General features: G+C 40.3%; 1 protein-coding gene across 3 annotated transcripts; it reads left to right on the forward strand.

Moving 5' to 3' along the window:
• The first annotated feature begins 15,158 nt into the window (after positions 1 to 15,158).
• serpinh2 (serine (or cysteine) peptidase inhibitor, clade H, member 2) lies at positions 15,159 to 99,336 on the forward strand. Of its 3 annotated transcripts, XM_039747181.1 has the most exons (6): positions 15,159 to 15,458; positions 53,850 to 54,435; positions 58,591 to 58,683; positions 61,003 to 61,235; positions 63,850 to 63,992; positions 98,886 to 98,964. In XM_039747181.1, the coding sequence occupies exons 2-5, from the start codon at positions 53,868 to 53,870 to the stop codon at positions 63,952 to 63,954; spliced, it is 999 nt and encodes a 332-aa protein (XP_039603115.1). In that variant the 5' UTR covers positions 15,159 to 15,458; positions 53,850 to 53,867; the 3' UTR covers positions 63,955 to 63,992; positions 98,886 to 98,964. The 3 variants fall into 3 exon arrangements, with proteins under 3 accessions (XP_039603115.1, XP_039603113.1, XP_039603114.1); XM_039747179.1 differs by lacking the exon at positions 63,850 to 63,992 and having other exon boundaries at positions 15,167 to 15,458; positions 98,886 to 99,336; XM_039747180.1 differs by lacking the exons at positions 15,159 to 15,458; positions 63,850 to 63,992 and adding an exon at positions 46,488 to 46,568 and having other exon boundaries at positions 98,886 to 99,336.
• Positions 99,337 to 144,179: the final 44,843 nt, after the last annotated feature.

Raw genomic sequence — 144,179 nt, forward strand, 5'->3', positions numbered from 1 at the left:
ATGCTTTGCGCATATGGAGCTCAAGTGAATTCTCTACCTTCCACTCATTTTCTGATATGTTGAGTGAGAGATCTTTTTCCCATTGTCCTCTTATATCTTTGAAAGGGAGGGACTGTAAAATAATTTTATATATTGCAGAAATGCTGTCTGAGTCCTCAAAACTGAGCAATATTTTTTCCACTATAGAGTAGGGTGCGAGATGAGGAAAATTGGGCAGGTTCTGTTTAACAAAGTTTCTAATTTGAAGATAGTGAAGATAGTGAAAGAAATGTGTTGCTGGAAAGTTAAATTTAGAATATAATTGATCATAGGATGCAAAGATGTTGTCTATATAAAGATCTCTAAGCAATTTAATCCCAAATGTTTTCCAGATATTAAAAGCTGCATATGTTTGCGAGGGTTGAAAAAGGTGGTTCTCATGCAGAGGTGCCATAGATTAAAGAGTCTCCATCTTAAAATGCTTTCTTTATTGGTTCCATATTCTGAGTGAGTGAAGCACAATTAGGTTATTAGTATATTGGCGATAACTTACATTTATTGGGGCACAAAGCGGGGAATATAAAGAACTACTGCAGGATTTTATTTCTACTGCGGACAAAGCCTGTGTATGTCCATCTGTTTGTGTCCAGGTTTTTATAGCTTGTATGTTTGCTGCCCAGTAATAAAACTGAAAGTTAGGTAGCGATGGCGATTTCAAATAGCAGTGGTGACAAGGGGCATCCTTGTCTGGTACCACGTTCTAGTTTAAAGTAATCTGAATTAATGTTGTTAATACAAACTGAAGCTTCTAGATTGGTATACAGTAGTTTGATGCATGCACAAATGTTCGGGCCAAACCCAAATTTCTCTAATGTAGTGAAAAGGTAGTTCCATTCAATCTTGTCAAATGCTTTTTTGGCATCCAACGATAATAATATCTCTGGGATATTAAAAAATTCTTGCCACATTCTGAACAGGGTTTGCACTGTTCCCGCAAAGGAAATCTGATTTTTTTCCTAGATTTAGAAAATATAAGACATTACTCACTCATTGATTTATGGTGGGTGAGTAAAGGATTCTTCCAAATAATCCAAATAAGTCAACACACAGGAAACATAATGTAGGAAATCACAGTGAGTTTAACATAATTTTATCACATCTAATGTAATCTGGACAATGCAATTAAAGGATTAGGAATAATTGGGAAGCTGACAGTACAGTATCTCATAAATAAGCAAACTTTTTTTTTTTTTAATTTTTGGCATGATGACATATTTGTTAGTGCTGATGCCACCTCATGGCTCTGGAGACCTGGGTTCAGTTATACTTGGGGCTACTCCAGGCACTGTAATCACTCCCTTATCTAAAGATGTGTATATTATATTCATGGGCAAGTGTAAGTTGGCCAGCACAAGGATGGGTTTTTGTGCGAATGATTGCAGTAAGGTAGGAATCAGCCCTGAATTGGCACTTCTCCATGACAAAAACACCCATATTTGTCTATAACAGGATGCCTCTGAGATGCCAGTTAAGGTAATACATACATTTTGAGAAATCCCTCATAATATGATTGACTTCTTGGATGGTTAAATAGTTCTTATTTATAAAATCGATACCAGTACTTACTGAGATGTGCTGACAGTACTCTATCGTTAGGCTCAGAAGTTAAATATGGTATACCAAAGGGTTCAGTACTGGGATGGGACCTTTACTATTTTCACATTACATGCCTTTGGGAACTATCATTAGAAAACATAACATTTTTCACATATATATATAGAGAGAAAACCCAACTATACCCTTCTTTTAGACCAAGTGATGTTTCTCCAATGCCGTCCTTAATTAGTTGTGTCAGTGAATTAAAATAATGGATTGATAAGTACTATTTTTCTCTAAATAAAGAAAAACCAGAAATGTTAATTATTGGAGGAAATGATGCTGATTGCAACAGCATTCTGTCATTATTTAACTCAGTTCGAATCACCATTAGTTTTACTAAATTGGATCACAATATAGCTAGCTTTGGCACTAGCATGTAAGTTAAAACACACATCTCTCTATTATAATAAAAAATCCTGGGACGAGATGAGACTTTTTAGCCTGGAACAAGATAAGATTTTTTAGCCTGGGACAAGACGTGACTTTTTCAGAGAAATACTTTCATATCCCACGAGACAAGACTTTGTGCTAAGAGATTTAACCACGCCCAGGGCCGGAAATAAAAGCCAAAGAGTAGATGACAAAGTAGAACATAGTAAAGAATGCAAAAACGTTGGTGCGATACACATGCAGAGCAGGTTAGAGATAATGAAAGTACTAAAATTTGAAAGTCTCAATAAAATGATAGTAAAGATCGCATTAGCACAAACAAGCAGAAAGTATCACTCAGTGACATAATGGAACAACGAAAAGAGATTGAATATATTGTTCGGATTTAAACTTTAAGTCAGAGACTTGTAAATCATCTAATTCGTGTTGCTATCAGGGAAAAGTAGTGTTTCTTCCCAATGAAGAGGCGTATCCGCAAGAATTAAAAGATTTGTTGTTTGGTGAAAGTGAAATCTACATACACGTGCGGCAGAGACGTGAAGTGGATGGAGCATAGCGTAAGCCAGGTTGAGTTGGCGAGTGAAGCGAGGAGGAGGCAAAGCCACCTAGTTACAAAACTATTAAAATCGGGTTTTTTTCCAAAATGTTAGAAAACTAAGAGAAATTAATCCATGCATTTATTTCTAGTTGGATTGACTACTGAATTGCGGTTTTCACTAACAGCTTCCAGTTAACTCAAAATGCAGCTGCAAGAATCATGCTTTCAAAATCCTTTCCTTGATGGAAAGATTCTGTCATCAGATAGAAAGGCCAGTGCAGATTACACAACAAAATGCCCAGGAGAGGGCAAGCAACTAGTTGCCATGGTCTCCAGTTCTCTAACTGTGTTTGAATTTGTCTTGACTTTCTCTTACAAATTTACTCTCCTATGTTGTGAATTGGCCATAGTTCATCAGTCAATTAATGGACAGATATTGTTGGTTTCCATCTCAGTCAATCAGTTTTTACCTTGTTTTTTTGTGTTATAACTAATCTGTTTCTTAATGGATTAATTCTGTATTTAGTAGTTAGTATTTACCTTATTAAAAATAAATAAATAAAAGAAGTGTCTGTGTGTCCATCCAGTTGCTTTGTCTCCATAATTCCATATGATGGCTGTGAAGCACCAGGGTGCGTACAGCCACCCTAACCCAACGCAGACATGCAGAGACATGAGTTCCAGCACACAACACACTTTATTCAAGACTGGGAAAGTGTTTTCTCCTCAAAGCACAACGCAGTACTTAGTCAATTCATAGTCTTTACATCTTTCCTTCCTTTTCCAATTCACTGTCCTTCTGCCTCCACTCAAATGGAGTGAGGTGGCTCCTTTTATTCTACTCCTGGAACTGTTCCAGCAGGCTCATTAGTATTACCTGGAATCACTCCCAGGTGTTGTGGACTATTGCAGGACTTTGCAGCTCCCCCTGGCAGCCCCCACAGAACCTAACAGGACTCTACCAAACTCCAATTTCGGCATGCCCTGTGGGAATCTGTGGTGCCACAGCGGCTCAAGAGGGCTGCCCTCTATTCTCCCAGGGAAGGTAGTGCCTGTTAGAAGCTCTCTCCCCAGGTCTTTCCATTCCGCTGGCATTCCGGCTTGGTAATGGCCGAGGCAGCCTGTCACATGGCATATCACAGACATTTTTAGTAACAAAATGCATTGTATTTCCCTTTCCAAAAGATGACACATCACAAACATTAACACTGCTTTTACGAATCTTAAACCAAATGGTATATAATAGAGACATAAGCATTGCATGATAGACTGCAGATGCTAACACTGAAGTCTCTGTTAATTACTTACGCAAATATCACAGCTAGCTCATGTTAATAAAGTTAAGTGTCTGTAAATTTGTGTCTCTGTCTGGTTAGAGTATCAGATAGCACATCACAAAAAATTGTAGCAATGCATTTTATTCCTAGAAATATTTGTGATGTGCTATATTTTGGAATTATAAATGCAATGCATTTTATTACTACATGCATTACAAAGTACATTCCAATAGATGGTAAACTGGAAACATTAACACAAAGGTCTACATTGATTACTTTAATTTATACCTAAATTTGTACTTGTATTATGAGAGTGTGTTCACAGCACTATATGCCTGCACTTATTTAAGAGAACTACACAAAAATAAGTTATATCCTATTCTATATACATAGTGGGAAAGCTGCTATATAATGTAAATAAAATGTATTATTAATGTTATTAGTATTACAATGGACTCACCACTATCTCCACCTAGACAGTACAGTCGTCCCTCGCCACTTCACGCTTCGACTTTTGCAGCTTCACTCTATTGCGGTTTTAAAGTTTAAAGTTTTAAAAATAAGTATTTTCCAAAAAATCGGATGTGGTGAAACCAAGCCAATCAGAGCGTGCTGTTCACTAATTGACTATCCTATCCTCTTCCTATCCTGGCCAATGATTGGCTCAGCCTCATGCAAGTTCGTTTCTCTCATACAGTACACGCTTCTACATCGCTACGCATCGGAAGCATCTTTGCTGTTGTGTTTGCGATTTCTGAGAACTTTAATCTAAGCCTCACGATGGCTCCTAAACGTGTTTCTTCTTCTAAGCCTTCTGACGATGAAACTAAGCGCTGGAGGAAGATGCTTACCATCCAGGAGAAGGCGAAACTCTTGGATATGATCAAAGATGGCAAGAAAATCGTGGAGGTTGCCCGCCATTACGACTTGAATGAGTCTACCGTTCGCTCCATCCTTAAAGATGAAAAGAACATCTATGCAACGGCTACTGTCTCTTTCAACAAGGAAGCAAAGCGCGTCGTGACAAGTCGTAATAAGTTCATACTTATTCAGCCATTTGGATCAGCGACAGCTGCAAGGAAAACATTCCGTTGGATTTGCTGGTCCTCCGGGAAAAGACGAGGCAGCTCTATCAGCGTTTTATGGCGGATGGCCTGAACCAGGACACTCTTCTGCAACGTTCATGGATTTTACGGCGAGCAAGGGTTGGTTCGAGAAGTTCCAGAAGAGATATAATCTGAAGAGTGTCGTTCTCCTCGAAAAAACTGCCTCTGCTGACCAGCCTGCAGCAGAGGACTATGTGAACAACACGTTCCAGAAGATCCTTGAGGAGGGCGAGTATCATCCAGAACAGGTGTTCAGTATGGACGAAACAGGACTGTTCTGGAAAAGAATGCCTTCCTGGACATTCATTTTCAAGGATAAGGCCAAGGTCCATGGCTTCAAGGCGTACAAGGATCGTGTGACTATCGTTATGGGTGGAAATGCTGAGGGATTTTTGCTCCAGCCTGCCCTTATCTACAAGGCCAAGAACCCTAAGGCCCTGAAGAATAAAAACAAGAAACTGCTGCCAGTGCATTGGATGCATAACGACAAGGGCTGGATCACGAAGCAGCTGTCATTGAACTGGTTCCACGAGTGCTTCATCCCCCAAGTCAAACTGTATCTCGTGGAGAAGGGACTCAAGTTTAATGTCCTTATCCTCATGAACAATGCTGGAGGTTGTGTGCAAGACCTATCCTAATACGGTTTGCGGATCGAGTTCCTTCCTCCCAACATTACTTCGCTGATCCAGCCCATGGGTCAAGGCGTTATTGGCACGTTCAAGGCCCTCTCCATGCGAAACACCCTGCAGCACTTCGTCTAAGGCATGGACCTTGAGGAGAACTTCTTGCTGAAGGAGTACTGGCGGCAGTATACCAACGTGACCTGTATGAAGAACATCCAGGCCGAATTGAAGGACATAAAGACGGAGACTGCGAAGGCCAGCTGGAAGAGGTTGTGGCCTGAAATTGTCCACGACTACAGAGGATTCACTCCAGAGGATATAAGCAACTCGGCACTGGACAAGGCAGTTAGGCTAGCCCGGATGCTGGGAGGAGAAGGTTTTGCGGATATGACCCGCGATGATGTGGATGAGCTGCTGGAGACACATTCAGATCCCTTAACTGACGAGGATCTGGTGGAGATGACTAAGTCTGCGAGTGAGGAGGAGGAAGAGCAGCCAGAGGTTCCTGGGGGTCAGGAGGAGGAAGTAGGCCTTACACTTGAGCGTCTCTCGCAAGTCGTGAGAACTATTAAGGTATTACATGACATGATTGGCAAATGGGACCCACAAATGATGTGTACATTGCAGTTCCAGAATGCACTTGATGGAGCGATAGAACCCTACAAAAGCCTCCTCATGCATATGAAAAGACAGCGGCAGCAACTGCCTATCACAAAGTTTTTCAGCCGTGCACCCAGACACCCACTGCCTACTCCTGGTACTCCTTCAGCAGAAGAAGATGACGACGCACCTGCTGAAGATACTGCACAACCTGAAGACTCTCCTACTGAGGTTGTGCCTTCAGAGGAGCAGTAACCTTGCTCTTCTTTGCTGTGCAGTGCATCTTTTCATCTTCGTCATCGAACAAGTTGCACTATTTTCATAGGTTAGTGGTTGTGTATAAGAACTGTGTGTGTGTGTGTGTAATTAAATGTACAATAATAATCTATACTAATAAAAGGCAAAGCCCTCACTGACTCACTCACACTCACTCACTCACTCACTCACTCACTCACTTATCACTAATTCTCCAACTTCCTGTGTAGGTAGAAGGCTGAAATTTGGCAGGCTCATTCCTTACAGCTTACTTACAAAAGTTGGGCAGGTTTCATTTCGAAATTCTACGCGTACTGGTCATAACTGGAACCTGTTTTTTCCCATATACTGTAATGGACTTTAGCTCGATGGCCGTGGGGGGCGGAGCTGCGTGTCACATCATCACGCCTCCCACGTAATCACGTGAACTGACTGCGAACGCAGTACGTAGAAAAGAAGGAAGAGCTCCCAAAGAGCGCTGAAGAAAAACGTATACAAGCTTATTCATAAGTGCAGCTACTGCAGAAACAAAGCACGGTGTAAACCGTAAGTTTAAATTAAGTTTATGGACACGCTCCCGCTGCCGTTTGTCATGCCTTTGTCGAATACTTTGTTAAAGATACAAGTTTAATGAGAAGACACGAGGTATAAACGAGACTTTGGATCACTTTGTAACGGAGTTAAAATTGCTGTAGCGAGAAACTTTTAAGTGCCGGGTCTTAGCTAACATTAAATAAAGCCATGGGCATCGCAACATCACACAAGAGAGCAGCTCACGTGAACTAACTGAACACAGTACAGTGATCACTTCCATGCATCAAACCTGTTCAAAAAACGCATTACACAATTGACAAGGTGGGAAAAGAATATGCTCCGAGCTGAGCTCCACAGCTAACGTGGTCTTGTGGAAGCAACTTTGTCACGCTGCCACGAAATACTCACAGAAAAATCCACAAGTTAATACACACGCTGTCTCTAGAGTTTCTCCACACTCAATGTATTCCTCGCATCCCTGTTATACCCTCTGATCTTCGTCATATTACAACCAGAGTGCTGAACTGACAACGTGCAATATAAAGAGAACTATAACAATCGTAATAAACGAACAATAAACAGCGGAGAACTCGTGGATTAAATAAAAAGGCAGCCTCCTTGGCAAAGCAAGGAAAAAGGATGGCCTTATATGTCATTCGTTTATAAAACAGCAGAGAAGCTGTGTAAAGGCTGCTTCACAAAAAAACAGTGGAGCACCTTATATGAGCAGGCAGTCAGCTAAAGAAGGGAATCAATAAATATCTATAATTGTAATAAAGCGAACAAAAAATAGCGCACAAGCGCGGATTAAATAAAGGAAATGGGTACCTGAACAGTAAAGTAAGTCTCGAATAGCTACACAACAACTATAACAATCGTAATAAACGAACAATAAAACAGTACAGAACTGCAAAGCAGGAGAAACGACGTCCTTATATGGCGTTCGTTTATAAAGCAGCGGAGAAGCTGCTACACAAAAAAACAGCAGAGCTCCACACTCTGAATGTATTCCTCGCATCACCGTTATACCCTCTGATCTCCCATTTCAATTCAAATGGCTCAAATTTCCAGTAAGGCTCTGCTTCGCGATGACAATTAATAAGTCTCAGGGACAGACCCTACAAAAGGTTGCCATTGATTTAAGGCAACATTGCTTTTCTCCTGGACAACTATACGTTGCATTCTCAAAAGTAATCTCAGTGCACAGATTGGTGATATTTTGAAGGACATAAAGACGGAGACTGCGAAGGCCAGCTGGAAGAGGTTGTGGCCTGAAATTGTCCACGACTACAGAGGATTCACTCCAGAGGATATAAGCAACTCGGCACTGGACAAGGCAGTTAGGCTAGCCCGGATGCTGGGAGGAGAAGGTTTTGCGGATATGACCCGCGATGATGTGGATGAGCTGCTGGAGACACATTCAGATCCCTTAACTGACGAGGATCTGGTGGAGATGACTAAGTCTGCGAGTGAGGAGGAGGAAGAGCAGCCAGAGGTTCCTGGGGGTCAGGAGGAGGAAGTAGGCCTTACACTTGAGCGTCTCTCGCAAGTCGTGAGAACTATTAAGGTATTACATGACATGATTGGCAAATGGGACCCACAAATGATGTGTACATTGCAGTTCCAGAATGCACTTGATGGAGCGATAGAACCCTACAAAAGCCTCCTCATGCATATGAAAAGACAGCGGCAGCAACTGCCTATCACAAAGTTTTTCAGCCGTGCACCCAGACACCCACTGCCTACTCCTGGTACTCCTTCAGCAGAAGAAGATGACGACGCACCTGCTGAAGATACTGCACAACCTGAAGACTCTCCTACTGAGGTTGTGCCTTCAGAGGAGCAGTAACCTTGCTCTTCTTTGCTGTGCAGTGCATCTTTTCATCTTCGTCATCGAACAAGTTGCACTATTTTCATAGGTTAGTGGTTGTGTATAAGAACTGTGTGTGTGTGTGTGTAATTAAATGTACAATAATAATCTATACTAATAAAAGGCAAAGCCCTCACTGACTCACTCACTCACTGACTCACTCACTCACTCACTCACTCACTCACTTATCACTAATTCTCCAACTTCCTGTGTAGGTAGAAGGCTGAAATTTGGCAGGCTCATTCCTTACAGCTTACTTACAAAAGTTGGGCAGGTTTCATTTCGAAATTCTACGCGTACTGGTCATAACTGGAACCTGTTTTTTCCCATATACTGTAATGGACTTTAGCTCGATGGCGTGGGGGCTGCGTGTCACATCATCACGCCTCCACGTAATCACGTGAACTGACTGCGACGCAGTCGTAGAAAAGAAGGAAGAGCTCCCAAAGGCTGAAGAAAAAGTATACAAGCTTATTCATAAGTGCAGCTACTGCAGAAACAAAGCACGGTGTAAACCGTAAGTTTAAATTAAGTTTATGGACACGCTCCCGCTGCCGTTTGTCATGCCTTTGTCGAATACTTTGTTAAAGATACAAGTTTAATGAGAAGACACGAGGTATAAACGAGACTTTGGATCACTTTGTAACGGAGTTAAAATTGCTGTAGCGAGAAACTTTTAAGTGCCGGGTCTTAGCTAACATTAAATAAAGCCATGGGCATCGCAACATCACACAAGAGAGCAGCTCACGTGAACTAACTGAACACAGTACGAGTGATCACTTCCATGCATCAAACCTGTTCAAAAAACGCATTACACAATTGACAAGGTGGGAAAAGAATATGCTCCGAGCTGAGCTCCACAGCTAACGTGGTCTTGTGGAAGCAACTTTGTCACGCTGCCACGAAATACTCACAGAAAAATCCACAAGTTAATACACACGCTGTCTCTAGAGTTTCTCCACACTCAATGTATTCCTCGCATCCCTGTTATACCCTCTGATCTTCGTCATATTACAACCAGAGTGCTGAACTGACAACGTGCAATATAAAGAGAACTATAACAATCGTAATAAACGAACAATAAACAGCGGAGAACTCGTGGATTAAATAAAAAGGCAGCCTCCTTGGCAAAGCAAGGAAAAAGGATGGCCTTATATGTCATTCGTTTATAAAACAGCAGAGAAGCTGTGTAAAGGCTGCTTCACAAAAAAACAGTGGAGCACCTTATATGAGCAGGCAGTCAGCTAAAGAAGGGAATCAATAAATATCTATAATTGTAATAAACGAACAAAAAATAGCGTACAAGCCGCGGATTAAATAAAGGAAATGGGTACCTGAACAGTAAAGTAAGTCTCGAATAGCTACACAACAACTATAACAATCGTAATAAACGAACAATAAAACAGTACAGAACTGCAAAGCAAGGAGAAACGACGTCCTTATATGGCGTTCGTTTATAAAGCAGCGGAGAAGCTGCTACACAAAAAAACAGCAGAGCTCCACACTCTGAATGTATTCCTCGCATCACCGTTATACCCTCTGATCTCCCATTTCAATTCAAATGGCTCAAATTTCCAGTAAGGCTCTGCTTCGCGATGACAATTAATAAGTCTCAGGGACAGACCCTACAAAAGGTTGCCATTGATTTAAGGCAACATTGCTTTTCTCCTGGACAACTATACGTTGCATTCTCAAAAGTAATCTCAGTGCACAGATTGGTGATATTACAACCGGAGTGCTGAACTGACAATGTGGTATACAAAGAGATCCTTAACAGATAGTCATTGGTATATTTTCGCCGCTGCGAAGCGCTGGGATTTTGTTATATACAGTATATATATGTAGATATACAGTATATATGTATGTATGTACTGTATGTATGTATGTGTATATATATGTGGATATGTATATATGTATATGTGTGTGTATGTATGTATGTATATGTATGTGTATATATATGTTGATATGTGTATATATGTAGATCTGTATATGTATATATATATAGATATGTGTATATGTAGATACAGTATGTATATATGTATATGTATATATGTTTATATGTGTGTGTGTCTGTGTGTGTGTGTATATATATATATATATATATGACAGAAACACTCATAACAACGACAAAACAATTACATTGACAATCATGTTACGTTATGTTTAAAATGTTTCCTTTTCTTTTTCATAACTTCTTTAACACACTACTTCTCTGCTGCGAAGCGCGGGTATTTTGCTAGTAATATGATATTTGTAACATCTGTCTTATTTTCTCTTGTTTTGTCTAATATATTGGGTAATACGAGTGTAATGGTGACTAAAGGGTGTTATTTCATGTCTAGAGGGCTCTAATAATGTTAAAAAACGTATTTAGAAGGTTGTAAACAGGTTTTCTATGCTCTAACTGTGAAAATATTCGATTTATAAATAAAGAATCCTACTTTGCAGAAATGCATTTATCGCGGAAGAGTCTGGAACTGATTAACCGCGGTAAATGAGGGCCAACTGTATACAGAAATTGATCAAGAATGCTAAGGGAATGTTAAATTATATAGCATAATGTGCTGAGCTCAAGTCAAAGAAGGCTATGTTTAATTTATATATAGCCCCTCCTGAACTACTGTGTACAGTTTTTGTCTTCATAATACACAAACAACATAGCAGTGATAGAAAATGTCCAGAGATGAGCAACTAGGATGATTCTGGGAGTGAGAGGTATGAGATATGAGCAGAAACAGAAGGAGTTGAACTTTTCACTTTAAGCAAACAGATATTAAGAAGAGACATAACTGAAGTGTTTAAATTTATGAAGGGAACTAGTGCACTGGATATCAGCTGTTACTTTAAAATACATTCTCCACTCGTTAACAATTATTCAGTGGGTTTGATGAAGTAAGGGTGCTCACTTTCCCCTTTTTTTGTTCACTACTAGTACTGTATATGTTACAACTAATGAAGAGTTTTCCCTCTTTAATTTATGGTTCATTGTTCGATGTAACATTGGTAAATAGAGATCATCTCATTGTTGTGTAATCAATATTTGATTATGCAATATGTAATGTTACAGTGTTATTTTCCTCTGTAAGTTGGCTTGCTTACCCTTTAATAAAATTCAGTTACAAATTCTACAACAAGAACACAGGGACATGGCTGGAAACTTGTTGAGAGCAGATTTCAAACAAATGTTAAGATTTTTTTCTTTATACAAAGAGCACATGGAATAAATTACTAATCTGAGTGGTGGAGAGCAGCACTTTAGAGACCTTGAAAGCCTGACGATGTTATTTTGGATAATGAAAGTGAATAGGAATGGATGAGCTCTGTGTGGGCTGGATGGTCTGTTCTCATCACAATTGCTGTATTGTTCTAATATGAGGAAAACATGGAAACTAAAGAAACATGATGATCAAGCTGGGAATCCAACCCAGGTCTCTGAGACCCAAAGAACTACTGTGCCACCCTGGCAGTAAATATATTACAATAAATTAAAACAACTGAATCCATGACAAGCCTATGGTTTCAAATCCATGTGCAAAAATATGAGTTATTTTTCTGTGCAGTACTCATGCGCTTACCCTCAGCTTTAATTCTTTTTCGGTGAGTGTCCATCAACTTTGTATACTTGTTGCCCTTTACAGATGAAATTTTGCTCTATTTCCTTCCTGGACAATAACTGTATGGATTACAGGTTTTTGCTGCAGTGAAGGTCAGGGTATTGACCTGGGGCCTCATGTATAAACGGTGCGTACGCACAGAAATGTTGCGTAAGAACTTTTCCACGTTCAAATCGCGATGTATAAAACCTACACTTGGCGTAAAGCCACGCACTTTTCCACGGTACCTCATGCCTTGTCGTACGCAAGTTCTCCGCTCGGTTTTGCAAACTGGCGGCACCCAGCGTCAAAGCAATGGTACCGTTCTTGTGTGATTACTCATTATTTTCATGACGCGGCTTTATAAATACACAGAAACTAACCGCATATTGTTTATTAGTGTAATGCATCTGATTGTAATTAACTCGTAACAATATAATGGTCCAGGGAACAGCCATAGTATTCCAAATACCATAACTGCTTTAGCGTTGTTACTCTCTTCTTCTTCTTCTTCTTCTTCTTCTTCTTCTTCTTTCAGCTCCTCCCGTTAGGAGTTGCCACAGCGGATCATCTTTTTCCATATTGCTCTCACTGCACGACTCGGAGTATTTATATCACTGTATCTGAGTGTGAATCACAGCAGCAGCTGATCGGAAAGAGAATTATCGGTATACAGCTTTAAGGATACGCTGTCTCAGCCACTGCAAAATGTTTTAAAGCCTTTCCTGTACAGACCTCGCGGTTCAGAAACAGTTTAATCCCAAGAACTTTAAATGCACTCAATCAATTGCTCCTTGTAGAACGGTTTGTACTTATAAGTACAATCACCCCACTGTAAACTTGCACTACAGTTATAATATCTCACAACCTGAGCCACTTTATAAAGCGCGTATTTACATATGATGACGATATCATTTTTAAGGTGAAATGCAGCAAAATATGTTTGTTAAATTATACACATAAAACTTTAACTTCATTTAAATAATCTATATTCTTCACTGGGAGTGTCGTGAAGGATAGAATAATTAAACATGTACTACGAAGATATTTCAATGTTCTTTAAACGTTTTGAAGAATCGGGCTAAGCTTACAGATGGCTTAACTTCTATTACAGAGCTGATTGTGTGGCGATCGGTTACTTGGGGAAAGAAAAGCAAGGACTCTTGGGGCGGCCACGCCAATATATATTGAATATAAAACAGAAAGAGAAAATAACAACACAGCTAAAAACGCAGCGACAAATTTCGACAAAAGGTAAATGCTTGTCATGAGCACGAGGCTCATGAAACACATGTTTAATAACGTGCTTTAGCTCCTATCATCATGAAAATTACATCACGTATACATCTCAGTATTTTAGTTATTCAGAGAGCTGTAATATCACAAATGTCATGGACTCTGTGTCCAGTTGGAGGAAGAGAGCCAGTTTAAGAAGCACGTAGTGATTCACACACATAGATCACATACGAGTAGAAGATCAAATACAAAACAAAGCATTTAACGTGCTACTTTAATTACGATGTAATTTTGAGAAACTGGTTAATTAAACGATTTTAAGATGTTAATAATGTTCTACTAAATGACAAAATAAACTACGTGATAAAAGTGGAAAATTCGAGATTAAAGTTGACTTTTCGTGCTTTTTCCCCACCGTGTGCTTTTTTCTCTGTACCCTAATAAGCTTTCATATGACACTCAGACGGTGGGCTACAACTCTTCTTTTCACGGCAACTTTGATATGTGACTTCTTTTTTATTTCCGGCACTGTGCGATTTTGTGAATGTGAGCTTTCAAGTTTCTCCAACACGCTATGTCACTCGATCAACTTTATTTTGTTGATTATACCACGGTTTATTTGAACAAATAGTATGTTTTTCCTTTGCCTCCACTTGGTATTCGCTGAAATTCTTGTATTTTCCCCGTGCTTTTCCCATTGTCTTTTCAGAGAAGCTCGCGCTTAAGGGCGATTTATATTGATTTGCATATTCAAATAGGCATAATTCTGGGAGGATTTGGGGCGTTGCAAAATGCGCGTGCACGAGCGTTAGTTTTCACGCTGATCGGGATTTATGTAGCGGAAGAACGTGGAAGTTGGAGTACGCACAGATTCCTGCATCTGGATTTTTCTGTGCGTAAGCACATTTCGGCTTTTGTGCTTACGCCATGTTATAGTGCGAGTTCTACGCACGGCGTTATATATGAGGCCCCAGGTCACTCAAGGACTTTACACTTGAGCCATTTCAATGTAGCCTCCAACTTTAATTTTTCCGCAGAGTGAAATAGCTTTTCTTGAAGTATTTGACTACTGTATAACTGTGCACCATCGTATTTTTTTCAGACTGTGCTGCTATGGACTGGCATACTTTTTCAGGGTTGGTTGTAGAATTTAACAAAGTGGCTATGGATGGAAGATGGATTTGTGGATTTTTCACGTGAAGAGATTGAGGCCATCACTGCTAGCTCTGACAGAGCCTGGCTCAACTTGTGATTGAACTGTGCCTAACGCATTACTGTTTAACCAATCAATGCTTCTGTTTTAGTCCCAGTCATTTTATGACAGACTGTCAGTTGTAAATGTGACACTTAAAGCCCAGGGTGAAGACTGTTACAGTACTGATTACATTAAAAGCAATATAAAATACCCTCTATCATCCCACAAAGCAAACGGTGCCGTGCATTCTCTGTGAACTTTAAGTAAAATCTCCATCAAACGAAACATCGAGAGAGCAGGTCCATGGACTGGCTGGGACGCCACTTCATCATCGAATGGTTGATATGGTAACTGCTGCAGAGTTCTGCTCATTAGGGCCAGTCCAGCCGCTACTAGCACGCACAGTACAGGTATTTGGAATTAAAGAAGGAAGGCCACGCGAGCACGGCCCCCTACTCCATCCCGTCCACCCCTTTATGCATTATATGTTCCGGAATTCTAGCCCGAATCCCCACCCTCTTCTGGCCTCTTCCTCCGAGCCTCGGAAACTCACCGACTCAGCTGCGGTTGCATCTTCCTGCGCCACGTCGCTCTCCTGAGAAGGTAAGTTGTTTTCGGTTTTCTTTTACCGAGGGGACAGAGCAAGACGAAGATACGTAAACGTGACAGTGTGGCCGTAGAAGAATGGAAAGTTAGGGAGACGTTAAGACGGTGCGAAGCGACGTTCATTAAATGCAAGGCGACTTTACCGCTAGGTTCCCTCTTTAATGTGTTCTGGGTTCTCCACGCCAACCTGTTCAATGCTTTTCGGTCCCGTCCCGTTCCGTTCAGTGCGAGGTGTGGCGGAATCTTGAACTTTATGTAAGACGCGGTGGACATCAACGCCAGTGTCGCGTATTGCCTTTAAACGTATTTCTTTTAAATACAATCCGGACTTTGCGAGGACTCTTACTGGTCTCAATCCTGCATCAATGTCTAATTTATGTTTTTACAATTAACAAACCATGAGATCGAGGATGCTTCTGCACTAAACTGATGACTGATTGCGGAGGGAGTTTTAACGCAGATCGCCAGTTTTTATATTAGCAGCACCGTACGGTCAGGTAGGCACCTTTATTTTAGCCAACTTTTTAGAGTGTAAAATGCCAAGTTCTTTTTATTTTTATTCAGTGGGGATCATCTGAGAGGACTAGCACGAGATCATCCATATCGTTTAGACATGAATGTTTGGTTAGCTGACGATCCCGAACTGGCCTAGTATGTGAATGGGCCCTGTCATGTACCGGTCCTCTGTCCAGGGATTGTTTCCAGCCTCGGGCAGATGTTGCCAGGATTGCCTCAGTTACCTGCGACCCCGAATTAGTAGGCAGTGTGGTGTAGTGGTTAATTTGGGCATATTTGCCGGAGTTGTGGGTTCAAACCCATTGTGACAATGAGCAATTCACTTCACCTGCTAAAATCGTGTCACAGCTTGTGTCTCAAGCAGTTCAATATTCTGTTTTTTAATAACTGTTTGTCTTAACTATATATACTTATTGTGTATGTGTTTGTTATTTATCTTTTGTATAGTATTTATTGTTATTCGTATCTACATTCTTTGCATGTAACTACCTCTTTGACATGTAAATAATTTGGGTTACATCCTTGCTCTCCGAATAAATATGTGTAAATGGAATGGAGTGAAAGTGACATTGATAATGTGACTGAATAGCTTTAGTGAGAAATGGCATCCCCTCCAAGGATGGTTCTCATACTGCTTTTATTGGTCCCCGCAGCTCTCATCTGGGTTTATTTTTTTATTACTATAGTAATAGTAATGTAGGATGCACCAGAAACTAACTTTAGAAACCTGGCAGAATAAAGTAGTGTAGAGTACAATTGACTGGAAACTCTGTTTTGTGATTGTCCCCTGTTCAGACTCTGTTTAGAAAAAGAAATTATGGCATTGTTTTGGGATCACATTAATTTGTAACCCCCTGCAGCTCAGTCTGGGGCAGTGGCTAACTGAATATTACTAGTTAAGGAATGAGCTATCAAGTTAAAGTACAGTACACTTTTGTCTAGTTCAACTGTGAAAATTGGAACCAACCATCAAAGTGTTTTTTCATTGTGATGCCATAAAGGAACCAAAAGAACTATCCAAGTGAAGGTTACAGAAAGACCCTTTATTTATTTAGATTTGTAACAGGGTTTATCAATACCTGAGAACAGATAACTGATTTCTAAAATACCAGTGGGTTCATGATTTTAAAGGACTCTTTGTACATACAGCAACACCAGCTAAGTTAAGCTTTTCTTGATCTGTTGTGTCCTGCTAGGTAGCCTACTATACATTACAATTTCTGTTTTGTTCCCAGAATGAAATGATTCTGTGTCAAGCAAAAAATCAATGAGAAACCACACAACCCAGTAATGTGCCATTCCAGTAATCTTATTTTTAAGAGTGTACTATAACATGTAATGGAAATGGGATATTCAATTTTAACTATGTTTGGGGAAAATGTAGTTCAGTTTACAAAAAACAGGTCAATCATTTTTTAGATTTTGGCAGGCTGTTGTTCTTAACTAGCAAAGTCTGCAGAACCATCATTAATAGTTTGATTTCCAGTATCGATGCCTGGGTATGTCATGTGAGGTCTTTTTCTTTCTGTGCTCTCTACATGGTAAGGGGAGCAGGGAACTTGGTTTGATTTAAATAAAATTAAGTATTGTATTTATTACTAGTTTGTAATTTATTAATTGTAATAAAATTAAGATTTTTTTTTCCTTTATATCGTTTTATTGAATTTATAAAATCAATTTACACTCCATAGAAGGAAGTCAAACTTTACAAAACTAAGTTTGAAACAAATCAAACCCCACCCTTGAGAATAAGAGCTAGGCCAACAGAATAAAACTTTAATAGTAGGAAAAATAAATAAATAAAAAAATAGAATAAAAAAGGAAGAGAATCTGCTTCCTCAATTTAAGATTAAGGTAAATTTAATATAATATTCTTGTAGTCATCCTTCAATTCGGGGTTGTCGGGGCTGCATCCTATCCTGGCAGCGTGGGGCTTAAGGTAGGAAACAGAGCTGGACAGGATGCCAGTCCATCATGGAGTTCACTCATGAACACACCTGCTGTCCCGCAAGGGTTGCATTAAAAAAATGCATGCTACACATTCTTGTAACAATAAAAGTGTAAATGTTGATGAATTCCCCAGCCATCTGATTTAAGTATGACAATTCAATCTGAATCTGCACATGTTTATTATTAAGAATGAATATTGGAATGGCCACCTGTAACATTAATTTAGAATAATAGTGTACAATACAGTTTCCATAAGCAACATATTTGAAAGCTCTCTGTGGCTTACACTACGAAGGCTGATGTTTTATGATTATTAACTTCATGTAGAAAGGTGAGGGGTTTCAAAATGGAGGAGGCTGGTCAAGTTTCTGTGAATTTTATACTTTAAAAATATATACATTATGTCATCCAAAAATATTTCACATATGGCAAAAAACTTAAATGATTTATGTACAAATTAAGTGCATATTTATTACTTTTGTAACCTTTATACCTGGTAGTTCCCATTCTCTTTCTGAATGGCCAGCTTTATATATGGGGTTACCTGCAGTTTTTTACAGCCATGTTTATTTGTAAAGTTTTGTTCTACACAACTGCATAGCACTCTTTTACCAAAAAGTCAACTTGGAAGATAACATTTTAGTGAATAATTTTAAAAAGAATTGTATCATGTTGATGTGTGGTCTTTTTCCAATGTACACAAAATATACTGTATTATCAAATATGAGCTGAAATACTGCATTAATATTGCATTCTCAGATTTTGTTTTCAGACCTAATTTAGAATCCATCAGTCAATTTCTTTGTTAAAGATATCACTGTTTTGACCTTCAGGATTATTCTGAGGTGCAGTACATCCTTTTCAGTGTCATATACCTTTTAGTTGGCTGTAGCCACTGATCTGTATGTACAGCTGCATTGACATTCATCATGCTTGGACCATTAAGAAGTTTACAACAACAACAATATTTGTTTATATAGCACATTTTCATACAAAAAGTAGCTCAACGTGCTTTACATACTAAGAGAAAAGAAAAATAAGACAAAATAAGAAATTAAAATAAGACAACATTAGTTAACATTAAAAGAAGTAAGGTCTGATGGCCGGGTGGACATAAAAACAGAAAAAACCTGTAAATCCAGACTGGACAAAAAAATAAAATCTGCAGGGGTTCCTTCTTTGCAGACCAGTCCCCTCTGGGCATTCTACCTAACATAAATGAAACAGCCCTATTTGTGGGGTTACCTGGGTTTTCACGCCATGTGACTTGATGTTGATGGTCATACAGACTTCATGGCTTTTAATCTATCCATCATTGTTGGAAATTTTAAACGAATTGCTTTGATGTAGATGGTGGTGGTGCAATGCCACCACAAAATATACTGTATTATCAAAAGGAAATACGCATTAAGAGAGTAGGGGTCAGTACAGATTTTAGAGCCACCATGAATAGTTATTATAATGAGTTGGAGATATAGAGTATCAGGATTTTGATTACAGTGAAATTCTGAGCAGTACATCCATGTTAAAATAATGTGTTTTCAGTAGAGACTGATCCGATATTCTGCATTGACATTCATCGGCTCCGGACCATTAAGAAGACCTAAATTACTGGATCGTTTATATAGGGAAGCAATAAAAAATGTAATTTGATCCTTTAAAAATTACGGAAAATAATTACCGCATGCATAACGTGATTTGGGACATGCAGTTAACGTGATAAGAGTTTCTGTTGGCGTGTGAGACTTGAAAAACATGTCAGCAGTTTGGAGTTACTTCCGACTCAAAGAAGAAAAAGCCAAGACTCCCGAATGTAATTTATAACATAAACAAGTGCCCTTGGGGTGGTAGCCTTTGATGGTGGTATTTGTGTTGAGGTATATAAAATGTATCTGGACATTTTTTTGAAAGCATTAATTTTTGTTTCTGTTTAAGCCACCACCAAAACTCAATGACTGTATACAGATTTTAGAGCCGGCAGATATCCAAATTCACAATGAGTCGAGATATCGAGTATCGGACATAAAAAAGTGGTATCGTGCCATGTCTAGTTTTCAGCAGTTTTTTAAAGTGTTCCACCTTATCAGCCTGGCGAATTCCTATTGGCAGGCTATTCCAGATTTTAGGTGAATAACAGCAGAAGGCCTCCTCACCACTTTTTATTTTTGTTCTTGGAATTCTAAGGAGATACTCATTTGAGGATCTGAGGTTACGATTTGGAATATAAGGTGTCAGACATTCCAATATATAAGATGGGGTGAGATTATTTAAGGCTTAGAGCTGAAAAGCATCTTCACACTCTTTCGGGTAATAGTAAGGAGCATTTCACAACTTCCAATATACCTGTTTGGAGCCATGTATGCACTGTGCATATCGATTAATGGTGGCAAGTTTTGGAGTGACAGACAGCTCTTAGCATGTTACATATATAAATTCTCAAATAGCACAATTTATAATTCGTTAAAAAGGTATAGGAGCCTTTTCTGGTGCTGTAAGTGTGCCAACTCAATGAGAAACCTAACCAAATTGCAAACATTCTTCCTTAATTCATGTATCTGTGTCCAGTCTGGAGGAACTCGTATTTGATCACAACTGAGAGAAAGCTGCATTGGGTTCTAAACCACAAAAAAAGCAAATAATATTTTATTTGCACTAAGGATGGAGTAAATATTTATGGAAAAGAACTGAAAGAAGATGAACTCTATTTTTCACCCGTAGCGAGGCCTATTAGTAATTGTGTTATAACACTTATTCTTCAGATAAGAGGTGAGCATTCAGCTGTTTGGTTAGCTAAATAAGAGCTAATATGTGAGGACAACAACATTTTAGGAGTTAGGAGTATTTACTGCCATTCTAGCTTAATGTACATCAACCTGAGAAATAACAAAGTCAGACTATTTACAACCCCAATTCCAAAAAAGTTGGGATGTAAATAAAAACGGAATGCAATGATTTAAAAATCTCATAAACCCATATTTTATTTGCAATAAATAATAGAAACATATCAAATGTTAAAAGTGAGACATTTTACTATTTCTCTCTATTATAAAAAGAAATCCTGGAAAGCAAAAGCAAGGCAACGATACGTGATCTTCTTGCAAGTTCTCGAAAGATATTTAAAAGACCTGTGAGACAAAAGAGACTTGCCACGGAGCGTCTCGTGGGGACCGTAAACATGAGACTTGGTGCCAAGAGACTGTCCCAGGGCCTTCTCACGGGGACACGGAACATGAGATTCTTGCAAGACACGCCCTACTTACAAAAGATATCATATAAGAGCACATGCATCAAAAAACAGTCAGTCGTGTAAAAGCACGTAGTGCACACAGATGCTATGGTCTCAACACATATAAAGCGTATGAGGACAATACAGAGAATAGAGACTCAAAGGCGTCAGAGAGAAAAAAAAGGCAGATAAGAGATTATGAAAGCAGTAAAATTCGAAATTATTGCAGGGTCCCAGCCAGGTTGTGGCCTTTTTGGTTTTAAGTGACTGTCCGGGCCGATTGAGGGAAGGTATCTTCTTTACAATACGGAAGACTAATAGCGGGGTATTGATTGATGCAGTAAGGTGGGGGTGAGACGCGGGGGTTGAGGGATTGGAGAGGGTGCTAGAAAGTTATGTTTGGGGTTACGAAGTCAGCCATTGTTCAAGTAAAACTTACAAGGGACTCTATTTTCGGATCAAATCAGAGCATGTATTACGTGTTAAATAAAACTCCTCAATGATATACGATATGCTTCCCGCACGGTGCTTTGCATACTTAAAAGCCCGAACAGCACGTATTGATTTTTGATTGTTTGTTTTTTTTCTCTCTTTCTCTCTGACATTCTCTGCTCTGACTTTGTGAGCAGAGGGGCTATTCGCACACTGGCCTAGAGGATACGGGTGCTCCTGTGAAAAATGCTGAAAGACTACCTTCACATTGCTGCCTTCCATGCGGCCTCTTTGTCACGGTGCTTCGGATACTTAAAAGTCGAACAGCACGTATTGATTTTTGATTGTTTGCTTTTCTCTCTCTGTCTCTCTCACTCTCTCTCTGACATTCTCTGCTCCTGACGCGCACTCCTTTGAAGAGGAAAATATGTTTGCATTCTTTCAATTGTGAGAGGGAACTGTCATCTCTTTCTTGTCATGGAGCACAGTTTAAACTCTTGAAAAAGAGACAAATGTTTGTTTGCAATGTTTTAAAGTCACTATCTCTACAACCTCTTGTGTTTCTGTGCAAATCTGTGACACAAGCGTGACAATATAAAAATAACAATATAAACATATAGTTTTAACTTCGTGGATTTTCGCCTTTCGCGGGGGTTCTGGAACACAACCCCCTCAATCCTGGAGGGATCACTGTAATCATCAGAACCAGGTGTAATTGAAAAAAGAGCAGGACAAATCAAGGTCAGAAATAAAAGGCAAAGAGTAGACAACAAAGTCTTTTCGCATTCGCATCATTAAATGCACAAAACGTGGATTTACACAATAATAGACCATACACTATGAGAATCTCTGGTCCCGCAACAGTTAAAGCAACGACAAGTTGAATTACAAAGAATACACAATTTGGTCAGGTGTATGTTTATGATAACGGAGTAGCGATGCAAATTTTAACTGGCAAAAAGAAAAGTAATGTATATATTATGCGAATAACATTACACACCAAAGGAGATCGTGATATGCCATTCTTATTAAAATGTTTACAGTTAGAATAGCTGTTGCTATGACAATCAATAAATCACAGGGAGAAGCATTAGAAAAAGTCAGATTATTTATTAGAGAAACAGAAACCATATTCACTCAAGGTCAGTTATATGTTGCGTTGTCACAATGTGTCTCCAAAAAATATTGTTTTTAATGAAGTTTTTAAGTAAAAGTGCAAATAATGAAATTGAAACAATTCCAAAGAAAAAAAATGTAAAATTGTATATCCGATTAACCAAACACAGGGGTTGGCGAGCGAAGCGAGCAGGGGGCAAAGCCCCCTAGTCATGAAAAATCTTATCTCATTTTGAATTTGATGTCAGCAACACATCTCAAAAAAGTTTGGATAGGGGCAACAAAGTAAAGTGAAACTAAAAACAGCTGGATGAACGTTCTGTTACTAATTAGGTTAGTTGGCAACAGGTCGGTAACATGATTGAGTATAAAAAGGGGATCTTAGAGAGGCAGAGTCTCTCAGAAGTAAAGAGAGGCAAAAACTGCATCTATAAATTGAATATCTCATTATCTACAGTACATAATATCAGATATTTTCTGAGAAGCTGGAGAAGTCTGTGTGTGCAAGCGTCAAGGCCGAAAATAAATATTGGGTACCCATGATCTTCGGGCTCTTAGGTGGCACTGCATTAAAAGCAGGCATGATTCTGGCATACTTCATGGGTTCAGAAACACTTCCAGAAATCACTGTCTGTTAACACAGTTCACTGTGTCATCCACAAATGCAGTTTAAAGCTCTATCATGCAAAGACGAAGCCATAGTAGTAGAGGAGTCCAGGCGTTAAACTGGCCTGCCTGCATTCCAGACCTTTCACCATTTGAAAACATTTGGCGCATCATAAAACGAAAATAAGGTAAAGACGAACCAAGACTGTTGATAAGTTAGAATCCTATATCGGGCAGTAATTGGACAACATTCCTCTTCCAAAAGTCCAGCCACTAGTCTCCTCAGTTCCCAGATGTTTACGGACTGTTAGTAAAAGAAGAGGGGATGCTATACAGTGGCTCTCGTCCCAACTTTTTTCAGACGTGTTGCTGCCATCAAATTCAAAATGACCTTATTCTTTTCTTAAAATTGTACATTTTCTCAGTTTAAACATTTGATATGTTTTCCGTTCTACTGTAAATAAAATATGGGTTTATGAGATTTGCACATTTTTGCATTCTGTTTTTATTTACATTTTACATAGCCTTAAAGGAATACTTTCAAAAACAGTCTTTTTTTATCATTTACTTACTTCTTGTCTGTAATGATGCCTTGGGAAAAATTGTTACTCTCATTTTAGTGGGAAAGTTCCTGATGCAGTGGGCATCAACAGGGGCTAACACTGAGCAACAGCAAACAATATCAAAATATTCATGAAAAAATCCAAAATTTCTCATGTTGCATAATTCACATGTCCAATATCCAGTTGTATATTCACATCCTCGCAAACGCATCATCTTCCTCTTCTCTTCTTATTCTGTGCTCGGTCAACCTTCTCCATACAGCTTGGTCCTAAACCTCCTCCCCAGTGAGACCCTTTTCCTTCAGTTCTCCTTTTACTTTATCTATCCTCCTCCGCTTTGACCTCCCTTACTTTCTATCCCCCCATTGTCCTCACTCTTCTGCCTACATGTTAATTGTCCTTCCTCACCACATATCCATACCACTTCAACCTACTTTCCTGTACTTTCTTAGATATCTGTCCCAGTTTTGTTGTACATCTGATTGTCACATTCATTTTTCAGTCCTTTTGTCATTTCCGCCACATTTAACTTCTTCTCCATCACTTCTTTTACTGCTCATGTCTCGGCTCCATAATTCATTGATGGTCTTGCCACTGTCTTAAGAACCTGTTAATCTTTTTCTTAATTCTTTGCCCACACAATATTCCCAATTCCTCCTTCCAGTTGCTCCATCCACACTGCACTCAGTAAGTTATCTCTGCGTATAATTCTCCATCTTGGGCTACCATTGACTCTAGCACTCTTTGTTGTAGCTTTACCTGTAGGCTAACTTCTGAATCCTGATCATCATTAAACCTCATATGTTCTCTCTCCTTTATATTTATTTTCAATCCTGTATCATCCGAAGTCCTTCTCCATTCTTCCTACCTACTTTCCACTTTTCTGGTGCTACACAGCACAGGGTTATCAAAAAAAGCATCCACCAGGGTGATTGATCTTTTATCACATGAGTCAACACAGCTCTAACCAGATCAAAGAAGCAAGGACTTAAGGAAGCTCTCTGGTGCAGATTTATCTAAAGAACTTGTTTTTTACTTCAACAGTGCTTCTAACCCAGGTCCTCATTCCCTAGACATTCCTCACATACATCTCTGGCACCTGTTATTCTCTCATGCAGCTCCTGTCACTGCATTCTTTCATAAGCCTTCTTGAATTCAATAAACCCCATATGCAAGCCTTTTTATTTTACTCAAAGCTACAATGTGAGCTGTCTCCGTGCAAAGACTACATCCATTTGTCCTTTCTGTGGCATAAAACCAAACTACTCCTCGTCTATGGTGGTCTCTTCACTAAGCCTTCTTTTGTAACCCTTTCCCAGATTTTCATCAAGTGTGACATTAGCTTTATAGTTTACAGAGATCCCCTTCTCCTTATAAACGGATACAATCTCACTGTTCCTCCACGCCTCTGACATTTCCTCCTGTTCATAGATCTTCTGCATTAAGATCTCATAGCACGTCTACTCCTCTGCCCAAAAGGCATCTGTTTTTGCTAAAATATTGTTAAGTAAAGAACTTCAGGAAAATCCTGTGATGAATGGGTGAGTGGGGCACACAAATGAGGACCTGTTTTTGATTTGAAGAACATCAGGAGTCCTGTCCAGTCACAATTCGTTCTTTGCCTGCTATCTGCTTCAGATGATATTAACATTGCAGAGCCTGGTCTGAGAGAAGAGTACAATTAGAGATGGAACATTAAGGAAAGCAAGTAAAGATAACAGATGGAAAGTAGATGTTGCATTTGTACATATTTGAGGTGCTTCAACACACAGGAAGTCAATTTGTGTTTGAAAAACAGGTACTGCAACCAATGAGTGGAGAGGAGCGTCTCTAATTATTAACTCGATCTCACTGTTCAGCATTAGTCCCCATTAAAGCTCACTGTAGCAGGAAATCTGTTATCCGCATTCTCTATGAAAATAAGAGATTGAAATTTTTTTCACAGCTAACACTACAAACAATTTGAAATATATAACATAAAATATGGCATTTTTGGTTGTCAGAAATGTATTACTTTCAAGTTAGGACAGATGTGAAAAAAGGGAGATTTGGAGAACGAAAGCCCCAGCAGATTGTGTTATTTGAAATTTTAATTTAAATATTACTGTTCATTATATGTTATTAACCAGATAAAGTCTCCTCCATATATTGGTGCAAACATGAATCTTACAATAGCATTTAACACAAACCTGACACATGGTACATTTACATGCATTTTAACAACCCAGTTATTCACAGAAAATCTGTTTCTACAAGGCCATGTGAACCCTAGTCGCTAAGAAACTAGGTTAATAGAGGTAAATTTCTCTGTTATTTGACCATTGTGGTGGACACCCCTTCATTATATGCTCGGGGGAAGCAGCCATGGACAGTTGAATACCAACCCCCAGGATGCTAGATGGCCGCCCCCCGGGGTTGGAGCATTGTCTCGGTTTCCAGCAGGGCTCCATGGGAATTTGAGTTGGGGGCAGCCCTGTTGGGTCCTGCAGGCACCGCCGGAGGGGCTGCAGCTAGAACTCCTGAGCCCTTGTGGGCAGTGTTTTCACCACACCTGGAAGTGCACCCGGAACTCGGCAATCAAACATCTGGACAGCTTCCGGGTGAACTATAAAAGGGGCCAGCAGCCGCCACTCGAGGAGGCAGAATTGGAGTGGTGGAGTGCTTTGTTGTGCATTCATTATATTTGTGCTTGGGACTCCGTTGTGCCTCTGGGGATTATGTGGAAGACGTGCTCCACAGGTGAAGAAAAATAGTTTATTTATTGTAAATGTGCCTCCATGTCCAGTGTTTGTCGGGTCAGGCACCTATATAGCGCCTTTTCACACCATGTAAAACCTTTCCCAGTTACAGTTATGGATTTGTTTGTATGAAAATGTGCTCTGTAATTAACTAAATGTTGTTAAATTCATAGTTTGTGCATGTACGTTGCACTCGGTTTGCCTGGGCATGTATTTGTTTCGGCCATGCTTTCAGCTTCATGCTTCTGGTTTAAAGCCGATACCAACCACCAATTTCATGTTACTTGATCAGCCGATTCAGATTCTTTTTTTTCCCCATTATCTCTTAAAAAAAGTTTTTACACTCTCATGCATAACCAGATGCATAAAAAACCCCTATGTCCTGTATTAAAGTGTAAACCACGGGTGGCATGGTGTCACAGTGGTAGCGCTGCTGCCTTACAGTAAGGAGACCTGGGTTCGCTTCCTGGGTCCTCCCTGCATGGAGTTTGCATGTTCTCCCTGTGTCTGCGTGGGTTTCCTCCGGGTGCTCCGGTTTCCTGCCACAGTCCAAAGACAGCAAGTTAGGTGCATTTGCGATCCTAAATTGTCTCTAGTGTGTGTGTGTCCGTGTCCTGCCCAGTATTTGATCCTGCCTTGTGCCCTGTGTTGGCTAGGATTGGCTTCAGAAGACCTCCGTGTCCCTGTGTTAGGATATAGCAGGTTGGATAATGACTGACTGACTATAAACCCCAGGTATCAACTGTTCATTTTTCATTAACAAAATTAAATTATGTCTGCTTATTGTTCAGTGACCATAATAATACTAAAATAAAATTTCCCAGTGAACACAAAATAAATGAAAATAAAGTGAGTCTGATATTACAATCTATCATATTGTTTTTTTTCTATAATGTACCTATCTGAAACATGACTTAATTTAAAATAGTTTTCACCATTTCTCTACCAAAAAGTATATAGTTAATCTTACACAGTAAATTAATTGGTATTGGCCATTAAACACTGAATAAATATAAAATATATGCACTTATAGGTTTTAATCATTAATTGCACTACATCTCTTTTGCTGTTAAAATGTGCAATATTTATACAGGTGTGTGTTTTCTTTAGTGTATCAGCTACACATTCGTAATTCTTGAAATGCAATTATAAATATGAATTACCATTTTAATTATGTAGTACTTGATTCTTGCATAAACTTATGCTCTGTGACACATGGTAACAAATAATAAACATGGTACAAATCTTTAAAAAAGCTGCAGAGGTATCAAATGTTCATAAGTTGTTTATCGGGAATACACAAAATTAATATGCTTAACAGGTTTCTAAGTTTTTGCACTTAACACTAGAATTACCAGAGCCTACGAGAAAGCTTGAAAATCCGGCCCACCTTAAATCCATTCTCACCTTTCCGTCAGAGTCTTTTGTCCTGTAAATGTGACGATTATCCTGGTTTCCCATCTCCCCCGCCTACCGCTGCAGTTCATTTCTCAAAGAAGTTTCTCAGTGCTCAGTGTTTATCTTCGAGTGAAGTGTTGGAGCTTTATAGGGTAAAATAGTACTTCATCATTTGGAATACATACAGTACAGGCCAAAAGTTTGGACACACCTCCTCATTCAATGTGTTTTCTATATTTTCATGACCATATACATTGGTAGATTCTCACTGAAGGCATCAAAACTATGAATGAACACATGTGGAGTTGTGTACTTAACAAAAAAAGGTGAAATAACTGAAAACATGTTTTATATTCTAGTTTCTTCAAAATAGCCACCCTTTGCTCTGATTACTGCTTTGCACACTCTTGGCATTCTCTCGATGAGCTTCAACAGGTAGTCGCCTGAAATGGTTTTCACTTCATAGGTGTGCCTTATCAGGGTTATTTAGTGGAATTTCTTGCTTTATCAATGGGGTTGGGACCAGCAGTTGTGTTGTGCAGAAGTCAGGTTAGTTGGACGATCATTTATTTTTCAACAGGACAATGCCCCCAAACACACCTCCAGGCTGTGTAAGGGCTATTTGACCAAGAAGGAGAGTGATGGAGTGCTGTAAATGGTCATGAAAATAAAGAAAACACATTGAATGAGGAGGTGTGTCCAAACTTTTGGTCTGTACTGTACATTTCATGTGTGTTCCATGTCAACAACAATCTATGTAAAACGTAGTTAACACAGAAATGTTTTTCATGTTTTAGTAATAATTGAAAAAATGTAGACATGAAATGTATAATGTGTGAAGCCTGAAATAATAATATGATATAAACACTTTCACAAAAGGTACAAATATAACAAAACAAGTGCACTTTTATTCCAGACTTTAACCTAAGAAAAAAAGAAAGCCAGTTATGGTAGGCGGTTGATACGACAGCTTGCGTGGTGCAATGCTAAGAACTGCTGCCTTCTAATCAATAGGTCCCGGTTTCGATATCAGCTGCTTCTCAAATTTACCATTTTCAGTAGTGAGCTGCTCTTGTTGTTAATATCATACAACCCCAATTCCAGTGAAGTTGGGATGTTGTGTAAAACGTAAATAAAAACAGAATACAATGATTTGCAAATCCTTTTCAACCTATATTCAATTGAATACACTACGAAGACAAGATATCTAATGTTCAAACTGATAAACTTTATTGTTGTTTTGCAAATATTTACTTATTTTGAATTTGATGCCTGCAACACGTTCCAAAAAAGCTGGGACCGGGGCAGCAAAAGACTGGGAAAGTTGAGGAATGTTCAAAAAACACCTGTTTTAAACATTCCACAGGTGAACAGGTTAATTGAAAACAGGTGTTTATCATGATTGGGTATAAAAGGAGCATCCCCAAAAGGTTCAGTCGTTCACAAGCAAGGATGGGGTGAGGTTCATCACTCTGTGAACAACTGCATGGGCAAATAGTCCAGCAGTTTAAGAACAATGTTTCTCAACGTACAATTGTAAGGAATCTAGGGATTTCATCATCTACTGTCCATAATATCATCAAAAGATTCAGAGAATCTGGAGAAATCTCTGCACATAAGATGCAAGGTCGAATACCAACACTGAATGCCTGTGATCTTCGATCCCTCAGGCGGAACTGCATTGAAAACCAACATCATTCTTTAAAGGATATTACTACGTGGGCTTAGGAATACTTCAGAAAGCCCTTGTCAGTTAACACAATTCATCACTACATCTACAAGTGCAAGTTAAAACTCTACCATGCAAAGCGAAAGCCATATATCAACACCCAGAAACGCCGCCGGCTTCTCTGGGCCCAAGCTCATCTGAGATGGACTGGCCTTAAAGTGGAAAAGTGTGCTGTGGTCTGACGAGTCCACATTTCAAATTGTTTTTGGAAATCATGAACGTCGTGTCCTGGCCAAAGAGAAAAAGGACCATCCGGATTGTCATTAGTGCAAAGTTCAAAAGCCCGTGGCATGGGTAACTTGTACATATGTGAAGGCACCATTAATGTTGAAAGGTACATACAGGTTTTGGAGCAACATATGCTGCCATTCAAGCGACGTCTTTTTCAGGGACGTCCCTGCTTATTTCAGCAGGACAATGTGAAGCCACATTCTGCATGTGTTACAACAGCGTGGCTTCATAGTAAAAGAGTGTGGGTACTAGAGTAGACTGGCCTGCCTGCAGTCCAGACCTGTCTCATTGATAATGTGTGGCGTATTATGGAGGGCAAAATACGACAACGGAGACCCCGGACTGTTGAGCAACTGAAGTTGTACGTCAAGCAAGAATGGGAAATAATTCCTCCTACACAGCTTCAACAATTATTATCCTCAGTTCCCAAACGCTTATTGAGTGTTGTTAAAAGGAAAGGTGATATAACACAGTGGTAAAATGCCCCTATCCCAGCTTTTTTGGAACGTGTTGCAGGTATCAAATTCAAAATGAGTGAAGATTTGCAAAACAACAATAAAGTTTATCAGTTTGAACATTCAATATCTTGTTTTTGTAGTGTATTCAATTGAATATAGGTTGAAAAGGATTTTTATTTATGTTTTACACAACGTCCCAACCTCATTGGAATTAGGGTTTTACAATTAAAAGCATACATTTGATTTGCGTCTGTAAATTTAGTTAAAGTTAGTGTTTTTTTTTTTTTCTTCAGTTTTATTCTCTCACTCACGTTCAAGGTCCCACAAACCCCTATGATCTGACACCGTTTTCAGATAAAGACGTGGTATAACTAACAAATTTATTTTGTTATACCCCCTCTTTATTTGAAAACGGTGTCAGATCTTGTGCGGAAACGAGACTGGAACTGGGAAAATTGTGAACGTGGATGTGAGTGGTGTGGGTGACTGAGAATGGCTGTAGATGTCAATTTGTTTTTATTCAGTTTTATTCTTGAGTGCTTCTGCTCACGCTGAATTAGTATGCGCCTTCTGATCCATGATGTCAAAGCCGGGCTGACAAAAAAGAGAGACTTGAACTGAAAACTGAATAAAAAAAATTCACATCCATAGTCATTCTCAGTCACGCACAACACTCACATCCACGTTCACAGTTTTCCCAGTTTCGTTCGCACACAGAATCTGACATGGTTTTCAAATAAAGAGGGGATGTAAAACAACAAGTTTGTACCTCGTCTTTATCTGAAAACGGTGTCAGATCTTGGTGTGTCTGGAAGCTTGAACATGAGTCAGGCAATTAAACTGGGGGGCTGCACTGAATAAGCTCCAGTTTTATTCTCTCAATGACGATCTAACACCTGGCCCCTCCCCCCGCCTCTCCTGATCTGTCTTTAAGTAACAGCGCCAGCGTAAATTCATACCCAATCTGACACTGTTCGTTTTCAAATAATATTACATTAGTGTGATGATGTTTTCTGATTAATTTTATCCCCAATGTCCCATATATTTGTCCCTTTCGTTTTTTTTCTCCGTGCTGCGTCGACATCGTGCACCAGAAGGTGTGAGCTTATTCAGTGCTTATTCAGTGCAGCAGGAACACTCAATAAAACTGAATAAAAAAAAAATAAATATGAAGAAGGCAGATTCACCAACGTTTGTGTGTCAGCTTTTATCCCTCCAGATCAGAGAATGTCCAGTTCCATTACCTCAAAACACTAAGAGCAGCTCACTACTGAAAACAGCAAATACAGGAGACAGTCAGGATCGAACCGGAAACTCTTGATAGCAAGTCGGCAAATCTTACCGCTATGCCACAGAAGCTGTTGTATCGTCCTTGAACCTTTTGTGAAAGTGTTTATTTGATCTTTGGAAATCAGGCTTAACACATCATACACTTCATGTCTGCATTTTGTCAGTTATTACAAAAGCATAAAAAAGTTTCTGTTTTAACAATGTGTTTACTGTATATAGACACGGAACACACATGAAATGCATGTGTTCCAAATAATGATATCTATACTAATAAAATGCAAAGCCCTCACTGACTGACTGACTCACTCACTTATCACTAATTCTTCAACTTCCCATGTAGGTAGAATGCTGAAATTTGGCAGGCTCATTCCTTACAGCTTACTTACAAAAGTTGGGCAGGTTTCATTTCAAAATTCTATGCGTAATGGTCATAACTGGAACCTATTTTTCAACATATACTGGACTTCAGCTCGATGGCCGTGGGGGGCAGAGTTGCGTGTCACATCATCACACCTCCCACGTAATCACGTGAACTGACTGTCAACGCAGTACGTAGAAAACAAGGAAGAGCCCCAAAGAGCGCTGAAGAAAAACGCATACAAGCTTCTTCATAAGTGCAGCTACTGCGGAAACAAAGCACGGTGTAAACTGTAAGTTTAAATTTAGTTTACTAGCCAACCCGCGGCGTACCATACGCCGCATAATCAGGCCGGTTTTTTAATGATTTTTAAGCAGAGGGAGAAAATTAACATTTGAAAAATCGGTAATGTAATAAATCAGCAAGAAAAGCAACATTGTAATAATGCACGGAACGAACCAACACACAATCGTCTGAAGTGACTGAAAACTGGCGCACCGTTCTTGCGGCTTCTCTTGCCAGACGGAGGGATGGGGGTGCACGGCGCGGAGTGTGGAACGGGGGGTTCATCGGCTTGCCCACACTGGGTAGACACACGGTCTACCGATGCACAAGGTTCGAGCCGCATGTAGACGGAGCTGAAGCATTTCTGCGGGAATGGAGTGAATAAACTGTGCGGGCCCTGTGCAGCTCAATCACCTCCATCTGAATCTGCACAGGTGCAGTTTCCAAATCGACGGCAAATTGGTTGCGAAACAACTCAAAATTATTTTTTTGTTCTTCAAAGTCACCAAAGCGCAGTGCACTCAGTTTATCAGCAAAGTGCATATTTGGGAACACTGTTGTGCCGACTTAGTTCAACATTACTTGGCAACAGGGAAAGTGGGGCAAGTTGCACTGGTGTATTTGTGTCTCCCATAAAAGTAGCTTCACTTGAAGTCACTTTGTGATTTTGCACAGGTAAAAAATGTCTGCTGAAGTGTCAGATTCTTCTTTAACTCTTCTGTTTTGCATTCAAGTCTTTCAGGTTATCCTGATGTTTTGTGTCATAGATTAAATTCTGTAATTACAGCCATATTAGCTCCACAAATGAGACACACGGGTTTACCGGCAATGTCAGTAAACATATACAGTACTCAGCCTCCCATCGGTTTTTAAAGGCTCTATTTTCAGAATCAACTTTTCTCTTCAGCATCATGAGGGCTAGCTTTGCAATAACTTGCAGCATCATAAGCTAGACTTGATTAAAACGTAGGTTTACCACTTTTAATACAAAAAAATAAGGGATGCAGACTTTGCAGACTCTACTTAAAAGACCCGCCCTCCTCACTTGACAGTTAAAAAGACCAATCAAACTAACGATGACATCAAGTATTACCGAATCAAAAGTAGGAAAGGAGGCATCTTCATAAAATGCGTGTGGGATGATTTGCATGAGACGCTGCTTTAAAAAAAAATGATAAAAAAATACGGGACAAAACCCATCCCGTATTGATTCAAAACGGGACACGCAATTTCATTCTCAAATACGGGACAAATCCGTATTTTAAAGGACGGGTATCAACCCTATTAAAATGATAAGTGTTCAAAAAGGCATCTGAAGTGCTGCATGATGGGGTCTGTAGTTTATTGTGTTACCAGCGCTTCATATCGCCGGGCCATTAATAACAATAATATATAAAATGATCTCGCGGGCGGATATAATTACAGACGCATGTTTGTCGCTGAAGCGAATTGCTGTATGTAGCGTGTAAAACAGTTTGCTATGGTGCACGCAAGCATGCGTCGTAACCGAAAATGTTTTTTTAAAGACTGCCTACTTCATTGTGTTTTAACCTCAGTTGTAAAGAAATGTTTTAAGGACGAAATGGTATACCCCTCGGTTTTGGCTGCTTTTCTATATATACTGTAATCCACCTAGATACCCAACCACGGTAGGAGGGGGGTGTGCAAAAAGTGTAGGGACGTAATGAGTGGGAGCGTATGAGTCACATTTAGTGGGAATTACACAGCTTGCAGCCCGAATGGGGTTCAACAGCTTACCCACGCCTGTCTGCACTGGATAGACACACGGTTAATGTCATGCATAATTATTTATTGAATGCTAAACACTTCTGGAAAGACACATATGTCTAAAACGGGTTGGTGTGAGAATACAACAGTAAGTGAATGAAAAGATAGAACTCTGGAGAGAGCAAAATACAACACAATAGTGAACCCGCGGCATAACAAACGGCCCGTGGCTGAGACGTGCATGCGGACTCTTACCACAGACGAAAGAGACTAACTGGGTGGTCGGTGAGTTTTGTGTCCAGGCAAATGGGCAGGCAGTGTGAATGCCTAGAGAGCGAGGGTAGACGCCGTCTGGTGAAAAAGGAGCGTTGGTGGGCAGGAAAACGTCTTCCGTGTTCCTGTAGGAGCATCTAAGAAGACACATGTTTGTCGCGGAAGCAAATAGCTGTATATATCATGTAAAGCAGTTTGCTATGCTGCACGCGGTCGTGAGTCGTAACCGAAGAGTTGTTTTTTAGAGACTGCTTACTTCATTGTGCTTCAACCTCAGTTGTAAAGGATTGTTTTAAGGATCCCATGGGAAACCCCTCGCAAACTGTTTCACACACTGCATATGCGATTCACCTCCGCTAGAAACATGCCTCTATGAATAGTCAACATAGCTCGGAGGTGCATGACATTAACCTGACCTGCACTGCATGTGGCCTCTACGATAGACAAATATAAATGACGCCATTTTTTCTGTGTCATCGCGTCCAAGTTAGTGGGCATGGCCATGCGAGTTGTCGTCGTATCCAATGGTCTTGGAGTTGGTGGGCGTGACTCTTTCCTGCGTGCGCCATAGGTGTCTCACTTGTCTGCAGCTTAGTGAATCCACGCATCTTCCGGCGTGCTTTCCATGGTCGTCTTGCCTTAGTGAATTATATATATAGATGGACACGCTGCCGTTTGTCATGCCTTCGTCAAATACTTCATATTATATTAAAGTTTATATATATTATATATTAAGTTTAATGAGAAGACACAAGGTATAAACGAGACTTTGGATCACTTTGTAACGGACTTAAAATTGCTGTAGCGAGAAACTTTTAAGTGGCGGGTCTTAGCTAACATTAAATAAAGCCGTGGACATCGCAACATCACACAAGAGAGCAGCTCACGTGAACTGACTGAACGCAGTATGAGTGATCACTTCCATGCATCAAACCTGTTCAAAAAACGCATTACACAATTGACAAGGTAGGAAAAGAATATGCTCCGAGCTGAGCTCCACAGCTAACGTGGTCTTGCGGAAGCAACCGTCCACGCTGCCACCAAATACTCACAGAAAAATCCACAAGTTAATACACACGCTGTCTCTAGAGTTTCTCCACAGTCAATGTATTCCTCGCATCCCCGTTATACCCTCTGATCTCCCATTTCAATTCAAATGCCTCCAATTTCCAGTAAGGCTCTGCTTCGTGATGACAAGTAATAAGTGTCAGGGACAGACCCTACAAAAGGTTGCCATTGATTTCAGGCAAGATTGCTTTTCTCCTGGACAACTATACGTTGCATTCTCAAGAGCAAGCTTGCGCAGCTTCATCATATTACAACCGGAGTAAAACAGCGGAGAACCCGTGGATTAAATAAAAAGGCAGCTTCCTTGGCAAAGCAAGGAAAAAGAATGGCTTTATATGTCATTCGTTTATAAAACGGCGGCGAAGCTGTGTAAAGGCTGCTTCACAAAAAACCAGCGGAGCGCCTATATATGAGCAGGCAGTCAGCTAAAGAAGGGAATCAATAAATATCTATAATCATAATAAATGAACAAAAAATAGCGTACAAGCCGCGGATTAAATAAAGGAAATGGGTAACTGAACAGTAAAGTAAGTCTCAAATAGCTACACAGTAACTATAACAATCGTAATAAACAAACAATAAAACAGTATAGAACCGCGAAGCAAGGAGAAACGACGTCCTTATATGGCGTTCGTTTATAAAGCAGCGGAGAAGCTGTGTGAAGGCAGCTACACAAAAAAACAGCAGAGCGCCACACTCTGAATGTATTTCTTGCATCACTGTTATACCCTCTGATCTCCCATTTCAATTCAAATGCCTCAAATTTCCAGTAAGGCTCTGCTTCGTGATGACAATTAAGTCTCAGGGACAGACCCTACAAAAGGTTGCCATTGATTTGAGGTAACATTGCTTTTCTCCTGGACAACTATACGTTGCATTCTCAAGAATAAGCTCAGTGCACAGCTTGGTCATATTACAACCGGACTACTGAACTGACAACGTGGTATACAAAGAGATTTTTTTGTCCCCAGCAACTGATGTAATGTGTGGCGTGCAGTTGATAATCGTGACTGTGTCGTCTCCCCAGCAAGTACTGTGCAGTACCCCAGCAAGTATTTTAATCTGTGCTGGCCTGTAGCTGATTATTTTATGTGTGGCGTCTCCCCAGCAATGGATTTTATGTGCGCGGCCGCGACTACCTAATCAGCACTCTCCCCAGCAATGATGTCTTTTATTTGCTTATTATGCGCTGCCGCGGCTAGGCCATTCACTGTGTGCCCAGCTTCAAGTGTATGTGCGACCAAGTTGCCGTGCGCATAGGCGGTGCACGGTGCGATGTGCGTTGCGGCCCCGCGCGTGCTCACTTCACCAGAAGACACACACACACGGACACCTGGACGCACACAGGGCTTTTATTAAAGAGGATCATGCGCTGCCGCGGCAAGGCCATTCACTGTGTGCCCAGCTTCCAGTGTGTGTGCTTTATTTGCTTATTATGCGCTGCCGCAGATAGGCCATTTACTGTGTTCCCAGCTTCGAGTGTGTGTGCGACCAAGGTGCTGTGCACATTGCACCGTGCCCCGCCCATGCGCAGTTCACCAGAAGACACACACACACGGACACCTGGACGCACACAGGGCTTTTATTAAAGAGGATAAAAGGCAAAGCCCTCACTCACTCAGTCACTGGCTGACTCACTGACTCATCACTAATTCTCCAACTTCCCATGTAGGTAGAAGGCTGAAATTTGGCAGGCTCATTCCTTACAGCTTACTTACAAAAGTTGGGCAGGTTTCATTTCGAAATTCTACGCGTAATGGTCATAACTGGAACCTATTTTTTCGTCCATATACTATAATAGACTTCTGCTCGATGCCCGTGGGAGGCAGAGTTACGCCTCCCATGTAATTTAGTGCCTGCCCATATAAGGCCGTCCGTCAAATATTCACGGGTGAAGGACTGTGCTTATGCAGAGGAAGATGAGATGGTCAGGGTGGTGTTTGGCACAAACTGAGCGAAACTGTGAGAGAAACTTTTAAGTGCCGGGTCTTAGCTAACATTAAATACAGCCGTGGACATTGCACGAAATGGCACCAGCACAGCTGGGAACCTTCGATGCATGTACACCGAGCGGCTCACGTGAACTGACGCAGTGCACAGACAAAAAGCAACAGTTCCAAAGAGTGCTGAACAAAAACCGAATTACACAATTGAGAAGGCAGCAAAAAAATATGAAGCATGTGATACATAACAAGCATATTCATAAGTGCAGCTACTGCGGAAACAATGCACACGATGGAAAAAGTCAATGTCCCGCTAAAGGAAGACAGTGTAAAAAAAAAAAAACCCGTGCATGCAGTGTGTCACGTCTCAGATAAAGAGGAAGACGAGCGGTTTATTGATGCAGTAAGAAACGAATCGATGAATGAAACCTGTTATCTTTACAATGATTGACAAACACGGAATGTAACTTGAACACAACACATCATACAAATACGTATCTGATTGAAAGAAATAATGATAATCAAATCCTTGATGACAGCAACACTCATAACACTCACAAAACAATTACTGTATATTGATAATCATGTTACGTTATTTTTAAAATGTTCCCTTTTCTATTTGATAACCTGTTTAACACACTACTTCTCCGCTGCGAAGCACTGGTGTGTATATATATATATATATATATATATATATATATATATATATATATATATATATATATATATATATATATATATATATATATATATATTGTCACACGTGTGCATGGGAAGCAGCTGAAGGGCTTAGGAAATACTGTTTATACATCTGCCCAGGGGCGGGTGCACTGGCGCTCTTTCTGAGTTCTCTGCAGGTCTTACCGGAAATCCCACCAGGAGCCGCCATTTCCAGGAAGGACACATCACTTCGGTTCCGGCCCCAAGAATGAGGTCACTTCGGTTCCGGCCCCAAGGATGATGTCACTTCCAGTTCCGCCCAGAGGGCGACATCATTTCCGCCCTCTGTGCTATAAAGCTCACTGCCTTTGCTTAGGCAGGCAGTTCTGTTTTGGACTCTGTTGTGTAACAACTGTTTAAATATGCCTCAAAGACTTTTGCAGCGGAAACCGAATAAGCGGGTGGCTGCCCCAAACCTTTTCGTCTCTGGTCTCCTCTTCTTACAGTGGCGTAGTCGGCAGGATGGTGTCCCGATGAACCGGGACACGAACTTCATGGAACCAGGTGGGTGAGTACGGGGCGAGTTTCAGGGCAGGGAGTGCCGGAGGGTCAGGAAGGGCGGTGCAGGCTCTGCTCCATGAGCATAACCGGGGTTGACCACCCATCTCGTGGAGAAGGTAGAGGGGACCCACAGGCGTGGGCTGGCTTCTGGGGAACACACCGAGTGGCTCAGTATGCTCTCCTTGGCAGGAAAGCCGAGCTGCCCATCGGGACCAAGGTCCCTGTTAGCGATGGGTTGTCCCCAGGCTGGCAGGTGAAGAAATAATAAACTGGGAGTTTAACCCAAACAAAGGGCTGTCAGAGCAGGCTATGGCTCTCTGGCAAAAGGTGGGTGAGTGGCTACGGCCATTGAGTTGACCCCTACAATAGTGCAGCAAGTGGCCTGTTTTTGCTGCTAAAAGCTACCCCAGGATTTGCCCAGCCGGCCTGGGGCGAATTCCATTCTATGGACGAGCTGCTCAAGCCTTGCAAACCCAGAGGCGGCTGTGAAACCTGGGAGGCAGAACAGCGCTCTGTGGACTACCGGGAGCTATGTCCTACTAAAGCAGTCCCTTCCACGCAATCCAGAGCCTGTTCGAAGTCGCGGGCCGTCTGGCTTGCGACCTGTCGAGGAACAAGGCGGACCGTAGGGGACAATGGCGGGGTTGTTTGTGTGCCCTTAGCAATCCCTGGCGGATAAACATACGGGGAGCTTCTTATTAATGGACATAAAATAACAGCGCTGTTCGATTCCGGCAGTAGCGTGTCTGTCGTTGCTCGCCGTTTTATTCTACCGCAACAGTGGATTAAAAGAAGACCAGTCTAAAATGTATACGGAGATATCCGCATACAATACCGCCCGATTATTACGTATGTCTCGGAGGAACCCTTCGACAGCTTACCGTGGCGGTGCATCCGGATCCTCCGTTTCCGTAATCCTCGGGCGAGACTGGTCTGATAGTAACGCGGTAGTTTAGAAAGCATTCCCCGAAAAACTTATGGCCTCGTTATAGATGACAACGATTCATCTCAAGTTGCTTCCACACCGTGTAATCAGCCGACAGGGAGTGGGGCGGTAGGCCAAGAGAGTGCGAAGACACTCCCGGACCGTCGCGGGCTACTACGTCATCCACTAAGCGCCCGCAGCGAGGAGGAATCTCCGCCCCTTGAGGTCAGACCGGACCCGCTCTCTGAGTTGCACTTTCAGTTTAGAGCGACCCGGCTTCTTTCAAGAGAACAGTGGAATGGCGACTCTCTGAAACACATAAAGAATGCAGTGGTTCTCGTTAGCGGCCAGCGCGCATTTGCCCATGCCACAGGGACCTCACTTTGTCGTTGATAATGATTTGTTGTATCGGGTCGCTGAACATGAGGGAAGGTCGGAAGTTGTTGCTAATCCAGCGGACCTACGGCGGCAGGTTTGCGAGTTAGCACACTCCCACCTTCTTGGAGGCCATCTCGGCTCCGATAAAACATTAGAGCGAATTAAGCTCCGTTTTTCTGGCGGGGATTAATGAGGAGGTTAGCGCTTTTGCATTTCCTGTCCGGAATGTCAACTGCGGCAAATTCCTAGGAGGACCGTGCTCCTCTGATTCCCCTTCCCCTTATTGGCGTTCCTTTGACAGGATTGGGGTTGACATAGTAGGACCCTAGAACCCTCAGCCGAGGATATAAATATATACTCGTCCTCGTGGATTATGCTACCCGATTCCCTGAAGCCGTTCCGCGCTCGGCTACCACAAAAATATTGCACGGGAACTAGTAGGAGTCTTTCAGTAGGCATTCCTAGAAGTCCTGACGGACCAAGGAGCCTTTTACCTCGGAAGCGTTCAAGGAGACTGCCAAGTTACTGAAAATAAAGCATTTAAAGACCTCGGTGTATCATCCTCAAACCGATGGCCTAGTGGAGAGATTTAATCAAACTCTCAAGCAAATGCTACGTAAGGTAGTCAGCAAGGATGGGAGGGATTGGGACCAACTCCTCCCCCTTGTCCTCTTTGCATATCGGAAGGTCCCTAAAGCCTCTACGGGGTTCTCTCCATTTGAATTACTGTACGGAAGACAACCCCGGGGTTTATTGGATATTTTAAAGAGGGCTGGGAAGGGGAGGCACAGCCCTCCACTAATATTTTGGAATATATCGCCCAATTGCGCGTAGATTTGATGCAATAAGACCGATTCTAAAAGTCATATAGAGGAGGCGCAATCAGCACAGGCCGCCTTTATGACCGTGTACGACTCTCCGGGAGTTCCAACGGGGATCGCGTCATGGTATTGGTACCAACTTCTCACTCTAAACTGCTCGCCCATTGGCTAGGCCCCTCTGAAATTAAGGAAAGGAAGGGATTGGTTGACTATTTGGTGAAACAGCCCAATCGCCGACCAGCTGGCGAATATATCATGTAAACCTGCTGAAACCGTGGAAGGAGAGGGATCGATCCCTCCTCCGGACAGCCCTGCTCTCTCTTGCTGAAGTAAGTTCCCTTAATTTGTGAGCAGCTATCCCCAGGCAGAAACAAGAGCTCGAAGCAGCTATCCGCTCTGTCCCAGAGGTGGTAAGTGAAAACCGGTCGGACCTCTCTGATTGCGCACGACATATTGACTGACCGGGGTGATCGTCCGTGGCGACCCTACAGACTCCGGAGGCAAAGAAAGTAGAAGTGGAACTGGAAATCAGCGAATGCTGGCACTAGGAGTAATCGAGGAAAGTAGTAGTCCCTGGTCCAGTCCCATCGTCTTGATTGCTAAGCCTGGCGGCAGTTGGAGGTTTTGCAATGACTTCCGTCGGCTTAACCAAGTTTCCATTTGATGCTTATCCCATGCCTCGCGTGGATGACCTCCTCGAGACTGGGACCAGCCAAATTCTTGACTACACTTGACATGACAAAGGGGTACTGGCAGGTTCCTTTAGCGAGTCCGAAGGAAAAACGCGTTTAGCACTCCTAGCGGACACTGGCAGTATCGTGTCCTTCCATTCGGGTTACGGGCCTGCGACTTTTCAGCGTCTGGTGGACAAAGTGCTCCGGCCCCATAACTCGTTCTGTGCTGCCTATCTGGATGGCGTCGTCATTATTCCAGCACCTGGAAGGAACACATACAGCAGGTCACAGCAGTATTACGGACACTGGGAGAGGCGGGCTCGAATCAACCCCAAGAAATGTTTCTTTGGATTGAGGAAGCCAAATATTTGGGCTACCTAGTGGGCGGGGTACTGTGAGGCCACAGTGTTCCAAGTTGCAAGCCATAATGGCCTGGCCCGTCCAAAACCAAGCGGCAAGTCCAATCCTTTCGGTTTGGCCGGGTACTACCGCCGGTTTGTGCCTCGCTTCTCCGAGAGCGGCGCCCTTGACCGATTTGACAAAGAAAAGAGCTCCTAATACGGTGGTATGGTCTGATAAAGCGGGGGCTGCATTCAGTGACTTAAAAAGGGCTCTGACTTCAGCACCTATCTTGATCTCCCCTAACTTCTCTCTCCTTTTATCCTCCAGGCGGACGCCGGACACAGGCTTGGTGCCGTGTTGAGCCAAAGCGTCGGCGGTGTTGAACACCCGTTATGTACCTGAGCGGAAACTGTTGGACAGGGAGACCAGGTACGCGGCGGTGGAGAAAGAGGCTCTGGCGATCAAATGGGCGGTAACTCAGCTGCGGTACTACCTCTTGGGTCGCGTGTTCACTCTGGTGACGGATCATGCACCTCTGAAGTGGATGGCCCTTCACAGGGAGTCGAATCCACGGGTCACGAGGTGGTTTCTTGACCTGCAGCAGTACAAGTATACGCTCGTTCATCGACAGGGGTCTCTTCATGCCAACGCCGATGCCCTCTCCCGGGCCCACGACCTCTCGGTGCAGGTCGCCCGACCCGACGGGTCTGGGCTGAGGGGAGTCTTGTCACACACGTGTGCATGGGAAGCAGCTGAAGGGCTTAGGAAATACTGTTTATACATCTGCCCAGGGGGGGGCGGGGTGCACTGACGCTCTTTCTGAGTTCTCTGCAGGTCTTACCCGGGAAATCCCACCAGGAGCCGCCATTTCCAGGAAGGACACATCACTTCCGGTTCCGGCCCCAAGAATGAGGTCACTTCCGGCTCCGGCCCTAAGGATGATGTCACTTCCAGTTCGGCCCAGAGGACGACATCATTTCCGCCCTCTGTGCTATAAAGCTCACTGCCTTTGCTTAGGCAGGCAGTTCTGTTTTGGACTCTGTTGTGTAACAACTGTTTAAATATGCCTCAAAGACTTTTGCAGCCGGGAAACCGAATTAAACGGGTGGCTGCCCCAAACCTTTCTACGTCTCTGGTCTCCTCTTCTTACAATATATATATATATTTTAGCCTCGCATCCCCTTGGTTTGAGACGTATGAAAAAATATGCGGTTAACCCTGAAAGACAGATCACCAATTGTTTTATGAATAATGAATACTTTTATTCGCCATCAATAATTGTTTTGGTAAAGCCATACTCAGTGTATTCATTAGATGAACGGTAAAAAAGTAACAGTGAGGGGAGGGTGACTTATTGAGGCATGCAGGCAAAACCACAATAGCACGCGGGCTCGATGCGTCTGTGCGCGTCAACTCGATCTTAATTGCGCGATTACATTAGAAAAAATATATCTTTTTAAGTTCTATTTAGTCGACAGAAATATCTTTGGTTTGGATTTAAGGTGAATTTTCTCTTTACATTTGTATGGTGAAGAAAAATTTACGTAATGATGCCTACATTTAACTTACATTCCTACCAAAGATATTTCTATCGACTAAATAAAAATTCCTTCTATTTAAAATTTAAATAGAACTCGAACAGATACGATAGTTCATAATATCCACGCAGACTTGCACGTAAGAGCGGGAGTAATCCGTTTTAACACCGATCCCCTAAAGTCCAGGCCTCACAGTCCAAAATGCCTTTCTAGCCGCCTCCAGTCCTCTCTCCAGCTCCGTCCTTCTTCCACCCGACTTCCGCTACTGAATGAAGGGAGGCGGCCCCTTATATAGGAACCCGGATGGGCTCCAGCTGCTTTCTGGCATTCCTCCACAGACACGCCCCAGTGTGGCGGAAGTACCGGCTGCGCACCCGGAAAGCCCTCCAGGTGTCCCCTGTCTTCTTCCCCCCCAGCACTTCCTGGTGTGGCGGAAGTGCTGGGCTCCAGGTTTATTCAGGCACCGGGGTGCCGCCTGGCGGTGGCCAAGGGTCCCTACAGGGCTGGGCTTCCAAGCCCTCTACTCGTGGCCCCCAACACGACCAGGGCGGTCGCCCCCTCACAGTCTGGAGAAGGTACAAGCCCTCCTTCGGTCCTCCTGGGCGTCCCGGCTGAGCTCCACCCCCAGCCGGATGCCACAGTGCCCCACTGCCAGCGAAAACATGGCGGTCCGAGCGGCACATCCCGAGAGGGCAGTACGTCCCCGGAGTGGGTCCTACTACGTACCCAGGGTCCATCACGACACCCTGGGACACCCCATTTTGGCACCCCCTCCGAGGCCGACGCGCCCCTCTAGTCTTTACCGCTCTTGCCTCCACAGTCCCCGCCAGCTGGGGCACCATTTTTTCCTTTAAAATGATACATTTACTCCGATTAAACTATTGATCTGTCATCTACGTTCTATTAAAAATAAAATATTAACATTTGCCATCTCCACATCATTGCATTATATGTATATGATATGTATATATGTGTCTGTGTGTGTGTGTGTGTGTATATATATATATATATATATATGACAGCAACACTCATAACAGTGACAAAACAATTACATTGACAATCATGTTACGTTATTTTTATAATGTTTCCTTTTCTTTTTCATAACTTCTTTAACACACTACTCCGCTGTGAAGCGTGGGTATTTTGCTAGTAGTAAAGTGTGATTTTGCTTGACTTCTCACTCTATACAACTCCAAGCAACTGACACACAGGTAAACAGACTTGAGCTGAGAAAACTGTGCACCGGTGGGGTATGTGATAGCAGGCTGCTTGCTGTTTGCTGCTTATCAACACATTTACAGGACAATTAAGACGCTGATGGAGAGGTGCAAAGCGATTTAAGGTGGGACAGATCTACAAGCCTATTGTTAACTAAGTAGCATTTTCAAATTAGTCATTATCCTTTCTTTTTGCAATTAAAATGTAAGGTGCCACACTTAAAACAAACTCACTGTCCCTGTAAAAACTCAAGCAGCGTCCATTTTAATTCAAAGAACAAAATAAAAAGGTCTGAATTTATTAAAGTAGCCTTTCTTGCTGTTTGCCTAAATGTATAGGATGACTTATCAGATTTCTTTTTCTCAGTTTATTACTCCACTTTCTTTAATGTAAGGTGTTGCTCTTTGTTTACACTATAGGAAGTTTGCAGTTTAAAGAAGAAAAAAAAAGTGCTGGCTCAGGTACTGTAATACTTCACATAAAGGAGTACTCCAACTAAACTACTGTAAACCTTAGAAAAGCTGGGGCTGAAAAGATTGTTTTTTTATGATCAGCCTTTTTACCGGTCATTGATCAAGTATTTTTTAGTGAAAATCGGCTCATTTAGATCATCGGCCGATCATCTGGAGCATCCCTACTTTCAGAAGCCACAGGTAGAATCGTCCACAAGATACATTTCTTGAGACAGATTCTCAGGTGATCCCATTATTTCTTCTCAATTTTCTCAATGGTTCAGAAATTGCAGAATTTATGTTGATAAGCTGAACACACAGCACAATTTCAGAAGCAGCAACGCATTAAAAGAAACTTGTGTTGTATAGTCTGATTACTTTATTTTAAAATAAAAAGTCACCTAAGGCAACACTTATATTATTATTCCAGCAGCACTGTTTGTAAATCAAGAAGCACACGTACAGATATGCTGCTCCTTTGCAGGGCTGTGTTGCACAGCAAGACAGAAAAGAGTGTGCAACGTGCAGTCTGGTAGCAGAAATATATCAATAAAGTGTTTGTTTAGTGTTAATTCAGCTATATGCTATGGATACATTGAAATAGTGTGACTGGGTTATGTAATGGGTAGGAGAAGTAAAATGGAGATGTAATGTTAATTACTTCACAGCACATGAAGAACTAAATGTGTTTCTGAAACGCAAGAAAATTATCAAAGGATTCATATTTATTTTCAGAATCATGCTGGCCAAAGATAACGTTTAACTATTTTTTTGCAAGGTTTAATGACGTTGTAGCATTTTGACAAAGGAGAACTCCAGAAGAATACTTCTGCATTTATACGTGGAGTTTTACAAGACTTAACAGGGTTATGCACCTTTTTCAGTTATGTGTGTGTATGTAAATGCACTGAAAGTGATTTATGACAGAGCTGCATTGAATGGTGTGTTGTTACAAAAGCAGCTATAAAGAGTTTATGTAAATAAAACCTTCCTGAATAATCCTAATATTTCCTAGCTCATGTGACACAGATATAATAATGTTTGAATTTTAATCAGTATTTTTCAGTCACAGAATAGAAAATGTCAATGAATAATTTAGTGCATGCACTATAAGGTAGTCCATGATTCTTTATAAAATCTATGCTAAATCTCCCCATTAGTTTTTACATTGAGGTAACCCCCCACCAACAACAACAAATGTAATTCAGACCAGGAAATAAAGGAGTTCTCCTGAAACCTATGCTTTTGAAGACCTGATTGTATACACCGCCCATCTGCTTTGTTTAAGACTATTTATTTATTTTATTATTTTTACATTGTTTGTATATATCTATTGTACTTATTTTCTTATGGGGAATCTAAATACGTGATTTTATTTAAGTGCTGCATGTTAATTTTAACATTGTTTATACAAGGGTCTGATTGAAAAGTAATGAGACCATCACTGTTTCTGTTTCATGGATTTAGATATGGCAATGCTATGCAGGTGTTTGTGAACGGCATACATTAACATGTGTGAACCTACAGTTGGACTACCATATTCTTTAGCGTTCTGTCACAGCAAGTGGAAACACCTTGTATGTGTCCTCATGGCGGATGAAGATGATGTTCCTTTTGGGGTACAGCATAGGTGTGTGATTGAATTTTCCATTAAGTTTGGTAAGAGCGGTAATGAAACAAAAACTGAGAAACTACATGGAAAGAAGTTTTTTTCAGATAATGAGCTGAAAAATGGCACTGCTGTAAAAAAAATGTCTGTTACTTGTCTTTTTTTGTGTAAAATGTTATAAAGAATATATTTATTGTTAAGGATGCTACTTCAAAAAATCAAAATGTTACGAGCCTGTGGAACTTTCCAGTTCAGAATAAAAAAATCAGTCTCATTACTTTTTAATTAACCCTCATGTTTTTTTAACGGTTTATTACTTTGTGTTTATGCAACATCATCTAGACATTACTTGACACTTCTGGTGAAATTAGTGATGTAACGGTGATAACGTATAAATTCGGCACACTTGAGGGCGTTATCCCTCAGAGGATAAACAGAATTATTCCTTGTGGCTCTCAGTAGCTTAGCTTCAAATACAAGTAGAGAGGTTATTTTTGGTATCTTGACACTGACTTCATTCTCCTGGCTATTCTTTTGTATCCCTTCACTTGGAGCTCGGTTCAATTTTGTCTTTGGTTTTGACGTCTGCCTGACTTCATTGTGGGATTCTGCCATTGACCTCCCAGTCAGCTTTGCTCATAGTAACTTGCATCTACCTGTGAGGGCACATGCCATAGTCCCCTTGACCTGTCCTAGTAGTATGTTTCTAGGATGCTCTCTTTTCTCCATGACTTCAAATGCTGCTATATCTTTTTGTAGTGAGGTGGTGACAACTACTCCCGATGTGAATTAACTAGCACTCTATACAGTCCCTTCATCTGTATTCCATGATGTTTACATGCTTCTAACTTATATTTAGTGTTTATGTTGCTATTCTTATTCTCCCGAGCCACCTGAAATTCCTTCTCACCTCCTTTTTGTTTTGCAAATGTGTCGATCAGCACAAACAGCAAGCAACCTGCTGTCCAATCTCCCACCAACATAGCTGAAGTTCTCCCACCTAAAGGCACTTTATCTGGGTATGAGGTTCCTCAAAACTAACATTTTCAGATCGGAGGGAACGTGACTGAGATAATAAAACTGAATAATAAAAAAAAAAAGAAAAGCGGTAACCTTTACAAGTACCATAAATTTATACCGGCTGTTACTGTCTCAAATCTAATGTATGTTTTTATTCTATAATAGTAACAATAAGAGCAACTCACTGTTCAAAATGGTAAATGCAGGAAGGATGGAATCAAACCTGCAACCTATTGATTATGAGACAGCAGTCCTTACCTCTGCACCAGCCAAGTGGACATCTCAGCCTTGTCCACTAACCCGATTTCTTTTTCTTCGGTTACATTCTTGAATAAAAGTGCACTTGTTTTGTTGTACTTGTACCTTTTGTGAATGTGTTTGTTTGATATATGGACTTCAGTCTTCAGACATTATGCGCGTCATGTCAACATTTTGTCATTAGTTCCATAACATGCAAAAAGTTTCCATTTTAGTTATATGTTCAACATTTGTTGCCTCGCATTTCCTGTCCTCCAACATTTACCCAGATTGTTGTAGACACAGAACACACGTGAAATGCATGTATTCCAAATAATGATATATTATTTATCCCATACAACCTTGGGCACCTCACACCCAGATAAAGAACCTTTAGCTGGGAGTAGTTCAGCTGTGTTGGGGGATGGGGGGTATGGCATAGCAGGCTGATCAACACATTTGCAAAACAGCGAATGGATTTAAGATGGCCTGGGATTACGACTTTTTTTTTTAGGGTTCATGGGTTCTAGTGTTAATTATTGTACATGTCACTATGCTCTCCAGCACAAGTTTGTTTAATAAGAATCGGCTGAATTGAACCAAATATCGGTTTGTTTTATTCTCTTGATGTAATCTTTATAGCCAGCTGCTTTATCCCAGCTTTCATTGTCCTTCTTTACTACATGGTTAACATGTCTTAGGCAATCAATCCTGAGCAGTTCTGGATAAAGCCAGGACTTTCCCTTCTTACTGTGGTCATTCCTAGCACCATGTTTCAGCTGCTGAATGTTCAGCTCACTACAGATTAGCGACCTTAAGTGCCTTGCCTCCTATGATCTTGTCAATGTTTTTATTTAGGATAGTCGGGAAGAAAAGCAGTGAATGCCCAGGATCGCAATTAAGAGAGATAAGAATTAATGAATAATAGATAAGTTGTGTATATTTGGTAAGAGTGGCCTGTGGTAATGAGAAATTGTGTAGGGAGGCATAGAGGCTGCTTTAAAAACATGAATCCTTTAGTGTATTGATATTTAAACAAGTCTCTAAATAGCCTAGATGTAAATGATTTAATTAGCCTGATGCATTATTTATTAATGTGCTGTGGCAGTTAGCTGAGAATGCAGCGTTTTGTCTGCAAATGGATGATTCCAGAAGAAGTTCAAGCAGATGTGATCTTGGATAACAACACAAAGCTGAAGCAGGGCCTGAAGTGAATGAAACTTCAGTGTGACTACAGGAGAATTGTAACGCCACAAAATCTTAAGACTTCGTATAAGCTCATGCTTTTCAAAGTTTCTCTTACTCATGAATGTGTATGGTAATTCAGAATGCAGGACAAGAATAACAAGCAACAATTAAATAAATAAGGAATTAAGAATACTTTCATCTCACAGCCGGAGAGACCGAAGCCTCATTGGGTCTTTCTCTGGGCACTTTAGATTTTCTCCCATGTCGTAAAGCCAACTAGTTTCATTTATTCGGGCTGGCATGAGTAGTGGTGCCCTGCTGTAGACTGGCATCCCATCCAGGGTTTGTTGCTCCTTTGCACACAATACTGCAAGGATAAACTACAGACTGCCGTGACTAAATGAATGATTGATTTGTGCATATTCAGAGATGCTTCAGCAAACAGAACCATTCACCACTGTAATTTCATTAACTGTCATAGGAAAAACCTGGAAAGACAGCATCGCAGCTTAATGACCAATGAAAAAGGGAAGAGGCAGATCTTGATTTTATAAGCTTCATACCATCTGAATGCATTTTTCTGTTCAGCTCGAGAACAATTTTCCTAAAATTGTTTATTGTAGCCAACATGCATGTGTTGAACATACCTGGTATTTCAATTCGGTAAATAAATAGTAGCCACTTAATTTGTTACACGGAAGAAATTTACCTCAAGCACACACAGAAGACTTTCAAAATTGTAGAAAATTTATGAGCAAAGAAAATGAACCCAGTGAGGCACTATAAAGTCATTGTGCTATTAGTATATAGGAGCCCTAGTTGTGTTTCTTGACACACTTCTGCTAAATGATTTGCTGGCTGAAAGTCCTCAACACTGGTGTGTCACAGTGAGGATGTGTAGCATTGTTTATAGTGGCTATCAGTTATGTCTTCATTCTCTCTGTTTTGCCACCTCAACCAGGTTGAGTGGACATCCCATAACTGAGCGTGCCTTCTTAATCAGCATTCTGATTTGATGTCCAGTGCGATTTCCTATGCATGGTGAGCTGGGCCTCTCTTGGAGTGATGTTACTGGCCCAGCACACCACACTGGCCATCACAGAGATGTAGAAAATTACCACCATTAAAGGAACACAGTTCCCTAAGAAAAAAAGAGTCTGCTGTGCCCCTTCTTATATAGTTTCTTCTGCATTACAAGACCAGTCCAACCTGTTAGCGATGTGGAACCCCAACTATATGTAACACTGCACCACATTTACTCCCTGAATAATGACTGGGTATGGATGAAAAACAACAAGCAGTTCCTTAATTTTGCTGATGTTGAGTTGTAGACAATTCTCAAAGTTCACCACCTGTCTCATCTCCCTTCTCAATGCATCACATGTATTTTGAGATTTTTTATGGACATTTTGGTATTTACTGTTAAAGCTGGGTCTTCATTTAAGCTCATTGTATAAGCAATTGTTTGATTTCTCTTTGGTATGAAAGCACAAAATTAAAAGTTTTTCCCGCCTATCAGTGCAGAAAAAAATGGTTGAGTAACAGATAAAAAAACAATTACCAGATTTGAGTGGACTATTTGTTTAATATTTCATTAGTGTGGATAGTGACAGCCTGTACATGCTCTACAACTCTGTGATGACCACTGTGATTGTTCTATGCTGCGGAGTGCATGGCTAATATGAGCCCACTGAATCAACAAGCTGAATAAGAAAGTAGGCCCAGTTACGGAACACACTTCTCAACCTGCTGGTGGTAGTGGAGGAGAGAATAAAGACAAAATTGATGGCTGTTATAAACAATTCTGCACATCATCTCTGTGACACACTAACACTGAGTGTTAATGTGCCAATGAATTATTCAGCAGGACTATGTCAAGAAACACTACTGGGGCTCCTTTATACTAACAGCGAGTCATTTCTCACATTAAAGGAACGCAGTCTCCTAAGGAAAAAGCCTGTGCTGCTGTTTATTATTTAGCTCTTCTGTGTTACCGGACATGTCCAACTTGTCATTGATATGGACCCCCAAGCACTTGTAGTAGTGGGCCACCTCTACATCCACTCTTTGAATAGTGATTGGACATTAAAGGCTCTTTGGTGCAGCATAAGTCAATAATCGGTTCCTTAATTGTGCTGATGTTAAGTTGCAGACAATTCTCTTTGCACCAAGAAGCAAAGTTCTCCAAGTGACTCCTATATTCTGTCTCATCCCCTTCAACAGTACATCCTATAAGTGCAGAATCATCTGAGAATTTCTGCAAGTGACATAGTCTGGTGTTATATTTATAGTCTGAAGTGTGCAGAGTGAAGAGAAAAGGTGACAGTGTTGCTCTCACCCCTATCAGAAACACAGTCTAAGATTGAGTCTCACAAACTGCGGTCTGCCTTATAGAAAGTCCATTACCCAGGACACTTTAGGCTTATCCACCAGCATATCTCCAAGTTTACCCTTTAACAGGGATGACTGGATGGTATTGAATGCTCTGGAGAAATCAAAAAATCATAATTCTCACAGTGATGCCAGCCTTGTCCAGGTGAAAGTCTTTAAGCAGTGTTACAGTAAGAAAAGAAACAAGCTATAACTGTTTGCATGTTCTCCATTGTTAGGGCCTCAGTGAACACCCTGACAGCTGCTCTTTTGTTTCATTTGGCCTCAGAGCTCACCATGTTATTATTGTGACTTGCGTACTTTTTCTCTGTTCATTTTCGTTCGTTACTTGTTGACCCTTCCAATTCCCGCAGACTGTTCCGACTCCCGTGTTTAACCCTTTCCACAAAGAGCTCTCTCGCGAATAGCCGGTGAGCTCGGCCATCAGTTTCTTTCAGCCATTTTAATCTGCACAATGGACAATATCATTGACCATCAGCTCCACACTAGTGAACAAAGCGTGTGTGAAGCAAATACATGTGCAGGCTAACCGAGCGCAACGGATGTGCGCAGACTACAAAATCAATAGCAGTAAACTAGTTAAGGGTTTACATGGCCACATAATTGGGTTATTTACGGTAAAATCTAACTCTGTTAACCTGGTTTCTCAGTGGCTAATAACCCAATTTCTTTAATCAGAGGTTAATATAACATTTTAGCAACCAGGTTTCTGTGAACAGCCGAATTACTGAGGTGCATCTAAAGGTGCCTACTGTGACTATAAGAAGTTTTTTCTTACTTTTTGCAATTCTTTTGTGTGTTTGATGGGGTTGTTGTCATTTGTTATAAAATTTCTTGAACATTTTCTAAAAAGCTACATTTGCACTTTAGGATGATTAATCGAGCATGTAGAGTTTTTAAAAAAAAAAAAAAAAAAAAATTGGCCCTTGATGATCTTAACTTGCACTCTGAGCCGGAGTGCCAATATGAAAGGACTCACTGAGACTTCAGAGGCCTTGAGTTGTAAGGCAGAGCTGCTCTGCTCAGGCTGAAGTTGTGGCAGGTGTTCGTTCTAGCTATGAGCTGCTTTTTATTTGGAATTCCCATCTTAGTTAACAATAGTCTTATTTACTGCATTTGGCTTTCATTACAGAATCACGCAATAATATTTACATTTTGTAGGAAATTTTAAATAATCTGATTGAATCTTCAACTATTTTTCAATAGTTTTATTTAGGTAGTTACCTACTACCGAGTCCACAGGATCTAAAGGTCTGCTTCTTTACATTTAGCACTGCTCTCTGTCAATAGTCATTTCCAGAGTACAATTTCGAGTTCAAGTTTTATATAAAAAAGTGAATTTACTTTCCGACTGCAAAGTTAGCAAAGCAAGGCAGTTAATTCAAACCAGATTAGTTTTTTTTTTTTTCTTCTTCTTCTTTTTTTCAAATAGCATCCGTTAACAAGGCGTAGACGCAGGTTCCAGTGACAGGAGGAGCTACTTCATTGTCATTTCTGCTCCTTCGATCTTTAGCAAACAACTGATTTAACTATGCAAGACTTTTTAGGATATGTCGGTTTAATTTCTTTTTAAAAGGGAGATCAGTAGGGTTTAGTCATACTTGTAAAATTTCTTTAAAAGTAAAACTGTCCTGTTGTATATTTCTGTACTGTCACAGTAATGGTTGAGACTGGCAAATAATGAAATATTTCATTAAGGTAGGAGTTCAGTTAAGGTCAAGAATTACTTGAAATAAAGATGTGCCACCACTGTAGCCATCCACACACTGAGTTGAGCAACTTAGACTCCAAAGTAGTGCAGGTTTAGGCAGCTCAAAGGTAACATGGCAGTCACAATCTCATTTGGGGTTGTACGGGGCTAGAGACTATCCAAGCAGTATGAGCCATAAGGCAGGAGTCAGCCATCGGTGTATATCCGGGCCCACTCACACAAAATGTGTGTTACATACATGTCTCTGGGAATGTGAGATGAAATCCACACAGAAATGAGGACACTGGGATTGGGCCAGACTCAAACCCGCGATGTTAGACCCATGAGGTGGCAGCAATCTGCATTGTGCCACCCTGCTGCACCAGCTTGAAAGCGTTTGGTTAATTAATAAATGAATGAACCAGTTAATTAATGTCTTCATTCATTAACCAAAATGCCCTTAACCGACTGTGGTATCAGAGTTCAATCAAAATAATTGGGCTTTGAAATGATCTGTCATTAAGTTAATAATGCAGCACACAGGCAGCTTTAATGTAAGCACTGGCTCTCTGTTAGTGATGAGGTGGTGATTCCTTCTTGTGTCCATATTGAAAGTCAGTCAATTGTAAAAGATGTACCACAGCAGAGTTGAGCAGCAGTTGAGCTGATGATGGTGACCCTGCAATCCAAAACAAATTGGTGTTACTCATTAGGGGATGATAGGTCTTATTGGCAACTTGAAGAGTTTAATTGTATGTATTTTTTTGTTTTTACAGTGACACTGTAAATCTACCATGCTGCTATTCCTTGCTTTTGTCCTTCTCAATACACTGTTCTCCGTTCAATCAGAGTCAAACCAAGACTCCAGGGCCATGGCTGCAGATAACACCTGGAATGTTGGCCTCAGGCTGTACCACTCCATCAGGAAGAACAGCTCATCCTCTGACCAGCAGAACGTCTTGTTCAGTCCTTTACTTGTAACTTTATCTCTCGGCTCTCTGTCCACCGGGGCCAAAGGCACCACACAGCAACAAATCCACAAGCTGCTTAGAACAAGTGAGATGAAAGTGGACAAGGCCCATGAGTTAATGGTGGAGCTCCGGAGATCATTTCACAGGTTGCAGAACAGCAGCTACTTTCTTCACAGTGGTAGTGCCCTCTTCATTGCCAGCAGGGCAGCACACCGCTTTCTGCAAGGTAGTGGCCTGCAAGTTCACCACAGCATGGACTTCACAGACAAGGGACAGGTGCTGCAAACCATCAACAAGTGGGCCGAGAAGAGCACAGACACGAAGGTGTCCAGTATGGCTGGAGATGTGACTGGAGGTGGAGCTGTGCTGGCAGATGCAATGCACTTCAAAGGTGGGTTCAGAAAAAAATGAATTTTGGCTGAGTGAACAATTGCGTGGCACAGGGCATAGTGCTATTGCTTCATGAATTTAGCATTTTGGGTTCAGTTCCTGAGCCCAGTCATTGTCTGTGTGGAGTTTACACCTTCTCTCCATGTCTGTGAGGGTTTTTCTCTGACTACTCTGAGTTTCCTCTTACATCCCCAAAGACATGTGAGTTAGGGTAGTTGGCTCTGTAGGGGAATGTGCATTATTTCCTGAATGAGATTCAGGACCCCCATGATACAGAATTGTATGAAGGAGGTTATATGTATACTCATATATGTATGTATGTACTATATATGTGTGTGATATACCTCGATAGATATAGATATATATAGATGTAGAAAGTGAAAACATTGTTTTTTTCCTCAGTGGTTTTGCAGACTTATTAAAAATCAAAAACTGAAATTATTAGTTTATGTATGAATTAGTGCTGGGTGGTATACCGATTCATACCAAAAACTGTTTTTTATTTTTGTTATAATATGGATTTTTCTTATACCACTATACCGGTTTAAATAGCCTAAACAACATTCGGAACGTGGCACAGTGGGAAACTGTTTAAGGTGGGGACCTTTTTCACTGCTACACTGCTAAACACGCATGCAGCGGAGTACATGCGTTAGTCGAGGTATTGAGCGGTGAAAATGGACAGAGAACATTAAGAAACTGAAGCTGTAGCAGACGATAAAGTTGAACATGATGATACAGAAGAACTTTTGCCGAAAAAAGGATCCGCGTCTGTTTTCTGGAGATACTTTGATTTGGTGTACCATGAATGTATAGAACTAAGATTGGCACCCCCCACGTCCTCGGGTAAAACTGAAAAAGCTAGAGGACACTCGAGTCAGATGTCACTTGTAGACACGTTTGCTAGAGGTACTGCCTATGACAAAAAAAAGCAAGCGGCGAGATAACCAATGCCATTACAATCTATTTAGCTAACATGTCAGTGGATGGAGATTGTTAACATTAACAGAAAGTGTAGTTGGTTTATAAAAAAAATTTACTATTTGTTCCTTTTCTAAGACATGTTCAGTTAAATACAACTTTTGACACGCACCTCAGGATATTTTACCAAGTCTAAATACCTCTTTGGATGGTTGAAAATATGTTGTCAAAATTATAGTTTAAGTTGTTTGCAAAATTTGTTCAATAAAAAGGTTCTATATTTTGACTGCAACTGTCATGCAATGTGATTCCTTCTCTTCATTAGTGCCACACCCTTGAAAACTATCACGTTATGGGGTCATGCAAACCTGTATTAATACTTGTGTGCACATTAAAATGTTTTTTTTCACAATGTATGATTCTCATCACAGTGGAATAGGTTATTTTTAGCCAGTCTACTGCAGTCAACATCCACTCATGCATGGAAAAAAAATACAGTTGAATACCATGAAACCGGTAAAATTTTGAAAAATACAGTGATATAGAATTTTGGTCATACCGCCCAGCACTAGTATGATTATCCAGACCCTTTGCTGTGGCACTCCAAGTTGTGATCAGGTTCAACCTGTTTGCTTAATTACCCTTGAGATGTTTCTAGAACGTGATTTGAGTCCACCAATGGAGTTGATTGGACATTGTTCAGAAAGCCACACGTGTGTGTAGAAGTACCCGCAATTCACTCTGCATGTCAAAGTTAAAACAAACCATGAAGTCCAAGGAACTCTCTGTAGACTTCTCTGATCAAATTGTGGTGAAGCATAAAATCATTTCCAAAGCTTTAAGTATTCCTACAAGTATTATGATCACAATAATTGTGAAAGGGAAGAAGTTTGAAACCACCAGGACTCTTCCTACAGTTGGCTGTCTGGCCAAACTGAGTTACTGAGCAAGAAATATATTGGTCAGTTTGGTTGAACAAGAATCGAGTGGTGACTCTAACAGAGCTTCAGAAGTACTCTGCTGAGATAGAAGAACCAGTCTGAAGCACAACCATCCCAGCAGCACTCCATCACTCAGGTTTTTGTGGTAGAGTGGCTTGACGAAAGCCAGTCTTGAATGAAATGTATTTAAGGGATTCTGAGAGCATTAAGAAAAAATTCTCTGCTCAGGTGAAACAAAAATAGAACTTTTTGAACTTAAGCACTATGTTCGACAAAGACTAGGCATTGAGCATCATCAGCCTTATACAAGCATTGTGGTGGCAGCATCATGCTAAGGGGATTCTCCTCAGTGGCATGGATAGGGAGGCAATTCACAATTGAGGGAAGGACAAGTGCAGCAAATACAAAGAAGTCATTGTATAAAACAGAGTGCATGCAACCACAGACTGGGGTGGTGGTTCAACTTTCAACATAATATTCAACAAACAGCCAAGGCAAAGCTGGCATAGCTTTGTTTCAAGTCTTTTACTGCCTTGAGTGGCCCAGCCATAGCCCAGACTTAATCCTCCTAGAGCATATGTAAAAAGACCTGAAGATGGCAGTTTATAGACACTTCACATCCAATTTAACAGAGTTTGAGAGGATCTGCGAAGAATGGGATAAACTACCCAAATCTAGGTATCCAAGAAGTCTTAAAACTGTAATTGCTGCCTATGGGGCTTCTACAAAGTATTAAATTATGTTTCTGATTACTTCAATAAATGAAAGATTTTAATTTTTGATTCTGAAAAAATTTGAATAAACTTTTCTGAAAACAATTTTTCACTTTGTCATTATAGGCTGAATGTAGATTGATGAGCAACAAAGGCAAATTTATCTTTTTTTAAATAAAATCTACAACACAGTGAAGTGTGTAGAAAGTAAAGGGGTCTGAATACTTTCTGAATCCACGGTGTGTGTGTGTGTGTATTTATGTATGTATGTATGTGTATTTATATAATGTATAGAAGATTATGCAATGGTAACAAGGTAAGGTCAGATGGCTGAGAGGACAGAAAAAACAAAACAAAAAAAAAACTTAAGTTAGGCTGGAGAAATAAAAACAAAACCTTCAGGGGTTTCAAGGCCAAAAGACCTCCCAGCCCCCTATGGGCATTCTAGCTAACATAATTTTTCCTAAATCAGTTCTCTTAAGTTTTCGTGCTGATCTCGTGAACAGCTGAGACATATAAGAAGTGTATCGAAAGTATTCAGTACAATGTTTCAGTGCCCAATACAGCACGTATTGCAACTGACTAAAATAAATTGCAATTCTCTATGAATTAAAATAGTTGAAACCTAATGCTGTCTTTTGTAAAGGGTAAAAGTAAAGTTCTGTAAACAAAAAAAGCAGTTTAAATCTAAACAGCAATTGTTTTACATTAATGAAAATAAATGCTATTACTGAGGTAGTAAATGACATGTTACAAATGTCATTAAATGTTAATTGAATAAGTATTACAATCTTTTGAAAACGGGCGGCACGGAGGCACAGTGGTAGCGCTGCTGCCTCGCAGTTAGGTGACCCGGGTTCGCTTCCCAGGTCCTCCCTGCGTGGAGTTTGCATGATCACCCTGTGTCTGCGTGGGTTTCCTCTGGGCGCTCCGGTTTCCTCCCACAGTCCAAAGACATGCAGGTTAGGTGGATTGGCCATTCTAAATTGGCCCTAGTGTGTGCTTGGTGTGTGGGTGTGTTTGTGTGTGTCCTGCGGTGGGTTGGCACCCTGCCCGGGATTGGTTGCCTTGCCTTGTGCAAGACTCCTGCCCTGGGATTGGCTCCAGCAGACCCCCGTGATCTGGTGTTTTGATACAGCGGGTTGGAAAATGGATGGATGGATCTTTTGAAAACAGTATACATAAACATATTAAAATAAACATTGAACATTCAAATAAAAAAGAGCAATTCATGGGTTTGCAAAAATGGCTGAATTAATTAATAAATAAATAAATATACTGTATACCACTGCTCTGCATATAATGAAGGGTTGGTGTTTATTTGTGTCATACAATGTAAAAAAAGTTTTGTTTTGTATTACCTCTTATGCTGAGCACGTCAACAGTCTAATGCATATAAAACATCTTATATGAATGTTTACAGGGAAAGATATTAATAAATTGAGGCCCACTTGTTAACTAATTGTAAAATAATGCTTGGAATGCTTTTATAATGTGCATGACTGAATATATTAGAACAACCAAATGTACATAAAAGAACTGTTTTATTAACCCCTTTTTATGTGTGTTTGTCCTCCTCAGGTCTTTGGGACAGGGAGTTTGAGAGAGATGGATTAGACACTAGGACGTTTCTGGGCAGCCACTACACGAAAGTGCGCATGATGCACCGGGCAGGTGAGCAGGGCCTGGCACTTAGTGGCTACAGATTCAACCTTCTCCTCCAACCCTGTCTAGCAGCATTGTTTGCTTTCTTTACATTGTTCTTCTTCTTGTACCTCTTTACATTAATCATCAACAAATGGGCATTGTTCTCTGCCACCACTGATTTATTAGAATCATTAAAGGCACCCCAACAAAAACCACCAGCAGGGCTCCTTGTTCCTTCCTACATAAACTGAGATACCTGCATTAAATCATCATTAGTGGCAGCATATGGAAATACCGTTCTTAACGCATCCTTCAGAATCAAGGACATTTCCAGGCTTGGTTCAAGTCACGCCTGCTTGTTTGAAATGGAAACTAGCAGCCTTTTTCCACTGTTGCACAGGCACATACCTGTATAGTTGAGTTAGCATGCATGTTAGTAACATTTATTATCCATTACATGCAGAAGGCAATAAAGGCTACTAGAAAAAAGTGGTTTGGGTGTTCAGACGTAAGTGATAAGGCCATTGCTTCAAACTCTGTCACACTTTCGCTGCATGATACTATGATTGTGTAGCTATATTTAAATATTAAATTTTAAAAGTAATGGAGTATTATAAATTACATTTAAAAAGCAGTGAAGTTTTCTGGGAAGAGGTTTCAATAAAAGTTTGGACAGTTACGGTTATTTATGGTTTGATTTTTATTTATCTATATTTCTGCCGGGTCTCTAAAAGCACATGGTATGTAATAGTGTGTTTTTCAAAGTCCCACATACACAAGGGTTAATGTTGTCATTTTGAAGCCATATAGCTTTTTCTTTATTCTTGGGATTGTTGTCTTGCTGGTAAACAAATCTTCCAAGGCTTTTTCTTACAGCCTGCATCAGGTTTTCCTTTAGGACATCTCTGTATTTTGCTGAGTTTGTTACCCTCTACCCTCAGAATCCTTCCAGGGCCTGCTGCAGAGAAGCATCTCCACAGCATGATGATACAACCACAGTGCTTCATTTAGTTTGGTTTATTCTATAGACATAATTTTCTTTAAAATGGGTAATTGAGACCATAAATAAATACTGCTGAAGCCACACAAACCATCTGACAGAGAGAAAAGATTACTGCCATGTAAGTAATCTGACAAGGAAATGGAAAGAGACAGCTCATGCAGGCTATTAAAAGGGACTAGGAGTATCTTGTGTTTGATGGTCAGTTTATGGTCAACAGTTATTATGTGCTATTTCCATTTATCTTATGGCAGCAAAAGATTGTAGCCCATGTTTGGCAAATGCATTTTTTTTATTTTGGAAACAAAGACCACGAGAAAAATATAAAGCCCAGGTAAACTGCACTGAGTATTAGAACTCGCCTAATTATGGATGGAAGACCTTGCTTCTGCCTGTACCTAGTAAATATACCTCATGCTTTCTCAAAGTGGTCCAAACCAGCTACAGAAACCCCACGTTGTTACACTTTTTCCAGTAGCACTTCTTCAAAAATTCTGTTATTGTCAGTGTTCTGCCAAAATTTAAGAGAAGCTAAGTGTATTCTTTCTTTAGTGTAGTCACCTGCCTAAGAACTAGTCAAATATTGACAACATCCAAAGTGCAAACATTTATTTGCCCGAATATTGTTAAATGGTTACTTCTGGAAAATTCTGGAGTAGTGCTTGTATGTGAAGCACATTTAAACAGGATTGAGATTTTGAATCCAAGACATGGCTCTTAACCAGTGAATGAGTTGTAGATGTGGGAAAACAACTAAAGCTCCCTATGGAAAAACTGCATGCATGCACAGGGAGACTCGTGGTGTGGAATTCAGAACAGAATGGTGGAACCATACATCTTTACGGCTTAGCTCTGTGCCACCATCCTGCCCATTAAACACCCAGTTTTTAGTAACTTTGTTTATTATGTAAATTACACATTAATTAATAATATACATTTAATGTTTTGGAGCTGCTGGTCTAATCTACACCTCCTTGTATCATTTTAATATTTTTATATAGTTTAATTATAGCCCTGGCATATTCTGAATACTTGTATGTGTTAAGTGTATTCTTTGCAGCTGTGTCTAAGCTTGGGTAAGCGATCACCTGAATTTTTTCATTAAAACTTCTATGTTCCAATAGTACTGTAGAATGTATGGCATCAATCCTGCATACAGCTTGGGAGCAACTTTACAACGTAGAAAATAATAAATCAAACTTTGGTTTAATTCTGCAATTTGTCCTCATAGGAGATGCAATGCATTGATGATACATTGTTGCTATTCAATATAACATGTCTTCATTGAAATACTACCAGGTTTCTTGTCTATCTAAACCCATATAATATGTCTGCTTGGCTTCTAGGCATCTACAGGCACTTTGAAGACATAGAAAAGATGGTGCAAGTCTTAGAGATGCCACTGGTGGACAACGGGGCCTCTATCATTTTCCTCATGCCGTTACACGTCCAACCACTGAGCCGTCTTGAATCCATGCTGACTCAGAATCAGATCAACACATGGTTGGGGAAGCTGAAAGAACAGACAGTGTCCATCTCATTACCCATGTTGACTCTGAGGAGCACCTTTGATATACAGGTACTTCTGTTCTCTTTTTTTCATTACAACCTTAAGATTTTTACACATACAGAATTACAGTATATATCCTGCGAACATTTGTAACAACAATTTAAATGATGTTTAAACGATAAGCCACCTTCTTGGATTTTAGCTCCAACAGTCCTTCCTCACAAAAAAATTAAAAAGATATGACCTTGCAAATCAATTTTGTTGCACCCCTGAGCTCATCTCTTTAGCACACAAGATTACATGGACAATCTCAAAGCCTTTGTTGACTTGAGTTATGAGCTTAAAGAACTTCACAAATTGTGTGGCGTATCCAGTTAAGCAGTTCAATCAACGCAAAGTTTGAGCTGCCTGGTCATGACAGCCAGGCGTCTACAATGCCTGATATGGCAGGGTGCCATTTGGGCAGGCCTGGTTTGTGTGTGCACTTCGGCAACAGAGTTTACTCACCTATTCAGTTTCTTCTATATGTGTCATGTCCACACGCATTAGTTGCTGCCTAAAAGTATTTCTTCTGCTGAACATGCATCTGTCTGCCACTTCATGCTCATTATAGTACATGTTTCTATTGCTTTATATTTTTAATTGGGCTTCTGGGTTTAAATGACTTGTTAATGGATAGGTTTGGTATTTTTCAAGTATGTTATTTTTTCACATTCATGGTTTGCATTTGTTTGTCACCGGAAACTGTGCTCAAAAGTCAAGCAAATATACAAGGGGTGGAACCCAAAAATAATGAAATAAAAAAAAAAAATTGTTTGTTCTCAGAACATTTCCAAAATGTAATCACCCTCAAAGTACTCTCCCTAAGACGCAATACATTTGTTCAAAACTGTTCTGAAACTCTTGCAAAGTGATAGCCTTCAGTGCGTCCGTCGTTTGCTTCTTGACTTCCTCTACAACCTGAAAATGCTTTCCTTTAAGGTCCCTCTTCATTCTTTTAAATAAGAAACAATTGTAGGGTGTAAGGTCTGGGGAGTAGGGGGTGTGGGAAACCGTTGTCATCCTGTTTTTGTAAGAAACTGCCACACACTCAATGCTTTAGGGGTAGGAGCGTTGTCGTGATGCAGAAGCCACTCACCTGATCGACACAATTCGGGTCATTTTCTCCACACTGCATCACACAATCACCTGAATACTTCAAGGACACCGCTTGGCCTAATGATGCAGAGGGCAGTCTAGTACATGCACCTAGTGGCAAACATCGGAACTAATGCCCTTCCAGCCTCCTGAAAAAAAAGAATTGGTATTTTTGGGCCCCCCTTGTAATATTAAATAGAATGTCTGCCTATTCCCTATACAATCCTAAACCCTGTGACAGATCTGGACCACATTTTGAACAATTACTCTCTAGGACCACACAGACATGGCAAGCTACCATGATACCTGAACTTCATACTGTCTCGCCTGATCCCATCCCTTTGACACATGAAAACTGTAGGTATTGTTTCTTTGTTAACTGATTTCAACCAAAAGTGGTATCAGAAGATTTCCTGGGTTGCATTTTATTAATCTAATTTTTTTTTTTTTTAATTCAAGTTGGTAGATCCAACAAGGCGGACTAAAATTTTTCCACATTAAAAATGTAGGTACTGTATCAGGGGTTGTTTATATATTTTTTGAAAGTGGCCACAATTTTAACTGGTAAATGCTAAAGATGATGTATTTATTCCATGCATTCCTATGATACCCACTGGCATGCCCTTTGATTTTAAGTGACTGCAATACCCAGTGTGACTTGCATTTACCATCACTAAAAGTAAGGCTCAAGGGCAGTCACTTTCACTTAGAAAGCCCAAGCTTTTCACATGGTTAACCATATGTACGTACCAGAGGGGACAACCAAAGATATTGTATATCGCAAAGCAGTAGATTAATTAATTTTCCATATTGCAGTAATACATTTACAAAACACTGTATGAATTTGTAAATTAAATATCAATGAATTAATTTGAATCTGTTGTTTCATTGTCACTTTTACACAAATGCTAATGTTATAGATATAAGAAACCCGGGCAGTTATACATTAAAAAATAAAAAATTCCATGCCTGTGATTGGGTTGAATATGAGGTCTAAAGGTGGAGAAGCCAAACTTAAAACCTTAAAACTGGCAAAATGTATGCATGATTGTTTTCCAAAAACATGCTTTCTGTGTTTCTGAGATATCTTTATGACAACAGAAAGGTGTTAGAAATGATCCATTTTATCACAGATTCCTAACACTATTTTTCCTGAGGTAAGTATACACCCTGTTTGCCTGTCTGTTGAAAGGAGACTGTCATGGGTGAAGTTTTCATGTAAATGAAGTAAAACAGTATGAAGCAGGACATGTTTGTTAGTCTTCTTATTGTGACATCGCCTTTCTACCAAAATACTTTGACAATAGGCATATCCAGCATGTGAAAGTAAAATCAGAAAACATAAACTGAAGTTTTCATGGACCCCTTTATGATAATCATACTAATTCAAGGTTACCTTCCCAGTTCTCTGAATCCTCTCCGTAGCATGAAGCTACATATTTTCATGCTTTTGTCTTTCAAATTCTGTCACCCTTCTTGTGTTGCATTTTTTTCTGCCATCTTCAATCTGTTGCAGCTTTTCATTAGTTTATTCTTGTTCATACAGATACATGCTGTGATCTCCGGGAGATTGAAGGAGGCAGTGCAATCAGGAGACAGAATCAAGTGTGACTGGAGCAGGCAGGGGTCTTTACACTGGGAGGCAGGATAACACAAGCTGACTATAAAGAAACAAATACCAAAGTCATGGTTAGTGTACCATTTAAAAGTTCTTGCACTAAAGTCTTACTGGAAGTGCATTTTATCTTCTTCAAACACTAACGAAGGGGTTGCAATGCACAAGAGCACAGAGATGAGGTCAGGGATTAAAAAAGTCGAATTCTGAGATACTGATTATCAGAAGCCCAAAACAGAAGTTGAAAAAGGAAAGAAACTAAGGTCATTGTGTAATTTAGATTTAGTTTCTCCTAACTAAATCACAAAAGACATGTGTTATCTAAATCAATGGATAAAGTACTTGATGTGCACAAGTTTTGATTAAGTAATGCACAGTGAAGTCATATGTAAAAGTAGCATCCATGCACAAAACTAACACACATCATCAGCATAATCCGCATGGTGATAGCCATCTAAAGCTAGAATGAAGTAGCGGTGCGCACAGGAAAAGTTAACAAGATAGCACCACTACAGCATGACCATCCTAACGATATAATATATTGAGGGTAGCATAAGCATTTTGCAAATCTACAGAAAGTTGCAAAAATATTAAGTGGGGAGTCCAAAACTTAGTTTAGAAGAATATGGTTCAGCAGGAAGGCTAAAGTATTTGCTCATCTTCATAACTGACGTATCACTAGAATAAAATAACACCACAACACATTTTAGCAATTGATAAGAAGGATCTAATCTAATGAGGCACAGATGTCATTTTCTGTTCTAAGTTCTGTGAGTGTGTAGTGGAGTCCATTTTTACTGACTTCACAACGTCTTGGTATATGGCATCTGCTCAGCTCAAGATCCTCAGATCACAAGTGGCACAGATCATTAACGACACCATGTGGCCTTCTGTTCAGGACATTTATAGCATGCACAGGATTATTAAAGACACCAGCCATTCCACATAGTCAGATGTCTAATCCCTCACTCTTGACTAAAGATATAGATCACTCAGCCTTAACACTGATAATTTCAAGCTGAACTATACAGTGGATTCAGAAAGTATTTAGTCACACTTTCACATTTTGTAGCCTTGTGTTGAAATCATTAAAATTCATCTTTTTACCACATCATGCAACACCCAATACTCCAGAATGACAAAGCAAAAACAGGACTTTAGTAATTTTTATAATGTCTTTAGATCACCTTTTCCCTTTTCTGCAGTATTTTCCGAAACTACCATTGATCTCAAGTGCTCCAGTTAGTAGTGTGAAGCTGAAAGTAACCATGCAAGAAATAATACATGTTTCTGCAGGTGCTTGACGTTTAACTGACATATACTTTAAACATAACACTTTTCTTAGCCACTACATTGCACCATCTGCCAGCCATGTTTCAGTTACACAGCTTTCAATGAATCTGAGACTGCTGGTACTGAATTGAGCAGCAGTTTCCAGAAGTTGTCTTCTTATTAAGCTGTCTCTGAGCCTGTCACATTTCATGGTTTGTAACAGAGAGTGAAAAATAATAACAAAATAAAATTAAACAAAGTACATTGCATTTGCAAACTGCCAGAATCATAAGAGTTGACATGAGGCTGAGTAACTCTAAGCAGAAATTTGCAGAAAAGCCATCAGGTTCTGAACTTTTAATTGTCTGAAGCACAGTTATGTAAACCTGCCTAAGTGAAGCAAGAGAGACGAGCGAGACGCTTGTCATTAAAAAGCCATTAGGCTGCTTGCTAAAATGCATCTTGCAAGTTGACTTTGTATGGAAATTTTTTAGCATTTAATCAGCAAACTTCGAGAAAGGCTTTAAAAGTGAATATCCCTAAGATGGTGTTTCATATTGTTATTCACTACTGACTTTAATCTCAGCTTTTCATAATCAAGTCAAGTTGGGGTGCATGCACTGGTACAGTGTGTTGCCGCACCCACTACACGACGAAACAACTCAGGATCCTGGTTTGCAACCCTCCCAGGCAGATACGAGGTCTAGTCCCACCCTCCGGAAATGACCCTCTATCTGCCATAGCCAGGTGTTACGTGGGTGACCCCTTGGCCTGGTCCAGCCACTCGGATCCCCAGCAATGAGGATCTTGCGAGCTGGATCACCCTCGGGGAAACGCGCCACATGGCCGTAGTGCTGTAACTGACGCTCCCTCACAATGCAAGTAATGTGCCTCATTTGGGACTCCATGAGCATCCGCTCATTCGACACAAAGTCAAACCAATGGTACCCAAGGATTTTCCTGAGAGACACAGCACCAAAGGAGTCCAGTGTTCATCTCAGGTCACTGGATAGTGTCCATGTCTAACAACCATATAGCAAGACAGGAAGCACCAGGACTCTAAAGACTTGGACCTTCGTCCTTTTGCATAGATATCGGGAGCTCCATACACCCCTTTCCAGTGACCTCATGACCCCCACATGCTCTCCCAATCCGTCTACTGACTTCATAGGAAGAGTCAACAGAGACATGAATGTCACTTCCAAGGTAAGTAAACCTCTCGACACACTGCTGATGGCTGTGCTCAAGAGGTCATTCAAGGCCTTGATCTTGGTTTTTATCCAGGACACTCGCAAGCCTATACACTCAGTCTCCTCACTCGTTCTCTCGAGTGCCCCGATCAGAGCCTCTATTGACTTCGCAAAGATCACATCATCGTCAGCAAAGTCAAGATCCGTGAATCTTTAGAGTAGAGTACTAGAGTAAAGGCCGGCCATGATATCCAGCAACCTCCCTTTCATAATCAGGAACCTGCTTTTGCATTTTAAGAAGTGTAGCAGTACAGCAACACCAGATAGGAGGCCATGCTTTTGCAGGGCACACCCACACATTGAGCCAGGTGAGAGTGACCAGTTGACCTCACATATGTGTCTGGAATGTCTGTGAAAACTGGAGTACCTGCAGAAAAAGCCACTTAGGAATTTGGAGCCATGTCATTGGATCCTGGAACTTGAGCTGTGAGGCAGAAGCACTAAACACTGTGCTGTCATGCCTTCCGTGTTCAAATTATGAAAAAGAAATTTAGGAAAATACACTTAATACCGAGAATATTAAGGTCACATTAAACCAATTGTGAGGAAGATAGTGATGTGTGCTGTAAAAGCTAAAGAAGGCAAACAAATCACCTGGGGCCCTATTTATGAAGCCTGCATAGGCAACTTCCCACATAAATGTCAGGGATTTATAAAAGAAAATTTGATAGGAGAAAATCCATATATTTACAACAACATTTATTTATATAGCATATTTTTGTACAAACATTTGTAGCTCAACATGCTTTACAAGAAGACAAAAGGAAGTTATATGAAATGAAAAACAAATAAGATTAGTAAATAATATTAAAGAACAAGTAATAAAGAAAAAGGTAAGGTCAGATGGCCGGGAGGACAGAAAAAACAAAAAATATCCAGTTAAGGTGGAGGGGAAAAAAAAGAAAATCTGCAAGGTTTCCAATCCCAGAAAGACCACCACATTCTACAGTATATGAAAGGTGTCTAAATCAGTCCTCTTCATTTTCAGGCTTCACATGATAGTATTTGATGATGTTGGTCTTGTAGACGGCTGAGACACCCTCCTTCAATCCATCAATGCCAAAGGCTGCATGGTGTCTTGATCAGGTGGTGGTGATACAGATTGCTACCACAGAAGAACTGGAAAAGACAGCAGAGAATAGTGGGGATTAGTACAAATTGTGGATCCCTGAAGAATATGATAATTCTGTGACCTTATAGTTTATCAAGAGTATAAATGTAGCTAGAAACGTCATTTTAAAGTAATGGGTTTTAGCAGTTTTTTAAAATGATCAAATGTACTAGTCTGGCGAATTTCTGTCAGTAAAGTATTCCAGATTTTAAGTGCATAGCAGCAGAAGGCTGTCTCAATGCTTCGGTTAAGTCTGGCTCTTGGAATTATAAGCAGGCCACCATTTGCACATCTAATGTTACAACTTGGTGTGTAGAGGGACAAGCGTTTCAAAATATAGAACAGAACAAGATTATTTAAGGCTTTGTAAATCATTACTAGTATTTGAAAGTCTACTCTGAATGACAAAGGTAACCAATGTAACCATGCCAAAAATGGGAGATGTGCTTAAATTTACTTTTTCCTAATTAAGATTCTGGCTGCTGCATTCTTTACTAATTTACTAATTTCTTAGTCCTGTTAGGAGTGCATTACAGTAATCTAGTCAGCTAAAAACAAAAGCGTGAATTAATTTTTAGGCGTCTTGCAAAGTTACAAGAGGTCTTACATTTGATATATTCCTTCGGAGAAAAAAATGCAGTCCTCAAAATCTGGATAATATGTGATTTAAAGTTTAGTACAGAGTCAATTACCCCTAAAATATTTACCTCCATCTTGACTTTTAAGTCTAAGGGATCAATTTAATTTCTATTGCCCTCGTTATTTCCATATTTACCAGTCACTAAGATTTCTGTTGTCCCCTTATTTAATTTGAGAAAGTTACTACTCATCCAATCTGAAATACAAGTAAGACATTGGATCAGAGAGCCAGGAGCATCAGGGTCATCAGGCTCTATCAGTAAATAAAGCTGTGTGTCATCTGCATAGTTGAGGCTCACCTTGTACTCTGAGATAATCTGGTCTAATGGAATCATGTAGATTGAAAAAAAGCAGTGGACCCAGAATAGATCTGTATTATTTGTAATATCAGGCGGCATGGTGGCGCAGTGGTAGTGCTGCTGCCTCGCAGTTAGGAGACCTGGGTTCGCTTCCCGGGTCCTCCCTGCAAGGAGTTTGCATGTTCTCCCCGTGTCTGCGTGGGTTTCCTCCGGGTGCTCCGGTTTTCACCAACAGTCCAAAGACATGCAGGTTTGGTGGATTGGCGATTCTAAATTGGCCTTGGTGTGTGGGTATGTTTGTGTGTGTCCTGCGGTGGGTTGGCACCCTGCCCAGGATTGGTTCCTGCCTTGTGCCCTGTGTTGGCTGGGATTGGCTCCAGCAGACCCCTGTATTCGGATTCAGCGGGTTGCAAAATGGATGGTTGGATGGATATTTGTAATATCATTTATTTTGTGTTTAAAAACAGAGCAAAAGCTTCATAAGTTTCACTAGTAGTTTTTAGGAGGCATTCCATTGAATGACCTGGGTTTAGAAGATGATCAAAGGTTGAGCATAAAACTCTTGGATTATCAGCATTGTCATTTATAATTTTAGAGAAATAAGACTGCCTCTCAAGGTGGACTACGTAGTTATATTCAGTTATTTATGCTTCCAATATTTCATAATGGACTTTCAGTTTAGTTTTTCTCCATTTACATTGAGCTTCTCAGTATTCTTTCTTTAAATGAAACATTCTTTGAATCTTAAAAGGTGTAATAGTGCTAGAGGATTTCTTAACTAACTTTTGAGGGGCCACTATGTCAGTTGCAGCTCTCACCTTCGAATAAAAAATTTTCACCTTACTGTTAGCACTATTGAGGTAAGCATTACAATCAAACTGATTGTTTATCAAAGATCTGCTTCACTTTTAATCCTTTTTATATCCTGACATCCAGCGTGTGCCCTCCCTTATGTGTGGCCTGGTTGATATGCTGACTCAAATCAAAAGAGTGCAGTAGGTTCAGGAATTCTCTTGCTTTCGGGTCACACTGGTTATCCACATGAAAATTAAAATCACCTACAATTTGAAACCCTGCCATAGTTAGTTATTATAATTGACACTAAGTCTGAGAATTCTTCAATTAAAGACACATTATGTTTAGAAGATCTATAAATCAATACAAGAGACTGGGAGACTCCTTGAGTAACAACGGCAATATACTTGAGAGATGTGAAACTATACCAAAAACCTGGATTTTTAACATTTAATTTGCCCGAGTAAATACTTGCTAAACCGCCGCCTCTTTTGCCTTGACGAACCAAACTAACAAAGCTGTAATTTGGAGGTGCTGCCTCAATTAACACTGCCCCACCATCTGAGCTGAGCCACGTTTCACTTCATGAGAGAAAATCAATTTTTGACACACTGGTGAATGCTATGGTCTTCTACAGCAGCTCCAGAATCCTTTTGAATCTTGGCCTGGTCACCGTCTAGGTGGGCATATTCTTTCAGTGTTCATTTCATCTTAAAGATTTAATTATTGGAATAACTGGCTGCTCTTAATAAGTCTCTGATGACTGAGTGTGAGCGGGCCTTGCAAACACAAATGTTTAAGGAGAATAACTGATAACAGGCTGACCTTTGATTGTAAAAAAGAACAAATTTGAAAGAAGGGACCAAATCTCCTGCTGTTTCGAAGGAAACTCATTTGCTTTAAAATAGGCAAAACTGTAATGGCAATCTGTTGTTACATTTGTTTTTAGATCATAGTTTCTTTAAGCCAGGTCGTGTACAGGTTGCAAAGTGTCTCTTGCTTTGTTGCTGCCGGCATCTGAAGTAATTCTCATTGCTCTGTTATAACTGTAGGCAGTGATTCTCTGAGGAGAACCCACCCGGGAACGCTGTCAGCGCCGTTTCTCTGAGGGGGACCTCCACCCGATTTTGACAGTCATCATGGGCTGGGTTGTCAAAAACACTAAAAGGGGCAAGATTGGGTCACAAGCAAAAAAAAGGTTTAAGAAACACTGTTTTAAATGTTAGGTAAGTATAAACGAAGAACAACAAAACTTGACATTAGTAGTAAAATTATCGGTCTGTACAGTCTTCTTTCATTGCACTATATCTTAAGCAAGTTAGAAAGCAGTCCAACTCAGTTCTGTCAGACTGCAGCTATCCACTGCTTTCCGTTTCATTTGTTGCTGTCAGGCTGCAGATTTAGGTTCCCCAGGGTGAAGAGCAGCAGATTTAAGAACTCTTTTATCCCCAGTGCTATAAATATTTTGAATTATAATAGTTGTAGGGGTCTTGTTGAGTTCTGAATTATTACTGTGTACAGTTAGAGATCATTATTCTTATTGGTAGATAACTTATCTTTGTATGTGTGTAATGATTTTAACAATGGTTGTCATGTTGTTTGATTTAATTTCATGTATGTTTTCCACATCTCTGCTGCAAACCAATTTTCCTTTGGAATAATAAAATTCTGCCTAAACTTGTTAAGACCTGGTTCCTGCTTTTCAGCTACTGCTGTTGAGATGAACTTTAGCCCCTGTGAACCTGAACTAACAAGACAGTTGCCATAGTGGATGGTGGTTAGCTAGCATTATATTATTAAATAGAAGACTCTACCCTTGTTATTACAGGCCCATTTGTTTAACATTTGTAAGAGACAAGAGCAATTGTCCACTTCAGACATGTTAAGGAGTGTAAGTGCTGATCCATGCTGAGGAGGTCCTGCTTTAGTCACTTTACTAGGAACCTACAAAAACATCTGATGGCAGCATAGGCTATTGCGTCATCCATCTAGACATTCAGAATATCCATGATGTTGAGCTCTACAATGTACTAACAAATACACCAAAGGCAGAAATGCTCTTTAAATACTCTGTACCACATTACTTGGTAACTTATTCTATTTATCTATTGTTCTTTGCACGAAGACAACTCTTCTGGGAAAGATTTCCACAAGATTTTGGAATGTGTTTTAAAAATGTGTGCCCATTCAGACAAAAGAGCATTTGTAAGCTCAGATACTGATGTTTGGATGAGAAGACCTAGCTTGGCTTGCAGTCGGTGTTCCAATTCATTCTGAAGCTGGTCAGTAAGGTTGAAATCGGGACTCTCTGCAGGCCATTCAAGTCTCTCCATGTCTTATAGATCTGTTTTTGTGCACAGGGGAACAGTCATGCTGGAACACAAAAGGACCTTCCCCAAACTGTTGCCACAGAGAAGTGCACAATTGTCTAAAATGTCTTTGTATGCTGTAGCATTAACAGTACCATAGTCAAAACCTTGGTAAAACTGCCCCAGATCATTATCCTACTCCGCCAAACTTTACAGTGAGCACTGTGCAGTCCGAAAGGTAGCATCCTTGAGACATCTACCAAACCCAGGTTCGTCCTTCAGACTGCGACATAGTGAAGCATGATTCATCACTACAGAGAATGCATTTTCAGTGCCCCAGAGTTTAATGGTAGCTTTCTTTACACCACTACAACCGACTCTTGGTACCATGCGTGTATGGTGTGGAGCTTCTTGACCATGGAAACCCATTTCATGAAGCTCCTAATGCACAGTTCTTGCACTAATGTTGCTTCCAGAGGCAGTTTGGGACTCTCTTGTGAGTGGTGTAACAAATAGGTGATTTTACACACAATCCACTGAAGTACATGGTGGCTCTGCTCTGTGACTTTGCAGGTTCTACCACTTTGTGCCTGAGCTGTGGTTGCTCCTTGATGCTTTCATATCACAGTAATGGCTCTTACAGTTGACCAGGGCAGATCTGGCAGAGCAGAAATTTCATGTACAGTAATCCCTTGCTATATCGCGCTTTGACTTTCGCGGTTTCACTCTACCGCGGATTTTAAATGTAAGCATATCTAAATATATATCATGGATTTTTCGCTGGTTTGTCGCTTTCTGCGGACAATGGATCTTTTAATTTAGGTTACATGCTTCCTCAGTTTGATTGCCCAGTTGATTTCATACAAGGGATGCTATTGGCGGTTGGCTTAAAAGCTACCCAATCAGAGCATGTATTACATATTAACTAAAACTCCTCGATGCTATAAGATATGCTTCCCACGTGGCGCTTGTTTGCTTCTCTCTATCTTTCTCGCTCTATCTGCCTGACGGAGGGTGTGAGCAGAGGGGCTGTTTGCACAGAGGACACGGACGCTCTTCTACAAAATGCGCTTTATGTGGTGCTTCTGTATACTTAAAAGCATGTATTGATTTTTGATTGTTTGCTTTTCTTTGCGCTCTCTCTGACATTTTCTGCTCCTGGCGGCTCCTTTAAAGATAAGATATGTTTGCTTTCTTTTAATTGTGAGAAAGAACTGTCATCTCTGTCTTGTAATGGAGCACAGTTTAAACGTTTGACTAAAGGGTGTTATTTCATGTCTAGAGGGCTCTAATAATGTTAACAGTGTGGGAGAGTTTATAAGGGCATAAAATATATAAAAATAACCATACAAACATATGGTTTCTACTTCGCGGATTTTTCACCTATCGCGGAAGTCTGGAACGCAACCCAGCGATCGAGGAGGGATTACTGTACTGACTTGTGGCAAAGATGGCATCCTATGACAGTGTCACATTTGAAGTCATTGAGGTCACAGTATGACCCATTCTACTGCTGGCATTTCTCATTGGAGATTATATTGCCATGTGCTTGATTTTATGTCCCTGTTAACACTGGGTGCAACTGAAACACCCAAGTTCAATTTGACCACAAACATTTGACCAAATAGTGTGGCTCTTAGTGGAGGTTCTTATTTATTTACACAATCTATTTCTGCTCTTATTTTGCTGCATTAACAAGGGCAGATCACAACAATGTTTAATGGACTCTAATGAGATTAGTAGTTCACCTATCATTCTTTTTCATTTACTATAACAGTTTTTCTATTGAAATTCTAGTTTAAGTCAAAGTATTAATTTTTACCTATACAGCATCTATACTAATAAAAGGAAAAGCCCTCACTCACTCACTCACTGACTCATCACTAATTCTCCAACTTCCCGTGTGGGTGGAAGGCTGAAATTTGGCAGGTTCATTCCTTACAGCTTCCTTACAAAAGTTGGGCAGGTTTTATATCGAAATTCTACGCGTAATGGTCATAACTGGAAGCAGTTTTTCTCCATTTACTGTAATGGAGATGAGCTTCAACGCCGTGGAGTTTAGTGTGACATCATCACGCCTCCCACGTAATCACGCAGTACATAGAAAACCAGGAAGACCTCAAAAAAGCGCTCAAGAAAACATGCATTATATAATTGAGAAGGCAGCGAAACAATAAGAAGCGAGCGAGTGACATATACAACCATATTCATGAGTTCTGCTACTTCGGAAACAAAGCACGATGTAAACCTACACTTTAAATTAAGTTCATAGACAGGCTGCCGCTGGCGTTTGTAATTTAGTGCCTGCCCATATAAGGCCGTCCGTCAGCGGCAATCCAATAGCAAACTGCCACTAAATATTCACGGGTGAAGGACTGTGCTTATGGAGAGGAAGATGAGATGGTCAGGGTGGTGTTTGACACAAACTCAGCGAAACTGCGAGAGAAAGTTTTAAGTGCCAGGACTAAGGTAACATTAAATAAAGCTATGGACATAGCACGAGATGGCACCAGCACAGCTGGGAACCTTCGATGCAAGTACACCGAGTGGCTCACGTGAACTGACGCAGTGCACAGATAAAAGCAACAGTTCCAAAGAGCTGAACAAAACCGAATTACACAATTGAAAAGGCAGCAAAAATATGAAGCGTCTGATAAGCATATTCATAAATGCAGCTACTGTGGAAACAAAGCACACGGTGGAAAAAGTCAATGTCCGCTAAAGGAAGACAGTGTAAAAAACCCGTGCATGCAGTGTGTCAGGTCTCAGATAAAGAAGAAGGCGAGCTGTTTATTGATGCAGTAAGAAGCGAATCGATGAATGAAACCTGTCATCTTTACAGCGATTGACAAACACGGAATGTAACTTGAACACAACACATCCTACAAATACGAACCTGATTGAAAAAATAATGATAATCAAATCCTTGATGACAGCAACACTCAGTAACACTCACAAAACAAATACTGTATATTGACAGTCATGTTACGTTATTTTTAAAATGTTCCCTTTTCTTTTCTACCTTTTTAACACACTACTTCTCCGCTGCGATACGCGGGTATATATATATGTATATATATATATATATCCCGCTCTACATACTCGAATAATGGATACTTTATTCGCCATCAATGATTGTTTTGGTAAAGCCATACTCAGTGTATTCATTAGATGAGCGGTAAAAAGTAAGAGCGAGGGAGGATGACTCATTGAGGCATGCAGGCTGTAGTCGCGTCAACTCTATCTGAATTGCGATCACATTTGAAAAATATATCTTTTCAAGTTCTATTTAGTCCATATGTGTCAAACTCAAGGGCGCGGGCCACATCCGGCCGGCGTGTAATTATATCCGCCAGCGAGATCATTTTATATACTGTATTATTGTTATTAATGGCCCGGGTATATGAAGCGCTGGTAACACAATAAACTACAGATCCCATAATGCAGCGCTTCAGCTGCCTTGCCGAACACTTACCGCATTAATCAAGTCTACCTTATGATGCTGCAAGTTATTGCGAAGCTATAGTTATTGCGCACTGACTTTGCACGGCGCTTTGGTGACTTTGAAGAACAAAAAAAGTCCGTCTACATGCGGCTCGAACCTTGTGCATGTTTGGTAGCACATATCTGTGTGAGAAGCTCTTCTCAGTGATAAAGACTAACAAAACAGCACACAGGAGTCGCCTCACTGATGAGCACCTGCAATCCATCCTGAGAATCTCCACAACACAGAACCTCACACCAAACAGAAACGAACTTGTGGCCAAAAAGATGCCAGGCGTCCAGCTCTAAAATGACATATGAGCAAAGACAACTGCATGATTTGATTTGTTATTGCGTAAGGCGGAGTCAACCGTTTTAACAAACAGCGTATTGCACTGATCTGAAATAGCTGTGTGTGTATATATGTAGATATGTATGTATATGTATATATATATGTATGTATTTGTGTGTATATATGTGTGTGTATGTATGTATGTGTGTGTATATATGTGTATATGTATAGATATGTATATATATATATGTGTGTGTGTGTAAATATATATATATATATATATATATATATATATATATATATATATATATATACAACAACCACACTCATCACTTATAACAGTGACAAAACAATTACATTGACAATCAGGTTACGTTATTTTCAAAATGTTTCCTTTTCTTTTTCATTGCTTCTTTAACACACTACTTCTCCGCTGCGAAGCGCGGGTATTTTGCTAGTTCATTAATATTTGTGATGTGCCATCTGTTGGGGAAAAAAAATGCAATACATTTTATTAGTGCGCCGGGTTGGAAATGCATATAGTGGTCTGCACTTTTGCAAACCTAGTAGTCAAGGTATGCTTTCTGGTTGCCCCAGCTTTATATACAAGATGAAGGGTTACCGGCAACTTTTTACAGTTAAAAGTTTGTTGTACATGAGTGCATAGCACTCATCTATCATGACATAAGCACAATAGGCTTCTTGGAAGAGAATATTTTAATAAACAGATGATTTTTAAAGAGTTATGTCCTGTTGATTTATGGTCTTTTTCAATGTATGCAAAAATGTTTTACCAAACATGAATTGAAATACTGCATTATTTTCTCAAATTTTGTTTTCAAACCTAATCTAGACTCCACCAATTAGTTTGTCTGTTGAAAATATCATCTGTTTGACTTTCAGAGTTATTCTGAGGTTCAATATGTCGTTTTCAGTGTCATACACCTTTAGTTGACCACAACCAGTGATCTGTGTATACAGCTGCATTGAAGTGTATCATGCTTGAACTGCCAAGAGGGTCCTCATGTTAATAAAGGTGAGCTGTATACCTGAAAAAACACATTCACACTCTGCAGTGTTTGAGATAACAGTGAGAGGAACATTTGCAGAACTTCCAATATATCAGAGAAAAAAGTTATTTTCTGTTAGGGACCCAGAGTGCACATCGGTTAATGGTGAGCACCTTTTTTATCTGAGATTCGTGCACTTTTTGTGACTTCGTAAGGCAAGATCTGTTTATGATGTAGTATAACCCACTGATTTGTATAGGTTGCTGTCCAACCGAGGCTAAAAATCTGTGGTAAGAGCATTGTTGGAACATTCAAGCCATCACATGTAATGAACAAGCTGTCAAATATTTTAGGTCATTCTCTCAACTGCAGCAAGCCATTTCCGTTGAAAAGAGTTACCTACTGCATCAGTGCACATTTTACTTTCCAAGTTGTTCATTTCATGAAATGCCTCAGCACTGCATCACCATTTGTTAGATCTTGCAGGTTGACTAGTAAACAGTCTGTTGCTGTGCTTTCTCACCTTGCAGTTCTAAAATTAGTTTTGCCTGAAAACAAAGAGTCACTTTTGTTTGCAGTGTCTTGATGTTATCTGCATAATTAGTTTGTGGAATATCCTCTATTTAATCAGCTGTAAAAGTTCTTCCAGTATCTGAAAGGTTGTTTTCCATTTATTTGTCTCATAATGCTGCCTATAATTATAATTCCTTTCCAATAACTGGTATTGAAGCAGTAATGGAACAGTTCGCCTGTCCTCTCATTTGTTTTAAATTCATAACAAAGTATGCATTAATTATTACCTTATATTGTGGTAAACAATGAGAGGATGCAATTAACTTTTGGTATTCTTTCCCTCACTGCCCCAGTTGCTAACGCTATTGTTTCTCTTGCCTTCTTTGAAGACTTGTTGTAAAATTATTGTGTGTTGTGCGCATGTTAAGCCTGGTTAACACTTGACAAGTCCATGCTCATTTAGAGGTCCGCTCAGCAAAAATGATGTTAGAAACAGTGATGGCACCCTGGGTGGTGATTTTTGAGGAGATGCTGGTGACATGGGTGCCAGAATAATGAGTAAAGGGTTGAATGTGACACAACAAGTCATCAAAGTGCTAGGAAGACATGCAGAAATATTTGTAGTGCATCTCTTCATCATGTAGGTCACCTACTGGGATTAATAAAGTATCTATCTATCTATCTATCTATCTATCTATCTATCTATCTATCTATCTACTGAAGGGAATACTATACTCACCCATCCTGGGTCTGACACACCAACTTATGCATTTTTTTTTTTGTCCTTCTTAAAGCCAGCAATAACTGCCACAAGTTTAAATGCATTTTGATCACTGACAGAGCATGCTTTGCACTGAGGTCAACTCGCAGGCTTCAGGCAGTGTGGCTCCCCATAAGCAACTGTCTTTAAAAGATCAACTCAAGTTAGAATTGTATTTAAAGGACTGGGTCTTTTGTTTTTGTCAGTTTGTTCTTGATTACCAAAATGTTTCAAATGTTACCAAAGATCCTAAACATCGAGTAGTCTACCGGCCACTTTGTGAGTCTGTAGTTTGGATGTCTGAAAGCAAAATCTGGTAGCCCCAAGACATACAAACTACCAATGTGTCCATCCCTGCTGCATACATTACAAAATCTATTCCAAGATGTGCAAGATTGACAGAAGTAGACTAAGAATATTATTATGTGGTACTTAGCAAGCTGCACGTCCAAACCAACAAACTTAAAATCAAAACTGTTGAGAAATGTTACTTACTGTGAGCTGTATTAGAATGTGGCACAACAGAATTTTTAAAATGTTCCTTCATAGCTGTCTTTTTTTAATACTTTGCAAGGTGTATACACCTCAACACCCTGAAAAAATGGTATGTCAGATTAAAATTAAAAAATATACATCGGTTGCACATAATAGAATTGTTTTTTATCAAAAATAATTTAATTATGCTTACTGCACTAAATTAATATATTCTGAAACAACATATTTTTATATAAAATTAATGAAACCTTTTCATTCTCTGTTAAATTAATTATTTTAAATGAGTATGACTCATGTCCATAAAGCATAATAATTTAACAATTGTTTTATAAACTTTTTAAAAAATGGACCTCACTGAGTACTTGGCTGTAACCTTTTTAGGTTGTCAATCATACTTGTTCCAGTATAACTTTTATAGTTCATGTTCAAAGTTATTGATAAGAAATTAACAGGTTTGTTTATACCAAAACTAGTTTTATTTGGTAAAAACAATACAAACCGCCAAAAATACAAAAGATTAGTATTAAAAAGCTGAAATGTACAACAGTTGTAAAAGAAAACTGCTTCTTTGGCTATTCCAGAATGCCATGACCAGTGTATAACTAAATATGAACAGAAAATGCACCTTGGATAGAGTGATTCATAAATATAAATAAATGTATTTTATAATATAACTGTATATGTTATAAATTTTTATACTAGCAAAATACCCACACTTCGCAGCGGCGAAGTTCTGCCTTAAAATTTTTATTAAGAAGAAAAGTAAACCTTTTTAAACTGAGGGAAAAATATACCAATAATTATTTGTTAAGGATCTCTTTGTATGCCACGTTGTCATTTCGGCCATCCGGTTGTAATATGACCAAGCAGTGCGCTGAGCTTACTCTTGATCATGCAACGTACAGTTGGCCATGTGAACAGTAATCTTGTATGAAATCTCACAGCTTGGATTGCTACTGTCATAATCGGTTTGAGTTTCATGGTTTGTTTCAATTACCAAGTATTTGCAGGACTACTTGGGTTGAAGTGACATTCGGCATCTGTCAAGCGTTGTAAGCATACAACCAGCTTCATCGATACCTTCGCATCCAGCTTTTGAGAGTTTAAACATTCGTAAACATCAAAGTGTCCACTACTGAAATCGTCACCTGTGAATCTAAGATGTTTAAGAGGCACTGGCGGTTGTCCAAAGGTGTAAAATATTTGGCTATTTCGGTACACTTGAAAGCAACAACCGAACAATTCAGTGGCAGCCATCAACTCACATGCAGAACCATAGGTGAAGGGCTTAAGCATTTCCCTCTTATAGTGCTCCTGTGTAGCATAATTATCTCCTGTACCATCATCAGTCCACACCTTGAACCTGTCCCAGTCATTCAATACATAAGACACAATGTTCCTCCGGATATCAAGAGTTAACCTGATATGGCCGTGCAATATGTAACACAGAGAATGGAAAATGCAGGCGCATGGAAACCACTCGGTAAGTGACAGTTCTTTGATCGATGGTGATCACCTCGATAGACATGTTAATGCGGGTACGGTTGGAACGATAAAGGAAATGGGTACCTGAACAAGGTAAACTAAGTCTAAAATACCTATACAATAACTATAATCGTAATAAACGAACAATAAAACAGCGGAGAAGCTGTGGATTAAATAAAAAGGCTGCAGTTATGAACAGGGAGATGTGAATACCATGCCGAAGCAAGGAAAGGAATGAAGAGACTGGAGCGACGGACGGCCTCATATAGGCAGGCAGCCAACAACATGGGAGGTGTGGGGATGGGTGACTCAACGCCTCCTCATACGGCGACCGAGCTGCAGGCTATGGACGTATATATGTACATAAGTAGGATTCAGTTAGCATTGGGAACCCGAGTACCAAATTTCTTGAAGATGAGGCCATAGGTAACAAAGACCGTTGGAAAGTTCAAAATGGCGGCCGACAGTGGCGTCATACCACCGAAATAAGTACGTACATCGGCTTCGGTTAGAGCAGGGAAGCCACCTACCAAATTTCGTGTAGATGGGGCCATAAATAAGAAAGTTTAACATGGCAGACGTTGTCGACCGTTATGACCATTATGCGTAGAATTTCTAAATGAAACCTGCTTAACTTTTGTAAGTAAGCTGTAAGGAGTGAGCCTGCCAGATTTAATCTTTCTACCTACACGGGAAGTTGGAGAATTAGTGATGAGTGAGTCAGTGAGGGCAACAAAGACCGTTGGAAAGTTCAGTATGGCGGCCGACAGTGGCATCATACCACCAAAATAAGTACGTACATCGGTTTCGGTTAGTGCAGGGAAGCCGCCTACCAAATTTCATGAAGTTGGGGCCATAAATAAGAACATTTAACATGGCGGACGTTGTCGACTGTTATGACCGTTACGCGTATAATTTCGAAATGAAAAATGCTTAAATTTTGCAATTAACCTGTAAGGAATGAGCCTGCCAAATTTCAGCCTTCTACCTACACGGGAAGTTGGAGAATTAGTGATGAGTCAGTCAGTCAGTCAGTGAGAGCTTTGCCTTTTATTAGTATAGATATGTGTGTATATGTATATATATATATATGTATATTGTATTCGTATTGTATTATTTATTTGTTTGTATTAATAGTATTTATCTGGTTGAGCAATGTTATGATAATACTAATGAACAGCAATGCTGAAAGTTGTTGACCCTTAACAAAAGTCAGAAGTTTTTGGCTTTTTTTCAGTACGTAAACGTACCTGTACTAAGCAAGTAAATCTAGACAACTTAATAGTACATTTACTGACTTGTGACGGTAGTTAGTGAGCATCATTTGATAAAACGTTAAAAGAGAATACAAGGAAAAATGCAAAACAGAGTAACGTTAATCTGTGTGATTAAGTGTTTTAAATGAATATCTGAATATTTCTCGTGTGTGTGGTTTTTTTTTTTTTAACATTTATTTCACTAACCTTTTGCTCTTAACTGCTGACAATAACTCAGACTCGCTGCTTCTTTGAAATTCACGTGACTTTACCTCCAAGTTATCCAACCTCCGGTGGCAATAAATCCGCTTGGGGCATATTAATTTCCAGTGAGGACTAAATTTTGACTTCTACTTAAATGACAAAAATTAGCATATTGTACATCCCACAAGATTCAGTAACTTAAATATGATCGAGTTATGCTCAAAAGTGGAACATAAATAATACATGTAATATAAAGTAAATACATTTTTGTAAATGTAACAACCTGCCATTTCACTTTTTTCAGTGCAGTAAGCTTTCTGGCCTTTGCTCCATTTTACAAAGTTGTTTGCAACACAGCCTCAGAATATCTGAGTTGTCAGATGTGATGTCTGTTTTGAATATAACTGATGAATAGAACGATGTATACACAAATCTACATACGTCTCTGATCATAGTGTAACAGCTCCGAAGTTAAATGAGAAATTACTCGCCTCTGCAGTATTTTTACGAATTTGTGAGGATTGGGGCTGACGTGTGGGACTCCACAGACGGGGAACAATAACATTTATTTCTATAGTGCATTTTCATACAAAACATGTACAGTAGCATAAAGTGCTACTGTAAGATGTCAAAGAACTAGTTATGCAAAGAAAAACAAATTATAATTAGATATGAAAAATGATGCATAGTTTACAAAAAATAAAGAATGCACACTTAAATAAGAAAGACAGACAATTAAGAGAAATAAAGTCCTTAAATATAGAATTGTTTTTTAAGCCTCTAAATCAGGGGTGCCCACACTTTTTCAGCTTGTAAGCTACTTTTAACATGAGCAGGTCAAAATGATCTAACTACATTAAAAATGCAATCTATGTAGATATATATATATATATATATATATATATATATATATATATATATATATATATATATATATATATATAAATAATATACTGAGTATCAGAGGTGGGTAGTAACGACTTACATTTACTTGAGTAACTGTTGAGAAAATTGTACTTCTAAGCGTAGTTTTACTGCACCATAATTTTTACTTTTACTTGAGTACATTTGTGAAGAAGAAATGCTACTCTTACTCTGCTACATTGGGCAACACTCGAATTGTTACTTTTTTTCCATTAGATAAAGTCTGATAGAAAATTTTCAATCTGCTCTCTGTAGCGTATGCTGTCAAATTGCGCACACGCCTTCCATTGCATCTCCAGCTCTGACGCGAGGTTTTGGATGTTCCCCAAGTCAAGATGCTCGCAGCTTTGAGGACAGATGTTGCATTTTTCGTTTTAAAGCATTAACTGAGTTAATCATACTGACCATGGCTTTCTCTTTTCCTTGCAGCTGTACATTAAGCTCATTCAACATGTTGGTCAGATCGGGAAAAAAATGCCAAGTCTAGCGGCCATTGATCGTTATTAAATTGCTTGTATTCTGCATAAATAACTCCTTTTTCTCCGGCCAGGGGTCTTGAAATCTCAGCAGGAATTTCTCCCTAGCCATCTGCCTCAACGAAGGGATCTTTTATCATCTCTCCACCTTGGAAGGACTTCTTATGCTTAATGATCAAGTGACTCACCTGGAACGATGCTTCGTTGTGTCTGCCTTTGCTTTTGAATTCAGCTGAGTGAAAAATGACGGCTGTCTGATTAACTGTGATTTTCGTTCCCTCTCGTTTCTCTTTCTCAGATCGCTTTTCGGAAGGAAGTCAGTTTTATAGTTTTTATGAACAGTTCGAAAGTGCCTTTCCACATTTTCCTTCTTTGGAATAGCAATGATAGATTGACAGATCAGACAACCGCACTTCGATTGTGACATTGTGAGAGAAAAAAATCCTCTTCCAATTCCACATCCAGCCCATAACCAACAAAGGTTTTTTTAAATCCCTTCTTTAGTCAATATAAATTGGAAGGCTAACTAGATCACTTAGATGGCCGGAGTTTTACAGTAGCTCGCGCATTTGATTGTGCGTGTGGGATGACCAGTGTGTTAGAAGAAAAGAGATCTCAGACTGGCCGCCCTGTATGTCAATCAAGTGGAAAATGCCATAGGAAGGATATATGATAGACTAACATTTAAAAAAAAAATGTTTTCTACCTACACTACCTTTCCAATCTACCGGTCGATCACGATCAACATTTTGGGCACCCCTGCTCTAAATGATCTATGATGTTAAGGTCTGTTACCCAGGGTGGATAGAAAAAAAAGATTCCAGTTAAGCTGGAGAGAAATAAAAAAAAAAAATTCTGTACTGGTTACATGCGAAAAAACAACCCAATATAAATGTTCCTAAGTAGTTCTTTATTGTATTTTTTTTTTTTTGGAAGGCTTCATCTTAGAGGATTCAGTGCAATGGGCCTTGTGGTATGATGGGGTATCTGCTTTCATTCAGACATTACAGGTGCTTTGATCAAGTGGTGATGGTGTTGAAATCAACTGGAAATTAAACAGAGAAAAGTAAAGATTAATAAAGATTTTAGGTTTCTTGAAAGGTGTGACCATTCCATTGATATCTAGTTTATTAAGGGTATACAGCAATCTAAAATATACTTATGAAAATGCCAAATTAAAAAGATGTTTTTTTGAAATGATCTACAGCGTTAGGCAGGCATATAGAGCGAATATTGAGTGGGCCCTGAAACATAAGACGATATTCCGACCGTTCGGGCTAACAGCCGGATGTCTTTTATTTTTGTGACATTCTTTATCGCGTTGTGTTGTGTTCGTTAGCGTACGCCCTTATAATCTTTTTAAAAACAATTATTAATGTTTGAATATAATAATGGAAAAGTGGTTGAAACGGATAGCAAAAACTACGTCGCTGCCGCCGGTTGATTGTGATGAAAAGACAGAAGATGTTCTTATAAATGACAAAAGTGGCACTGAGGCTGACTTCCAAGCTCCCTCAACGAGTTTGCATGAATCGAAACGACGGAAAGTTGTAAGAAAATATGACCCTGAATATCTAAAACTAGGATTCACTTGGAATCATGATACGATAGATCCACGTCCTCAATGCGTGATTTGCTACGAAATATTAGCGAACCATACTTTCGCCCAAGTAAGTTGATGCGTCCTATAGAAACAAAGCATTCCCATTTTACGAATAAGCCAGTAGATTTTTTTCAAAGAAAATTGTTGGATATGAAATCTTGAAAAAATATTGTTTCACATTTCATTAATATTAATGAAATTGCTGTATATGCCTCGTACCTCATTAGCTTAAGGATCGCCAGAGCAGGAAAGCCTCATACCATTGGCGAAGATTTAGTGTTACCATCGATTAAAGATGCTGTTGGATTGTTGCATTTTTTTTTTTTTTTTACATATACAGTGTTCATTTTTCCTTCCATTTTCTTAACCAGCTTTTTCATCCATTCTCTGTCCTGATGGCATTGGGCACAAGACAGGATCCAGCTCTGAACTACAGTAGATGCCAGTCTATTACTGATACAGTGTGTGTGTATTGCCTTTGGATCGGTAACAGATTTTGTGCCTCAGTACCAGTACCAAAACTGTTAAAAAGCAAATAACAGGTAACTGCAAACTTCAGCCACCCAGGAGCACCATGCCAATTCACCACTCTAAACACCCTTTTCTGACTGGTAGCATAAAGCTGGTGGTGTGTCCCCTGTAAAGTCTCAGTTGTGTCAAAGCAATGGGAAGGGGTTGTCCCACATGCAGTCTCGATCATGTCATAGCATGTAGTTGGTGAAGTCAACTACAATTCTAAGCACCTTTTCCTCAGCTCCTCCACCAAGTGTCGAGTGGAGGGGTTTGACTGCAAAGCTAATGTTTAATTCCGGTGCCAAACATCCTGAAATCCCGTTACAGTACCATTTTAAATTTTGGGTTTTTCTGTACTTTTGCAGTACCAGTATACCATGCATCCGTAGTACAAGTATAATACAGTACCTATTGAAATCGTCTTATCCTGTCGAAATAACCTTTTTTCTTATTAATCCAGGGAAATAAAAATAAATATTTCTATTTTCAGTTGCCTTTACATGTTATTACTCTTAACATCCAAGTACAAGTAACGTTTTTTAAAAAATCTTAAATGATTATTACAATGTATATAGTGATCAGCCCTTGGAGTAACCCTTATCAACTAGCTCAGGCACAGCCGGTCACCTTCTAGACTACACACGAAACTAATCGCCCCCCAAAAAACACCAACTGTCCTTGCTCTGATTGCTCCAGAATAAATCTGGCTTTTCCTTGAGGCTTCCAATGCTAGTAGTGCATGGGGATGCAAATAATTACCTGTGGCTGGAAAGACTCTTTCAAAAGGCCTCCAGGATAAAGTTGTGTAAAGGTTCAAGTTGGGAGAAAGGCACAAAAAGAGTCCTAAGGCTTTAACTATCCCTCTGAGGAACCATTAAGTGAATTATGAAGAAGTGGAAAGCATATGGCACCACCAACATCCTGTCTAGACTGGGCTGTCTCTCCAAACTTGATGGCCGTGCCAAGAGGATATTGATCAGGGAAGCTACCAAGAGGCTAATGGCAACTTTGAGGGACTTGCAAGTGTTTATGGCTGAGACTGGTCAGTCTGTGCATTTGACAACAGTCTCACAACGTTTACACAATACTCCCCTATATGGTAGAATGACCAGAAAGAAGCCTCTTCTGAAATATTACTACTCTAAGTCTCATTTGCACTTTGCCAGAAAATCTTGAAGATTCTGATGTCCTGTGACAAACGTTTTTATGGTCAGAGGTATTCTTGGAAAATCCCAAACTTGGCACACCACCCAAAACACACGCTACCTAACATGAAGTATTGTGGTGACAATATTATATAGTTGCGGTAATTTCTCTTCAGTGGGGACTGAGCAATTGGTCAGGATTGATTGAAAATAGATGCTGCCAATTACATACTCATTTTTGGCAGAGGACTGCAGGTTTTCCTCAGTCAGCTGAAAACTGGCTGATGGTTAACATTCAAAGCACGTCAACAACCCTAAACACAGCACCAAAAACACAAGGCAAAGGCTTAATGCTAGGAAGGTGTGTGTCCTTGAGTGGCCAAGTCAGAGCCCTGATCTAAGTATGATAGAGAATCTATGGCTGGACTTGAAGAGAGCAGTCCATCACTGCTCACCATGAAATTTAACTGAACCTGAACAATTCTGCAAGAAAAAATAGGCAAATATTCCACACTAGGTTCCCAAATCTGGTAGAGATAAATCCTAATAGACTGACGGCTACCAATAAAGCAATAAGGTGTCTGTATGAAATATTAAATCAGGGGACTGGTCACTTTTCCAATCCAGTTATTTATAGTTTTTTCTTTTTTTTATTGATGTTTGTGAATTGCTTTTTGCTGCTTGAATGTTGCAAGACAAAATGTGTAAACAAAACTGGGAAAATATATTTAAAATGGGATCTGAAGTCAGGCTATCCAACAAAAGAAGTGACTATTTCAAAAGGGGGATGATGATTTGCTATAGACACTGTACATACAGAAATGTTAGGCAAAGGCATAATGTGATGACAGCCCCTCATATTTGTCCCTTATGCAATCCAGATATTCTTCTATTTTCTATGACTGCGGTTACCAGCATTGGGTTGGATCAAGACAGAGCCTAAGCAAGTAGCATGACACACAAAACACAACCCAAACCAGGATTTGTTTTTTTTTGTTTATTTTTTTTTAATGAATGCATTATTCATCTACCATTTCATGATCTGAGCCCACTTTTGCCAGTGCATACTGTTGCAGAACCAATCCTGGAAACATCAGGTGTAGAGTGGGGAAGCACATTACAGGACATGACACGTGTTCAATACTTCTTATTTTTTCAGTCCTCTTTTTTTCCATTATACAGTAAAGCTACAAAGTGCCACAGCCTATCCTGGTTAGGTTAAACCTGAATGGTGTGCCAGTCCATCACATGTTCACTCATCTATTGTTGTCATCTTCTGGACTTTATTTGGGTACAAACTAGGAAATGACAGTGGGCATGATGCCAATTTATCACTGGGCACAATCATCCATCTGGCCTTTCATTTTCTGAACCCACCTTTTCTGTTACAGAGTTGCAGAGTGCCAAAGCCTGCTGTATCCTAGCAAGGTTAAACCAGAATTGAATGCCAGCCCACCACCAGACATGATCACTCATCCATTTTGTTGTTTTCTGGACTTCCTTTTCCATTCTAGAGTAAGAAATTGAAACAGCCTATCCTGTCAGCATCATCACAAAGCGGGAACTAACCCTGCATGGGATGTCAGTCTACTTTAACACAAGACACATTTGCTCATCCATACTTTCATTTTCTTAAGGCAGGTCTTTTTCTGTTATACGCCACATCCTAGAAGAAAAGCAGGAACTAGCTCTGGATTGAATGAGCCTCCATTGCAGTGTACTATCTCTCATTGTCTCTTTACTGACCTCTCGTAATCCGCTTTCAGTGTCATGGGCTACTTTGTCCAGCAGTAATCAAGTCTAAGTGAGGTGCCAGTCCATTAAATTTCCTACTTAGGCTCACACCTGCATTTACTCACAGTGCACAGTTAACTTTTAACCTAACAGTTGCTTCTTTGGGATGTTGGGTAAAGTGACACAGCATGCAAATGTTATAGAGGCAATGGTGGGATATTGTCTAGATTTCGACCTGGAGGGAATACCCAGTTTACCTGGCTGTCTTTCCGAGGCTAAAGGGTAAGAGATGTGGAGACAACCTTAGGGCTGTTTAAAGTTCAACCTGCAATTCCAGACTTCCGGTCATAGTACGTGGTGTTGAGATTTTAACCAGTTTGGTTACCTTTTGCAGGCCATTGCCCAACAGTACTGTATTTAACATCAGTTTACCCTGCTTAGCCCTTCATTGAAACCCCTAAGGCATACATGAACATGTGAGATATGAAAATCTATGCCAAATTGATATAAAAAGTGTATTTAGAAAACCACACAGATAAAATACAAAGTTAAAAAGACTAAATGTAAAATACCAGTAGTAAAAAAAATGATATTCTTACAGCATTTTAGTGTTCCATTTTTATAAAAAAAAACTACACAAAATTGTTCAGATCCCCGTCTGTTACTTCACTTTTGTTCCACCCCCGACTTGCCCTTCCATGATGGCGTAACAAATAATTTATTTTTTTTATCCAAGCCTATCGAACGTGATTAAAATATTTGTCTTTTTAACATTTAATTAGTTCTGATTGCATGCATAAGCATCACTCTTATTTTCATTTAAACAGCATTGCCAAGATTTAAAATGTAATGATATCTGAGTAATCAAACAGTTCAGTTTTTCTTCAATCCCACACAGGAAGCTGAAAAACCGTTCAGTTCAAGTTTTTCGAGCTATTTACCACAAGAAGGTAGAAGATTTTCAGGTCAAAGCTGTATAAGGACTTAAAAAACAAAAGTTCAAAATTGAGATTACCTTACAGAAAGTGGCAAGAATTGTGCCACCGTCATTCTCGCGTTCGGTCTGTTATACAGTCTGCAATTGTTCAATCACAATTTTAAAAGCCAAATTGTTTAAGTTAGTATTTGAATGTCTCCAGTCCATATCAGACCCAATCTGTTTTTTAGGCCAAGCTTTTGCCAGTGAACTAAGGTGGTCTTTTTTTCCCTCTACCATACATCAGTCCTTTGTAACTTGGGTCACTCAAGCTTAGTTTTAGTTTAGAAAATAAACATTAATTTGCTTTCCCACCCCTACCAAGTGCACATGTCTACTATGTTGTGTTCCGCAGAAATGTGTCATAACACCCATCCATCCTATATGAAGTCAGCTTATTCCAGGTTGAGGTTTGTTTGATCACGGCTTCAAGTGGCTTCTGGATTTGTTCCTATAATAAACGCTCAGTGTCTCTCCCAGTAGTGCTAATGGCGGCCATTGACAGGCGACTTTGATCAAATGTGTTTTCTGGTCATTATCTATGGCAGACATGTCAGGTGGGCACACATCATGCATGCAGACACATTAAAATGAATGAGTTTGGAGATCAATGACTGTTGGAGTGGAAATGAAAATCAGATGAGCTCGTGACCTCTCAGCCCTCACGTTTGACAGCGCTTTTTTACAATTGAAGATGTGTAAATGAATGTGAAGACACCGCCTGGGGAGGATCCAACATCGACAGGCGGGTTGACAATTAAATGTATTAATTTTAGTGCTGATTAAATGGCAGACAAGATAGAGGAAAAAAAAAGTACAAAACTGTCAAAAATTTAGTTAGAGGAAGAAGAAAAAAAAGAAGCAGGGTGAGTGAAGAACAAGCCAGGCCAGCAAATTGTGTATTAAGAGGATCATTCACAGATGGGCTGATTCCATTGTTTCAGCTAATTGAATTTTGAGTCCACCATAAGAAGGTACTGACTTAGCCCCTCTGGAGTAAGTAAAAGACATTCATCCAAAGAATAGATGCCTGCCACTTCAGACTTGCAGCTGCTCTTATGAAAATTGCATGTGGATGAAGAATTGTGGAGCAACAGTCACTGCAGGCAGTGGGACCTTTGGGATTAGAGGCGGTCAGCTATCGGCCTCCTGATACCAATACTGGTGTCCGAGCCCAAAAAAACGCAAGCACTAATGTGTCCATTTACATGCCTCGGCTTTTATTTTGCACATTTGTTTCTCTCTTTTTAATAACCAGAGGTTTCTGTAAATCTGCTTGCTGCAAGGAGGCAAATGTTTAGATAATTTTTTCTGACACATGACAAAGTGCACGGAGTTTAAATACAGACAGCTTGAAGGCTTTACAAATCCTCAGAGGTTTGTGTTGCTGAACCGAGTGTTTTAACGCAATTACCCATTTTTGCCTGCAGGCATATTTAAAAATAATTGGAAAGGCAGGCAGAAAAAAATAAATATATAAACATCCAGCCAGACCAGTCAATAAATATGAGAAATAAATCTGTTTGTCTTTGCTCAATGATTCTTTTCAGTCTCTGACCCTGTATTTGAACTTTCCTTTATTTCTTATATTAATCTATTGATTAAAGCGTGTAGAGTCACACCTATGGGGGGGCAGGAGTGTGGCGCAGATCTGATTCGACTGTTCTGAGTACATTAAGGCACACATTTCGAATGGTAGACCCATTACTGTTGCCTTGTGGCTAAGATACTGGACTTTAAACTCCAAGCTGCCAGTTTGATTCCCATTGTGTGACCCTGAGCAAGTTAACAAACTTGCCTGAAGTAAAACCGTAAAAATACAGTTGTAGCACATCCTGATCATGTACGTCACTTTGAATGAAGGCATCTGCCAACTATACACTGTATTCAGACCCATCACATTTTTTTCACATTTTGTTGTTTTGCAGCCTTGAGCTAAAATCATTTAAATTCATTTTTTTCCTTATAAAGCAATACCTAGTACCCCACAATGATAAAGTGAAAACAGAGTTTTTGACAGTGTAAATCAAAGCCAAAAACAAATCAAAAGGTTAAAGGAAATACCAGCAGAGCTTAAAGACAGGACTGTGTCAAGAACTGGGGCAGGCTACAAAAAAATGTCTGAAGGTTCCAGATGAGAACAGACCATTCAACCCAACAAAGTTTGCCAGACCTATCCAATTAATTCTTTCAAAATAACATCAAGTCTTGTTTTGAAGGTCCCTAAGGTCCTACTGTCTGCCACACTACTTGGTAACTTATTCCAGGCATCAATAGTTGCCTGTTTGAATTGAATCTTCCTGATATTTATGCAAAGCTTCCAACTGTGCCCCCATGTTCTTAGTGAACTCTCTCACATTCTTGATCTACAGGACTAATTCCCTTCATAAATTTATTCCCTTCATAAAATTAAACACTTCAATCTTGTTTCTCTTTTAACCATCTTTTGCTTAAACTGAAAAGGCTCAGCTCTTTTAATCTTTCTTTATAATTCATCCCCTGTAGTCCTTGACCTCAGCATAGTTGCTCTTCTCTGGCCTTTTTCCAGTGCTGCTATGTCTTTTTTTGTAGCCTGGCAACCAAAGTTGTACACAGTACCGCACCATCCGCTTGAATGTGTGAACAATAGAGATCGCCACTGAGCCTCCAAACACACCATGACCCAACACAATTTCAGGTTCAATAAAATGGATTTTTAATCCACACAGCTCAAATTAAGACAATTATTGTAGCCATTACACAGACTTAACACTAGAATTACCAGAGCCTACGAAAAATCTCATAGATCCGGCCCAACTTAAATCCGTTTGCACCTCTCCGTTAACGTCTTTGTTTTGTAAATGTGCTGATTAAGACAAGCAGCCTGCTATTCAATCCCCGCACCACCGCAGAACGTTCACAAAGTTCTCCCAGCTCATGCCTTGATTATCTGGGAGCGAAGTGCTGGAGTTTTAGAGTGGAAATAATAGATTGTTATTTGGAACACATGCATTTCATGTGTGTTCTGTTTCTACAATAATCTGTGTAAACGTTGTTAAAAGAAAAACGTTTTTCATATTTTAGTAATAAATAACAAAATATAGGCATAAACTATATAATGTGTGAAGCCTGAAGTCCAAAGATCAAATAAACACTTTCAGTTCGGCTTTGACATCATGGACCATTAGGTGCATACTAATTAAAACTGAATAAAAAATAATTAAAGTGACGGTGAAATATGAAGAAGGCAGATTCACCAGCATTTGTGTGTCAGCTTTTATCCATCCAGACCAGAGAATGTCCAGTTCCATTGTCTTAAAACACCACTCACATCTAAAGTTATTCCCAGTTTCTAATAAAAACTAACAGCGTCAGATCCCTAGGGTGGTAGGTAGTATGTATCCTGATCATGACTGAGAGAATAAAAGTAAAAAAAAAGGTAACTTTTGCAAGTACTATAAATGTACACCATCTGTTACAGACGCAAATCAAATGTATGTATGTCTTGTATAATATTAACAATAAGAGCAGCTCACTACTGAAAACGACAAATATAGGAGGCAGTCAGGATTGAACCGAGGACTCTTGTTACAAGTCAGCAAATCTTACCGTTACGCCACAGAAGCTGTTGACTTTTCCTTGAACCTTTTGTGAAAGTGTTTATTTTGATCTTTGGACTTGAGGCTTCATACATTATATAGTTTATGCCAACATACTACTAAAATATGAAAAACGTTTCTGTTTTAACAATGTGTTTACACAGATTATTGTAGAAACGGAACACACATGAAATGCATGTGTTCCAAATAATGATCTATTATTTCCACTCTAAAACTCCAGCACTTCACTCCCAGATAATCAAGGCATTAGCTGGGAGAACGTTGTGCAAGTTCTGTGGCGGTGGGAGGATGGAATAGCAGGCTGCATGTCTTTATCGGCACATTTACAGGACAAAAGACGCTGACAGAGAGGTGGGAACGAATTTAAGGTGGGCTGGATCTGCAAGTTTTTTCGTAGGCTCTGGTAATTCTAGTGTTAATTGTTTGCCTTCCCTCTCCTTCACTCCTCCAGTAAGTTTTGCCTGCTCCTTTTAAGCCGGACCCGGTGACACATTGTGGCTTGTGGGCAGTACCTTTGGGTCATATGGAAACCAGGGAGGTGCTCCCTGGCAGCGTCCTCTGTTGTCTGCCAAGGACATAAACAGGGCTGTGCTTCTGGATTCCAATTCCCATGCAGCCCTGCATGTGTCCAACTGGAACCACTTGCAATGGACACGGCCACCTATTAGTTTGGGGGATGAACTGCTCTTGGCTTCCAGCTCTCACGTGTCCATCTTTTCTTCCAGCATCCCAGCCAGGACATGAATTATAAAAACACAACCTGGCCATCCTTCCATTATGGCTTCCTGGTCAGGCAAGAAATCCTCCTCAATTCCACTTACAAATGGTATAACTTCTAAGTCCTTTCCAGTATGCATCCAAACATAATAGCATTGTCTCCACAGATGGAGGTTGGACAGTACTAACAGATGACAGATTTAATGAGACACAAACAGAAGTGCTAATGAACAGTACAATACTATATCTTTTACTTCTGTTGATGCACAGTGATTGATTTTTGAAGTCATTGTTGGTGAGACTGTCCCAGTTTCCAAGTCGGTAATCTAACTTGAAAGGGCGTTCTAGTTGAAACGTCTTACTAAGAACTTGAAATTCCCATTTCAAATGAAATACAGCATCTTAGTGCAGTCAACTGAGCCTAAGCATTAACTTTAATCATCCGGTTCAAAGACCAAAGAACTTAAAGGACTGGAGTCATTTCAAGTTCATGGACAATCGCCAGAGCTGTGGGGGTGTAATCAGGAACAATTGTCGGAGCAATGTCAATTTCATAATTAACCTGCGGTGAGCCACTGCGACCCTTTTCACAAACTGCAACCCATTACCATTATATACAACAGTAACTCACAACCCATAGTTTAAGAAATCCTGTGATAAGGAAAAAATAGGTCTGAAGTGCACGAGATCCAGTTCATCCTGCAGTCTTTGCTGCCATCAAGTCTCCAAAATCAAACGCACTAGAAACACAAACTAACATGCTGTTTGGTTTTTACCACTTGATGTCAAGAAAGTTTTGAAATTTTTAATCTAGACCCTACCATCAGTAACAAGGCCTCCTTTCTTTATTGGCATATTTTAGAGGAGTTGTACCATTTTTCTGAAGGAGAGCATTGTGCAATGATTAAAGTAACCACCAATCATTTTTTTTTTATGAAAGCTGGCACTTTTGTATAACAACCATAAACACCTCTGCCTTAAAGTAGTCCACTCCTTAACAGAGGAGAAGTAAAGGCTTAGCACTGAGATGTAATTGTCATCATCAGAACAAGACTACTTCATCCATCCAACTATGCTGGTTGTGATTGTGTCAAAAGAATCAGGCCATCCAAACTTCACCAAAATCAATCAGATAACCCCACCTCCACCCATTTGTCAGTCCATTTATTCATCCATCCACTATCTGATCTGATTATTTCAAGGACAGAGGATGATAGGATAATGGTGGAGGGTATATGGACAAGGAAAACGTGGTTGGAGATGCGTCAGATGATATGAAAAGAATAGGCCCCACTTTGAAGCATATCCAAGACCTTGGCAGATGGGGGGAAAAATATTTGCGGGACAAAATTACCTTAACCTGGGCAAACCCAGAAAATGGCAGCTAAACTGGGGCTAGTGATATCTCTTAATAAAGGGTTATGTTATCTGTCGAGAGCTGCATCCTCTCACAGCAGTGTCAGCATATCATAGAGCACATTGTCATTAAGTGCTTCAGAATATAAATGAGTAGAATCTCACCCTTTACTCTTGTGCTGTCCATCTACTTGTAAGAGGATTTAGTCAGTAATTATCCACACTTCTGTGATAATTTGATTTGGGTTGGCTGTTTAGCTTCCTCCTCACATGGTGGAAACATGGTGTGCCTGTGGTCATAGTGGCAAAATTTTGACTGTGATCAGTCAGAGTTTCTTGTTGTTTTCTAGGAGTAAACGCGTCCACTCTGATTTCCATTTACACCAAAGAAGAGCAATAATCTGTTTTTTTTATGGACTGAAGGTATACCAGCAGTCACAGTCTTTATTGGTTTCATTAGAATCATGATACAGATTTGCTTAATGTTGTTGTCAGTAGTACCCATGTATGGACATCTAGCTCCTTCTTCATGCTCAACATTTTTAAACTTCTCAATTCATTAGTAAACACTTCATTGTTGGAAAAAAAATTCTTCATATTTTACAGAAAGCCTTAATATGAATTTTGGCCCTGGTACACCTTCAGCCCATAGGAGGTTTGTCAAATATACTATATTTTTATGTTTTTATGATCACTTCTCATTTGAGCTTCCCGATTTATTCATCATCTCCGTCATATATATATATAATTCACTAAGCTGCCCAACCATGGGATACGCATGACAGAGCCCCGCCCACCAACTTTAATCCTCCTTCCGCGTCCACCCTCACTCTCAAGGCATGCGTACTGCCTGCTCATGTGCCAACACGCAACACCTCACTAAACACAGCCTCAGTCGCTTTCATCTCTGCTACAGTCCATATGAACCTCTGAGCCACGTTCACTTTTCATTGTTCTTTTTGATTCCGGCTGCTTTTCTATATATATATAATCGACTAAGTCGACCGACCATGGGGAACGCACGACAGAGCCCTGCCCGCCATCTCTAATCCTCCTTCCGCGTCCACAACCCTTTGCTAAATCATACAAACACATGCATGAAATCACTCGGTCCAATCCAACAGCATCTGTATAAATGCTTTTCGGCGAAAACCCTAGGCAGGATTTACGACGATACAATGCCCCAACATGTCACACCAATGTTGCAGCGATTTTCGTCAGAGAAGATGGTGAACCGCCTGCCGAAAGGGACATTTGCTTCTGTCCCATAGGCAACTCCTGTAAACAGATTTCCAAGCTCAATATGAATTGCAAACCACTTTTATCTGTTGTCACCACCAAAACACCTACTCACAACTGCGTCTTTCAAGAAGTATTTATTTCTTCTTGATTTCTGAATTCTTTTCTCAGCATTTTCCGTTCCTATTCTTACACCGCCATATGCTACAGCGGGCTTCGGCTAGTTGTAATAAATAAGGACAGATTGAATCCAGAATCACTGTAGTAGACACACCATTGTTTTAACCTTTTAAATGCACTTTAGGAATGCAGGATGCCATACCATGTTCTGGAAGCACTGTATCTAAAGCAGAAAATTGTTTTGAACAGGGCTAAAAGTTTGTTACAGTGCTCTCTCACACATGGGCCATTTCGACATCACCAGTTAACCTAACCTGCACATCTTTAGGAATGGGAGAGGAAAACCAGAGTGTCACAGGAGAACTCACGCAACCTCCACAGAGAGCGCAACCAAGCACACTGGACCCACGAAACAGGAGTATCAACCACAGTGTTCTTATGCCTTGAACACATGAGCATATCGTTAAAATACTCTGGGCTATGGATGAAATGAGTTTGTGAAGATCTTGGAAAGAAGATAATGGTACTCCGGTTCTCCGTCAATGAGATAATATTAAGGTACAGATTTGAGATGCCCCACTCTTCTGTTTATGGTGGTTGTGATTTTTTTTTTGTTTTCTTTTAATTACCGTATTTACGCGTGTGCCACATGCAAATTTTTCCTGAAAATTAGCATTAGAAAATCAGGTGTGCGTCATACACGAGGAAATGTAATTCTGTAATATTTACTTCTTCTGCTTGGGCTCGCTCGCGCTCTCTCTCGCTCTTGTTTTTGAATCAGTTTGGCGTCGTCATTCAGCATGGATAGTAGCAAGCGTTTACGCTCCTTCACTGTGATTTTGGAAGCAGAGAAGATAGGAAATCGGGCAGCAAGTCGCAAGTACGGTGTTCCAGAGTCATGTGTTCGAGATTGGCGACGGAAGAAAGAAAAACTTACGTCATGCAACAAAAACAGAAGGGCATTTCGCGGAAAACGTGCCCTAAACGTTTCCTATACGATCTGCAGCGTCGATTACGGGCAAAACAATTTTTGCGATTTTCTTCGTAAAAATTAGGATGCGCATCTTACACGAGGGCGCGTGGTACACGAGTAAAAATGGTATTATTTTTCTTTTTTCTGCTACTGCTTTATTAGGCTGTGACTCCCACCACCCAGAGTTAGGTTGAGCAACTCTGAAAAACTGATAAATGGAGGAATTTTTAAGATTGCCCGTTGAGTGCCTGTTTGCACCCTTGTAAGAGGCAGATGTTCAGTAAGAGTTGCAGCTTGTCTTTTATAGAACCTTTCTAGACTTTTTACTATGCAGAGTAACTTTTAATAGTTTGTGAGTACAGGATTTGAACCATCGCTGCCCCATGTTAGAGCAAAATGGCTTTGCTGGTGGATGCATAAGGATGTGTGAATAGAATTGGCACTTCTGCCACTCTGTCCTATGATGAGGTCAGTGACGACATGCTGCTGCATGCGCTTCCATCGAAAATGATGAACAAGAGGCAGCAGCCTTGTCGTTACATCCTTATGACATGACAGTGTTCATTTGATACACAGCATTCTGGTCCATTTCCATCCTCCTCACTATTTCAAAGAGATTATTAAATGAGGGAGCTTTTTAATAAGTAACTCTTAACTTGCCCTTCATTTCAAGTATCTTTGCTGGGAGAAACTGCTTTTGCTGCTTCTTCACATTGGTCTCGGTGGCCTTTTATGTGATATGCTATTGCAATGCTTATAGATTTTTATTTTTGTAACTTTTTCTATATGTCTATATATTTCTATATTAATGTGTTCCTTGGATAAATGCACACTGTTCTCAGAGAGCAGGTACACATATTTTGACAAACCAAAAATGTGTGACAAAAACAGGCAGTCATTTATTTTATTTTTTAAATGCAGCTTTATTTTTTTATTATAATTTAATATCTACCCATCATTTAGCGCTATCTATCATATAGTCATATATATATCATATCTAACTAGACATCATAAAGTGCCTTATCTACTGTATCTATCTATCTATCATATAGTGCTTTTCATTTCTATCTATCTGTCATATAGTGCCTTTCATATCTGTCTAGCTTTGTATATGTCCATCTATAATAAATGGCCACCAGTATGTAGATTCTCCTCTAAATTATTGAGCTCAGGTGTTTCAGCTGCACCTATAGGTAACACTAATAAACACTGGCAGTAGAACGGGTCATACTGAAGAATTCAGGGACTTTAAACTTGGCACTACTTATAGAGTGCAACTCCAAAGAGCAGAGGTGATGAAGGTAGACGAATTTAATTACTTGGGTTCAACAGTCCAAAGCAATGGAGACTGCGGAAGAGAGTTGAAGAAGAGAGTGCAGGCAGGGTGGACTGGATAGAGAAGAGTGGCAGGAGTGATATAAGAGTGAAAGGGAAGGTCTATAAAACGGTAGTGAGACCAGCTGTATTGTATGGTTTGGAGACTGGGGCACCAATAAAAAGACAGGAAGCTGGAAGTGGCAGATTTGAAGACCCTACGATTTTCGGTCAGTGTAACGAGGATAGACAGGATTAGAAATCTGTACAGTATATTAGAGAGACATCACAGGCACAATAGTTTGGTGACCAAGTGAGAAAGTCTAGACTGAGATGTTGTGGGCACACACAGAGGAGAGATGAGGGGTACACTAGGAAAAGAATGTTGAGGGTGGAACCATCAGGCAAGAGGAGAAGAGGAAGGCCAAAGAGATTTATGGATGGGGTAAGGGAGGATATGAAGGCAGTCTGTGTGGCAGAAAATGAGGTAAAAGTCAGGGATAAGTGGAAATGGATGATTCCGCTGATTCCACAAACCCTAAATGGGAGCAGCTGAAAGAAGAAGGTGAGATGATCAGATGTCCACAAACATTTAGCCACATAGTGTATCTGGGTATGAGATCTGAACCCTAAGCTGCAAATTCATGAAGCAGCAGCACTATTAATTTATTAAAGGTGTAATTTTACAACACATAACTTGCAAATCTGTTCAACTCATCACTTTACTCCTACGTGGCTGCAACTTGAATAGCTAAACACAGAGCCTTGTACGAGAATCATTCAACCCCTTCAGATGTTGATGGATCGATGTTGATACTTGCACATCACGTTCTCTCTTCTCTAATTTTTTTTTTTTATAAAAAAAAAAAAGTTAACATTATTTGTAATCCTTCATCATTTGAATATCGTCGTCTGGACAGCCCTGGAAGGCTTCTTTAAAGGTTTGCTGCTTGTGCATGATGCATCCACACAGATGTGACACTTGCACTCCTGTTAAGGGCTTAGGTGGAGTGTGTGATAGCCCACCAATGCTCATGCCAATGATCTGTCCCGACGTTTTAATTTCAAGCACTTTTATTGATCTTTATCTCCTCTCCCTCTGCAGAAATATCTGAAAGATCTGGGGCTAACAGATTCAGTGGATGAGAAGAAAGCCGATTTCTCTGGAATCACCAGTGACGAGCATCTGCACCTCGCCAATTATTTGCACGCTGCCACGCTAGAGTTGGACACACAAGGTGGCACCTCAGACATTGAAGAAGATCTACAAAAACCAAAGCTGTTCTATGCAGACCACAGTTTCATCATTCTGGTCAGAGACAATGAGACGAACTCTCTGCTTCTGATTGGAGCTGTGGACAGTGCTGATGGGGACGCCTTACATGACGAACTGTGAGCCAAAATGTTGGTCTTTCACAACTGAATGTTTTCTGTGCAATAAAAGGACCTGAAAGCTATTTTTTCTTTTCTACCATAATTCCAGCATTAAAAGTCTGGTGAATTTGTTAAATTATGTACAGAAAATTCAATTTAAATAAAAAACATAAACTTGCTAATTCCGTGTCAGTCACCTAGGAAAGCAGTAAGTGAGCGTAAATGAAATGAAAATGGGCATGATGTGCCCAATGCTGCCAGGATGGGCTCCACCATCAACCGAGCCTGTAAGAAGTGGGATTGGACCTACACTGACCACAGACGAATCAGACTAGCACCCACTCTCCAGAAGCGCTTGTTCCATTAAAGGGGCACAGACAGTCACACGAGGCACATTCAGCCCACTTAAAGTCATAAAGTGACACTAAGAATGGATGTCATGGAGATGTGGGACTATAGCTGGGCATCACGGATAAAGCCTCAAATAAATCGAGAATCTGTGGCTGGACATGCAAAAAGGCTGCTTGCACACAACCCCCGCTTGTGACGGTGCAGGTGCAGCTTCTCATTTGGAAGCCTCTTGAACCTGACACTATCAATAGTCATGACTGGGTTGAGCTGGACAAATGAGGACACCACATGAAGCAAGGGGAAGGTGCAAAGTGTTCAGTGCTTTTCTAAATAAATAGTGCAGTGTTTCCTCAATAAATAAATAATCCATAAAACAGTAAAAAAACCTGGGGCCTCATGCATAACGCTGTGCGTAGAATTCACACTATAACATGGCATGCGGACAAAAGCGGAAATGTGCTCACAGACAAAAAAATCCAGATGCATAAATCTTTGAATATGCAATTCAATGTAAATAACCCTTAAGCTCAGCCTTCTGTGAAAAGGCAATGACAAAAGCACGGGGGGAAATAGAAGAATTTCAGCGAATACCAAGTGGAGGCAAGGAAAAACATACTATTTGTTGGTTTAAACAGTGGTATAATCAACAAAAGGAAGTTGATCGAGTGTCGAAGAAACTTGAAAGCTCAAGTTCACAAAGTCGCACAGTGCCCGAAATAAAAAAGAAGTTGTCAGATATCAAAGTTGCAGCGAAAAGGCAATTCATAGCCCACTGTCTAAGTTTCATATGAAAGCTTATTAGGGTACAGAGAAAATTAAAAAATAGGCACACAGTGGGAAAAAAGCACGAAATGTCAACTTAAATCTCAAAATAGTTTATTTTGTCATTAAAGTAGAACATCATAAACTTCATCTTAAAATCGTTTAATTTACTAGTTTCTCAAATCATATTGTAACTAAAGTAGCACGTTAAAAACTTTGTTTTGTATTTGATCTTCTATGTGCTCTATGTGTGTATGAATCACTACATGCTTCCGGGCTTCCTCCGACAGGACACAGAATCCATTACATTCGTAATATTACAGCTCTCTGAATAATTAAAATACTGAGATGTATACGTGATATCATTTTCATGATGATAGGAGTTAAAGCATGTTATTAAACATAGGAACACAGTGGTTCAGTGATTGTTCATGTCTCACGCAGGATGCTTGCTGCGCCGTGTGCAGCAGTACTGTCTCTTTCAAACGTACCAACCCCCAATTCCTGTCCTTACTTTTCTTTCTCCAAATACCCAATCGCCATACAATGAGCTCTGTAGTAGACGTTAAGCCATCTGCAAGCTTAGAACGCCGATTCTTCAAAACTTTTAAGGAACATTGAAATATCTTCATAGTACATGTTAAATTATTCTATTCATCCAGTGTCGCGCCAGTCCCAGCAAGAATACAGCACGAGGCAGGAACAATTCGTGAACGCTAGCTTATTTATTAACAATATAGATTATTTAAATTAAGTTAAAGTTTTATTTTGCTGCATTTCCTCTTAAAAATGATATTGTCATCATATATAAATACTCGCTTTATAAAGTGGCTCAGGTTGTGCAATATTATAACTGTATCGCAAGTTTAGAGTGAGTTAAATGTACTTATAAGTACAAACAGTTCTACAAGAAGCACTTGATGGACTGATTGAGTGCGTTTATAGTTCTTGGGATAAAACTGTTTCTGAACCACGAGGTCCGTACAGGAAAGGCTCTGAAGTGTTTGTCGTATGAGCGCAGTTCAATAAGCAACATGGCTGAGGCAGCGTGTGCTTGATGCTGTAACCCAATAATTCTCTTTCCGATTAGGTGCTGTACAGCTGTAATTCCCCACTCAGATACAGTGATATAAAAACTCTTGAGTAGTGCAGTGAGAGTAATATGGAAAAAGATGATCCGCTGTGGCAACCCCTAACGGTAGCAGCTGAAAGAAGAAGAAAAAGGTGCAGTGAGAGTAACAACGCTAAAGCAGTTATGGTATTTGGAATAGTTTAACCATTCTGTGGACCATTATATTGTTACATGTTAAATACAATCAGATGCATTAAACTAATAAACAATATGCGGTTAATTTCAGTGTATTTATAAAGCCGCATCAGGAAAATAAAAGAGTAACCACACAGGAACAGTAGCAATGCTTTGACGCTGGGTGCCACCAGTCTGCAAAACTGAGTGCAGAACTTGCGTATGCCAGGGTATGGGCTACCGTGAAAATGTGTGTGGCTTTACGCCAAGTTTTGATTTTATACATCGTGATTTGAACGTGGAAACGTTCTTACTAGACATGGCACGATACCACTTTTTTATGTCCGATACCGATACCGATATTGTGAATTTGGATATCTGCCGATACGTCACAAATCCGATACAGTCATTGAGTCTTTTTTTAAACAGAAAACAAAAATTAATGCTTTCAAAAAAATGTCCAGATACATTTTATATACCTCAACACAAATACCACCATCAAAGGCTACCACCCCGCGAAACACTTGTATTGCATAAATTACATTCGGCAGTCTTGGCTTTTTCTTCTTTGAGTCGGAAGTAACTCCAAACTGCTGACATGTCGGCAAGTCTCACACGCAACAGAAACTCTTATCACGTGATGCATGTCCCAAATCACGTTATGCATGCGGTAATTATTTTCCGTAATTTTTAAAGGATCAAATTACATTTTTTATTGCTTCCCGATTTCCGATCCAGTAATTTAGGTCAGGATCGGACCGATACCGATACAGAATATCGGATCGGCGCATCTCTAGTTCTTACGCATCATTTTTGTGCATACGCACTGTTTATACAGGAGGCCCCTGGTGATTAAGAACAAGGCTAAAAACGAGAATAAAAAACAACAGTCATTGGGTCAAACGAGCTGAGCACAAACTCCTTCCTAGTCTCCCCAGCTCACCCATCGCTCGCTTAGCTGGTGGAGACTTAAGCAGTCGTGGTCCAAACCATCCCAACCCCCGTCTTGACTGCCGATGTCAGCATCTGCCAGACCGCTCAGGGTCGGTTGTCCTCTCATCATCCTTCTCACTCATGCAGTCGTCCCTTGAATCCACAGAGAGGGTGCCACCTTGATCGCACCCACTCCTCTACACAATCAGTGGGACTGATCCATCCCTAGAGCCCCGATCCTTCGCTCCATCGCGGGACCACTGACTGCGCTGCCTTTTCTCTCTCTCTCAACCCTCATTGCCGCACTATCATTCTGCCTGCGCTTCTCTCTTTCCGATCTTTTTTTCTTCCCCCTCGCACTTTTCAGACTTTTGAAAACAGCACGTGGAGACAGATACTTCAGAAATCACAGGCTCAGTGTTACAGTGTGGATGGTTGAAAATGCAAACTGTAACCACTCTCTGACTGGTTCATGCTTATTATTTGGCCCTTCCCTGGTTGGATCATATTTGTTACAGTTTCTGAACCACTTTGCTCATCTTATACTGAAACCTAACTTGCAGTAACAATTGTAATCACATCATCAGTCCACCTACTCGCCATCCCATATGTAAATACAAGCTGCAAATGAACGTCTTGCATGGATGACTCTTCCTGTCCCTGCTCTTCCAAGGTAGGCCAGCAGCTCTTGTCATATGTGCTTTCAGTCGCTTTAGTGTGGTTAGAGATACTTTCCTAAATGATGTGTAAAAACTAGTGTGAATGCAAACCATTTTTGTTTAAAAATGCAATTTTTAAATGAAAAAGTTTTAGTGTCAACATAGTCTACGTACAGTTAGGTCCATAAATATTTGGACAGAGACAACTTTTTTCTAATTTTTGTTCTGTACATTACCACAATGAATTTTAAATGAAACAACTCAGATGCAGTTGAAGTGCAGACTTTCAGCTTTAATTCAGTGGGTTGAACAAAACGATTGCATAAAAATGTGAGTCAACTAAAGCATTTTTTTTAACACAATCGCTTTATTTCAGGGGCTCAAAAGTAATTGGACAAATTAAATAACTGGGAATAAAATGTTCATTTCTAATACTTGGTTGAAAACCCTTTGCTGGCAATGACAGCCTGAAGTCTTGAACTCATGGACATCACCAGATGCTGGGTTTCCTCCTTTTTAATGCTCTGCCAGGCCTTTACTGCAGCGGCTTTCAGTTGCTGTTTGTTTGTGGGCCTTTCTATCTGAAGTTTAGTCTTCAACAAGTGAAATGCATGCTTAGTTGGGTTAAGATCAGGTGACTGACTTGGCCATTCAAGAATTTTCCACTTCTTTGCTTTAATAAACTCCTGGGTTGCTTTGGCTGTGTTGGGTCATTGTCCATCTGTATCATGAAACACCACTCAATCAATTTGACTGCATTTAGCTGGATTTGAGCAGACAGTATGTCTCTGAACACCTCAGAATTCATTCGGCTGCTTCTGTCCTGTGTCACATCATCAATAAACACTAGTGTCCCAGTGCCACTGGCAGCCATGCACACCCAAGCCATCACACTGCCTGCCTCCACTGTGTTTTACAGATGATGTGGTATGCTTTGGCTAATGAGCTGTTCCACGCCATCTCCGTACTTTTTTCTTGCCATCATTCTGGTAGAGGTTGATCTTGGTTTCATCTGTCCAAAAAATTTTTTTCCAGAACTGTGCTGGCTTTTTTAGATGTTCTTTAGCAAAGTCCAATCTAGCCTTTCTATTCTTGAGGCTTATGAGTGGCTTGCACCTTGCAGTGCACCCTCTGTATTTACTTTCATGCAGTCTTCTCTTTATGGTAGACTTGGATATCGATACGCCTACCCCCTGGAGAGTGTTATTCACTTGGTTGGCTGTTGTGAAGGAGTTTCTCTTCACCTGGAAATGATCCTGCGATCATCCACCACTGTTGTCTTCCGTGGATGTCCAGGTCTTTTTGCGTTGCTGAGTTCAGCAGTGCTTGCTTTCTTTCTCAGGATGTACCAAACTGTAGATTTTGCCACTCGTAATATTGTAGTAATTTCTCAGATGGGTTTTTTCTGTTTTCGCAGCTTAAGGATCGCTTCTTTCACCTGCTTGGAGAGCTCCTTTGACCGCATGTTGTCTGTTCACAGCAAAATCTTCCACATGCAAGCACCACACCTCAAATCAACTCCAGGCCTTTTATCTGATTAATTGATAATGGCATAACGACGGACTTGAACACACCTGTCCATGAAATAGCCTTTGAGTCAATTGTCCAATTACTTTTGAGCCCCTGAAATGAAGGGATTGTGTTAAAAAATGCTTTAGTTGCCTCACATTTTTATGCAATCGTTTTGTTCAACCAACTGAATTAAAGCTGAAAGTCTGCACTTCAACTGCATCTGAGTTGTTTCATTTAAAATTCATTGTGGTAATGTACAGAACCAAAATTAGAAAAAAGTTCTCTCTGTCCAAATATTTATGGACCTAACTGTAGTTCATGCCCAAGTCAACACTGGCAAGGTCATGTGCACAAATGTTTATGGCATTAACGTTGTAGTTCATATTGAGTACATACTTCAAAAGGCCAGTATTTGACTTTCTTCAGTGTTTATACAGTAGCTGTGAATTAGGAAAAAATGGCCAGGAAAGTGGTCGTGTGAGCTTTCACTTCATGTCAGTGTTACCTCTGACAGTGCACTGGTTGCAAGGGCTGCTCTTTGAAACTCTCAATTTGTCAGACTCAGCCCTTTCACTAGATTTCAACCTGGTGTCTGCTAGCTGTTTTCCAGTCTGAAGGGTCACATCCACGTGACGCACTATGGTAATAATGAAAACACCATGTCCACTATAAAACTGTGGTAGTACAAATGAGACAAAACGTTCTGAGTGGCACAGAAAAGCTCTGTGAGTATCAGCGCTGGCATATTAAATTATACTGTCTGAGGCAAGAGGCATTTATGATATGCTTGACCCCTACAGATGTGATCCTTGAATGAGAACACACGTCTGGGGACAACTGGCTAAAATGTTTGTGCTGAACTGGATGAAAAGGCTTCCTAAAAACCTGCTCCTACGTTCCTCCAGTCTGTGCATTTTAAATGTTCGGGAGTGCAGTGTTCCATTTTTACTTACATAACAGGGTTCACTCCTTCTGCCCAAAGAAATCTAACTTGTTTAACAAAGGTGCAATCCCACAGCAGAGCGTCCATGTTCAGTTGTCCTTTGGCTTGAAGTGGACTCAAAGCAGAGCACTGTGCTGTGTGTGTTTGATATACCCATAAACCATTGCCAACATATATTGCGTCAGCTTCTATCCATTGCAGTTACTGTGTCATTTTCAAATTGCCTATATATATATATACTGCTCAAAAAAATTAAAGGAACACTTTTTAATCAGAGTATAGCATCAAGTCAATGAAACTTATGGGATATTAATCTGGTCAGTTAAGTAGCAGAGGGGGTTGTTAATCAGTTTCAGCTGCTGTGGTGTTAATGAAATTAACAACAGATGCACTAGAGGGGCAACAATGAGATGACCCCCAAAACAGGAATGTTTTAACAGGTGGAGGCCACTGACATTTTTCCCTCCTCATCTTTTCTGACTGTTTTTTCACTAGTTTTGCATTTCGCTACAGTCAGTGTAACTACTGGTAGCACGAGGTGAAACCTGGACCCTACAGAGGTTGCACAGGAAATCCAACTTCTCCAGGATGGCACATCAATGTGTGTCATTGCCAGAAGGTTTGCAGTGTCTCCCAGCACTGTCTCAAGGGCATGGAGGAGATTCCAGGAGACAGGCAGTTAGTCTAGGAGAGCTGGACAGGACCATAGAAGGTCCATAACCCATCAGCAGGACTGGTATCTGCTCTTTTGGACAAGGACAAACAGGATGAGCATTTCCAGAGCTGTACAAAATGACCTCCAGCAGGCCACTGGTGTGAATGTCTCTGACCAAACAATCAGAAACAGACTTCTTGAGGGTGGTCTGAGGGCCCAACGTCCTCTAGTGGGCCCTGTGCTCACAACCCAGCGCAGTGGAGCTCGATCGGCATTTACCATAGAATACCAGAATTGTCAGGTCCACCAATGGTACCCTGTGTTTTTCACAGATGAGAGCAGGTTCACCCTGAGCACATGTGACAGATGTTGAAGGGTCTGCAGAAGCCATGGAGAATGTTATGCTGTCTGTAACATCATTCGGCATGACCAGTTTGGTGGTGGGTCAGTGATGGTCTGGGGAGGCATATCCATGGAGGGACGCACAGACTTCTACAAGCTAGACAAAGACACCTTGACTGCCATTAGGTATCAGGATGAAATCCTTGGACCCATTGTCAGACCCTACGCTGGTGCAGTAGGTCCTGGTTTCCTCCTAATGCACGACAATGCCCGGCCTCATGTGGCAAGAGTATGCAGGCAGTACCTGGAGGATGAAGGAATTGAAACAATTGAATGGCCTTCACGATCCCCTGACTTAAACCCAATAGAACATCTGTGGGACATTATGTTTCGGTCCATTAGGCGCCACCAGGTTGCTCCTCAGACTGTACAACAGCTCAGGGATGCCCTCATACAGATCTGGGAGGAAATGCCACAAGACACCATCTTTCGTCTCATTAGGAGCATGCCCCGACGTTGTCAAGCATGCATACAAGCTTGTGGGGGCCACACAAGATACTGAAAAGCATTTTGAGTAGCAGAAATTAAGTTTTTGAAAAAATGGACTAGCCTGCCACATCTTCATTTCACTCTGATTTTAGGGTGTCTACACAATTGAGCCCTCTGTAGGCAGAAAACTTTTATTTCCATTAAAAGACTTGGCATCCTTTTGTTCCTAAGACATTGCCCTGTCGTTATTTGTATAGATATCCAACTTCATATTGAGATCTGATGTATCTAATGTGTTTCTTTAAAGTGTTCCTTTAATTTTTGTGAGCAGTGTATATATATACAGTATACTGTATATACTAGCAAAATACCCGCGCTACGCAGCGGCGAAGTACTGCCTTAAAATTTTTATTAAGAAGAAAATTAAACCTTTTTAAACTGAGGGAAAATATACCAATAATTATTTGTTAAGAATCTCTTTATATACAACATTGTGAGTTCGGCCCTCCGGTTGTAATATGACCAAGCTGTACGCTGAGCTTACTCTTGAGTATGCAACGTACAGTTGGCCAATTGAACAGTAATCTTGTTTCAAATCTCACAGCTTGGAATGCTGCTGTCATAATTGGTTTGAGTTTCATGGTTTGTTACAATTACGACAGTATTTGCAGGACTTGTTGTGCTGGAGTGACATTCAGCATCTGTCAAGCGTTGTAAGCATACAACCGGTTTCATCGATAACTTCACATCCAGCTTTTGTGAGTTTAAACATTCATAAACATACTACTGAAATCGTCACCTGTCAATCTAAGATGTTTAAGAGGCATTGGTGGTTGTCGAAAGGTGTAAAATATTTGGCCATTTCGGTACACTTGAAAGCAACAACCGAACAATTCAGCGGCAGCCATCAACTCACATGCAGAACCATAGGTGAAGGGCTTAAGCATTTCACTCTTCTAGTGCTCCTGTGTAGTATAATTATCTCCTGTATCGTCATCAGTCCACACCTTGAACCTGTCCCAGTCATTCAATGCATAAGACACAATGTTCCTCCGGATATCAAGAGTGAGCCTGATATGGCCGTGCAATATGTAACAAAGAGAATGGAAAAGGTAGGTGCCATCTCCGGGCATGGAAACCACTCGGTAAGTGACAGTTCTTTGATCGATGGTGATCACCTCAATAGACATGTTAATGCGGGTACGGTTGGAATGATAAAGGAAATGGGTACCTGAACAATGTAAAGTAAGTCTAAAATACCTACACAATAACTATAATTGTAATAAATGAACAATAAAACAGCGGAGAAGCCGTGGATTAAATAAAAAGGCTGTAGTTATCAGCAGGGAGATGTGAATCCTGTGGCGAAGCAAGGAAGGGAATGTAGAGACTGGAGTGACAGACGGTCTTATATAGGCAGGCAGCCAACAACGTGGGAGGCGTTGGGATGGGGGACCCAACGCCGCCTCACATGGTGACCGAGCTGCAGGCTATGGACGTATATATGTACGTAAGTAGGATTCAGTTAGCGTTGGGAACCCGTGTACTAAATTTCTTGAAGATGGGCCCAAAAGGAACAAAGACCGTTGAAAAGTTCAATATGGAGGCCGACAGTGTCATCATACCACCAAAATAAGTACGTACATTGGTTTCGGTTAGCGCAGGGAAGCCACCTACCAATTTCGTGAAGATGGGGCCCTAAATAAGAAAGTTCAACATGGCGGACGTTGTCGACCGTTATGACCGTTACGCGTAGAATTTTGAAATGAAATGAAACCTGCTTAACTTTTGTAAGTAAGCTGTAAGGAATGAGCCTGCCAAATTTCAGCCTTCTACCTACACGGGAAGTTGGAGAATTAGTGACATTGGAAAGTTCAATATGGTGGCCGACAGTGGCGTAATACCACCGAAATAAGGACGTACATCGGTTTTGGTTAGCACAGGGAAGCCACCTACCAAATTTCGTGAAGATGGGGCCATATATAAGAAAGTTCAACATGGCAAATGTCATCCATTATGACCGTGACGCGTAGAATTTTGAAATGAAACCTGCTTAACTTTTGTAAGTAAGCTGTAAGGAATGAGCCTGCCAAATTTCAGCCTTCTACCTACACGGGAAGTTGGAGAATTAGTGACATTGGAAAGTTCAATATGGTGGCCGACAGTGGCGTAATACCACCGAAATAAGGACGTACATCGGTTTTGGTTAGCACAGGGAAGCCACCTACCAAATTTCGTGAAGATGGGGCCATATATAAGAAAGTTCAACATGGCAAATGTCATCCATTATGACCGTGACGCGTAGAATTTCGAAATGAAACCTGCTTAACTTTTGTAAGTAAGCTGTAACGAATGAGCATGCCAAATTTCAGCCTTCTACCTACATGGGAAGTTGGAGAATTAATGACGTTGGAAAGTTCAATATGGCGGTCCTGGTGGAGGCTCTCTATATGATCAGCAAGGCTCTCTGTAGCAAGTCAGATTAGTATTAAGAGGGGAGCTCCTGTTACCACTTCGGTTCATTTACATATAGCAGCTGCTAAACATTTCAATTCCACCAGTGGGCACTCAGATAAAAGGTACAATCTAGCAATACCCCTCAGGCATTAACTAATATTCAAAGGGCCAAAACTGTTAATCAAGTCCTGACTAAACATTTGTATTACAGAATAAGACTTCTTATATGTAAACTGCTATCACACAGAACAAAGCACAAAGTTAAACACACCTTTGCTCCTTTGAAACCCCCTCTTAAACAGTGATACAATGGGAAACTAATACAGTTTTTTTTACCTCCTCTTTGCTCAATCAGCTGCTGGCTTGTTGTTGCTGCCGCTGCTGTCATGCCGCGTGATCTGCATCTCGTGCAGTAGTTCAAACATTTTAAAGCATGTACAGCAGCTGTCCTACTCTTTATCTTTTATTTCCGTCTCCGGGCATAGTTAAATCTTTTGGCACAAAGTTGCGTCTCACGGGATGGGAATTCTTGTTATTTTTTATCTCCAGACCCTTTCACTTCTGTCACGTGCTCAGGGTGAACCTGCTCTCATCTGTAAAAAGCACAGGGCACCAGTGGTGCATCTGCCAATTCTGGTATTCTATGGCAAATGCCAAACGAGCTGCATGCTGCTGGGCAGTGAGCTCAGGGCCCATTAGAGGACATGGGGCCCTTGGGTCACCCTTATGAAGTCTTTATGGTTGTTTGGTCAGAGACATTCACACCAGTGGCCTGCTGGAGGTCATTTTGTAGGGCTCTGGCAGTGCTCATCCTGTTCCTCCTTGCCCAAAGGAGCAGATACTGGTCCTGCTGATGGGTTATGGACCTTCTATGGCCCTCTCCAGCTCTCCTAGAGTAACTGCTTGTCTCCTAGAATCTCCTCCATGCCCTTGAGACTGTGCAGGGAGACACAGCAAACCTTCTGGCAATGACACGTATTGATGTGCCATCCTGGAGAAGTTGGACTACCTGTGCAACCTCTGTAGGGTCCAGGTATCGCCTCATGCTACCAGTAGTGACACTGACTGTAGCCAAATACAAAACTAGTGAAGAAACAGTCAGAAAAGATGAGGAGGGAGAAATGTCAGTGGCCTCCACCTGTTAAACCATTCCTGTTTTGGGGGTCATCTCATTGTTGCCCCTCTAGTGCATCTGTTGTTAATTTCATTAACACCACAGCAGCTGAAACTGATTAACAACCCCCTCTGCTACTTAACTGACCAGATTAATATCCCAGAAGTTTCATTGACTTTATGCTATACTCTGATTAAAAAGTGTTCCTTTAATTCTTTTGAGCAGTATATATATGTAGGTTCTAAAATAAGCCCAATTTAAAGCGTGACAAAAAAGTGACATAAAAAGTCAAATAAAAGTTGTACTTTTAGGTTTAGGATTTTATATATAGAGAGTAAACATGACATTAAAATGTCCTGGTACAGATGGAGTCAGGATGTCCTAGCATATCAGGCAGGCAGTTTCAACAACTATGTTTTAATTTCCCTTACATACGTATACAGTATATATATTTGTGATTGAAATACTTTTTAGTCATTATATGTAAATGAATCTGGCCGAATAAAAAAAGCTTTTTGTTAGCATTCTTCCATCTGCCAAGCTGCATTTAAAGAGCACGTGGGAATCCACCTGTAGATGTAAATAAAAAAACGTCCATGTTTAGAGTTCATATATGCCGATAGCTCAAGACGTTTCTTTATTTCCTGAGCATTTTCCACACCAAGCTCCCCCTTGAGTCATTGGGTTGATTTAGAAATGTAATACTCAGTGAGACATCTGATTGTTCTCATGAACATTTTAAGCCCAATTCACTCTTAGTTGTCTCCAGGCACATGTATTACACATCCATCTCTGTGAGACTAATCCTTACTAGTTATGAGACAATACATTTAATCCATATTGAATACATATTGTGATACAGATTTCAAAATCCCACGCTCCTACAAACATTGTATCCTCGGAACAACAGGAAACACCACTACTTAGGATGGACTTCAATTCCCAGCAGCCCTGGGAGCCCCGCAACACTGGGCTGTGTCTCTTTCATTTCAGGGCTTATCTTAGTTTATGTTCTTGTCCTGTACCTGCTTGTTTTCTGTGATTTCATTTGGATATGTCTTTGTGTGGATGGGTGCACTTCCAGCCACTTCAGATCTTCACATAACAACTGGAATTTGGTAGAACGTTACTTTTCATAACATTCCGGAGGCTCTTCACTTGGTCAACATCGTTTGTGTCTGTTCGGTTTTTATGCTAGTTAATATTTATCACCATTGGGGTAATTTAAGTGTGATTTAGCATGTGCTTTGTTTGTTAATTGATTTTTTTTTCCTCTTTTTTGTTTAATACAGACATGGATAAATGTGTTGGCACCCCTCCATGAGAAAAAGAACCCGCAACTGTCTCTGAAATAACTTGAAACTGACAAAAATAATTGGCACTCGCCATTGTTTATTCCGACATTAACAAAAATCAGACTTTGCTTTAGAGTGTTGATTCAACAGAATATTTCAAATAATAACACAAATGAAAATGGTATGGACAAAAATGATGGGACCCTTAACCTGATATTTTGCTGCCCAACTTTTAGAAGGGAATCACAGCAAACAGGCAATTCCTGTAGCTCTGCATGAGACTTCTGCACCTTCAACAGGTAGTTTGGCCAACTCTTCCTGAGCAAACTGCTCCAGCTGTGTCCGGTTTGCAGGGGGTCTTCTCCTGACTGCAGGTTTCAGTTCTTTCCAGATCTGTTCAATGGGATTTAAATCAAGGCTCATAGTAGGCCACTTCAGAATAGTCTAATGTTTTGCTCTTAGCCATTCTTGGGTGCTTTAAGCTGTGTGTTTTGGCTCATTATCCTGTTGGAGGATCCATGACCAGCAACTCAGACAAAGCTTTCTGACATTGGGCAGTATAGTTAGCGCCACAATGTCTTGATAGTCTTGAGATTTCATTGTTCCCTGCACAGACTCAAGGCACCCTGTACCAGACGCAGCAAAGCAGGCCCAAAACATAACCGAGCCTCCTCCATGTTTCACATTAGGTGTTGGGGTCTTCTTTTTGAAAGCTCAGAGCTGGTGGGACTTGCCAAAAAGCTCCAGTTTAACCCCATCTGTCCAATAGATGTTCTCTCAGAAGCACTTTAGCTTGTCAATATGTATTTTAACAAATTCCAGTCTGGCTTTTTTGTTTTTCTTTTTAACATCTTCGATCGAGCCCACTGTCAAAAAGTGACAGATTGTGTGATCAGACAGTGATGGACCTTGACCTTGGAGTTCAGCTTGTATCTTTTTTGGAATTCTTCTTTTTTATCTTTTCGTCCACCATTCTCACCATCCTTCTACCCATTCTGGGGTTGATTTTCCTCTTCCGGGCTCACCTGGGGAGGTTGGCTACAGTCCCATAAACCTTAAACTTCTTAATATTTGCAGGAACATCAAGCTGCATGGATATGGTCTTCTAGCCTTTGCCTTTTACATGCTTGTCTATAATTTTCTTTCTCATCTGTTCAGACAGCTCTCTTTCTTTCTCTTGGTCATGTTCTGTGTGGCGCACATGATGATACCAAACAGCAGAGTTGACTGCTTTTCTCCATCTGAATGACTGATTGCACAATTGGAGACATACATGATACTAATAAAAGAAAACATCCAGTTTGAATAATCCAGTTATTTATGATCTCTTTTACGGCTACCAATACATGTGTCCAGGCCATTTTAGAGTATCTTTGTAGAATAAGCAATACTTGATTTCTTTTCACACTTGCAGTGCTTTACTTGATGACACTTCAAAGGCCTGCAGGTATCCATGGGACAATCACGTTTCATTTCATCACCTTTTAGGTGGCATTCAGTACTTTTACAATCTGCTGGTAAGGTAAAAACAAATTTGTCTACTGTGACAGTAGGGGGCAGTAGTGCACCCTTGAACCCTCAGGTACAACTCCAGACACCAGGTAAAAGTCCAGAACCTTTTATTTTGTTCTTCCGTGCACCAAGCACCCTCCACACTACTCATACAATATACTCAATCAATAAACCTCCTCCTCGCCCAGACACTTAGCCACCCTTCCTCCCAGCTCAGCTCAGTGTCTGGACTGAGGCACCGTCCTTTATAGCCCCTGACCTGGAGGTATTCCTGTCCCGACAGTCCATAGTTCCTTACTCCTTCCGGGTCAGGGCAATCAGTCCTTTCTTTAACCGGGGAGCACGTTGTTCGTTCCTGTCACGTGACCATGACGTACTCCGGTCATAGGGCATGAAAGAGCCCATAAGCCCCCACAGCGACTCCTGATGGCCCCCAAGGTATCCAGCAGGGTTGTGTAAAAATACTACAAGGTCCATAATGCCCTGCTGGACCTCGGGGCATGATCCTGCTGTCGGAGAGCTCCTCCTGGCGGCCTTGGTGTGCGGACCGGCAGGGAAAGCCGCAATCCTCCACACTACGCCTGTGTATTCTTTGATATCAGCTCATTTGCGCTGCTGTGTTACATGTCTGTCTGTGAGTGTGGTGTGCCAAGGCAGGGCTGGATGCCTTCCTGGTGTACCCAGACTAAAATAAATCAAAACACCATTTTAGGAAGCTATAAATCCGAGCATCCTACAACCGCTACAAACAGAATAAATAATAGATATCATTTTGGCAAAAAGTGCTCAATGCATGAAAAAGATTAGTTTTAAAGCAAAACAAAAGCACATAACATTGGTATTAAAAACAATAAAATGTGTTAATTGATCGCCACCTCTTCCTAACCTTCCAAAAATGTTTTTTTCCCAAGTTTTGCAATTGTGAATTGAATGTGATACAAACCACATCCCCTCATCCTGCTCGCTTCTGGAAATGCCGGGCAGTTTCAAATTCTGTCCTACATGCTAAAAGGCACCTGCCCATTTTCATTTACAAACTTAAATGACATTTAACAGGCATTGTACCAGTGACTGGCACCTTAAGAACATTCCAGAAACTAACTAACCTGTACAAAATGAAGTAATTAATAAATCTGTGAAAAATCTGGAAAATGAACAGCAACATAATGAATTATGGAGACTTCGAAATGCACAAGTTGTGCGGTTATATAAAACTGTGTTATGTAAAATTTGAATGTTTCTTACAATTGTTTAAGTGGTATTTAAATAAGGCCCTGGGTATTTATATAATAATTACGCTTTATTCTTACCCTCATTTTTTTGTATTATCATTTGATAATGTTAAAAAAAATACCATTTGTTGAAATGCTGTCACCTCACTCCATGCACTGGCCCTGGTGAGTGTTAAAACATTACAACAATCAGGATGAGAACAGGCCATTCAGCCCAACAAAGCTCGCCCATCCTAGCTACTTAATTCTCTCTATTTTGAAAAAAAATCCTGGAAAGGAAAAGTAGGGCGATGATACGTGACCTTCTCGGAAGTTCTCGGAAGACATTTTAAAGACCCGCAAGACAAAAAAGACTGGCCACGGAGCATCTCGTAGGGACCGTAAACATGAGACTTGGTGCCAAGAGAGGAAAGTCTCGCGGGGATGTGGAACATGAGATTCTTGCAAGACATGTCCTTCAACAACAACATTTATTTATATAGCACATTTTCATACAAACAGTAGCTCAAAGTGCTTTACATATTAAAGAATAGAAAAATGAAAGACATAATTATAAAAAATAAATCAACATTAACATCGAATAAGAGTAAGGTTCAATGGCCAGGGGACAGAAAAACAAAAAACTCCAGGCGGCTGGAGAAAAATAAAATCTGTAGGGATTCCAGACCATGAGACCGCCCAGTCCCCTCTGGGCATTCTACCTAACATAAATGAAACAGTCCTCTTTGGATTTAGGGTTCTCACGGAAGGGCTTGATGATGATGATGGTCACGTAGACTTCTTCCTTTTAATCCGTCCATCATTGTTGGAGCATCATGAAGCTTTGAGTAGGTGGAGGTGGCGCAGGCCACCACCACAAAGAAACCGGAAAAAGAAACAGAAAAGAGAGTAGGGGTCAGTACCGATTTTAGAGCCACCATGAATAGTTGTTATGATGAATTGAACATACAGAGTATCAGGATTAAGTTAAATTACGATTAAAATGAAGTTATAAAAGGCCATGTTAAAGTAATGTGTTTTCAGCAGTGTTTTAAAGTGCTCTACTGTATCAGCCTGGCGAATTCCTATTGGCAGGCTATTCCAGATTTTAGGTGCATAACAGCAGAAGGCCGCCTCACCACTTCTTTTAAGTTTTGTTCTTGGAATTCTAAGGAGACACTCATTTGAGGATCTGAGGTTACGATTTGGAATATAAGGTGTCAGACATTCCGATATATAAGATGGGGCGAGATTATTTAAGGCTTTATAAACCATAAGCAGAATTTTAAAGTCAATTCTGAATGACACAGGTAACCAGTGTAGTGACATCAAAACTGGAGAAATGTGTTCTGATTTTCTTTTCCTAGTTAGGATTCTAGCAGCTGCATTCTGCACTAGTTGCAAACGATTTATATCTTTTTGGGTAGTCCTGAGAGGAGTGCGTTACAGTAATCTAGTCGACTGAAAACAAACGCGTGAACTAATTTCTCAGCATCTTTCAGTGATAAAGAGGTCTAACTTTACTTATGTTTCTTAAGTGAAAAAATGCTGTCCTAATGATCTGATTAATATGTGATTTAAAATTCAGATTACAGTCAACAATCCCCCTAAGCTTTTTACCTCCGTCTTGACTTTTAATCCTAATGTATCCAGTTTATTTCTAATAGCCTCATTGTATCCATTATTGCTGATCACTAAAATTTCAGTTTTCTCTTTATTTAACTTGAGAAAATTACTATTCATCCATTCTGAGATACTAGTCAGACATTGTGTTAGTGAATCAATAGAATCAGGGTCATCAGGTGCTATTGATAAGTACAGCTGTGTGTCATCAGCATAGCTGTGGTAGCTCACGTTGTGCCCTGAGATAATCTGACCTAACGGAAGCATGTAGATTGAGAATAACAGCGGACCCAGGATAGAGCCTTGTGGAACACCATATTGGATATCATGTGTCTTGAGTTGTAATTCCCACAACTAACAAAATATTTTCTCCCTGTCAGGTAGGATTCAAACCAATTTAAGACACTGCCAGAGAGGCCCACCCATTGACTAAGGCGATTTCTAAGAATGTTGTGATCAATGGTGTCAAATGCAGCACTCAGATCTAAGAGGATGAGAACAGATAAATGGCCTCTGTCTGCATTTACCCAAGTCATTTACTACTTTAACGAGTGCAGTTTCTGTGCTGTGATTTGTTCTAAAACCTGACTGAAATTTATCAAGAATAGCATGTTTATTTAGGTGGTCATTTAACTGCATAATGACTGCCTTCTCTAGAACTTGACTTAAGAAGGGCAGTTAGAGATGGGTCTAAAATTTTCAAGAGCTGAGGGTCAAGATTATGTTTCTTAAGTAGGGGTTTAACTACAGCAGTCTTAAGACAGTCTGGGAAGACCCCAGTATCTAGTGACGAATTTACTATGTCAAGAACATTATCAATTAGCACGCCTGATACTTCTTTGAAAAACCTTGTTGGTATCGGGTCAAGGACGCAGGTGGAGGTTTTAATTGAGATATTATTTTTGTAAATCAGGTAAATCTATCCTAGTGAAAGAGTTTAATTTGTTTATAACAGGATGTTGGGGTTTAGGGGATCCTTAGTGTTGGGGAGATATACTATGTTATTTCTAATATCATTAATTTTTGATTGAAAATACAGCGACAGCCTCACAGGTTTCACTGGAAGCACTTAGGAGGCATTCCTTTGAGCTACCTGGGTTTAGTAGGTGATCAATTGTTGAAAATAAGACTCTAGGATTACTAGCATTGTTATTTATAATCTTGAGAAATAGCGTCTCTCAAGACGGACAGTGTTATTGTATTCTGTTATTTTGACTTTTAATATTTCGTGGTGGATAGTAAGTTTACTCTTCCTCCATTGACGCTCAGCTCTACGGCATGTTCTCTTTAAATCAGACACTCTTTGGGTCTTCCATGGTATACAATGCTAGAAGATTTTTTCACTGTCTTTTCAGGTGCAACTATGTCAACAGCAGCTCTCACTTTAGAATTAAATCTTTCCACCTTACTATTTACATTGTCCTCGCTATTATAGCTGGCACTATAAACGGACTGATTACTTAAAATGTTTGTAAGTTTTAAAGCTGCTGCCAATCAAAGAAGCGTTTTTAACAATATGCTTCTCATGAGTGTTTTTATCATTATTTCTATATTAAAAGTAGAAGAAAATGGTCTGATAGACCAATATCAATGATCTGTTTTATATCAACTTTCAGTCCTTTAGTAATCACTAAGTCTAATGTATGACCTGCTTTATGTGTAGGCTGATTTATGAGTTGTCTCAAATCAAAAGAATCCAGGAGGTTCTTATCAAATAAGAGCACGGACAGCCAGCAGAACATTCAGTCATGTAAAGGCACGTAGCACACACACATCCTGTGCACTCAGCAAAGAAGAAAGAGCAGCACGGAGAAAAGAGACCCAAAAGCGTTGGAGAGATGGCAGATAAGAGATTATGAAAGCAGTGGAATTCGAAAGGCTCAAACAAATGATGGCGCGATACACATGCAGAGAAAGGTAAAGAATATGAAAGCAGTAAAATTCGAAAGTATTGTAGCGTCCCAGCCAAGTTGAAGCCTTGTTTGTTTTAAGTGACTTTTCGGTCTGATTGAGGGAGGGCGGAGTACAGCACGGCACACTGATAGCGGGGTACTGATTGATGCAGTAAGGGGGAGGCGAGACCCGTGGGAGGAGGGGTTGGAAAGTTGTGTTTCAGGTTACGAAGTCAGCGATTGTTCAAGTAGAACTTTTGTGACACTTTATTACGTCAGTCGCAACAGTTTAAAAAAAAGATAGTGAAGATAGCATTAACGCAAACAAAAGGTAATTAATCATCAGGACCAGGTGAAATTGAAAAAAGAGGTCAGAAATAAAAGGCAAAGAGTAGAGTCTTTTCGCATTCGCATCATTCAATGCACAAAATGTGGATTTACACAATAATGGACCATACGCTATGAGAATCTGTGGTCCCGCACCACAGCAACGGTTCCAAAGAAGAAAAAAAAGCTTTTAAAATTGTAAATCCGATTAACCAAACAAATGTGTTGTCGCTATACACATGAAGAGCAGGTTACAGATTATGAAAGCATTGGAATTCGAAAGGTTCAAAAAAAAAACAGCGTGATACACATGCAAAGAAAGTTAAAGAATATGAAAGTAAGAAAATTAGAAAGTATAAAAAAAAGAAAGTAAACATCGCAGTAGCGCAAACAAATGGAAATTACTCGAAAAAGGGAAAATAATCACCACAGACCAGGGGTAACTGAAAAAAAAGCCAGGTAAGAAATAAAAGACAGAGTAGTGTGGACTTGAACCCGGACACAGACAGGCGGACATCTTAATATTTTACAAATATTTACAAGTTGACCTCACGTGCACCCCCAGTGCCTCCAGCACCGATCCCCCAAAGTCCAGGCCACACAATCACAATGCCTTTCTCCTGGCCGCCTCCAGTCCTCTCTCCAGCTCCGTCTCTCTTCGACTGAAGGGAGGCGGCCCCTTAAATAGGAACCCGGATCGGCTCCAGCTGCTTCCCGGCAGTCCACCATAAACACACCCCAGTGTGGCGGAAGTGCCGGCTGCGCACCTGGAAGCCATCCGGTGTCCCTGTCACCCTCTCCCCAGCACTTCCTGGTGTGGCCCTTTACCGTGGCCCCCAACATAACCAGGGCGGCGCCTCGGGTCTGGAGGAGGTACAAGTCCTCCTCCGGTCCTCCTGGGCGTCCGGGCCGGATACCAAAGTAGAAAACAAAGTAAAACATCATAAAGAAGTTAAAAAACAAGGGGGCCAAACACATGCAGAGCAGGTTAGAGACAATGAAAACTGGAATTCAAAAGACTCAAAAAATATGTAGGTGGGAAACACATGCAGAGCAAGATACAGAATATGAAAGCAGCAAGCAACGACAGTGTCAAAAAAAAAGAAAGTAAGCATCATATTAGCGCAAACAAAGAGAAATTATTATGACGAATAGAGATCGAATATATGGACATGGGTGATATGTCAGAAGTATATAAATATTGTAAGGATTTGAAGTTTAAGTCAGAGAATTTCAAAAATGGGGTTTAACTCACATGCATTTCTTGGTTACTTTGCAAAAAAAATGATTAACTGCTGATGATGTCGATCGTTTTGTCTGTGCTGAAATTCCAAACAGAGAAAGCTATCCTGAATTAGGGTACAAAGTCATTAAACACACGTCTCACGGAGCTCATTAAAAAGATTCAGCATATTGGGACTCGAAAGAATCCAAATATTGTTTTTACAGAAGTTCTGAAATAAAAATGAAACTAATGAAATAGCAACAATTCAAAGAAAAAAAAATCTTAAAAAGTGTGTATCTGGAAAACCAAACATGGGAGTTGGCGAGAAAAGCAAGCAGGGGGCAAAGCCCCCTACTCTTTTAAAAAAACATTGTTTAGTTTTGAAAGTCACTAAAGTCTTACTGTCTATAATGCTACTTAGTAATTTATTATTTTGTTTATCTATGGCTCTCTGTGTAAAGAAAATCTTCCTAATGTTTGTGCAAAGTTATTGTTGACTAATGTCCAACTGTGTCCCCGTGTTCTTGATGAACTCATTTTAAAATAACAGTCTCGATCCACTGTACTAATTCCCTTCAGAATTTTAAACACTTCAATCATGTCACCTCTTAATCTTCTTTTGCTTAAACTGTAAAGGCTCAGCTCTTTAATCTTTCCTCATAATTCATCCCCTGTAGCCCTGCAATCAGCCTAGTCGCTCTTCTCCGGACTTTTTCTAAAGCTGCTATGTCCTTTTTGTAGCCTGGAGACCCAAACTGCACAACGTATTCCAGATGAAATATTATAAAAAGTGGACTAGCTGAGATTATTTCAAAAATTAAGAATATGGGAGACAACTTCAGAGCTCCTCTACTAGTAATTGCAATCCAAACCAAAGGGTGGCACTGTCACCTAATGCCTTTTCTCTTCCAGATTCTGCAGAACTAAATGTTGACAGATACTCCACCTCTGACGTCACTTCCAACTTCTGGCCTACTGAACCCACCATCTTGAAAATGAGCTCAGTTTAAAGAGACTGCCATCTGAATAAGATGTATCTTCATTTTTGTGTGTTTTTTGTTTCATTTACATTTAAATTATACGAGGATCACCTTTGGTTCCCCCGACTCTTTTATCATCTCTCTTGTGTGTTTATTACATGCTCAAAATGTGTCAATGAACCCTTGTGATTTACTTTAAACAAAAATAGCAGCATCATTTGTTCTTTGGTCCACCTGGAGATACTCTCGAGTCATGGTAGTATCAGATGATGGTCCATTTGAACTAAAGGTATGGACAAATGTTGATAAACGTGTGAGAATGAACTGCTCCTATTCTAATCTTTCCACTTTCAGAATCTGTTTTTCTTTTCTTTTTCTACTAGAGGATCAAACCTGACAAAATGGCAATCCACTTCAGAGCACACTCACAGGTCCACATTTTTTGTGTTGGGTGAGGAAATCAGAATATTTAGTATCAATGTACAGACAGTAAATAGTGAATCAAAAAATTGAGAAAAAGAGAATACAAAATAGAAACTCTACTGGAATACCAAATATATCGAAGACGGTGTGTGTGTATGTGTGTGTTTACTGGTAGTGGCTGATCTACCATCAGGGCGTTCTGGGTGCACGCCCAGGAACCCATGAAAGCAAGGGACCTTTTCTCTAATACACCCCAACCTGGTGAAGCGTTTGACTATCTGCAAGTCAAAATGACCAACTGGGAATTCCTTGATAAACACAAAAGTAAGAAGTGATGCATTGTTAAAAGTGTGATCAACTCTTTGTTCAGGAGCAAAGTCACCCAGGGTCTTGTGGTGGTTTGGGGTCTTAATCCAGTGTAGTTCACTCTTGAATGGAAACTGGCCCACTGTGATTGTGGGTGTATACCACAGTCATTAAAATGCTCAGTACAGAGTACAGTTCAGAGTTGAATGCTCCACGTGGTGTGAAGTCATCAGTGAAGTCCCTCAGGGGTCTGTCCTTGGACTGTTACTTTTTCTGATTTATAATAATGACATTGATTTCATTATAGTTAGTAAACTTGTGAATTTAACAGATGATACTAAAATCAGAGACATGGCAGACACTGAGGAGGCAGCAAAACCGATTCAGAAAGGATCCCTGGACAACCTACAGAACTGGACGATGCAGGTAGTGTAGAAAAGTGTTACATGTTGGCAACAGGAACGTTAATTAATTCTACAAGATGGGACACACTGCCCTAAAGTGTAAAGGATTTAGGGGGTTATGTTGACACAACGTTCTAACCATATAAGCTAGGGGTGTCCAGGAGGGCCACGGTAGCTGCAGGTTTTCTTCCTCAGAGACCCATTACTGCTGTTACTTGACTTCTGTTTCCTTCATTTCGAATGCTGTCCTCTGAGCCCTTTTTTATTCCTTAAATGTGAAGTGAGTCATCAGATGATCATCTAACTCTAATGTATTTGACTCCAACCGTTTCTTACGTAGAAAGTGATTCTTGCTGCCTAGTTGAACCCGTTATCTAATTCATGGCTTGTTGGTGTTCTCATTCTACCACAGTAGATGTTTCCAAAAAGGTTGATTTTGTTTTTTCTAAGAGAACCATCAAGATGTTTCCTGGACCTGAGCTGATCGACATTACTGAGACCTTTCTTTATTTTCAGACACAGATGATGTGTACACAGGTTAGCTGATGATATGTTGGCTCTTTTTGTGTCTCATTGTTTGACTGCTAATTAATGAAAAAAGAAACGGCTAAGGGGTCTGCGTCTTAAATAGCAAGGCAATTACAATTGAGGCAAAAGAAGTTAATTAGCAGCAGAAACTGGGAACTAATTGAGAAAATGGTTAGAATGAAAGCCATCAGCCACTGCTGCCCTTGGAGTTGGACACCCCTGAGCCAAGCAATGGGCAGAAGTAATTCAAACGATGTCACATATGTGCGCTTAGGAGGCAGCTTAATAGCTCTGGAGGTGACGGTTACTGACCGGACCAGGGGTTGGTGCCGCTTGCTAATGCCTTCTCTCTACCTCTCTCTGCAGAACGGAAGACTGACAGCCATTCCACGTCTGATGTCACTTCTGTTGTCCGCTCTCCTCCACCCACCTCTTCCTGCCTGGAAGCAGTATGACTAGCAATTTGGCCATCTTTGAGTTACTTCTGTTTTGAACTCACATCTGGAAAGACATTTCTGCAACTTGTGACGTGCTTTTGTTTTTATGAGGTCACCAGGGTGGTGCCCCAACACTTTCATATTTACAAAGTAAATGTAATGTTATGTTGAAAACTGATGAATGTAAATCCGGGGACATTATACAGTATAATACGCTAAACAGACTGTATCTGAGGTGCGGTGTGCAGTTGTGGTCAGCACACTACAAAAAAGGCATAGCAGCACCTGAAGCCATGCAGAGGACTTGAGGACACGTCGTAATGTGACCGACTCAAGGAATTAAAGGAGACTGCTTGGAGGCCTAATCCAGATCTTTAAAATGCTCAAAGGCCTTGACAATCCAGCAGATCCAGTATTAACGGTGAATCACGTACTCAAGGACATCAGTGGATGTGCATTTAAGGCTGAAGCCTGGAAGAACTTCGATATGCAAAGAGTTGTGGGAATCTGGAACAGACTACCGAGACAAGGAGGTCAAACAGAAATCTTGACAACTTTTAAGAAGAATCTGGATGAGATCTTTGGACAGCTTAGTTTTTAGCTAAACAATCAAGACGATGGACTGAATGGCCTCCTCTCCTTTGTCAAATTTTCTGCATTCTTATATTGCAGGCCACACTCACTGGTCCAATTTAGAATCACCAGTTAAACTTAAAATGTCTTTGAGTTGTACAAGGAAACAACGCTCACTCAGTAAAGAGTGAAATAAAACATTGGAAAAAAGGAGAATGCAGAATAAAAACTCTGCTAGAATGCCAAATACATTTACACTAGGAAGACAGATTGTGGCCCAGTGTGACTGCGGGTGCAGGCGTTAGTGGGCCCTGGCATCCCCCAGTGCTGTTGGACTTACGAAAGCCCTCAACTGAATCAATTTGCAATAACTTTGTGACATGGAAGGAAAAGGGAGATATTATGTGGGGACACAGGGAGAAGTTGCCCTCTCCACATACTCGGTCCATTGATTTGAAAGAACCTTGCGGCTACTACGCTAACCACCATGCCTTAGTGTCCCTCTCACATATACTTAATTTATATATTTTTTTTTTCCTTTACGCAGCTGTATGTTTTCTACAGAACTCCCAAGTAGCAGTTTAGTGGAGAGCAGTTTCTCAAACGTCACTTCTAATCACAATGCCGCTCGTCTGACTTATTTTCATGCCATATAATTTTCAGCTTTCAGAGCCTATTTTACTTTTTCTTTTGCCAGTAATTGCCACCAGTTCTGGATTAATCTTAAATTATGCCTATTTTCTCTTATCATCCTGTTTAAAGCCTGCCTTCAGGCGCCAATTAACGAGTAAGTAAAGATGTGCTGCTTGTCACTGTCTCGAAGATGTGCTGACATTTTAGGGTGTGATGATGCATCCCAAGCCGTTGCTTGAAGAAGCATTTGAAGCCATAACTATTTTATAGTGTTGAAATGGTACTCCAGAGATCCCGAAGCTGACTAAACATGTACATCATGTTTTTACGATCGCTCTGGATATAGCCTGTCAGTGTCTTTTTAATTCTACAAAACAAAGCTGTTGTCAGGGTGCTTCTAGTGGAGGAAGTCAAGTTTAATTATAGTGTGTCACTTGTGCGAGGGGCATGCAGTCATCTGTGCTAGCCTTCACTGGAGACAAGTGCCATCAGGAGGACCGAGACATTAGGCCCAGTGGGTTCGATACATTTTAAGAAGACTTTTGAATTTTGACTACGTGTCCTCAGTAGGATTCAGCCTATGTGACAGTGATGCGGGAAGGCCTTTAATCTGTAGAAACGTTGCTGGGTACTCGTTAGTTTATTAAGACCGCAATTAGCTTTGCATTTCCATGTAAGAAGCTAAATAAGGATCATGAGAAGGCAAAGTTTTGGGAGTAAAACTGGACAGGTCAACAGTCCCTTACTGCATACACACACTTGCTCCTGCAAGCCCAATGTAAGCCATTAATCAATCTAAAATGAGTGTCTGTTGGGTACAAAAAAATAGGTTAGCTGGAGAGAACCCCACACAGGAATGTGGCGACTCCACCCAGACCCCAGCCTGGCACAGTTGTTAGATAAAGGTGCTAGCCGGTGTGCCAACATGCTGCATAGGCGAGTGCTCTACTACCGAGCGACAAACTCAGTTCCCCTTATATATGTGATTGATTACACGGTTAAATACCCGGTCTGCAGCCGCTACAGTCCTGCCTTTTATTGTCCTGCGGTTTAAATGGGGCCATGTGGCACAGGCTGGAGTCCAAGGAGTAGAATTAAAGATTCAAAATCTTTAGTAATCATGCACAGAGCGTCAGTGAGCCGCAGTCTGTAGTCAGACTGAATCAAATCAGGACATTTTTATTATAGCACGGCTTATAACAGTCGCCTCATTACATAATCACTGAGTACAAGATGTCAGACCCTGCAGTACAAACCTGTTATTTTTATTCCCATAGACAAGTTGAAAATGAAAGAATAGAAAAATGAAACAGAGAAAATAAACTTCAGTTGTTTTAAAGAGCATTGAGCTGTCATGGATTCTTTTTAAGCAACAAGTCTGGTGTGGTGGTGTGGACCTGACCACCCATAGACTTTGTGATTGGATCCTGCTGCTGTCCGTGGTGCTGATGCCAACAAGTGCTGCAGGCCTTTCTGCCAAATGGCTGTCCTGTGGCATTTTGGATTGGTGTTATCTCTCATCCTGGAATGCACTGGCATGTCTTTTCTGAACATATGGGTACTGTCAAGTTTGGGTTTCAGGGTTGCACCAGAGACAGGAAGCCGAATCCAATAAAATAACTTTATTGTTGAAAAGGCAGAAGCAGTCGCAAGGCTTTATTCTTAAGTATACAAACACACTGCACACACAAAGCATCCTGGCAATTTGTCCTGCTGTAGTTCGCTTCTTCAGGTTGAAAGAGCACAAAGCCTTCCTCGTCGAGCAGGTTTAGTGGCAGGGGAGCATCAGCTGGGTCAGACACGGGCTGAAGAAGAGAGAGCAAAAGCATAAGTGAAGGCTCAACTTTAAATGCTCTAAGCACCACGCGACAAGCATGTTACCCAGTAAGGGTGCTGAACGGCAAGCTGCCATCTCGATCGCATTACATATTGGAAATAAATATGCAACAGCCATTGGTGGATACATCAATTCCAGCCTGCTCCAGCTAGTATAAGGCACCAGGCAGAAAGAAACCCTGCACAGGGTGGCAATCCATCACACGGCGACCAAACACACACACACCAAACACCTACTTGGGCCAGTTTAGGGTCGTCACTTCACTTAATTTGCTTGTCTTTGGACAGTGGGAGGAAATCGGAACAAACCCACATGAGAACAAGCAAACTCCAGCCGCACCCTGGACGTGAACCCTGGTCTCCTTACTTCAAAGGAGACTTTGTGCTACCACTGCACCACCCCAAGATTGGAAAGTCACTGAGTTTTTCCTCATCATTAGCATCCTAGTGAACTAAACCAGTTGGGCAGTAGCACTTTACTAAAGATTATGACAGACAGTGCTGTGCCATGCCCTCAACTACACCCACCACATTCATGCCTTGCTCATCATTTACACTTACTTATTTGCCTGACGCCTTTATCCAAGGCGACTTACAACATTTCTGATACAGTTGGTTACATTTCTTTTGGTATCCAAATGGAGCATAGGCAGGTCAAGTGACTTTCTTACGGTCACACAGATTTTAAAGCCACAATCTCAGGACTCTACACCACACTGCCTGTCATCACAAGCTGTTTGCTTCTGACCCCTCCTTCCACTTTCAGTTCCAGGAGAACTGTAACAATTTCTTCGGATTCTCTTCTTGATGCGTCATTTACTGCCACTTCTACATTTCTGGCAGGTGTGGCTACAGTGGCTCAAGCCCCACCCCTTTTCTTTTATTGGCTGAATTGCCCTTTTCTCCCAACAGGATCTAATTTATTGATTCCATGCACAGGTGTGTGTCTCCTGTTTTGTTTTTAAGAAACAGAGAAAAAACAGGGGCCAGCAGTGTGACTTGTTAAAGCTACTAAACTGACTCAAAAAACTGACTGTATTCTAGTTAAATGGACAAAGAGATAGTTCATCATCAAAAACATGCAAAGTTTGTAGCCCAGAAATCAATCTGCTCTGTCGCGATACCCTAATACAAAACCCAACAATGTTTTTCCATAAATGCTGCCATAAATGTTGTGTGCCAGTGAAAGAATAGAACAGAATGGCACGCTAATTTTTTAGAGGTTGTAAATACAGCAGAAGAACATGTCAAAGGTTTGGGGATCCACCCCATATGCTGTTGAAAAGTGGTTGAGGTCTTTACAGACTTGAGTCCAAAACAGAACTGAAAACAACAAAATGGTAGTCATAGATATGGTAGGCAGAAGGGAAATGAGGTCATGGGAAGTGGTATTCTGGAGCCGGAAGTGACATCAGCAGGAGGTGGAGTCTTGAGGCTCGAAACCCAATGTGATGTTGTGGGGGTCTACTGTGGGCCAGAAGTGATCTTTAGTTTGAATGGTCGTCAGTTGTTCTGCAGGAAAAGAGGAGAAAGAGTTAGAGGTCAACACCAACTCCTGGTCCAGTGAGAACGTACACCTTTTTGAGTCTGTAAACTGTCTCCCAATTGCTCGTATGTGACAAGGTTTACCCACCAGCTCAGATAATTGCAGAAGTTAACCAGCTGACCTTCACACGGTCGCGTCTCTAGCATCTAACACAATGCTTTTCTCAGAGTAATGCCAATGTTGCACAAAAAAGGTGGGATCTGAGAGTCACCACTCAGTGTTCAGAAGCAGTCTCAATGAGTTGGTCAACCACAAACCTGCAACATCTGGCTCAGGAGAAGTCTCCTTACAGAGTGAGCACCAGTGGACCAGAGGTTGTGGTTCAGTTACACACTGTATAGAGACCACATCTGAACCAGACATTGTGGGTTATTAGCTAGCACTATATAGAGTCCCCCTCTGAATTAGATGTAGCAGGTTCATGGCTGACCACTGGCAATTCAAAACAGTGCAAATCTGGGAACTTAGATGCTTCGTGGTATGAGTCCATGGCAAGACATACGATAACACTATGGTTACTGGCAGAAAGTAGAAGAGAGATGTTAGGAGTACACACTGATATAGCGCATTGTCACACCCACCACATGACTCATGACAACGTTTTTATGGGTTAAATTAAAGGTGATGTACAAATTTAAACTGAACATGCTGATAACTAAGGAGGAGGTGCAGAGATTTCATTAAGAACAAGAGGATAAGCAGGAAGGTCCCACTGCCAGAATGAAAATAAAGCTACAGGACCAGTGGACACCTCATTTAAGGTGGAAGGATAAAGTTAGTGTGAAGGGAGAGCAAGAGAGAGGAGATTATGTCTGGACTACTAATCAGAGCTACAGGTAGAAGGAGCAACAGGAAACCTGGACCTCAGTAACTGGAATGTTCCCAACCCAGAAAACTGCCATAAATGTCACCACCAGCAGTAATACCATGAGCTGCCATACAGGAAAAGAGATGAGTTAGCCACCACTACAAAGCTGCATTGTGGAAGATGGGAACCTGGAGGATAGCCAAGGCATATCATACTTTTTTTTGTCATATTTAGAGAGTGGGGCTTAAAAATGGAGGACATGACTTTACTTTCAAGGAAATAAAAAGAGCGGTGAGGGATCATGTTGAGTGCAGTAGGAAAACAGGATGGTGTGCTGATGGCACAGATCTAGCAGGCTCTAGATTAGCTGAACTGTATTTAAATGTGTTTCGGAGAGGATTTTCACAGTTTATGCTGTCTTGTTTTAGTTAGGCCATAACAGACACCAGTGTATATGAGACATATGCATTGTGACGGGAACAGCAAACGTCAGTGAAAACTCCTATAGGATGAAAGGCAAACCAGCAGATAACGAGTGAGAAGGAGAGAAAGATTCTACAAAGGTTCAGTGGGAGTGTGGGGCACTTCTTTAGTTATCGGTGTATAAGGAAGGAGGAACAACAACATTAATTCCTGTGGCACATTTTCATACAAAGACTGTAGCTCAAAGTGTTTCATAAGATGTCAAAGAAGTAGTCACATTCAAATTAGAAATGGATAATAATACATAAAAGTATTCAAAACATAAATAATGTGCACTTACATAGACAGATATATATCTCTCTATTATAATAAAAAAAATCCTGGGATGAGACGTGACTTTCTCAGAGAGATACTTTCATGTCCCGCGAGCCAAGAACAATAAGACAGAACTAAAAGACAAAGAGCGGATGACAAACTAGAATGTCGTAAAGAATTCAAAAATGTTTGCGTGATACACATGTAGAGCAGGTTAGAGATAATGAAAGTTCTAAAATTCAAAAGTCTCTAACAAAATGTTAGTTAAGATCGCATTAGCGCAAACAAATGGAAAGTAATACTCAGTGAAATAACGGAACAGCGAAAAGAGATCGAATATATTGTTCAGATTTAAACTTGTAGATCGTCTAATTTGTGTTGCCATCAGGAAAAAGTGAAGTTTCTTCCCAATGAAGAGGCATATCTGCAAGAATTAAAAGATTTGTTGTTTGGTGAAAGTGAAATTCACATACGCGAGCAGCAGAGACGTGAATTGGCTGGCGCAGGCCGTGGGAGCTGGCGAGCGAAGCAAGCAGGGGGCAAAGCCCCCTAGTAATTAGTAAAAATAGAGTCCTTAAATATAAAGATGGTGGTTTTGTTTCTAAATGATGGCCTGATGATGAGGTCAGTTGGCTGGGATGGACTGAAAAAATAAAAAAAAATATTCCAGAGCTGGATAAAGCTGAAGAATAAAACAAAAACTGCAGGGGTTCCAGGCCAAAAGACCACCCAGCTCCCACAGGCCTTCTGCCTAACATAAATGTCCTTAAGTTGTTCATTATTTTATTTATTTTTTAAGACTTTGTCTTAGAGATTCCAGCACAGTGGGTCTCATGGACAGTTGGGGTATCCGCTTTCATTCAAACGTCACAAGTGGCCACAGAGGACTTTGATCAGGTTGTGGTGGTGGCATTCTAGAAGAAGTAAAGATTAATAAAGAACTCAATGAAGAGTATAATAACTCTAAGCATATTTTTGAAGTGCATGACTAAAATGCAGCTATGAAAAAGCCAATTAAAAAAGTGGGTTGTTAGAAGTTTTTAAAAGTTTAGCTTGTCATATCTCTGTTGATAAAGTATTTCAGGTTTTTGGTGCATAACAGCAAAGGGCCACTTCACCACCTCTTTTATGTTTGGCTCTTGGAATAATAAGCAGATCACCATTAGAAGATCTAAGGTTATGACTTGGAAGGTAGGGAGACAGGCACTCCAAAAACATAGGAGCAAGCAAAATTAAAAGGCATTATGCACCATTAGTAGTATTGTTGAGTCAATTGTAAATGACACGGGTAGCCAGACACTAAGACTGGTGAGATGTGCTCAGATTTTCTTTTTCTAGTTAGGATTCTTGCTGCTGCATTCTGGCCTGACAGTAACTGATTGATGTCTTCCTTAGGTAGTTCAGTTAGGGCTGAGTTACAGTAACCAACTGCATAAAACAATACCATGAATACATTTCTCAGTATCTTACAACATTATAAGAGGTCTAACTTTTGCAATGTTCCATAAATGAAAACTGCAGTCCTACTAATCTGGGAAATATGTGATTTAAAGTATAAGCCAGAGTTAATGATTACACCTAAATATTTTACTTCCATGTTGACTATTAATGCTAACGGTTTAAGTTTATTTCCAATGTTTTTACTAACAATTTCTTGCTTGTTTTTAAAACTGTGACTTAAAGTTTTGAATCTATTGCTTTTTTATGCATGTTACCTTATAAGAAGAAGACCTTTGGTAGTAAGAGCACAGGGTCATTTATGTAATCTTTCTTAACACTGTTTTATGTAAGTATTGTTTCATTGTTATGTGTTGTGTATGTAGGCTTCAAGGCCATATTTCTAATGTTTTGTGGTTGGGACCCCCAATTGCCAGGCCACCATTATGTCACACTTTGGGACTGCAGGGTTAGGTAGACTTTATGATCCCAGGAATGGAGGTGGAATGCACAAAAATATAAGACATTGTTACACAGATACAAGAAAATACACAAAAGGACAACAACTAATGACCAGTGTTACTTTAGGTACACACACTCAGGATTAGTACAATAATTATCTTTAACAGGGCACCAAATAATAATTCAGAATTCAATAGCAAGTAACAGAATTCAAAATGCCTATAGCTCTAAGAAGAAGAGTTCTCAAATCTGTTGCACTTTACCTGATGCTTAAATCTGCAACTGGAAATTGAAGCAAAGAGGATGGCAACTGTGTGGCAGAACTGAGTCGGCCTTCTTTCTAACTAGTTTGTGATAAAGCTCAGTGACCAGTCATTTGCTATGAATCAATCATTTTACAGCTAATCTTTACAATCTAGTTACATTTGATATTTTTCAAGTCAAAGATATTTCTTCACACTCATAGTATGCATTAATTTGCCAAAAAATGTGTTCTAAGGTAACATGCTTTTTTTCTTTAATTTGAAAAATATCTTCTCTGTTCTTGCACGTTATAGTAAAGCTTATAGTTACCTGGATCGAAGCATAGAAAAAGATTTAAACTTACCAAATGCATCCACTTTGAAGCAGCAAAGATTTCAATTTATCATAACACTAGCAAAATACCCGTGCTTCGCAGCGGAGAAGTAGTGTGTTAAAGAAGTTATGAAAAAGAAAAGGAAACATTTTAAAAATAATGTAACATGATTGTCAATGTAATTGTTTTGTGAGTGTTATGAGTGTTGCTGTCATATATACACTGCTCACAAAAATTAAAGGAACACTTTAAAGAAACACATTAGATACATCAGATCTCAATATGAAGTTGGATATCTATACAAATAACGACAGGGCAATGTCTTAGGAACAAAAGGATGCCAAGTCTTTTAATGGAAATAAAAGTTTTCTGCCTACAGAGGGCTCAATTGTGTAGACACCCTAAAATCAGAGTGAAATGAAGATGTGGCAGGCTAGTCCATTTTTTCAAAAACTTAATTTCTGCTACTCAAAATGCTTTTCAGTATCTTGTGTGGCCCCCACAAGCTTGTATGCATGCTTGACAACGCGGGCATGCTCCTAATGAGACGACGGATGGTGTCTTGTGGCATTTCCTCCCAGATCTGTATGAGGGCATCCCTGAGCTGTTGTACAGTCTGAGGAGCAACCTGGCGGCGCCTTATTGGACCGAAACATAATGTCCCACAGATATTCTATTGGGTTTAAGTCAGGGGATCGTGAAGGCCATTCAGTTGTTTCAATTCCTTCATCCTCCAGGTACTGCCTGCATACTCTTGCCACATGAGGCCGGGCATTGTCGTGCATTAGGAGGAAACCAGGACCTACTGCACCAGCGTAGGGTCTGACAATGGGTCCAAGGATTTCATCCTGATACCTAATGGCAGTCAAGGTGTCTTTGTCTAGCTTGTAGAAGTCTGTGCGTCCCTCCATGGATATGCCTCCCCAGACCATCACTGACCCACCACCAAACCTGTCATGTTGAACGACGTTGCTGGCAGCATATCGTTCTCCTTGTCTTCTCCTCTTTCGCGTCTATCACAGCTGCTCAGGGTGAACCTGCTCTCGTCTGTAAAAAGTACAGGGCGCCAGTGGCGGACTTGCCAATTCTGGTGTTCTTGAGCAAATGCCAGTCGAGCTCCACGGTGCTGGGCAGTGAGCACAGGGCCCACTACAGGACGTCGGGCCCTCAGGCCATCTTCATGAAGTCTGTTCCTGATTGTTTGGGTAGAGACATTCACACCAGTGGCCCTCTGGAGGTCATTCTGTAGGGCACGAGCAGTGCTCAGCCTGTTCCGCCATGCACAAAGGAGCAGGTATCGGTCCTGCTGATGGGTTGAGGACCTTCTACGGCCCTGTCCAGCTCTCTGAGAATAACAGCCAGTCTCTTGAAATCTCCTCCATGTTCTGGAGATTGTGCTGGGAGACACATTAAACCTTCTTGCTGCAGCACATGTGGATGTGCCATCCTGGAGAAGTTGGACAACCTGTGCAACTTCTGTAGGGTTAAGGAATCGCCTCATACTGCCTGTAGAGATAATTACTCAAGCCAAAACTAGCACGAGTGGAAAACCAGCCAAAAAAGATCAAGAGGGAGAAACTTGAAATGACCTCCACATGTAAAACCAGTCCTGTTTTGAGGGTTTTCTAATTGTTGCCACTTTAGTGCACCTGTCATTAAGTCCATGAACACCAATACAGCTGAAAGTGATTAACAATGACCTCAGCTGCTTAACCAACCAGAAAATTATCAGACAGGTTTAATTGATTTCATGCCAGGCCCAATAAACAAAGTGTTCCTTTAATTTTTGTGAGCAGTATATATATATATATACACACACACACATATAAACATATATACATATACATATATACATATAAACATATCTACATATACACATATCTATACATATATACATCTACATATATATACATATACTGTATATACACATATCAACATATATATACACACATACACATACATATATATTGTCACGCACGCGCGAATAGGAGACCGCGGACGGACCTTAACACGCTTCGGAAGACGTTCGCCGGCAGTGAGTGGCGGGGTACTAACCTTTCTCCTTTGCTTTCTTTCAGGAAAAAAGACGCTCCGCCACCATAAGCCTCATTCCCGCAGCACGTTACTTCCGCCCTTCCTCCGCCATTTTTCCTGATGTCATCAGTCCCATCCTCCCTCACGGTTCCTTCCCAGCATTCCTCCACTTCCGGCTCCTCCTTTATAAAATGGCCGACGACGCCATTTTTGGCGTCGCGCATATGAACTGTTTATATTTATATTTTGACCAGATTTTTGAGTTATTGAATTGTGGATTTGTCTGCAATATATGGGGCCGGAAACCCCAAACCTTTATGTTGTTTCTTGTTGAATCCTTTACAATATATATACACATACATACATACATACTACACACATATATATATATACACATGTGTGTATATATATACACACAGACACATATACATATATATACATATCCACATATATACACATATATATGCATATCTACATATATATATATACATACATACATACATACATACATATCTACATATATATATACTGTATATAGCAAAATCGCCGCGCTTCGCAGCGACGAAGAACTGCTTTTAAATTTTTATTAAGAAGAAAAGGAAACCTTTTTAAACTGAGGGAAAATATACCAATAATTATTTGTTAAGGATCTCTTTGTATGCCACGTTGTCAGTTCAGCACTCCGGTTGTAATATCACCAAGCTGTGCACTGAGCTTACTCTTGAGAATGCAACATATAGTTGTCCAGGAGAAAAGCAATGTTGCCTCAAATCAATGGCAACCTTATGTAGGGTCTGTCCCTGAGACTTATTAATTGTCATCGCGAAGCAGAGCCTTACTGGAAATTTGAGGCATTTGAATTGAAATGGGAGATCAGAGGGTATAACAGGGATGCGAGGAATACATTCAGAGTGTGGCGCTGTGCTGTTTTTTTGTGTAGCTGCCTTCACACAGCTTCTCCGCTGCTTTATAAACGAACGCCATATAAAGCCGTCGTTTCTCCTTGCTTCGCGGTTCTGTACTGTTTTATTGTTCGTTTATTACGATTGTTATAGTTATTATGTAGCTATTCGAGACTTACTTTACTGTTCAGGTACCCATTTCCTTTATTTAATCCGTGGCTTGTACGCTATTTTTTGTTCGTTTATTGCGATTATAGATATTTATTGATTCCCTTCTTTAGCTGACTGCCTGCTCATATAAGGCGCTCCGCTGTTTTTTTGTGAAGCAGCCTTTACACAGCTTCTCTGCTGTTTTATAAACGAATGACATATAAAGCCATCCTTTTTCCTTGCTTTGCCAAGGAAGCTACATTTTTATTTAATCCACGGGTTCTCCGCTGTTTTATTGTTCATTTATTATGATTATTATAGTTCTCTTTATATATCATGTTGTCAGTTCAGCACTCTGGTTGTAATATGACGAAGCTGCGCAAGCTCACTCTTGAGAATGCAACGTATAGTTGTCCAGGAGAAAAGCAATCTTGCCTGAAATCAATGGCAACCTTTTGTAGGGTCTGTCCCTGAGACTTATTACTTGTCATCGCGAAGCAGAGCCTTACTGGAAATTGGAGGCATCTGAGTTGAAATGGGAGATCAGAGGGTATAATGGGGATGCGAGGAATACATTGAGTGTGGAGAAACTCTAGAGACAGCGTGTGTATTAACTTGTGGATTTTTCTGTGAGTATTTGGTGGCAGCGTGACGAAGTTGCTTCCGCAAGACCACGTTAGCTGTGGAGCTCAGCTCGGAGCATATTCTTTTCCTACCTTGTCAATTGTGTAATGCGTTTTTTGAACAGGTTTGATGCATGGAAGTGATCACTCGTACTGCGTTCAGTCAGTTTCACGTGAGCTGCTCTCTTGTGTGATGTTGCGATGTCCACGGCTTTATTTAATGTTAGCTAAGACCCGGCACTTAAAAGTTTCTCGCTACAGCAATTTTAACTCCGTTACAAAGTGATCCAAAGTCTCGTTTATACCTCGTGTCTTCTCATTAAACTTGTATCTCGCGAATAAAGTATTCGGCGTTTTACTTCAGCGATCTTTGGGAGCTCTTCCTTCTTTTCTACCTACTGCATTCACAGTCAGTTCACGTGATTACGTGGGAGGAGTGATGATGTCACACGCAGCTCCGCCCCCCACGGCCATCGAGCTAAAGTCCATTACAGTATATGGAAAAAAACAGGTTCCAGTTATGACCAGTATGCGTTGAATTTCGAAATGAAACTTGCCCAACTTTTGTAAGTAACCTGTAAGGAATGAGCCTGCCAAATTTCAGCCTTCTACCTACACGGCAAGTTGGAGAATTAGTGATGTGTGAGTGAGTGAGTCAGTGAGTGAGTGAGTCAGTGAGTGAGTGAGTCAGTGAGGGCTTTGCCTTTTATTAGTATAGATGACTTCTGTTCATGAAGCATACTTGTGATAATGAGAGGAAACTAGACACAATTATTTTGTCATAGATTCTTGGAATTATTTTATTGAGGTAATACGTCTCCTGTTTGCTCTTCTGCTCTCAGCTGCCATCATAGACATAAGGAAGTGGACCAGCACAAAAGTAAATACACATGTCTGGAGCTGTTTAGAACAATTTTGTCTTTTGAGAAAATGGTTTCAAAAATATTCCTATCTAGGGTGTAAATGCAAACTTAAAACAAAGACCATGTTTTAAGGTTTCCATCAAATTTCTCATGGTAACCATAATACCTTAAGGTTATGCCTTGTAGTGCTTAGGTTAGATGTGAGCACTTGCCTCCGTGTGGACAACTACCTGCAGCCAATGAGGAAATAAAAACAAGTTTCTGATCTCTACTTATTGAAGCCAATGGCAGTTCAACCACACTTCAGGTGAATCAGTTCACTGCAGCTGCAGCTGAAGAAGATCAAAACGTACAGCCGTATAAGAATTACAGCATCAGTGTCACTTACTGGCAAACTGAATCCTGGGAAGATGCCGGTGGTCATTAGTGGTGCTGCTTGACCGATCTAGTGTCATGGGTTTGAATTATTATCTGATTCTCCATACAGTCACTCAGGTCTCACATGCATCAACATTAAGTAGTGTAAGCTTTTAGCAATGCAAAAGTAATATCAATAATCTAATGAATGCTGCCTATTTACAGTAGTCCTTCAGGTTTTGATCGTTTTTTCTAGTTGTATTTAAAAAAGTAACAAATTGTCTTCTGAACTCTGTGATTAATGAGAGTGGAAATTGCCTTCCTCCGTCTTCATATAACAAACTGGGTTCATCCCCAGAAAAGTTTTCTAGTGGATGAAGCAGCACGTTATACTTTCCTGTGACAGAGGTGCTCTTCCTCAGCAGCCACTACTTCAACTTTTCCACATGTACACCACCCTTTGCCATTTGTTCATTGCATGGCCTTAACTTCCAGTTTGTAGGCTTTGCTCTTTCTATCTCTGTAATTCTACTCTCCTCTCTGTTCTTTTCTCTTTGATATGTTGAAGCTTCTCATCAATATAACCTGGCTTGTACAAATATGGTCCAGCAATTATGCTAAATGTTTCTTTGTCTTTATAGTTGGCCAGATTACCGATTTAAATCAATAGCTTGTTTGTCTAAATCCTGTAAGGAAATACCATATATACTCACATTTAAATTCTCCCACGGATAAGTCAGGACTTGATTTTACCGTATAATTTCTGGTATTGTATAATGTCGGTCATATAAGTCAAATGAGGAAAACTCACACTATTGATCCAAGAGATTATGATATGCTAATGCCTACCTGAGAGAGTAACCACGGAGCACATTGCCTTTTTATTCTGTATATTGTGTCTACATCATCACACGGTAATACCCGAACTATTCTGAAGCGACGTTTGCACTGTTTTGTGTGTCTCGCACCCTCACACACCCTTATCTACGATGGAGCATTCGATCATAAAAAAAATATGAAGCTGTTTATAAATTAAAAGTCATTGAAGTGGCAAAAGAAACTGGTAACTGCGCTGCTGCAACAAAATTCAATTTGTCTGAGAAACTGATGTGAGATTGGAGGAAGCAAAAAGATCTAAAAAAAAAATTAAGTGTAGTAGTTTTGAACGGGCGTATAAGTCGGGGTCTGATTTTATGATCAATTTTTCAGGTTTCAAGACTCGACTTATACGCAAGTGTATACGGTAAAACCAAATATAGTAGATTCTCAAAATGAAAGTGGTGTGTGTGGCATGAACAGCACAAGCTAGGCGAAACCAGGCTCCTGGTGTGTGAAAGGGTATCGAGGGTGGAGAGAAATTCACCAAAATGAGGTGCACAGCTTCTATATGGCAGATTGATTTGATTATAAATAATATGAATTTGACATGAAAAATACCAAACTTATCCTTTAAGATGGTTTATATTCATACAACTGAGGAGGCCAAAACAACAAATATGACAACAGATTCAATCAATAATAACTAGGGGGCTTCTCCCCTTGCTTGCTTCGCTCGCCAATCCCCCTGCCCGCGCTAAGCGCCAGCCACTTCACGTCTTTGCCATTCACATATGTGGATTTCACTTTCACCAAACAACAAATCTTTAAATTCTCTTCATTGGGAAGAAACACTACTTTTCCCTGATGGCAACACGAATTAGACGATCTACAAGTCTCTGACTTAAAGTTTAAATCCAAACAATGTATTCAATCTCTTTTCGCTGTTCTGTTATTTCACCAAGTAATAATTTCCGTTGGTTTGTGCTAATGCGATCTTTACTATCATTTTTTTGAGACTTTTGAATTTTAGTATTTTCATTATTTCTAACCTGCTCTGCATGTGTATTGCGCCAACGTTTTTGAACCTCTTTACGATGTTCTACTTTGTCCTCTACTCTTTGTCTTTTATTTGCGGCCCCAGGCATGGTTAAATCTCTTGGCACAAAGTCTCGTCATGTGGGACATGAAATTATCACTCTCGTCTCGTCCCAGGCTAAAAAGTCTCGTCTCATCCCAGGATGTTTTTATATGATAGAGAGATTTTAAAAACTGAGTTTCTTTAGAAAGAAAAGCAGTGTCTTCCCCTTCTTACAAATGTGTTCTGTGTTAAGATCAAAGTTTAATCAATGATTGTCCTCAGATATATGCACTGCTCCACCATCTCCATTGTCTTCCATTTAATTGAAGTTAAGACAGTAGAAGGAGGGGGGCACCTGAGATCTACTGCCATATTCTCTGTCTTGGAGATATTTAGGTGTAAAAAGGGCTGATCACACCACTAACAGGTCCATGGCTGTCCTCCTTATCTTGTAGAAGACTTACAGTGAGGGTCGTCTGTAGATTTCATGATATGTCTGTCCTTGTGTGAATGCCTGCAGACATTTGTGTATACGATAAACAAAAGAGGAGACAGACAGCGGCCTTGTGGTGTCCCCATGCATATACCGAGGTTCAGAAAACCAGCCATTAACATTCAGTCTTTGTGTTTTATTAGTTAGTCAGTACAGAATCGCTCCCACCAAGTTAGGGCCCAAACAGAACTGATCAAACAGACCAGGTTCAGTGCTGGGAAGTGCAGTGTGGAAAGGTACTAGAAAGCCATAATAACTACAGCAAAAATAAACCTATCATGAAACAAATGATAATTTCATACTTAGTTTGTATTGACTTTATAGACTAATCCTTTTGTGCCTGTATTTTGCTTTTTTCTATTTCTATTATTTCTTTTTGTGCATAAATATTTAATTTATAAAAGTTCTTCATTGGCATTGTCCTTTAAGCCAGGGGTTTTACAGATTCTTCTCCCTTGAAGAGCATTTTTGTGTTTTGGGGACGCTTACTGTAAAATTATTTCTGAACTTTTAAATTAGTGTCCCATTTAGGCCTCTAGAAAGCCTGCCTCTAGAGTTTGGTGTCTAGCTTTATGGGGTGAGTAGCCATTATTTCACATTTTCCACATATGCACCACCACTCGCCACTTGTTTGCTGCGTGGCCATTTCCATTATCTTCCATTTAACTGAAGCTGAGACAGTAGAAGGAGGGGGGCTACTGCCATATTCTCTGTCTTGGAGATATTTAGGTGTAAAAAGGGTCGATCACACCACTAACAGCTCCATGGTTGTCCTCCTTATCCTGTAGAAGTCTTACAATTAAAGCCGTCTGCAGATTTCATGACATTATAGAGGATGCAGACAGCAGCCTTGTGGTGTCCTCATGCATATACTGAGGTTCAGAAAACCAGCCATTAACATTCACTTTTTGTGTTCTGTAATTTAAAAAGAACAGAATCCCTCCCACCAAGTTAATTAGGGTCCAAACAGAACTAATCGATCAGATTGCATTGCCACTTTAGACTAATCTTTTTTTGCCCTTATTTTGTTTTTTGTTTTTTTTCATTGTAGTGCATACATTCTTCATTTATAAAGATTCTTAATTGGTATTGTTTTACAAATGCCTCTCCCTTGAAAAGCATTTTTGTATTTTGGGACATTTGAAAGTATTTCTGAACTTTTAAAATAGTGTTCCAGTTTGGGCCTCCAGAAAGCCTGTCTGTAGAGTTTGAAGTCTGGCTGCCTAGGGTGAGGCCTGTGTCTGACGCTAATCAGTGAAGTTCCTGGTTTGGTTTTAATCTTTGTTTTAAGGATTGCACCCTTTTTGCCAATTCTGTGCTGTTGAAAACAACACTTTAAAGTAGACAGTGGGGCCTCATGTATAACGCTGTGCGTAGAACTCGCACTATAACATGGCGTAAGCACAAAAGCCAAAATGTGCTTACGCACAGAAAAATCCAGATGCAGGAATCTGTGCGTACTCCAACTTCCACGTTCTTTCGTTACATAAATCCCGATCAGCGTGAAAACTAACGCTCGTGCACGCGCATTATGTAACGCCCCAAATCCTCCCAGAATTATGCCTATTTGAATATGCAAATCAATATAAATCGCCCTTAAGTGCAGCCTTCTGTGAAAAGACAATGGGAAAAGCACGGGGAAAATATAAGAATTTCAGCGAATACCAAGTGGAGGCAAAGGAAAAACATACTATTTGTTCAAATAAACCGTGGTATAATCAACAAAATGAAGTTGATCGAGTGACATAGCGTGTTGGAGAAACTTGAAAGCTCACATTCACAAAATCGCACAGTGCGGAAATAAAAAGAAGTCACATATCAAAGTTGCCGTGAAAAGCGAGTTGTAAGCCCACTGTCTGAGTGTCATATGAAAGTTTATTAGGGTACACAGAAAAAAGGCACACGGTGGGGAAAAAGCACGAAATGTCCACTTTAATCTCGAATTTTCCACGTAGTTTATTTTGTCATTTAGTAGAACATTATAAACTTCATCTTAAAATCGTTTAATTAACCAGTTTCTCAAATCACATCGTAATTAAAGTAGCACGTTAAATGCTTTGTTTTGTATTTGATCTTCTACTCGTATGTGATCTATGTGTGTGAATCACTACTTGCTTCTTAAACTGGCTCTCTTCCTCCAACTGGACACAGAGTCCATTACATTTGTGATATTACAGCTCTCTGAATAACTAAAATACTGAGATGTATACGTGATGTCATTTTCATGATGATAGGAGCTAAAGCACATTATTAAACATGTGTTTCATGAGCCTCGTGCTCATGACAAGTATTTATCTTTTGTCGAAATTTGTCGCTGCGTTTTTAGCTGTGTTGTTATTTTCTCTTTCTGTTTTATATTCAATATATATTGGCGTGGCGCCCAAGAGTCCTTGCTTTTCTTTCCCAAGTAACCGATCGCCATACAATCAGCTCTGTAATAGACGTTAAGCCATCTGTAAGCTTAGCCGATTCTTCAAAACGTTTAAAGAACATCGAAATATCTTCGTAGTACATGTTTAATTATTCTATCCTTCACGACACTCCCAGTGAAGAATATAGATTATTTAAATGAAGTTAAAGTTTTATGTGTATAATTTAACAAACATATTTTGCTGCATTTCACCTTAAAAATGATATCGTCATCATATGTAAATACGCGCTTTATAAAGTGGCCCAGGTTGTGAGATATTATAACTGTAGTGCAAGTTTACAGTGGGGTGATTGTACTTATAAGTACAAACCGTTCTACAAGGAGCAATTGATTGAGTGCATTTAAAGTTCTTGGGATTAAACTGTTTCTGAACCGCGAGGTCCGTACAGGAAAGGCTTTAAAATGTTTTGCCGTGGCTGAGACAGCGTGTCCTTAATGCCGTATACCGATAATTCTCTTTCCGATCAGCTGCTGCTGTGATTCACACTCAGATACAGTGATATAAATACTCCGAGTCGTGCAGTGAGAGAAATATGGAAAAAGATGATCCGCTGTGGCAACTCCTAACGGGAGGAGCTGAAAGAAGAAGAAGAAATAGAAGTGAGAGTAACAACGCTAAAGCAGTTATGGTATTTGGAATACTATGGCTGTTCCCTGGACCATTATATTGTTACAAGTTAATTACAATCAGATGCATTACACTAATAAACAATATGCGGTTAGTTTCTGTGTATTTATAAAGCCGCGTCATGAAAATAATGAGTAATCACACAAGAACAGTACCATTGCTTTGGCGCTGGGTGCCGCCAGTTTGCAAAACCGGCGGAGAACTTGCGTCACGACAAGGCATGAGGTACCGTGGAAAAGTGCGTGGCTTTACGCCAAGTGTAGGTTTTATACATCACGATTTGAACATGGAAAAGTTCTTGCGCAACATTTCTGTGCGTACGCACCGTTTATACATGAGGCCCCTGATGATTATGGGCTCATATGGGTGGGGACACCAAAACCCATAAGGGGCATCCTAACCTGTTGTCCTCACAGTGGTTCCAGGGGCTTGGCCAGCTGAGTTACCAGTTAAAGCAGACTTGAGACAGAGTTCACTGGATTGGATGGCAAATTGGGGACAGGGATCACCGATGGGAGGAAGAGACCTGAAAAATACAAAGAAGCGTAATAAAAGTACAGATAATGCTGAGCTGACAGTGAAAAGAACAACTATGGACAGTAAGGGCAAGTGCAGTTAACACTTGAATAAGGAAGTAGTTTTCACACTAAGGGCCTTGGGAATCTTGCAGAAACTACAGAGTTATGCAGATAAAGAAACAAGCTTGATGGAGTGAATTGTGGCCTCTAGTTTGAAAAATGCTGTTATAGAAACATGGGAAAGCTTTAAGAAACTCTACATGTACAACTTCTGTGGGGCTTCGCTGTAAATAAAAGACAGTACTCTAGCCTGCAAAGCTCAGAAGAGGTTCTTATTTTTTTGGTAAGCAGCCAGGATTTGCTACTTTCAGAATGAGAGCAAAGGCTGTATCTGGAAGGGTTAGCATTAATCGTGTGATGCAGTAATATGCAGGAATTTCAATTTTTAATGGCCCCTCTTCAAAATAAATTATGCTTGCAGGCGCTATTCATCTTTATCTGCAGGCAAAATTATTTCACACATATAGACAATAATTGATGGCTGCCCAAGTAATAACCTCCGCAATCCCCACAGCCATCCCCATTTATGTCGGGATTTTTTTTTGTTTTATAAATCAAACAGAGTAGCTTTAGAAGCTGAAAACTGTTGGCATCGTGGGACTCGGGTCCCAAGAGTCAAAATGAAGAACCTAGCTATTTAAATATGTCCTCAGATTAATATCTTTTTCAGAACAAAGTATTTCCTGGATATACTGAGGCACTGCAGTTTCACTCGGCCGCCTGATGCTCCTTGCTGTCAGGATCAGCTCCAGCACGACCCGAGAGCAGTTTTGAAAGGTTTAGAAAGCGGATGGTTAGATAGATAAAACAGTAGTCAGTTCACCTCTTGACGCAGCCAGAGCAGTTGATTAACCTGCAATTACACTCCAAGATTATTACTGAACAACACGTACCCCAAAATAGAAAGAAAACCCCAAATCAGCTCACTGTAATGTTAAAATTCACCCAGTAGACAAATCACACATACAAAATATAGTCGGGTTTAGCTATGGGGGAAATGCCATGTCCAGAGATGACTGAGTGTGTCCATAAGGAAGTATCTTCTGGTCAAATAGATCAGGTTCAGTGCTGTGAAGTGCACTGTGGAAAGGCAGTTGAAAGCCACAATTGTGACAAATAACTACAACAACCATTAACAAATCAAGAAAGAAATGTTCATTTCATACTTAGCTTGTATTAAAGAATGTGTCACTGTGAAGTTCACAACAGGCTCTGCCAGAAGACCCCTTCGAATAATAACAGGGTGAATGCTGCTGAATGCTGCTGTAGCGGGCTAGACACTCTCTTTCACTTTGTTAGCTGAAATGCCCTCAGTGTTCTGGCTGATGTCTTCTCCAGGTGCTATTGGAGGGTGGAAAGTTCTGCGTAGCAGCAATTCAAAAGTCCCAATGTTCAGCAGCTCAGTACCTGTGGTGCTCCCACATGACAGGTGCCCACTGATGGTGGGTTCTCAAGTACTGGGGTGTGCTAACACCTCTTAATAACTTTGAGATAATACTGTTTAGTACAATAAACCAATGAGTGATAAATTAGGAGCTTTGAAGCCCACCCAGATTTTTGGATACAAAGAATCTTCACAACATGGCAGAGTCCAAGAAATACTTTCTAACTGACTATAAAGAATAAAATTGAAGGAAAAAGCATAATTAAACAAATAATAAATGAAAAAAACAACATTATGAAAAACAACAGAAAACAATTAATGATAATGAAAAAGTAACAAAGAAAATAAATCGAAATAAACATGAGCTAAGGGAAGAACCCTGGCTTGACCATAACGTCTTTCCTCTGGATTCTTTGTTTTTATAGCATTTTTATTTATTCATCATTTTA

This window comes from Polypterus senegalus, chromosome 3 (assembly GCF_016835505.1).
Source record: "Polypterus senegalus isolate Bchr_013 chromosome 3, ASM1683550v1, whole genome shotgun sequence".
NCBI lineage: Eukaryota > Metazoa > Chordata > Cladistia > Polypteriformes > Polypteridae > Polypterus > Polypterus senegalus.

Excerpts from the sequence above, each read along its gene's own strand:
- serpinh2 (XM_039747179.1), top strand. The coding sequence starts at position 53,868 with ATGCTGCTATTCCTTGCTTTTGTCCTTCTCAATACACTGTTCTCCGTT. Across the intron at positions 58,684-61,002 it reads GCGCATGATGCACCGGGCAG|GCATCTACAGGCACTTTGAA; the intron begins GTGAGCAGGGCC and ends CTTGGCTTCTAG. Across the intron at positions 61,236-98,885 it reads GGAGCACCTTTGATATACAG|AAATATCTGAAAGATCTGGG; the intron begins GTACTTCTGTTC and ends CTCCCTCTGCAG.